Genomic DNA, 112542 nt, shown 5'->3' with positions numbered 1-112542 from the left:
TAGCCAAAGATCACAGAAAGGCCTTTTGATAAAAGTAAGTTTTGTGAAGTGATTTAAAAGTTGATACTGACTGTGCCAGCCTGAGCTACTCAGGCAAGTCGTTCCAAAACGTAGGAGTCCTGACGGCAAAAACCAGGTCACCTTTAGTCTCGAGCCGGGACACAGAAACTGTCAACAAGGCCCTGCCTGAGGATCTCAGGCCATTCACAGGCTCATAAGAAATCCTATCTCTTAGTTTTGGTTAAAAGCTGTGCTGCAGCATTCTGAACACACTGGAGCCATTCTATCTCTTTTTGGCAACGGCAGGTAAACAGGGCAATGCAGTAGTCAAGGTGAGATAAAATGAAAGTGTGTAAAATCCTCTCCGCATCGCTGGAATTCACGACAGATCTCATTTTTGCAATGCCCTGATTAAGCTCTGATACAGAGAAGCAATCACTGATCAGCCAAAGCAGCACTCTTTACATGAACGACACCGCAAAACCAGTTGTACAAGTATAAAAAAGGTCATGCCGTGAAGGAGGAAGCACCTCCTGAGCAAGAACTGGCAAACAAAAGTGTGAGACATTAAGTGATGGGTATAACAAAGAAACACTAGCATCAAAAGCAACGGGGAGTGGGAGGGAGGTGTGGAGATAATGAGAAGCGATAGAGTAGAGAGAGAGAGGCAGAAAGTTTGAAACCCATAATTTGCCATTTGCCACAACAGTAGGAGAAAAGACTGATAGAAAATGTGAGGGGAGACAGAAAAGTGAGACAGAAACAAACAGAATTTGTCTTATCTCAGCAGACTGATCAAACACATAATATGGTGTTCAGTGGATGCTTTTATCCAAAGCATCTTACAGTCAAGGCTGCTACAGAACAAAGTCAAACCCAGGCAACAAAGAGGTGTAAGGGAGAAAGACTGAAACCCATGACATCCATTTGTCACAACAGCAAAACAAAAGAGACAGAAAGAGGTGGTGACACAGAGAGAGAGAGATAAAGACACAGAATCTGTCTCAGTGGAGTCACAGAAACATAATACATGCCATTTTGTCGATGCTAACAGCCGCAGCTTTTTTTTAGCCATCAGAGATATAAGATTAGCCATTTTGTGAATGCCAAAGTGTCTATGTAACTGTGCGCACGCTGCTAGCAACACGATCTACAAGTCGCCAGAAATCCATTCATTTCCTACAGAGCTAAATGACCAGGGAAATGAAAGTTGGCCAGAGCTGATATTTTCACAGTCATCATCGGCCATCAACAGCCAATCAGATTTCTGTGCTTCCCTGCTGATGTGATTTTGTTTCATGAACAATAGTTCCACCTGGCAAGTGTAAAACGGACAAGAAACTATTCAAAGCTTCCCAGTCCTCTAAAATGTTTATTTGAAAGGCTACAGGAATATATGTCTCAAAAACAATGCTTGGAGAATGGTTGCATCCATCGTTAGGCTCGATGGTAAGTTCTGGTAAACTACATTAGCTAATTAAGTTTTTTCCGGCTTATTTTCAATTAATGCTGACTAATTAACACTTGCTCGCTGGTTATGTTAACTCATCACAAAACAATGTAATTTTATTATTATCAAAAGACATAAAAAAAAATCCATGATATGCCCGTTCAAAACTTTGTAGCTCCATAAGGCCACTACTTAGATGCAATCAGAGCCTCTCGCACCGCAGACAGTGACCCATCAACCAAGTTGCCACCTAAACGCTTTCAAGCTCGTTCTTCCGCTAATTCTGATATGACTTGAACGCAGCAGAAGACCAGCAGCAAGCAAAGTAACCATGGAAGTGTGAGAGCGAAAAAGTATCAAATTGACTATTTATAACTGGAATGTTTTGATAATTGTTAGGTCATAGCTATTTAAAGACATGTAACTGCAGTGTGAGTGTTATTGTGGTTAAAGGTGTGTTTAACCGCTTCTTGGGTTCAGCTGTTGGAAGTTACATTGGCCCTGTGTGTGTGTATATTGGAGAGCAGCTCTCCCGGCAAACTGGAGGAACAAAAAGCTCTACAGTGAAGTAAGTGACAATCCGCTATGATGCCGAAAACCAGGAAAATATGCAGCATTGTCCTTTAAAGGTCACAGGTTTGATCATTTTAACTCCTGATGTGTCCATTAACAGCCATGTGTGAGCTGTTGATGTGTCCTTGAGCAAAACACTGAATCTACAGTATATCCTACAGTATATCTACAGTATATAGGTATAAAATATCTAAGCATAAGTTAAGTCTTTTTACTCTATAGCTGAAGATTATTTTTTACAACACAAATTTCAACACTGTGAGAGAAATTACACTGGGTTTAAGATTTCACGAAGTTGTGTGCATCGGGACCAAATAATATTTTCCTCATATTTATGCAGACTTCTTTGTGTACTTATAACAAATTTCAAGACAAGGGAATCAGCAACTTAATTTTCCAAGGTTTCTCACACCCATATAGGAACCCAGGGCAAGGAACCCAGTGGGGGATCCGAATGGGTCCACTTTTCCCTAATAAGGGTATTCTTGGGAGTTTTTCCTTGTCTTCACTGAAGGTCTAAGGTTGGTGGTGCCTGGTAGGCTAGACTAGCCAGGTTAGGTCGGCCTGTTATGTCTTCCAATATGCTATCTTGTGCCTTAAGCTTTGTTTTGTTCCCTTGTGTTTTATTTTGTTTGTACACTGTCTTTTGAGACATATTTTTGTGACGAAGAGCTATGTAAGCACACCTGACTTGACTTCATCATGAGTGGATGCATTTTCAGCCCCAGTGGAAGTTGAGCCCCTAACCCTGGCAGTGTGAGTGCCATGATCTGCATACTGCACTAACACAGGACCACTCACCCTCCAACAGGACTGTCTGCGGTGCTTGCCGTTGTTGTAAGTGCGGCTGTGCTGGTCACTGAGTGTCAGAGAGATGAAGTCCTTTCTGGAAGGGGGGTACATCTCTGGGACAGGGGGGACAGTCAAGCGTCATAGAAGCTGCCCTGTGAAAAGCGAAAATCCAATTAACTTAGCCTTGCCATGATTATTTCCTTCAATTAGGGTGATGCAGGATTTCCTACTACAACTGGGTCCATCCCGGTAGCATGTCACCTGGGGGAGCCCGAGAGGAAATAACACACACACACCCACACCCACACCCACACCCACACACACACACACACACAACCAAAGTAGGCGACGAAGACAGGTGGATAAGCTTAGTGGGTAGATCACCACAGTGTAATAATCCTGGTTAACGTTACTTGATCCAGTCCAGGAGTCCATGCATAAACAAACAAAATCAAAGTGCAGTGGCACCACTGTGCTATGTAAACATTAAACCTAGCATTGATTATCGACTACTATCAAGGTCAAGACAACTGGATAGACTCGCTGTGATGATGGCAAGCTGCAAAGATGCGTGGATCGTTTGCATTAGTTACTTTCCCCCTCACCTTTTGTGCCTGGTTGGCTAGCTCACGGTAACGTAATTAGCCAGAGAGCTAACCAGCTGTTAGCTAAGTTAGCTATAAGAGGCTAGCTCTCTCTTCGACTTCTTTCCAAGTGGACGGTGGCGGTTGGCGTAGCAAGGACCGACATGTAACGTACAGGTTGGTCCGACTGTCACGGGAGACGATCCTCTGCTGCATGTAAAAATCAACGGAAATACACCGCAGAGCTCAATGCTAAAGCTAGCTAGTGGCCAGCCAGAAGAAGAGAGTCTCGAGCCAGCTGCGGAAAGTGACAGCTCATGAGTGAAGGTTCCGTGCGTCACATGACGTGACCACGTGTTGTGAGCGATTGATTGAGCGTTAACCCACACTGCCATAAAACAGTACGCCCATTTACTCAAGGCCCCAGGGTTTTGGTGGCCCTAAACAAGACATTTGTGGCCCTATAACACTAAATATTACACATGCGCAGCTGACCGGATAAACAAATTTCCTTGCTTACAGCAGTCATCACATAACAACACGTATACTGACTTCATGCTTGGAATAAAACTGTACAGCCCGTTTCATACCAAAGCAATGAGCTTGGTAAAAGGTAGAACTGGTGGTGTGAAAGGGTCTAACCAGATGATCTCAGTAATGCAACCCTGGAATAGACTTTTTATTTGGTATTCAAAAAGTTGTTATAGTCTGAAAACTATTCCATTACTCAGAGGATACAATTGTTGACAATTGTCTTGTGCAGTACAGCGTAATCTATCAAGAGAAAATCTGTGTGTGTATAGAGCTCAAACCTGGGTAACCTAAATGTAATTCAGTTTCATAAGTATCATTCAGCAACAATATTATAGCCTACTTTCTATGCCTGTTCATTATTACATTCCATATTGAATTTATTGATAACTGGAGACCTTGCTTTCCTGTTTGATTTCACTGGAACAGTAGATCTACACATTCAAATCCTTGAATTATGATGGAGCACAGACGTGTGTGGCCCCTAAACGAGCGCATAAACTGTTTATGCCTGGGGCCGGCTCTGCATTTACTATAGGAGCAAATTGGCTAAGCACTTTATATTCTGAGACCACAAAATAAATGGAGTCAACATTTGGATATGGTCATTTATTTTTTTATTCAGCTGACACATTTCTTTGAATGAGCTGATGGGTGGATCACACACAAGACAGATGTCCAGCATATCATTTCATATTTTCAAAATGATAACTTGTACAAAACAAGTAAAGGATCAATAAAAATAAACAAAACAAAAAAAAGTACCGATGATCAGTCTCAGCCAGCTAAGGCAATCATATTGAATGAGGATATGAGAAATCTTAATACAAAAAGAAAACACCCCAAATTAATCATTAGGCCAGAATTTCAGCACCGGGGTTGAGTTCAGACACCTAAACTTTGATCTAAACGCTATCCTTTGGCATGAAATTATAGTAGCTACATTTCTGCCCTGTTTCATGGCAGTCATACAATGCTAGACATGTCCCAGCCTCATGAATAATCAACAGGCCCTCAGGTTCTCCAGAGCTGGGAGTTTGGTATGGGCGAGGAGGCTGAAGTTTTTGGTATTTTCAGGCTGAATAAGAGCTAATGTGCAGGCTGTATTGACAGACGACGACGCTCTCATCACAAATGCTGCGGGTCCTGAACTCCCTGAGACCTTTCCCAATCCTATATGCTTAGACTGTACGCTACATTGTTGGTGATCGCTCACACTGCTGACCTGCTTTGCAAAACAAACACCAAATCTTGATTCTGCTGAGAAGCTTCAAGGCTTGTTTCTTTTCTCTGGGCCTAAGCACTTCTTAGATTGAATGAAGTAGAAACCGGGGTAGACAGCGATTACTCAGTGCTAAGTGTTTGAGCAGGGGCGGCAATAGGCACTTTTTCAATGGAGGGCTCTCCAGGGTCAATAAAGTTTATAACATCGGGGGCCACTGTTTGGCAGAACTCTTGCGTTATAGCCAAATGCGCACATTATCTCTATTGGTAACAAGATGCAAAAAATATGACAGTATTGTTGTTTTGGGAGGAAAAAAGTAGAATAGTAAGCCCTGGGTCTTTAGTGTACATGAGATAATACCACAGAACAAGAAAGTATGCAGCTCTCCTGAACACACTTGAATCTGTAACATTTCTAAAGTTTTGTTTTAAAATGATGTTTAACTTTGGTAGTATGGGTCATGTAGCTTCCTGGTCATGATATAACCGTAATATCGGTGATTCTCTGTTATCTGTTGCTCCAATAGAGGAGATTGGAGAATTGTGTTTTTCTCTCTCTCTATTCACTGCCATTGTATGGAGGAACAGGTCTGAAAATCACACTTCTAGCACATAAACAAACGCGAACAAAGCAGATTCTGACAATATATCCAAAAAGCATGCTGTTGAATTGTTGTTTAAGTGAATTGCTTTCTTTATCTTTATTAAACCTTTCCATTTGAACAAGTGTAACACCGCAATCCAGTTGGAGGAAACTAATGCCGATAGAACAAAGATAATTATATGTTTACCAATAATTGTAAATAGGCAAAAAAAAGGTGTGAGACAGAACTTTGACAAAGCAGATTCTGCCAATATCTAAAAAAAAGAATCTCTCACTTGTTTTTCACCTATTTACAATTATTGGCAATTTTATATGCAATTCTCTAATCCCCTCTTAGAGCAACTGATAACAGAGAATCGCAGATTTTTGAGGTTATATCATGACCAGGAAGCTACACAACCCAAGGTACTACCAAAGTTCAACATCACTTTAATGCTCTACTACAAAACCAACCATGCAAACCAATCAACAGCAGCTTCAGTGCCTGTGTGTATATCATATGAAGATATCATACCTGAGACATGAAAAATAATACAAAAAAATATATTTGAAATTGTAAAACAAACAATGTTTTGTATTTTAACAAAATGAGATTTAGTGTTGCTGTAGCCTACAGACAGCATCAAGTATTGAGATGAAGAGATTAAATGACTGTCCCCCTTTTATTGCTTTATGATGAGACACATTTTGGGTTTTTCAAATGAAACCTGATCAGCACCTTGAAAAAAAGTGACACAACTACTCAGTTCACTTACAGTACTAAAGCAGTGGCGTTACAGTGAGCACCTTAGAGCACGTTTACTGGCTTGGTGGCATGTGGCCAGTGGGACAACAGTAGCTGTGTCCCTGAACAGAACACATTGTTGAGAGGCGAAACCCCACTGCATTTGATACAGAACAGTCAATTAGGACAGTCTGACTTTTATATACACAATGGGCTGGCTATAACAGAAGCCCAAAGAACATAATACAAAATCAAATGGAAAAGAAACCAGTATATATAAAAGGTAAAAAAAAACATACATTTTTAAATTATTCAATACAAGATAAACGTCTCTGTAAACAAAATTGACTTCTCCATAAAAAACATGAGCACAGGGAGACTGATGCCCTCTCAGATTAATTTATGTGGAGTCACTCAACTTGAGAGAGGGTGGGGGGGGGGGGGGGGATTAATAGTGATGCCAGAAAGTGGAGGAAAGATTCCAGTTGTCCTCTTGGTCTCCAGGGTTTTTTTTTGGGGGGGGGAGCGGAGGGGGCTTCTGGATAGAGGTTCATATCCTGGATCTGTGAGTGAGTCCTATACGGGATGGCACAGTTGTCTCGCCCTCTAGCTGAAACAGACCGGTCCGACGGTGAAGCCAAACTGGTGTGTAAAGTTTTCACCCTCCATCACCGCCACGTCTCTCAGAGGAAGCAGCTGGAGGTCCTCGAACTCGAACACAGACTCCCGGGCTCCAGACACGGCCTCCTCTCCAGGCTGACACACAGGAAACACAATACAGATTTTTATATTTAATCGACTGGAATCAGTATCAAATTTGACAATATCCTTAAACATCTATTATCTTTGCCTGGTGTCCAGCCCCCATGAATCGCAGTCTTTAGCACTTTTTGAATTTTGGATGCAAGCCTATCCATCGGCAGTTATTTTGGACAGATAATGTCTGACATACCGGATTGGATGGTCGATGTAGGCGGGACAAACCTACTTATGCCGCCTTTCCACAGCGAGACAACAACTACCAAAATGTCTACTACCAAAATGTCAAACGTTTTTATGACTGATGAAATCGCTAAGACTAGCTTGCTATTATCCAATTCCAATAGGTTTGTCCCGCCCACATCGACCATCCAATCAAGTATCTCGGATAGTATCTGTCCGAAATAATTGCCGGTGGATAGGCTTGCGTCTAGACCGCTATGAATCACCATGTAAATTCAAAAAGTGCTAAAAGACTGCGATTCAAGGGGGCTGGACACCAGACAACTATTATCTGTGATATGTCTCAAAAGTGATATTTCACATTTTCTCTTTTCAGTGCACACACACATCTCCATGAATGTTCAGGAGCAGTCAACCTCCAACAAAAGCTGCCCTGGGGCTCCGCTGTCACCACCAAGTGTCGCATTATATTGGTAACTACACACAGGAAAACCTACTTCCCTGTCCTGGTGGCTCACTGCACTAAGGCGGATAAATGTACTGGTGGCATCTTGACTTCAAATCTCACACATGACCTCTGTTGCATGTAAGGACCTGCACGCCATTCCATTACATGCCCTCTGCAGACCTCTCCAAGAGAAGTCAGCAGCATTTTCCACCTCCCTCACAGAGATCAAAGCCAATTTCCAAATCCGACTAAGAAGAAATGCCCAGATTACCCCTCCCCTCCCCTTCCAGAAAGGTCAGGATTCCCCTCCTCCTTTTCTTCAGATATGCCAGATTTCTTGTCCTCCTCTCATTCAGAGTTTCCACACTCCTCCACCCATTTTCCCAGATATATCATCCCTCCTTCTCTATTTCCAGGGTTTCCAGGTGCCTCCAAACCAGGTCCAGAGTTGCCAGGTTCCTCCACCCAACTTTATATTCAAATTTGTTTATTGAATTTTTCAATTACAAAAAACATAATACACAGATACATAGGACATAAGGAAAACCAAGGCATGAAGCACAAAATAATAATTAATAAATAAATAAGGAGACACAACAACTAAGAGCCTCAAAATAACATCCACAAACATTATAGTAATTACAATACAGTCGCAGGGAATGTGTTTCCACCCAACTTTATAAGCCATCATGGTTCTCCTCCCCATCCTATTAAGAGCTTCCAAAAATACCAGTTCTCTTGTAATATTCCTATTCAGTGACAGGAGAGCTCCCGCTACCTATGTTACCCCATTTCCATTTCCACCCTCTACCACTGCATGTCACCTTGCCTGATAATTCAACAATTCAATCAATAATATTTAATCATCCCAAAGTGTCGTCCTGGTGCGTGACTAGACCATGAAGTCGGTACCCTGTAATTTTGGATCAATCAATGCAATTTCAAAAAATGTTATTAATTCCAATGTCACCTCTGAATTGTTGCAGAACTTATCTTAAGATTTAACTGTGAAAGTGATTTTTAGTCTTCCTTTTGTATTGATTTCTGTATTGATTTCCTCTAATAGTGTTCCTTGTGTTGGAAGAGATGTGGTCGAATTTAGATGAATAATACTCCCTAAATTAATATGTATTACTTTCAGAAACCTCAAACTCATTGCCTGTGGTTGTGCCACTGCCATTCATGAGACTAACAAAGGTTAATCTAATTTCTCTTTCATTGAATACATGAACAGAAATTATTTCTTATATAAATTCCAATCTGTTTTCCTTTCAAATCATCATGAAGACTGGTTTACTTGGAGATACAAATGCATTTAGCAGCACATGCTTGCGGATGTTCTGCTCTACTTGTCCTTGACCTCAGTGGTAATTACAAACTGATTTTAAGGTTCACTTCACAACTTCAACTGCTTCCCTATGGAGTGTTTGTATGTATATACTGTATACTGAACTATATGGGCAACGACCAAACAATGTTTCGGACACTACATTAAACATCATTGCTTCCAAAAAATGCACCGGATATTCGTTTGACGCACCCGGACACGGGATGATCGCATTGCATTTTGGTATACAGGAGAAATTGTAGGATATATCGTCTGTATGTTTGTGTTGCTAGAAAAATATTAGCATTACAATAATCTTCTGGTATATCTGTGCCGCTGAGCGGGCCTTAAAAGGGGCAGGCCGTTGTTATAGTTGATTGTTATAATGCTTGTTTTCTTCCTTGGTTTTTATATCACTTTGTAGCATTAAGAAAAGCATATATTACTACTAACACCACAACCACCACAACAACTATTACAACTACTACCACTAATAATAATTTATAATGATAATAGGCCTAATAATATCTTTTCTGTCCCTTTGCTCCACATATTTTTCTAATAAAGCAGAAATGCCTAAAAATATATCTTAAATATATCTCTTTAAAAGGATGATCTGGAACACAAGATAAAATAATATTAGCTAAAACTAATTTTCCTTTTTTGTAAATGTGTTGAAAGTAAAACTATTAGACTAGATTTTAAAAATAAATGTAAAAAAAAAGTGATGCTGACTACGGGTTCCCAGCGCAGCCAGGTTTTGTGGTTGACAATTTATAAACTCTGAGAGATTTATGCACTTAAACATTTTCAAACAAAGTAAAGTATGAGTCCCAAACCCCACAAAAAGAAGGTTGTGCGTCCACCAGGAACCTCCTTTTTTCAGTGCTGGGCTTCTTTCTCTCATTACTGTCACTAGAAAAGATGCAACGTTTTGCATCCCCGATACTGCTGAGAAATTTAGGATTCAGCACTGAGCACTAGAAGTGAAAAATAACCTAAACACAAGAGATCTGTGCTTCAAACATAAAACTTTAAATAGTCCCATAAAAACAACAGTGGGCTTCCCCAAGCCTCTCTTTAGCCCTGCTAGCTAAAAAAGATGTGCCTGGTGGATACAAGCTTAAACATCTTTTACGTACCACACAGTCTTTAATCGCTCCTAGGTAACTTTGCTTCCTTGTGTCAGCCAGGAATTTGATGTCTCTCTCTGTCTGGCCGAGTTTGTGCCCTGGATGGCAGGAGTAAGTCACCTTCTGGATGGCAGTATTACTGTGCAACTTCAGGAATCGCATCTGGACCACATTGGCACCTGGATAGTAAAACTGACGGCAGAAGATTAAGAATTCGGTTTATTACTCCTCTCAGCTGGTAGATAATTAAAGAACAAGAATAACAATATTGCAAATACAACAAACACATAAAACAGGCTTAAAGCAGATGGGAAACAGATGATCTTAATGCTTGCTAAACACTTTTGGGAACCACAGTGGAAACAAATACGCAATGCCTGCAATCTGAAAACATTTTGGAGACACCCCATCATCATTGGAAACATTTGTCGAATCACTAAAATCTAAATGACGAGGTTTTCCTGCAGACGTAAGGCAGAAAACATAAATTCTGTTGTGTTTGTGTTTGAGACGAGTAGATTTTTTTTCAGCAAATGGCGTGCTGGATATCTCCTGCTGTGACAAGTATCTCCAGTTTTTGTATGTGACACATTTGCACTTTGCAAAGTGAAGAATAATAATTGAAAATACATTAAATACATATAGGAATTGGCTGTGTGACACCATTAATTTGATATGGCTTGTTGTCGGCGTTTGTAATTTTATTGAGGTCTAGGTTCATGATAAATTCAGTGATCTGCCCACATCAATGTTAGAATTGCTAGAGGTAGGGTTATGTAAGATAATAGATTCAAATTAGGGTAAATTTGTTATGGTTATGTGACTTCCATGCTTTAGCATCCACCCACCTGAAAGCCCTGCTCCAGCCTGCTAAGCCACAGGAAAGATCCCTCTGTGGAAGACTCTTCCATCCAGGCTTTCATGGGCACCTGCAGGCAGAGAAGAGAAGAAGACCATATATGCAAATTGGAGAGCAAGTCATGCTATCATGTAATAGACTCATGAAGGGCAATGATATTCAGACAGCAGCTGATGAACTCCAGATTAGCATGCAGCTCAAGCATGAACCAAAAGTAAATTGGATTCCTTACTTAAAAATGCATTCACTCTGAGGTAGCCGAGACCAATTGATATTATTCTTTGGTTGAGTGACTCAATGTTTTATTTAATACTGAATGTTCACCCATTGTTTGCATGAGAGTAGCGAGGTTGAGAGGTGAGATGGTGTCTATGTTTTTTTTTTTACTTGGAAGTATAGCTGCACACTATTAACTCCAAGACAGAAAAAGATTTTATTATCGCCAACATCTTGATCAGCAGGCTGCCTTCATCAGGGTGTCAGATGTCACATGCCCTTATGATGAATCTGGTACTTTTTTAAGGCTTGCATTTACCGCCTCCACAGGGAGGTCAGAGGTCAGGATCAGCTACAGAGCAGCAGCCCTGCAGCTGGTAGGGATTCATTGTCTTGCTCGGACACTTCAGCAGGGCAGATGCTTTTTTTCAGATGACACGGAGGCCTGAACCCAGGTCGTCTGCCTACTCACTACACCATCCTGCCCGTTGAAATGTTGGTAATAATAAAGCCTTATCCTGCATCACAGTTATGAGTGTGTGGTGTTTTATGTGCTACATGACAGTGTTGTAGTCGAGTCACCAAACCTCAAGGCCAAGTCAAGTCCCAGGTCCCAAGTCAGAGTCACCAAGGTCTTGTCCGAGTCCGGTCTCAAGTATTCAGTAGTTGAGTCTGCGTCCAGGTAACCAGTTTGAGTTCAAGTAATCCATGCTAGAACAGTCTTTTCCTTGGCACTACATTTGGCACTACTTTTCATGCCAGTTAATGTAAAATCAATGTAAGCGAAGCTCGCAACATGTAGTGGAACCATCTTCATCACTTGATTAGCAACGCTCTCGCTCCGAGGCAGCTCGCTCACTGATATGTTACATCATCCATCAGTGGTTGTGTTGTAAGATAAACTTTCATAGCCTCTGTCTACATGTCGACAACCAGATGATCAAGTTCAAATTTAGGGTAATGCTGAAAAAATGTGTAGCCTGTGTCTAAGGTGATGAAGTGTCAACCTCAAGTTTAAGTCCTCGGTGGAGGACAAATCAAATCAAAATTGGAACTTGAGTCAGTCTTGAGTGCTGCAACACTGCGACATGAAGTTAGCAGGCACCTCCTTCATCTAGAGGTGCAATTCCTCTCGCCGTTCTCTAATAATGCCTTTGTACCTGCGTGTCTCGAGGATGGAGGCAGGTCTGTTTTGATGTAGCGGAGAAGCTGCAGTAGGCCAGCAGAGCATCTGCTGGGCTGCCCTGGTTGGGGTCAATGTAATACATTCCTGCAGAGAGAGGTTAACATAAGTTCAATGAAGCCTTCAAGGATGAAAGCCTTCTACTGCACACTGAAAGGCTTCAGACCTGATGGGGAAGAGCAAAACCTGATGAAGCCTAGAAACGAATCAGTCACTGTACTGAAGAAACATTAAAGACATGAAAGTATTGGAACGGGTCTGATGCAGCCAGCGTATGGTAGAATACTTTCATAGAATATTTTCAGTACTTTCCTGTATTATTATTATTCTTGCTCTAACCAGCAGCTGAGAAGTGCACCACATTTAAATCCTTCACCCATGATGTTCAATGAGACCTCATTAATCAGAGGCATTAATCGTTAGATTATTCATTAGATATGGGTGAACAGTTCCCAGAAGGAATGGCTAACTATTGAGTCCTTCTAAAAGAAAAATAACATGTTTTCACCTCCTTACATTCTTCAGCTTTCATTCCTCTTCGCAGGTAAATTGAGGCAAATTCCTTGATTTAGTGTGTTTTCATATCACATAAGTCGTTTTTACTGTGTTGCATAATATACTGTACAGAATCAAAACATCCAATTTTAGTCATCTGTGCTGTGGTTCAAATACAGTATAGGTTTGACAGATGACACCAGCTCACAGGGGCTGTTAGCAAAGCTGAAGTAAAACCTCCATAGTGCCCTAAAGAAAAGGCTTTCTCTTTGCTTTTTATTTACAGAACGAAAGGTAACAATAAATATGGAAATTCCATGAAGGCTCTTATTCTCATTGCTATAGAGGTGGGAGATATAAATACATCAGTTAGGGGTGTCACTAGGAATTAGAGCATCTGAACATCTAAGTCATGCCACATATGTATATAATCTATTTAAATTGTTATTTAAATAGATAGTATCTTTTAAATATTCTGATGGCACACTCAGATGACAACAGCAATAAGGTGTTGATGCAGCTGCAGTTTGGTCTTCTATTGATCTTCTCTAAAAAAAAAAATCTAGCATAAAAAAAACATACTATAGGCTACTGTATACTTATGCTATGTAATTGTACCCACATGTCTTTTGAGTAGGTATACAAATATTTTTTCTAACTCAAAAAGTATTTCAACAAATAAGCCCACACCAAAATATCCTAGGTTGTGGCCTACTGTATTCTGAAATACATTTGTCAAGAAAATGAGGATTCATACACATTTTTTTTATTTTATATGTACATTTATCTACATTTTTAAGGTGTCATTATGGACATGTTTTAGTTGGACAGTTAGTTTAGTTTGTTTATTTTTTTCTTCAACATTCCAGCGGGTAAAAATGCAATGAAACTGGCTGAATGTGTCTGATTATCAGTGAAAATTCAACCATAGGAACATTGTCAATTAGGCAGGCATGAATTGAGATTTTTGTCGATGTCGAATGAACCACACCAGATGGATTTACTCTGTCAGACAATTTGAGAAAAGTTTGGAATTGGTGTGTCATGGAGTGTGAAATGAGCCCACATGATATAATAGAGAGGATAATCTTTGGAAAACCACTCCGTGTACAAGTACACAACTCAGGCTAAACGGTTTCTAAATCATTTCCACAGCCGGATCCTAAGTGGCTCCAGCGGAAGTGGGGATTTTACAGTTTTACTGCAAAGATGGTTCTCCAAACGTTGTCAATATGCCCGAGGCCTGAGTGTCTTAGTGACTGACCGCTGGTGTAGTTGGGGTGACAGAGCCAGAGCTCCAGGCAGGTGGTGGCAGGATGCTCCTTGCTGCCGTCTGGAGGGTCGACCAGCAGCCGAAGCTCCTGCTGCAGAGACTCCAGCAGCGTCTGGAGCAGAGGATAGTTGGGCTTGTCTGACACGTACATCAGGTCCTAGACACGGAAAGACATTAAGAGCAGACCCGCTGAGTTGCTTCTTATTATTGTGATATTTGAAATATGAGAGAAAAAGTATCAGGCTTTATTGTTGTAGCATAGAATAGTGAATGAAAACGCACAAAACCAGTTTTCTTAATATGCAATTTTAGAGATTCAGGCGATGATGGATATTGGGAACAAGAAAAAAGTTGTGATGTTTTTGACAAGATGTTTTTGGCTGATGCGGACACCATGTAGGCTACTTGTGATCTTGTGAGTGCGAGTTTGGCTTTTAACTTTTTATTTTTCAAGCATGTTATCATGTTGTTTCTCTCTATCACATTAAGTAGAAGTTCCTTAAAAGTAGTAACAAAAATAAAATAAAAAGGTTTGATTTATAGAGACATACCCTAGGCGCTCTCATGGTAAATGGGTCGTACTGATGTGTTCGACCAATTTATAGAATACATTTATTTGACAATGAAGATATGAATCACTTGCCTTGAGTTGAGTTAAGGTCATGTTCAGTGATGGTCCTGGGGGTCCAGGCATGCCAGGTGGACCCTAAAACAAAAGGCAGACGCAACGCTGATTAACCCTCTGGGAGTATGCTGTAAAAATGTCTATCTTAAGCAGTCATTTAATAGTTGTATTCTGTCTTAAAAATGTTATATTTATAAAACAAGTGAAAAATCTGGCAGTTGGGTGAGAAAGGTCCTTTCCAAACAGCTTCACGTTTCAAGAATTTTCTTGAGTTAATTGACTTTATCATGAGTAAGTCAGATTTCTCCATCCGTCTCAATACTGTCACTACTAATTGAGTTACACTGGAAACAAATTAAATCTCACAACATTCACAGATATCTTGCCTTGGTTTAAGAACAACATTGTCTGAAGATTTTAAGACAAATAGCGAGTGGCAATGGACATTCTTTGTAGTATAAAGACTGTAGTAAAGTTGATTTGAAGTTTGAAGTTCAAGAAGCAGACTTTCTCAGCCAATTAACTAAAGATTTAGGCCTCCTTCCCCCCCATATCCAAAAATAGTGGTGGCCAAAAGGCAGTGAACTAAATAAATGTCAGCAGAAAGACATATAAAAGAAGAATTGTGCAGCTCATATTTGCTGACTTCATTTGCATCAGACATCTTTGTATGAAATTATACATTTGTCGATTGGAAGATGCTCTAAATTTCTAAAGTGCATTATAGTAACACGGCTGCACAATCTTTTTTTTTTTTGGTGGCCCCAGTGGGAATCAAACTCCTAATTCTGGCAGTGTTTGTGTCACACTCTGCCCATTCATCTATATAGGGCCACACGCCTAAACTCTGATGTCTAACTTACCGGGAAGCCCCTCCTCCCAGCTTGGCCAGGTAAACCTTGAAAGCCTTTTAAACCCTGTTGGGGAAGAGAATATGTAATGAGCACCAATGTTCAATTCTGCACCGTTCCGCATGGTATTCTGTGATACCATAGAATAAACTATGAAATGCACTGATAAGGAAATACAGACTGTAGCAAAATCCCATTACACTCTAACAGTATCTCCAACATGTGACAGGTTTATGATTATGTGAGCCATCAACATAAACCAGGGGCGATACCAATGCAAGAATTCTCCATGGCATTTGCTTTTCAGATAAAGATGAGTATGAGCTACAGTGGGTTTGATTTGTAGGGGCAAGACTGCTTGAAGTGACGGTATCATACCTTTAATCCAAACAAACCCTGCAACAGAAGAGAGAGTAAAAGAGCATGAGTATGATTGCCTGCTTTGAAGTGCGCAGGCGGAGTGTAAAGAGCGACTGCAAACCCCCTCTGCTTCTATCCGCTGCATTAAGAAACCATCCGCCGTGGCTTTGCAGTTTTTACAAGACAAGTCAATGGCTTTTTTCCAAAGACACAATAGAATGAACACAGTCATAATGTACTTGCTGGATTGTGAATGATTCAGCAGTCTGGCAATTGAAGAAATGATTAGTTACCTGACAGTTAGATGACAGTCTGCACTTTAAATGAATTACTGGAATTATTCTAACACAATAATAGCTCTGTGACAAATTCACATGGTTTTCTCCACTTCTCTACTTTCTCCACAGTGATAAAAGGGACTTATTGATGAACTGCCCAAACTTTGCAAAATCTTATTTGCGTAGCTGTGGCTACACTTTGTATAGCCAGAGGGAATTCAAAACAAAATGCTTTCTACACAGCTAGTAAGAGCCAGTGAGATAAACAAATGGAAGCTCCAGATATGAATTAAAAACAGGGCTAAATGAGAATAAAACAGGCAATGACAACACATAAAATAGGTAAAATACAATTATATAAATGCATGTACTGAATAAGTCTGTAAAAATGTGTTTTGCAAAGTGAATCAATAAATGGCACTTTCAATTTTTAGGCAATTAAAGAGTAAATATTGGGAAATAATGAGAGAAAGCAAACTTACAGGCAGTCCTGGCATTCCTGGTGTGCCCCTTGGTCCAGACGGACCAATATTCCCCTAATTAAGAGAGAAAAAAGTTTAATGACAAGAGACAAAGCTGGCTATCAAAAGGAGCCTATATTCAAATATGGTAAACATTCAAGTTTGAAAACACAAAAGTGGAACAAACAGCTAAAACTAAGGTCTTAATGTTGCGTAGGATACCTGTTCCCCCTTCAGGCCGACCGGCCCCGGCATCCCAACAGCACCCCGAATACCCTGAAAAAGTCACAGAGCATTTGTGACAAAATGTTTCCATAAGACGTCGGATGGAAGACAATGCAAGAAATATCCAAAGGAGAAATATGCTTTGTAAATAGGCATTTAATTAGTAATCAGCTTAAAATCTTATTTTTCTGAATACACATTAAAAATGCTAATGGAGTGAGATAATGTCCCTCTTGGGAAAAGTGGAGGGATCTGCCTTTTATTTCAAGATGCTGTCACTTGTTTTCGAAAGAAACTGAATTGTATTGGGGAAGAACATAAATCATCTCATCCTATCGGCATTTTTTGTACTTATTACACTTATTTTACTTATTACATATATGCAATATCATCTAGTGATGTGTTTAATATCTTTGTGTAGTGGTTATTAGTGTTTTGATAGGAGACAGACAATATTATACACATATATGGCCTTTTGTGTTCTGTCAAAGAAGCTTTGACTAATTACAAAGATGCTGATAATTCATGCTTTATTAAAATGTAATTGTTTGCTATGCTAAACTAACCACAGAGTTAGTTAGCAATCTTTCTAGCTTCTTTTGTTTTTTTATTATTCTGCATGTGCACCAGCTTGAGGAACACTCTTCAGACAGTAGAGATGCATTGATAAACATTGTAGAAAAGCCACAATATCTTAGAGGATATTCTTTACTATAATTATGGGCACTTTGATGATGCAGACATTGCTAGCTGTATTACCATCATACCTATAATCACAGTTAACATCCTCACATTATTATCACTCCTTTAGTAGGCATTATGCATATCTCTTAAGTGACATGATAAACCTTGACAGCTCATACCTTCATTCCATCAACTCCAGCTGATCCAGGGAGTCCCATGTCCCCTTTCTCACCCTGTAGATACAAACAGTGCAGTCAAGTCTCCACCTTCTCTCTTACAGTGAAATCAGTGCTAAAGCTTGAGTCTGTCCTGAAAATTCAAGCACAACTCAACCTCAAATTTCTGCCCGAACCCAAACTAAGCCCAGCAGGTAATCATAGCGTTTTGCGAGCCCAGACCGCAACAAAATTTCACCGGTAATGGTATTTTTCAATTGTGTTTTTTGAATCCAAACCCAAACTCAACTGGTGCAACTTCAGGAAAAAAGTCAAGCCAGCCTTATATATAAACATGTTGATTCCAGTTTGGTCTGGCTGAATATCAACCTGTCATTGCACCTATATATTGTTCATTAATTACGTGTTTACCTCTTTCCCGTTTTCACCTTGATCCCCAAACTCCCCACGCAATCCGGGGATTCCCTTGATGATAAAAAAGACATTCATCAAATGGATATCAATTCGCTGACTGATCACATGCATTATAATAGTGCAATACATTACTTTATAGATCCCTTTCCCTCCAGTCTTTTAATAAGAAGGGAGGGAAAGGAAGAGGTTATTTAAGAGGCAGTTTGCTGATACAGTTTTTAAACTATGGCATAAGTGATGATAGAGCGGATGAATGAATGTTTAGAGAAGAAAGAAATCAACTTACAATGAGCCCTGCCCACCCAGCGAGGCCTATCAGTCCTGTGGTTCCCTTGTCTCCCTGTGAGGCAGGACAAAAGATAGTGTTGGTTCATGCAACGTAATTAAATTAGGTGTACAGAACAGTGTGTGTGTGTGTGTGTGTGTGTGTGTGAGAAGCCTTATCTCAAGATATCCCACCTTTGGTCCTCTCTCCCCCCTGGTCCCTCTGACTCCTGCCTTGCCCCTCTTCCCCTGCGGATATGTTCACCATGTTTTTCAATGAGGCAGCACAAAGCGAGTCGAAACACACGCCACATTACCTAATCTTTTATGTATGAATTCATTACTGCGGTCGCTGTCAAAACTTTTTCAGCCATTTCCCCTGTCGCCACACGCACACACGCACACACACACACACACACACACACACATATATACAGGCATGACGCATGTAGCACAATATCTGTACCATAATTCCTGTATTTCAACACTAAACAATGGCTGTTTTATAAATCTAAATAGAAACAATGACTAAATTAGCAGCTAAATTCGCGTTTCTGCCAGTATGTTTTAAAACAAAATCCACTGGCCTTAAAATTAAGAGTTGAAGAGGAAATTAATCTACACAGACTTTTTGCCAGTAATATGGAAGGCTTTAAATCTTCACATTTCTTAGAATCACCTCTTTCAGCACATCATTAAAGCATTAATAGTTAAGATGCCAGACTCAAAAAAGAAAGAACAGCCAGTATAATGTTGATAAGAAGTGGCGGCTTTCTCCCTTTCACCCCCAATCTCTCTCCGTATACCTCGGTTGCCTCTACCCAGGGGGCCGTGCCCCACACTTTGAGAAACACTGTAGAATTGTCTTTGTGGAAAGCGCCGTCTATTATTCAACTGCAAAATTAGAAGAGATTGAATCGGAGCGCTCTTACCCTCCTTCCAATGTGACCCGTCTTCCCTGGTGATCCATCTATGCCATCGTCTCCCTGTAGGGGTGAAATCACACACATCAGCGAGCAAGTGAATGCAGCGCAGCCTCTCTGCATGCACAAGTTGCCCCTGGAAAAGAGGCAGTTTCAGTGCTGTGACTGTGTAACAAATCACACACTGCAAACTGAAGAGGGGTTTACTACTGAAACACATGTGCTTGGCTCCCCCCATGCCATTATATGATTTTTAAAATGTTTAGGGCTTCTAATATTTTTTTGGGAGGTCAGATCCTATAGTTGTGTAAACTGACGATAAAGTTGTATTGTATCATATTGTATCGTATCGTAGTTCTAAATCACAAAGAGAACAAATAATCCGTAATGAATAGAAAAAAAAAAAAAAAAGCAACATTTTTTTTTACATTTTACTCAAACTAGTGAAAAAAAGTGTCATTCAGGTGAGATTATTTCACTTGTTTCTGATGCAACTAAACTTCTTTCAAGGATTTCTTGAATCCAGTGACATTATCTTTAATCTGCCAATGGAACCAGATGATTTTTTACATTTCTCCAGTGAAATTCAAATTGTTCCTCTCTTGAAAAGGCCTGCATGTAATGTGAATGCATTGGAAGTAAAACAATTACCGATCCTATTGGCACACACTTTTGGAAAAGTAGGATTTTGGACACCAGATTAAATGACTCAGTAAGATGTGCAGTATGTATTAGTGAACAATGTTTGAAGATCTTACCTTCTCCCCTCTCATGCCCTGTTTCCCCTCCGGTCCTGGCCTTCCCCGCACTCCCTGCATTGCAATGATACATATATATATTTTTTACTGTTTTAAAAGGTCTAAATATACTTAATTATTTGCTATAAATGGTATTACTAGCTATATCCAACTTGCTATCAGACAGACATACAGATAGATATTATAGATGTTCTCTATGATCTTTATGGATGTTTCCTAATTTCCTCACTGATATGGCACAACCAAACTGCAAAATGCGGTTTCATCATCCGCAGCAATCCTGTGCTGCAAACATGGAAACTTACTTGAACCCCTGGGGGACCCGGGGGCCCCTGGGCTCCCACCTCACCAGGAGCACCCTAAGGAAGGGAAAGAAAACATAAGGCATAATGAAGTTAGAGAGGCTAAGGAAGTGCACAATCCTCAGCACTGGTAATTAACAGCAGACAGATGCAGCTCAGGAAGGGAGAGTTTTTACCTCTAACCCAGGGAGAGCCGAGGGACCCATGACTCCTGGCAGACCATCCTCACCCTAGACAGATAGGAAGTATTGTGGATATTTACATACACTAAATACAAGTTATTTGCACTGTATTTATTGAAGTATGTATAGTACCAGTGGCTTTATAACTAACAAAGGTATATAGCATGAAAAGCACACACACCTGTTCCCCTGGTGGGCCTGGAGCCCCTGCGTCTCCTTTCAGTCCCTCTGGCCCTGGTTCCCCTTTAGCACCCGTGTCTCCCTGAGGCCCAACCTTTCCTACGGGGCCCTGTCATGCAGACATCACATAAAGAGTAAACGCAATGCAAGCTATTCATCTTCATCTTCAGTCATTTATAAAGTCATTTACATTTTGTATTTGCCCTTAAAATCTACTTTTCCTTAAAGTAAATGAAAATATTGCCAATTGGATGAGATAATCTGACTTGGAGCTGATGGGACTCAATTTATTTCTGTTTTTGTCCAAATCAAGTGACATTATCTCAGTACTAGTAGTACTGAGATAATGTCACTTGATAAGTTCTTAAGTTCTTACTTCAAACTGCTGTTACCTGGCCCAAGGAAAAAATTGCATTGGCAACAAGTGTAATTACTTTACTCTGTTGGCAGATGTTTAAAATTGTTCCAAGGGAAATAAGATTGAATACAGGACGGAATGACATTTCCACACATGGGAGATACAATCGTGCGTTGGTTGAATCCCAGGTATCTAGCCCTGAAAGGCTAGAAAACAAAAATCTGGATTCTCTTGTGTCTATTTTTTTTTCTCCTGCTGCTATCTCAATTCATCAACTAACCATCAGGCAGACAAAAAAAATGCCACAATCCTTAGTTCTGCCAAAATATTTTTTTCACCTGTTGCTATCTCAATATATTGGCTCAGTGAGCGAGCTAGCAGGCTAACAGGCAGCATATTAAACTGTAGCAATACTGTAAGGGCCTTCTAACAGGAGTAAAGCAGAAGTTTCCTCTCACTGTGCGATCATTTGGCTTCAGAAGAGTTTGTTTTTACTGCACAAGCTGTATGGAGTAATTTAATGGTCATTTTTTTTACTCTTTTTGGAACTCTAAAGAACAGATCGCCATTGACTTTAGTATTTTTGGAGAAGGCTGCTACAGAGTTGTGCTGGCAGCCTCCCTGTGTGATATATGGACTAACAAATTTCACCTCGGTTTCAACTGGCATGAGGGTGAGTAGATAATGACAGATTTTTCATGTTTTGGGTGAACTATTCCTTTAAGGATAGCTTTAGTGGAATAGAAACCAAATAGAGCAAAGTGAGTAGTTTCATAATAGCAGGAGACACTTACAGGTGGTCCTAGCCTCCCTGCGTCACCTCTGACACCAGGTGCCCCGGAAATTCCCTGTGAACATGATGAAGGGAAAACAGTTGGAGCCAAAGAGCTTTGCCCCATACACACTGTGTGGTACAAAATGATTAATGAGAAGGAAGTTTACCTGAGGTCCTCCAAACCCAGAGGGTCCAGTCATTCCTGTGGACCCAGACTCCCCCTGGAGACATGGATGAAGATGGGTTTTTTTTTTCATTCAGAGAAATATTCAAAGAGAGACAGAGCATGGGAGTTAATGTATGAAAGTAGACAGAATCAGAGAGGGAGTACATTATAAAAAAAAGAAGTGTGTGATGAGGCGTCTGGAGGGGTAGGGATTATATTCAGGATACTCAAATATTCTGTTTATGAGTTGGTGTGTGTAAATGCTATATCCTGTTTACCATAAGCTGGATAAGCCATTTTCCCTAATATGAAAAACCCAAATAGCTAGCTGGGATATGTCAACATTAACCGGTATATTCCGGCATGTAAACACTCAAGCGCTTTTTCCATGGAGTAACTTGGCACTGATGAACACAGCAGGAAAACTGTAGAACGTTAGACTATCTCCATGTATACAGGTATATGAAATAACTGGTTACTGATTGTTCCATGTAAACGCCATATCCCGACTAAGACCTTAACAATATAATGTGCTTGTAAACGCACATTACTGATTACTGTGAGCTACTACTGATAAGTTCCTCCTCTCTGGTTGAAGGTGTGTTAATCAGTGAAATCAGCTGCTTGAAAAGCATTGATACAGAGTAGGTTGACATGATGACTTGATATCTTGGAAGTTTTCTTTAGATGAAACATTTACATTGATTTGCATACAATTTTTGTCTAAGGTGAGCAATTAGAGAAGGACCTTATTGTTTATTTATTGTATTTTAATAAAAGAATGAACATACTCATAGGAACAAGGCAATCAGTTTGCAGCAAATTGGTTTTACAAAGCAAGCCTGACAATCTTTTGTTTTTGTACTTCAATAACAGACTTATTAGCAACAAGGTTATGAGTGTATGGCGACGGCTTGCTCGTTACCTTCTGTCCCTGGGGCCCATCTGGCCCTGGTGGTCCCCTGGGGCCTGTAATTCCCTAAAACAAGCACATCACACCACATTCAGCCTGTGCAGAAACACTACAGACACTAACAATGGTTTGGAAATGTATAAAGATGCCTGGTGTGACACTGACAACAGGAAAACAAAAAACAACATGAGTCAGCAGGATCAATGACTGTCAATCATAGCTGAGAAGTGTTCATCTCAGTGAAGAACTGTCATCCGAAGTGACTCACCTGTAACCCCGTCAAACCTGCAGGTCCCACCTCACCCATCAGCCCAGGCTCACCCTGTTCAAGCAGATGAACGTGACATGAGGAGCAGCACAGGCACAACTATGGTTTACTGTTACAAAAGCTGGTTTCAGCAGCTGATAATTCCCATAAACCTCAGGCAGCTGTGCTTTATTACAAATGGATCTGGTTGGTGCGCTAAATCTGACCTGAGTTAGAGATCTGTCATCTTTTCTCCTTTTTTCTTAGTCATATTTATGTTCACTACTTCCATTGGTAACTGTTATATGAAAGCCATAATACTCTAACAGGACAATATTTATTATGTTTACGGGTTCAATTGAGATTCAGCTAAGAATGTGGGGTAGCCAAGTGTCACATAATGCCCTCCCAGATATTATGGCTGTAATGATCAATGCCTGAAATAATATGAATGACTCACTTGAGCAGATACATTTCAAACAAAAATTCAACAAATCGATCAAAATGTACTGAAACAAATGAAATGATGGCATTTGAGGGTCTTGTTAGGATTGTGGTTTGATGATGAGTAAAGTTGTGCTCACCAATAGTCCAATGTGGCCCTTCTCCCCTTTAGGGCCCCTTTCTCCGTTCTCGCCCAGTGCACCCCAAGGACCCTCTCTACCAGACAGCCCATAAGGTCCCACATCACCCTGCAGACAACAGTCGGGTCAAACACTGCAACCAACACTCAGAGCCTGTCAAACTTTACTAACCACACACTACATGACCACTCTAGGCGAACAGAATATTAGATTATCCATTCTGACATTTATTTGATTTATTAGACAATTAAAGCTTATTTCCACCGTGGTCCTTGATGGAAAGGGGTAAATGGAGTAAATGTTATTATAGGATGCATCATACAATACCTGGCAAAAAGACAAAAATGGCAGCCCAATACATTTAAGAAACTGTATGATACATACACCCCAACACATTCACATTATGAACAAATAGATAAATAAATATGCATATGAAAACTATAATAATAACTATATTACACAGAACTTTTCTTCAAATTACAAAGTGCTGCAAAATAAAAGGAGCAAAACAAACATTAACAAGCAATCAGCTATAATAAAGGAAAGGCATGCACTGCTGGCTCCGTTAATATAGCAATCAAGTTTACCTTGTCCCCCTCGGGTCCAGGGTCACCAGCATCACCAGGATGCCCAACATCACCCTAGGGTGCAGTGAACACAAACCTGGAGTTAGGTGACTGCCTTAGTGTGTATCAGAATTAGGACAGAAAAAAAAAAGAAACCCTCAATTGATCGATTTCAATGTATTTCTTTTCTATTTTATTTTTCTCATATTTTCCTTACTGTTCTTTTTGCTTCACTGCACTATTAGTCAAAAAAAAAAAAAGAACTATGTGTTCTGAAGCAAAACCGGGGACATTTTTGTTCTTTAAAACCAAGGTCAATCCTTCGAGCCAACACAAATCCTATTCATCCATAAAACTGTCCATAGAAAACTCATTCCTTACAAACACTGTTCACCACTTTTGTGACCTATGGTATATTGTTTTTCAAGATGGCTTTTTACATTCAAACAGAAACTGCAAAAACACTAATAGAAAAAGTGGCAATAAATAATTTATAAAGGAATTACACACTCTATTGGCTCACATAATTGTTTTGTCGGCAACACAATAGACGATTAATTATTTGTATAACATGCTGATGAGCTTGCAGCGCAGCTTTATGTTTTGAGTTGCTTCCAAATGCTTTGAAAGTGGAAGTTCTGTTTCTGTTTCAATGGTGAAATAAAGTTTGTGTTGCCAATTCTGTACATCACACATTTCATCAGCTGCAGGTTGAATGAGGGAGAGATCCTTCCCCTTGATGGTGTCATTGAAATGCAGACAAGCAATGCTCAAGCATCGCTATCGCTATCATAACATCAGGACATTTTAATTTCATGGTTTATGTAACAGTGATGGTGGTTTGATGGTTTTCAAATAATTTTTAATACATATTTGAAGGAGCACACACAAAATTTTGGCTAGAAATGTTAGAGTGATAAAAATGTACTAAAACAATTTATTAGATATTAGTTTAGGGTTACAGATGTGAATGTGTATGAATGTGAACCAGGACATTGCTTACAAACAGAATGCACTCCTCAACGTGCATGCTATTCAACTCCAAACCTTCTCTGTGAAAATGAAGGTTAAAAAACAGATTTTCAGTATAGCTCAAGCATCTGGACCGGGGGTCACAAAAGCGTCTTTGCCCAACCTTGGACAAATGTCAGATGAGTGCACCTACCTCTTTACCCAGCGGTCCAGCAGGTCCCTGCAGGCCTTTGAGACCCTGAAGTCCTCTGTCTCCTGGAATCCCTGGAGGACCAAGTTTCCCACAAGCCCCTGGGTCGCCCTGTCACACATGCCAGGAGAAGGCAGGAGCTGAGATACAACTGTTGACTGCAGGTTTTAAAGACATGGGTTGAAGTGTAATTCCCTACTGAGGATTCCTTTCAGTGTTAAATTGATCAATCTAGACTGTTAAACACACATAACTCTAACTCTAACAAGCACCCACACCGCCATACTACAGTTTAAGCTGTAGTGTCTACAGGGCTGCAGCATTACAGTGTGTTTTCACAGGTTCCCTCATTTCCACAATTACCATTCAGTTTTCTATGTAAGCCGCCGCGCAATGCATTCTGGTAGCGTGTTTCAAGAGACGGTGCGTCACGTTCTAGTTTAATACATCCATGGTCACGTTGGCTGCTCCACATTTGCATAAAGTTGAGGTCTAGTCTACTTGCAAAATCTCTATGCAAATCAGGGGCGTCCAGCGTGACTCCCTGCCTCCCGAAACTTGTGTACAAACTTTTAAACTAGGCGTTGTCGATCCAAAATGGATATAGATTAATTTCTTGCCTCAAATGTTTTCAGAAACACATTTCGGTGAACTATTTTCGTAATATAAGAGAAAGTTTCCAAACAAGCTGCCATGTTTTTCCAGTTTGAAAAAGTCCTGGCAGATACCAAGGACAGCTCAACAAGCGAAAGTGTTCGTCCAATCAGGTGCAGCCAGGAAGTGTTTATTGGTTTGTCTGTAGTCATGGAGGAGAAACATATGGCACACCAATCAAGCGTCCAATATTGGGAAGCAGCACGATCCTTCGTGTGAAATTACGACTCTGTGAAAACGCACCTTTTGGGCGGCATAGAGCAATGGTTCTCAATGTGGGGTCCGGGGACCTTGAGGTGGTTTCAGGGGGTCCCCAGCAAATTGATGAATTCTTAAACTTCAGCATTATTTCATTTACAAGAAGTTAACACAATTAGAGAATGTAGAAGAATGAATGATCATAATTTCACTCTTATCTCTCTACATACAATACAGGTATTCTTGGAATTCTGGACAAAATCACATCTAACAATAAAAATATTCTCAGATTTGGGTCAGAAAGGATAAACTTAATCAAATGGGGGTCCGTGGCCCTAATGTGGACTAAATTAGGGTCCTTGATATGAAAAAAGATTGAGAATCACTGGCATAGAGCAATGCTAGTACATGGCTGGTTGCTGAAGGGTTTTATCTGCCAAAATTGAGCTGCAACCATCTATTCTGTACCAACAAACAAGGTAACAAAGTCACCTTGGCCACCATAAACTGCTGCTTCTTTGGTTGTACAAACAAAGTGACTATTTTCCAAGTTGCTAGCGGAGTGAAGGAACAGTGAGGCAAAGACTCAGGAGTCGTGCGGCTGCTATCACTGACCTGGTCCCCTTTCCTTCCAGGCGGGCCCTCCACTCCTGTTTGGCCAGGCAGACCCTGGATAAGAAAAAGTCAGAACAATCATAAACTGACTGATAAAATGTCTACTGTGCTCCTGTGAATGTAGACAGATAATATAGTTTTTATTTATTTATTAACAAAACAATCTTCAAAGACAAACAAATGCATACAGTGCATAAAAAAAACACATCCCAGCATAATACAACTTTTCTCATCACAACAGTCCATATATCTAATTATCCAGTAGCAGCTACGCAAGTTGGAGAGAATACCAGTGTCTCCTTGATAAATGCTAATTGATTTTTTGATTTAATTTTTTTTTTTAACGTTTGGTTTGTCTTCTCATTGTATGGCATACCCCCAATGACAATGACAACTAGCAGACCTCCGTCAAGGCCAATTATAGTCCAGTCTTCTATGATATGCAAATGTGCAAGCGCAACCAATATACGGATCTGCTCCAAATTTTAATGGGTTCTTCCTTGGCCCATGCTACACCCTTCCATGAAGTTTCATGAAAATCGGGCCGCGCTTTGTTTTATTTGGCCCTCCCAAATCCATTAAGCAGCTGCAGTCTCACCTTGGTCGTCTCTCACCTTATGTTAAGCCTGCTGCTAGAAACCTGGGAGTGATATTTAATCCAGACCTCTATTTTCATGATCAAATAAAGAAAGTTGTTTCCTCCAGCTGAAATCCATCTCCAAAGTAAGATTTTTTTTTTTTTTTTTTGTCCTTTTCTGACCTCGAAAAGGTGATCCACGCCTCTATATCATTTTGTTTGGACAACTGCAATCTTTACTCCTGTCTCAGTCTGGATTCTCTCTCATCTAAATTTCGGACAGAATTCAGCAGCAAGGCTTCTAACTAAATGTAAGAGATGTGATGTGATGTAAGACCTAATTTGGCTTCTCTACACTGGTCGGCAGTAAATTTTAGAATTGATTTCAGGATTTTACTGATCACATACAAGGCTGGTGCTGCACTAGCTACATCTCTGACATTTTTATCTTCTCCAAGCCAAACTTCAGCCTGAGATGCTTGAGCAGGATCCAAAATCCAGGCTGAAAATCTGGAAAATCTCAGTAAGGACCCTATATGGTGGAACAAGCTGCTGCAGTGTCTTCTTTTAAATCACTTCTAAAGCAGACTTTTATAAACTTGCTTTTACTTAGCTTTTCGGTTTAGATTGGGTTTAGAAGTGCTATCATTTTCTTGTTTATTGTTATTTTATTATCTATTTATTTTATTCCTGCTGTTTTTTAAGATGGGCTGTTTTTATAGTTTTCCATCTCTGCTGTTCAGTGAAGCACTCTGTAACTTTAATTTGAAAAGAGCTCTATAAATAAAGCGTAGCCGAGCACTGATGGAAATTGTAGGGTAGCCATAGAAATAACTCTTTTTTAAAACTCTGGTACATAAAAGAATGCTTGAACTTTCTCTTCTATAAAACTTTACCAACCTGTTGTCCGTCTTGTCCTGTTGGACCTTCATCACCAGCTGGTCCAGGCAAACCCTGCAGGTTACCATGACAGGTCAGTAAGTGAGCCCAACAAAACCTTACACAGGTAAGGCAAGGCAAGTTTATTGATATAGCACATTTCGTACATAAAGGCAATTCAAAGCGCTTTACACAAGGTATATAAGGCAGTAGATAAGAAATACAGCATAAGATAAATAAAGAGACAATAACGTGTAAAGAAGAGAGAATAAATACAGAGTTACAAAGCATAAAAAGAGAATACTTTACATTTTATTGCTCAAACAGAGCGTTATAAAGAAGACATTCACATTACAGGATCAACATATGAGCTTACCTTGTCTCCTCTTTCCCCTGCTGCTCCTAATAATCCATCAGCGCCTTGTTCACCCTGGGGGGAAAACAACACGCATGCTGTAAAACAGCCGAGTAAGGAGATTCACAAGATCCGTGTCAAGCTGACTGATTACACCCACTTTATTATGACTCTACTATGCTTTCATATATTAGTATTCTGGGCCCTGGAGTAGTTGATCTTGATATAATGCATAAGCATGTGAGGTCATATGATATTTTTTACGTGATATCCATGGTAAATGGGACCACAGTGGAGCAATCCATGGCTCTAATGTTGTCATGTTACTACTGGCACAACATATCACTCTGTGAAGTAGTGTTCATTTTCATCTTTTCTTGAATCCGCTTACGCAAACCAGACTTCAAGTTAATTCGAATTTACAAGTTTCAGTCTGATATATTTCTTTTGGGTTTCACGCTTAAAGCAAAATATTTAATTTCCTGGAAAAATACAGCATACTGCAAATTACAAGTATCTTCTAGTTACTGGTGTTTATTGGTTAACTGGTTAAAACGAGCAAATATTAAACTAATAATTGTCCTGATGGGTAGTGTTCTGTCAATTCTGATGCACTGTTGTATAAAAAATTGGCAACTGATAATTTTGTTGGTTCTTATTTGTGATACACAAATCATGTGTAATATCAGACACCTGTTTCTATAGGGTATGATAGAAGGATTTGCATCTTCTTTAATTTATTCGTTTTTTATTATTTTATTAGTCTTTTATTATCTACTATCTTATTATCTTTTATTACCTATTATCTTATCTTTTTTGAGGTATGTAAAACTCAAGTAACATTTGGTAGAACAGCAGTCGATGGTAAGTACCCACTCACTGTGATTCCCGGGGGCCCGTCTGGCCCCTGTGGCCCTGGGGGCCCTTTGCCTCCCCTGGGTCCTGGTTTTCCGATCGCCCCATCAGCACCTGGGAGACCGGCAAGACCCTGGAAATAAACAGAAAAAAAAGACACAGGCAAAGAGATGAAGGCTGTCAGAATGGATTTCAGTGGTCGAATTCCAGTCGCATGTCAAAAAATCATCATGAATTTGAGTTACAACCTGGATTGTTGTTAGCACACACATGCACACACACAAAGACTACAACTCTTCCTAATTCAAGAAGTGATGTTTGGAAGACATTTAGATTCCTTTCAGTAAAATGAAAGGCACACCCATCTACTCTTATCTTCTCTTGCAAATTTAAAGCAAATCACCAGCTCACATCTTTCAAGAAACTGAACGGCAAATCTACATTTTGAGAACTGACTCTGAATAGAATCTCTCTCTGTTTAGAATACATTTTCGATTCACTGTGCCCGATGTTATGTAAATTGTTTCATTAATAATTGAATTTCAGTCGAATTTGACTCATTTCAGTCAATTCATGGTCAAATTGAATTTCAAGGGGCAATTTACAGCCCTAATAAAAATGCATGCATACAAACAGACACACAGATACACAGGCAGACACACACACACACACACACACACACACACATTGGTAAGTGGGTGTAAATGAATTCACCCTGAGCACTGTAACTTACTGGTAGGCCCTGTATCCCATTGGGTCCGACATCTCCAAGTCGACCCTGTGAGAAAGAAGAAGAGTTGCATCACTTATTCTCACAAATTGTTGGTGGCACAAAATTGAAACAAATACTGTATGATGTGGTGCATTTTGAAGAATAGTTGGTAAGTTTAGTTAAGTCCTTGGTTTTCAAATTGCTAATATTCCCTCAGACTGGATCTATGACATTTTACAGATATTGAATGAAGAACATGAAGTAATGTTGTTTTTTTTTCTGAAAAGTGGACACACTGTAACATTTGAGACTAAACCCTTCACACATTACATCTGACACACTGTATCAGTCAGTAGAGGAGGACATGAAATGGGCGTTGTAATGCAGGCACAGAAATGGACCGGGCTGGGCTGTTAACTGTTATCGTGGTAAATTTGTATTAATGCTGTTCACTATTGTTCATACTGTGTATTACGTAAGGCTGCATTCTCTCCTTTTCAGCAATAAACAGCTCGGAATATTTAAAGCTGTGGAAGTTGTTTAACTTGTTGCTGTTGGCTTTTCTCATTACTAGACTGACCAGAATGATAATTCACCTGTGAATGTTGTTAACTTGTGAAAGTGTGGTTTGCTGCCCACCATTGTGTGTGATATTGTATATGATGCACATTATGTTTACTGTTTTGGCCTTGCAAGCTGAATTTCCTTCGGGACAATGAAGCTATTGTATAATATTATATTGTAATGAATGGACTGCAAACCGCTGGCATACCACTCTATGTCCAACTAATTTAGAATAGGTCACATATGTGGGAAATAAAGTACTCAGTTCACTTCTCACTGTCCACAGGTACAAACTGCCCCAGTAAAGGTTATTCTCACCTGCGGTCCCTTGGGTCCCTTCTCTCCCTGAGAGCCTGGCAGACCCTGACAAAAACAAAGTCAAGACAAGTCAAAACATGCTAATCGTACCCACTACTCACTCCCTTATGCAAGCTGTGACTAAAACTGTTCATGGAAACAGGCCATAAAAAGGCCAAATCTTTCGGCTTTTTGGAAAAGCACCGAAATTGATATAATTGGTCCACTTTGTCTCCTTGAACATTTTCAGAATTGGAGCCTTTGCAAAAATGGCACTGATTGGCTGTGGTGGACTTTAACCAGCAAATGGTTTTTCCTTCATATCTGGTGAACTGAACATGATAAACTGAAGAAAATGGTCATTATCATGTAATGGTGTATTCAATGATATAATACAAAAAAATACAAAGAAATGACAGTTTTAAGAGAACCACAAACATCAGTATTATATATTAATATTAATATATGACAAACAGAAAACCAAAAAATACAGTTCCCTTTGACAGTGCATGGACATTTATTATTAAACTGGCAACAAATTATTCAAAATGAATCTCTAGCTTTCTTAGAAAAATGTTGAATACTTGAGATGTGTCTAATTTGTTGCTGTCATTCCTCTCAGTCTTCAAAGCCTTGGCAGAAAGCTGCACTTCAGTGAATCATTTAACATCATTACAGCCTAATTTCAAGGGCTGATGACTGTCAAGTGATGACTGACTTGCTAACATTATTAACAGAGTGCATCTGTCTGTAAATGTCTGCATTTTCCACTAGTTCAGAATAGTTTTAGATTTCAAGAGAAGCATCTACAAGCTGAACAAAACTTCCTTTATGTTGGTGTAAACCACCAAGCCCCATGCTCCTTTTTTGTTACCTAGCAACAAATGCAGCGGCTGGTTTTGTATATGAAAGGGTGCATCACTTACATTATCAAAATGTCTACGATGCCCTTGTTCAAAAATCTATTTGGGGAAAACATGCCGCCAACTTAAAACTCATATTGGGGAAGACAAATCAGCGATTTGCAGCCAAGATGTCACCTCACCAGTTGCTAAACATTTCCTTGAATTCGGTCACAAAGTTAATCTATTACAATACACTGCTATTATGACACGCTCATGTAAAAGTGGAGATCTAGCTAATAAACGACTGAAAACACCCAGGTACAGCTAGAGATGTTTATAATAAACTACTGCAATGAGAAGAAGTAGAAGAGACGAAACGGAATGTCTCCTGTAAATCTAAATGGAGAATTTGATTTGACTAATTTTCCTTTACAATACTACTTCACAATACAGTACATTTCCCTACAATGTCAATAGCTTGACTGTATATACTTGTTTTATGATGATTTGCGCCTGATGTTGCAACTATATTCTGTCACCTAAAAAAACAGTTGTATTAATATTCTGTTACAAGTGAAAACTTGACCATGCCTCAGACCTATTGCTGTTCTGGATAAGTTCATTGCTTCGGGATGCATATTATGTCTTTAACTATTTTCTTTATGTTTTCGTTAGAGGTGTTGTTAAAGTGAATTTAACAACCAGATGGCATCAGATAGGCCTAGATCTTTGAATGATATTGCTTATACTATATTTATACTGATAACACAGTGCATATGGATGTAGATGTCTGAATAATTTACACATTTTGTATAACTCCTAATTGTGTCTGTTTCTTAGTACAGTCTGCATAGAACATCAGTGTATTCAGTGTAAGGAATAATGGCATATTCAGGAAATCAGCTATTAGCTACATCTTTTAACAATGTTAATGTCCAGTGCATAATGATGTAGATATCTGAATAATTGTACATTGTATATCTTTTTTACCTGCTCTCTATATGATCAATATAGAATGCCAATGTATAGAACAGTGTATCAGGAAACCAGAACAAAGTGTATTAATTCACATGACTGTAAGAGAATATACATTGTATATTTTAATATTGGCTTCATCTACTGTGATATAACTTATGTTTCTGTGCATGTAGCCTAATGTTGCCTCACCATCAAGTTGCCTAATGCTTCAATTACCACCTGCTTTAAACAGGCTGAGCCACACAAGACAACTTCATGACACACGGAGGAAGGCCTCGGGCTGAAATGTCTTTACTCTTTCCTCCCCTGCGCCGCCTTCAATACAAGACGTTACAAGTAATTTAGTCTACAGAGTGTTTTTGTGTGTGAACCACTGCTACAAGTCTCAACTGTTATCAGGTAACAAGAGCAGTCCCTGGTTGTGTGTATGATAGGGTACATGCTTGCAATTTGGTGGTTTCCCAACGGCAGTGTGAAAAGGTCTGGGACCAGCAGTGCTGAATGCCCTATTTCTAAACAAGACTTTTTTGGCAGCTTTTCCATGTTAAAGGGCTTATTTTGACAGTGTCCAGCAGAGGGCATTGTTTATTTCAGTTTAACCTTTTCAGTGCCACCTAATCTCTCAATGATCTGAACAGGTATGCAAACACTATACACACAATTGTTTTTTTAGCATTTCCCAACACTGAAAATGTGTGTGAAAGACGTTGGTTTCGTAATTGTATTGCAATAAATAAAGAGATCATATAATACATTTGATAGATTATTGTGTTTGAGAAGAAGATATATCATGCTTCAGCCACTCCACAAAGGTTGATCGGTGCTCTCAGTGTAGGACAATTCATTAAAATAAGGCCTCTGGGTCTCTGGGCCACTGGAGCATACAGAGACCTGTCTGAATAGATTACTGTGTATAGATATGACACAAATCAAAATAGCGTGTTTCCATGACTCACAACTGCAGAAAAAAATAGACCAGAAGCAGAAAAAGAATGGACGGGCACAAACCTGGATCAAAAATGTGTCCGGTGGATATTGGCCTTAACAGTAAATCATTGTCAGACAAGCTAATAACAGATGCTATTAAATGCTACAGTAGCAAGACCATTTCCTATTCCTGTCTTGTACACATAGAATTTTAGATTTAATTTACTAACATTCACTTTACTAACATTCGCTATTTCGCCCATAGTATACATTTCAGAAATATTGGACACACATACTGGACAAAAAAAGTAAATACAATACAATCAGTAGCCTACAAATAATGGCATCTACAAATAATGGCATATAACCATACAGTATCTAAAATTTAAAAAAAACAAAACACTAAAGACAACAGAGTAGAGGTTATCCTGGCCTCTTCATGAGGCAAATACTTTTCAAGTAGATGTCAGAAAATGTGTTACAGACTTGCAAGATGAGCGACTAACAGCAAAACTGAGTGCAGGTGACATGGCTGCAATTAAGTACCACTCACACTGCTTAACAGGTTATTATCACAAAGCTACCAAATTTCAAAAGAAAGACAACCAGGATAACGATATCAAAGTATGTGAAAACAGCCTGGGCAGAACTTGACAGAGCTCCGCTGAGATGAACACACTGGCTTTGAAGCTTCCTGATTTAAACAAGTTGAACTCCTCTTGTTTGGATCAACTTGGAGTGGAGCAGACATGTAGAGTCAACAACAGACATCCCAAAAACAAAATAATGAGTTTCCTGACAGGGCAGCACAAAAGGGTGGAAGAGATGTGAATCTTGATGATGAGGCCAGCACTCTAGCCAAGTTTGTGGACAAAATATGAATCAAATGGAGACAAAGCTCACAGGCTTGTTTCAACCATACTCTCATGATGTCTGTACTCAAGTCACTGCATTGATGTCCCTGATATAAAATCTGAATCTGAGGATGTGTCTAAAGCTCAGCAAGCTCTCAACTTCTTTCATTCAACAGCTGTATTCAGAGACATGAACACAAAAACGTAAAGCACAAACCCAGAGCAACATACTCCTTTATCACTGTATGTGGGGTTTAGTGTGCCTGCCAACAAATGAAGAAGAGACCTTCTCAATACCGTATGACTGTACCATATGACAGATTGATGGATATCACCGCAGCAATGGGCAACCATGTGAGTGAGCTGTATCATAGAGAGCAAGTAGTGTGTCCAACGACATTACACGGAGGACTGTCTACAACCACAGCAATGGACGTTACACACCACAATACCAGTCCCATTACTTTAACTGCCTCTTTGCATGGAACAGGGACTTTCCTATTCCAGCATCTAACCAGCCAAAATAGGAGGACTGATTTAGTTTGACATGTTTCAAGATGAAAGTTTAACTTTCCATTTTCATTCATAACCATACCAGCAATCGAGCTGAAACTTGAAAAACAGAGGAAAAGCCATCGGTCCAGACAAAGGAAAGGGATCTGCTGCCATCATGGCAACGGGAGGGGAAGAGAGGTACATATCTTCATACTACAACATAATCTTCTCAGATAGACAGACAGACAGACAGACAGACAGATAGATAGATAGATAGATAGATAGATAGATAGATAGATAGATAGATAGATAGATAGATAGATAGATAGATAGATAGATAGATAGATAGATAGAAAGATAGATATGGACACTTACTGGAGGTCCAGGCTTCCCAAAAGGCCCAGGTAAACCTCTTAGCCCTGGCTCACCCTAGTGAAGAAGATCAAAAACAAAACCATTGTTATGTTGTCTTTTTTTTCTGTTGTTGTTAGTATTATAAGAGTAAGGTTGAAAATGTCTCGATTCACTGGCATTGGCAACAGCCACTGTGTTCATGCCTGAATAATAATTTCTCTATACCGATTCATAGTAAATCCTGACATTTTCTTCACAAACAGGCTTTTCATTCTTTGGATCACTGCAAATGAATTCTATAAGCTTCCTCCATAATGTATTTTAAAGTTCCCATGTAAAAACTGCATGCTTTAAGTTGATGGTACTTAGGCCATTAGCTCATTCACACCCGGTATTAAAATGCGACCTGCATCTTATCTGCATAATGAACAAACCCAATCATGCCCTTGCATTTACAACTGATATTCAATCTGCATTCTGTCTGTATTCTGATCAGGTCTCATTTTTGTTACACACACTATGCAAAGCAGGCAAGTGGGTGGGGAGGGGGCAAGTCTCTCTATTGTCAACGAAAACTAAAAGTCAGGGCAGGTGTAGAGTCATCAGAGGTAAAGTTACTGTACAGCCTGTACTTCTTTTGCCTTGGAAGGGGTCGTCTTCCCTGCTCTGAGATACAGTATCTTCATATATTGGTCTGTTTCTACACCCCATCCCACACCGCTATCAGACTTTACATTTTTGGCTCAAGGGACAAGAACAGTCCATTTTTGGTAGGTTAACCTAGCTGGCCCCTGTACAGAGCAGTGATGACATTTCAACCCACGGTGATGATGTTTCCACCCCAGATACTTCCTCACTAATGCAAACACATTGTATCAGGGATTGCATTTCCACCTGGCTGCCTCTGGCTGAGATCCGATCATAATGCGAGCAAGGCCAATTAATTCCAATCGCAATGCATGCTGAATTAACAGCTTGCATTAAGATGTATTTGTCCATATCCAGATAAGATATTCAGATAAAGATCGCACTTTAACACCAGGTGTAAATGGGGTCTGACAGATGACAAGGCCTTACCCGCTCTCCTGTGTGACCTGTAGCTCCTCGCATACCCAAATTTCCCGGGAAACCCTGAGGGCAGAAGGAACAACAAATGAAACACAGGAAATGACGTCACAGGTAGCTGCTGTTTCTAATAATATAACTCCTTTAACACGTCACAAATCAAAGCAACACAACTTGATTTTCTGTTTTTTTTTTGCAAATAGAGGTCACACCTCAATCATTTTGTCCAATGACCCACAACTAGTGGCCTACAAGTAGAATGGATCATATTGGTACCCATTATTGGATGATACTCAAACAGTAGCTAAACCCCAAACCCAAATCAGTGGTGAAGCCTGACACCCAATGGTGTAAAGTAGGGTACTGAACTGGCCATCTGCTATTGGCTGATCTTTGGCGCTACTTTTCACCATTAGATGTCAGCCTTCACCACAGATTTGTGTTTGGGGTTCAGTTACTCTTTATAGTTTTAACTTGCAATCGGTGTCTGTTGTGAAAAAGTGTTATAGCTGCATTCGTCGTGTCTGCTCTGCTCTGTACGCCCTGCTGAAGCATCACTTACATACATGCCTACTGGGCCCTGGGGTCCCTCCATGCCTGCCTTCCCCGTGAAACCCTGGAGAACACACACACACACACACACACACACACACACACACACACACACACAAAAACATAAATACATACATATACACTGAGAGAGTGCGCACATATAACACACATCTATGTGTGTGTGCAAGTGAAGGGGGTAATTTGTGTTTTATTTTATTCATTTATTATATAATTTTAATGTAAACTTGTTTTATCTTGACATTTTGTCTGATGAACTTGGTGTGACATTGGTTTTATGTTTTATTTTCACTTTGCTTTTATCACCTTTTGTTTTGATTTGTTTGTGTCAAGCACTTTGTAACATTTGTTTCGAAAAGTGGTAGGTAAATAAAGTATTATTATAATTATTATTTTTATGCCTTTTGACTCACCCTCTCTCCTGGGGGCCCTGGTGTTCCCGGAGGTCCTGCCTTCCCAGGAGACCCCTATCAAAATAAACAGTCAATAAAATTCCAGATCATCAATCAATACCACAGTTTATAGCTCATCTGTTCATGTCAGCCGAATCCCCATGAACTTTATGGTACCAATAACAACAAAATGAGAACATGGATGCTGCTAATAGACCAAGTGCATGACGAGTTTAAGAATCATGCATGCCATCTGCGTCGTCGGAAATAAATTTGTGTTGTGTTGTCCTCTTCCCACTTATTCATCTCCAAGGAACTTCCCGCCTCGCTGCCTAGACACTGACAAAATTTCCAGGCTTACGCTTTCCAGGTTCTCTGTATTCCAAGCGATATACAGCCATTGAATAACAATGAAGCTTACCGGAGGACCTGGTGAGCCATCTGGACCTCTCTCTCCAGCAATCCCTTGAAAACCCTAGAAAAGTAGCAGAACATGTAATAAAATATAGTTTGTAGTAGTGAGAGTAGTGTAGAGTAGTGTGAACTAGAAATAAGACAGTGTCACAGAGAGTTAAGAGATCGGGGTAAGGAGAAAGGGGTGGAGAGAGAAAAAGCGGGGCGAAAGAGAAAAAACTACTGGATTATGCATGTGCAAAGCCAACAAAAAATCAAAAAATGCAAATCTGAAACAAACTGTAAACTGTAATTTATTTCTCGCAATTAAGCAAAAACGTGTGCACTAAACTGTTAACTATTCAAGTATTCATTTAGATTAGTTGATTCAATTTTTGACTAACAGTTGCTTAATCTACCATTTAATTGTTTCCTTACCATTTAATTGGATGGAATTTTATGAGGCTACGCAGTAAATGCTTTTCTGTATAATGTCGGGATAATTTAGAGTTTAACTAAAGCCTCTTTAACAGGCTGCATTTGTCTTTGTTAGCTTTGCCCTTTAATGATGCAGTGACTCAATAAAGAACACAATACTGCAAGGGCTACTAAGCAGGCCCAGGTCAGGGTGATTTGGCCTTTAGATTCAGTCTTTGGAAAATACTGCCACATTATCTTAACAGTATTTTTTTATGTGGTAAATCCATTTGCCCTTTATGTTTCTTCTGCAGGCTTTGGAAGACAGGAGGTTGTAACACAAGTCACTGGACTGGTAACAAAGTGGTGAAGGTGACTGGGACAGATTCCCAGATTCACAACTTCCAGAAAACACTGAGTACATTGAATATGTTATATATAGTATCATTACCTCCACCAAAGAGGTTATGTTTTCGGTGCCATTTGTTTGTTTGTCTGTTTGTCTGTTAGCAGGATTACGGAAAAACTACTGGCCCGATTTTCATGAAACTTCGTGGAAGGGTGTAGCATGGGCCAATGAAGAACCCATTAAATTTTGGAGCGGATCCGGATCCGACTCACGAACAAGCAATAATAGCACGAACCTTGGCAGAGGTCTGCGCTCTCCGAGTGCCCTTCTAGTTGTTATTATTATTACTAGTATAAAATTAACAAACCTGTATATTTCATTTTACATACAAATTTGTTTATATATTTGTTTATTTGTGTAACAGTACATGATCAAAATAAATGAATCAAATCAAATACATACTGTCTGTTTGTGTGTGTGTCTGTATACATACACGCATGTACACTCATGCATGCAGCATGCAGAAAATGATACTCACCCTGACTAACTGCATACACTCCTAAATCTTTTAATAGTGCTGTTTATGAGTTAGTCAACACACCTGATATCTTTAACTGGCTGGTAGCAGGTTCTGTTCTGTCCTGTTAATTTTTTTTTTTTGGCTCAGGCAGAATTTGTTGTGTTTGCATGGTCATGAACCTATAAAAACCCATCATATAATCTTGGGCTGTCTTGTAAAAATGTAATAAGGTGTTTTTATTCAGTTTAAAGAGCCAAGTTGAGGGGATGATATCATCTATTACATGCTGAGGTCATTCTGAGACTGAGTCTCATACTCGTACCATTGGTCCTTTACTGCCAGCGTTGCCAACTGCACCAGTGGGACCCTGAAAGAGAGGGAAGACTATCAGCGCAGTTTATCCCAACAGCAGGGGGGTCACAGCAGCTGTCATTCACAGAGCAAATAGTAAATATAATCACTTGAAAGGATGTCACTGCTGTCAGGTGAAAATCTTGGTACTCTATTTTAGATGATTTTCTCTCTATTTTGGATTACATGATTTTCTTCATATTGAAAAAAATGTTCTTGGGATTATGAAACCTTGTCAAAACTCTTTGTATCATTCATTTCAAAAAATGCCTGGTCACTTACCTAAAAATAATATTGTTTTTCTTAATTACTGAAAAGTTGACTTTTGGGGATATAAGGTTTTCACCTAACAGCAGAAATATGCAACAAATGAAACATGAATGAAACATGAATGAAACAAAAATATTCCATCATGTCTCTCATGTCTAGAGGCTTCTATTGGACAGTTTTATTATCATCTGCAGGGTATCTGAAGGTTTCAGAAAGCCATTTTTGTTTTTTAGGACCCTTTTTAAGCTACCTGGAATAGAATTTACAGTGAGACCAATCTCAAAACCAAAAATAAAGACACAAAGATGGCAAAACCTGCCTAGTTCCAGCTGAACATAGCTAATGAAAGTTCTGAAACTGTAAATAGGCTGCAGGAAACTAATTGTTAAGGGTCATGACTTCTAAAAGTGTTTAATAAAGCAGATGTGATGAAAAAACAAACCCGTTTTACATATTGTACTGTACTACTTACTAATCATCTGTATAGTACAGTGTGAACAAGCAAAGAAACCTGTTATTGCATGCTGAAAAAATAAGAACTCTAATAACTGTATTTAAGACATTGTAATACTTTCTAAGTCTTTAAATTTAGCTAATTTAAGACTTGAACGAGTGCCCGGGGCTCTCAGCATGGCCCTATACTATTAACCATTTATGTTAATAAACCATGTCAAAGTGTGTCAAATGCTAATCTTAATTTATATGCTGATGACACAATCATTTACAAAACAGTGTTACTTGGCTTTCCAAGATAATAAAAATGAAAGCAAAAAAACAAACAAACAAAAAAACAAACGTGAACAAATGAACAGAGAAAAGAGAATAAAAAAAACATTTACCAATGTGGTGAATGTTGGGTGGGGTAGGGACACAGACCCTGGTGTGGGCTTGGAGTTGTCCCCAGTTAGGATAGGGACCCTGGTGCATTTATGTTTATTACCAACATTTAAAGTTCTCACTCATCACCTCTCCTCTTGTAGACTTATTCATTTTGTATATTTTTATCTATGGGTCTGGTTCCTGCTGTAGCTATTTATACCTCTAAAAAAATTGGTGACAACTACTGTCCACGGACTCTGGATTTGTGTCTCTTGCAGCACTTTTGCAGCACTTCTTTTGCAACATTTTACTTCATTCTCTATTTCATTATTTTTTTATTGTATTTTGATTTCATACATTGTATTGCCTTGCTCTTTCTTTTGTGAGATGTTGACTGTATTCTGACTTTGGAAGACTAGGCTCATTACAGCGCTCAGGCAGGCAGGTTGCTGCAGGTGCATAGAGCAGCACAGCTGCACTGCACACTACAGTCGATCAGGAATTCAGAGGTCTAGCAAAGTATTTTCTTTAGTGCTGAAGAACACTGAAGACATCTGCTTGCGCTGTCCAGACCTGGTTTTAAATCTCACTTGCACTTTGCACATTTTTTGTTCTGCACTACTTTGCTAGACCTCCTGATCGATTGCACTTCCCCTGTATTCTGACTTTCTACATTGTTGTACGCTGTTATTCTGAAATTTTTATGTCTGTCTCGAAGCCGATTTCTTGCCAAGTCTCCCTTGAAAGAGATTCTTAATCGTAATGGGACTAACCTGGTTAAAAAAAGGTTTAAACTGAGCTAGTAGTTAGCCCCCATGAAATGCTAGCATTTGCTTTCCTCGTTAAATTTCACGTCCATCCAACAAACTCTGATAAATAACCAACTTTGAACACATTCAAAGGCAGCTGATGATGGCATTTATTCTACACACTATTGAGTTTACTGTCCAATAGAACAACCTCTATGTATAAAACACAATGCAAGAATGTCCATCTTATCAAGTAATTTAATCTTGGACTCTTTGTCTTTAAATCTTATTCATTTTCACTTTCACGTTCCAACACTCTAAAAATCAAGTGACAGCATTAAACAAGTGACATTGCAATTTTGGAAGCAATTTTAAATTGATTCACCATATTTGAGATTTCTTCAGTTATTTAAACAAAAATAAGATTTCAAGACTGAATACAAGAATGCATGACTCAGTAAGATGGACATTTTTAGCAATGTATCATTCTTACTTTAGACTTAAGACTGGTAGACAGTGTGGTCAAACATCACTGTCCAGTAATAAAGTGCTCTCTTTCAATATTGGATGAAATAAGCTGATAAATAAAGGTGAAACAGAAAAATACAGCATGCATTCTGCACCACATACTGTACCACTGAATATGCACTGCAGCTGAACACGAGACCACTGCATGAAGACTGCCATCTGCTGTCTAAACCAACAATAATGTACACCAGTCTCTACACTGAATGCAACCCTGCAAAAACTACAATTCAATTTTGACATTTTTAGGGCATTTCCACAGCAGCAGTCTTCCAAAATGTCATGTTATGCACACCAGGGTGCACTCCAGAAATCTAGCATCTAACAGCCTTTTAATCTTGTATTCAGAGTTACATTTTTCATTATAAAAGTAAAAAAATGTGATGCTGTACAGTGCAGTGTCTCTCCTATACTCATTACCAGTTTTAGCTCTACAACCTGCACTAGAAACAAAACTGGGACCAAAACTGAGATGGGTGTGGAACCCTAAACGAAATTACTATCAGACAAAATCGCTTCGGAATAATACTGTATATAGGGGAAGCACAGGTACAGTATGTGTCAGGAAAGAGAAGACACACTGACATACAGGCATTTACAGGCATGTGGTCATGGTATTGAAATATGATATAGAATGGGAACCTGTGTACCAGGCTTTCCTTCTGCTCCCTCTGTTCCTGGTGAACCTGGCAAACCCTGTTAAGAAACAGCACAGAAACACACACACACACACACACACACACACACACACACACACACACAATTCATCCCATACTTTCTTTACATTTGTCATTTTCAAAATTGTCGTACAATCGATGATTTTCTACTCTAACTGCTTTGCAGAAAAGAAGAAGGTGTATTTTCACCGCTTAATGTTCAGCTTCCTATTCTCCATCTCCTTTGTCAGAGCCAGAGCAGTTTGAATGGGATTGATTACAGAGGGTCTTTCACACTGCTTTTTTTCCAGCTCCATTAGATCAATTAATGCAACCTAGTATAATACAAATGACCACCCAGCACAATAGCCTGATTCTGCTAAAGCACCATGGCAGTATTATGGCTCGTCAAACAGATGCAAGGCTTACTACTGTCTCAAATGCAGTGCAACTAGGCAAAATGAGTCAATAGATGACACTATGCATACAACAAAAAACGGACAGGACTATGGACAGTTTAGTTTCTTTTGAGTGAATTTTTCAAGACATATAGGTTTACCGATGGGCCAGGCTGGCCAGCATGCCCCCTCTGTCCAGTGCGGCCCTGCAGAAAAGAGAGAGGAAGCAGGCGAAGGAGGAAAATAAAAAAAACACATCAATACCAAATAACTAACACTGAAATACAAAGAAACTCGCACAACAGGGGGTTTAGCCAAGCAAACTGACAGACAAAGCAAATGCTCCATCTGTGCTGATAATTAGCCACGTGCTTTTTGAAAAATGGAATTTGTTGCTATGCTAGCTCTAATACAGTAGTTGAAAACTTTTCGTGCTTTTTTCTATTTTGTTTCCTCTTGTATATTTAAAAGAAAACTTTTCAGACAGTACACATGTATTTGCAACAATTGTATAAAAGCTACATAGGTGGAAAGTAACAAAGTTCATTTACTCAAATACTGTACTTAAGTACAATTTTGAGGTACTTTACTTTATTTCCATTTTGTGAGACTTCATACTTTCACTCCATTACATTTCAGAGGGCAATATTGTACTTTTTACTCCACTACATTTATCTGACTGATCTGCAGTTACTGGTTACTTTGCAGAATAAGGTTTTACTTGCAAAACATACAATAAGCTCATAAAGAATGCTGCATTGTTAGAGTTTAAACTACACAACAGTATATGGAGCAGTTAGACCTAGAACATTAAAATACTTCTTCCAGATTAATGCATCAATAATTTAACTCTGCTTTTCAGAATGAGTAGTTTTCCTTTTGATACTTTTACTGCTAATATTTATATAGACCTACTTTTACTTAAGTAAACTTTTGAATTCAGAACTTTTACTTTTAATGAAGTATTTTTCCATTATGATATTGCTACTTTTACTTTTTCCACCACTGATCATGGGTACCTCCGTGATTTCAGTCAGATGTCAGTATATTAAACAATAAATTACATATTTATTGCTTTAGAAAATATATGTGATTCTGATTACGAGTCTCTGCATTCATATAAAAAAGTAAACCACACAGTTCATGAGTATTATACCTTGTTCCCTCTGGGTCCTGGTTTGCCATTACGTCCATCTGGTCCCCTGTTCCCCTTCAAGGAAGTTCACATGTTAGTGAGTTGATATCAAATGAATGTCAATACGTCTCCCACATATTTGTAAACAGATTTTTGGACACACCTGTCATCCCTGGAGTCATTAGTGAAACTGGATACAGTGAAGAGATATGAAGGCTTGTCTAACTGTTTAATCATCAAAATAACTCATTTACATATTACCTTATTTTGAGAGATGGAGGCAACAGAGAAAACATAATTTCTGCTGTTGTGATGGATATGTGGTGAGTATCTAATTGTTTTAGCAAGTGATTACAAATTTGTGGAAGAATGAGGTTGACTCCAGCTGTGACGAGTGACTCCAACTAATACTTGAATTTCACAGATTGCAGAAGGACTTTATTACTTTTAGATTGTTTTGAATTATGTTACTGAACATTGATATGGAAAGATCCAATGTATAATTGCATCAGAACGCATTGCTTGCTGTTTATGAGCATGCTAAACATTTATGAGCATGCTGAATTCAATGGCTCACCATCTTAGAGGACAATTCTAGCATTACTGGAGTTTGGGCTAATTTCCTGCATTCCCTTACTGTTTTACATCACTGTGGATCGTTTTCCAATGCTTATGTTATTTTTTCCTCATCTTGGTTGTTTTTCAAAATAAACATTATTAAATAAACGCTGTCTAAATATTACGAGGCACTCCCAGTAAAGAAGAGGGCGCCAATTTTAAGACATAATTGTGTCTTAAAATAGCTAAGGTCAGTAAAAATAAACTGAAAATAAACTTGATTTTACACAACTATGGCTTAAAATTGCCGTCCTCTTCTTTACTGGGAGTAACTCGTAATATTTAGTGATTATTTCAAAATATTTGAAAAATAGGAAATGTCTCATAACATGATAAAAGCATGGGAAACAATCTATAGCGATGTAAAACAGTAAAGGAATGCAGGAAATTAGCAAAAACTCCAATCACAATGGAATTGTCCTTTAATGTCATTCAGTCATTTCAGTCTGAGTTGTTCATGTAACTTCACCAAATTGAATTGGTTAAATTTACATACAGTACATGAGGGTATTGAGACCTGTAATGTCACATCAATATTACATTATATAATATAATAATAAAATTATAATATAATAATAATTATAATAATAATAATTATAATTGACATTTGAATCAACAAATGAAGTCATCTGACATTTCTTGGTGTTCAGTCACACAAATCATCACTGACCTTTAACCCCTGGCTGCCCTGTTTTCCCTGAGGGCCAGTTTCTCCATTTTCCCCCTGAATGAAGAAATATAAAGTCACTCAAGCTCACGTCCCTTTTCTCCTCCTAAGTCATGTCCCTTCTTCTGGTTACAAGAACATGTAACGCCACACAGCAATAAATGTCCATCTAGTGTGTTTTCATCTTGCAATGGGTTGAAAATCTGCCAATGGGGTTTATTTTGCTTGTTGGCAATGTAAATCTATACTTGAATTTAATCAAGTGGCATATTATCTTGAAACAAGTGGGGTGATCCACCTTGAAGATATCGTCACTTGTTTCAAAACAATTCTTAACAAAGAGAGACATTTTTTTTTTTTTTAAGATTCAATACAAGATCATGTCAGTTGTTAAGATGGACTTTTTCACAGTTTATTGCTCAAACAAAGCATTGCTGTCAGATCAAAGCCATAAATAAATTAAAATAAATAAATAACACAAAACAAAATAGGTTTAACAGGCCCTTTTGTAATGGAAATTGTTGAGCCAATAAATTAAACAAGTAAAACCAGGAGAGATGTGATGTGGAGATGTGATGTAAAATAAAAAAATAAAAAAACACATTCCAGTTCTGTGGTAGCAGCATGTAGCATTCAATCTACAGCTGACATGAGAACACACTAACTCATGTAGTTTGTGATTATGGCGACAGAGAATGATATGAGGCAGTTTAGTTGACTGTACCTCGATGCCTTTGGTGCCAGGCTGGCCCTTGGCCCCCTGGAAACCTGGGAAGCCGAAGGGGCCCCTCTCCCCCTGAGGACCCCGGATACCTGTTGCCCCCTGAACACCCTGAGAGAGAGAGAGAGAGAGAGAGAGAGAGAGAGAGAGAGAGAGAGAGAGAGAGAGAGAGAGAGAGAGATGAGGAAAGTAGTAACCATAAAAACCATGAAAGCAGAGATTTTCTTTATCTGACCAACAAAAGGCAAGCAGACATTTCTGAGTCACTTTTCCTGGGTGCACACATAAAATGTACAGCAGTTGCATCGCACTCTGTATTATTCTCTTTGTTCGGCAGTATTAAAGTGCTTCTGCTTTTGTTCGCATTCATTTATGTGCTAGAAGTGTAATTTTCAGACCTGTTCCTCCATACAATAGCAGTGAATGGAGAGAGAAAAAAAGAACAGTTCTCCAATCTTCTCTACCGGAGCAACAGATAACAGAGAATCACCGATTGTGGGGTTATATCATGAACAGGAAGCTACACAACCCAAGGTACAGCCAAAGTTCAGCATCACTTTAAACAGAAAGTTGCAGGTTCCTACTCTGTCTCCTTTAGGTCCGTGGTCGCCCTTGTCCCCATCTGGTCCTCTGTTACCCTGTGGGAAGGACGAAGCTCAGCGGTCAGAGAGGAGTCAAAGCTGCAGTGAGATTTAGCAACAAATGCTGGCTGTGCAGAAGTTTCTACCATCTATCAGCATCACCCACCGTTATGCCCGGAAAACCCACTGGACCTTGTTTCCCTGGCGCACCCTGAAACAGAGGCCAAAAAGGACACTGTGTCTATTAAAAATGGCAATGATATGGTTTAAGTAATCGTTCAAGCCACTTAAGGACAGTTTCATCTAAACCAGTGGTTCTCAACGTGGGGTCCGGGGACCACCAGGGGTCCCTGAGTGGGTTCCAGGGGGTCCCCAGCAAATTGATGAATTGTTAAACTTTACCATTATTTCATTTACAAGAAGTTAACACAATTAGAGAATGTAGAAGAATGACTGTTTTGATCATAGTTTCTCTGTTATCTCTCTACCTACAATACAGACAGTCATGGGATTCTGGACAAAATCATATCTAATGATAAAAAATATTCTCAGATTTGGGTCCAGGAGACAAAATCTCATCAAATGGGGGTCTGTGGCTCTAATGTGGACTAAATTAGGGGTCCTTGATATGAAAAAGGTTGAGAATCACTGATCTAAACCCAAGTGACAGCTATACAACTATTGACAAAAACATTATTCGACTTCAAGGTGATCTCGGACAGTATACTTTCCTCCTTAACTCTTTGCTGTATTTCAAATATATACGTGTCACTTAATTTTGAAAGCTTATTTTTCTTTAAACAAGTGGAATAGTCTGCCAATGGTGGGAGATACTGTAATTTCATTTTTTTCTAATAAGTCTTAATTTGATTCAAGAATTTTCTCAAAATGAGGCAGATCTCTCTACCCTTTCAAGATAATGTTAATTCAAGAAAGTTTTTCATTGGAAACAAGGGAAATGATCTCCCCCCTTATAGCATTGCTTTCACATCGAGAAATTATTTAAAGGTTAAATAGAAGATTAAATGGCTAGTTAAGATGGAAGGTTGAAGCCCAGAGTAAAAGCTACAGCAAAGAACAATATATCATATGACAGAGGTGTCTTTGATCGATCTGTTAGGGTTGAGTTACGCTACAACTAAACCCAGCAGAGACAGAGGAGTAAATAAGGATGGAACAGTAACCGATATTACTATATATCACGATAAAAAAACAATAACAGTTATGACACCTCCCCTAATTTCTATAACTGCCGACTTGTTGGGAGGCTGAATAACAAATGCAAAAAGTCAATATTTAACATACTGTATGTTCTACAGTCTAACATTAAAACGTGTTAAATAAAAATAGAGAAATGTCTTGTGATTGATATGATAAATTCATTTTTAAGTGAATTGAAGCATATTACAGTACTGTTTTTAAGGTTTTCGTCTTATTAATAATTATTGGGATAATATTGTATTACCAAGATAGATAAAATAGAGACACACAGCAGCTGGAGTGGTTCACAGAATCAAAGTCATACTCCACTGAGACGCCACAACCAATAGATGGCACTGTGAGTCTGCAACATGCTTGTCTACAAACTAAGATGGATTTTAAAGTCTGTCAGTGTGAATTGAGATACAGCTGTTGTAACACAAGTCACTGGACCGGTCACAAAGCCCTGAAGTTGACTGGGACAGAATCCAAAATTCACAACTCCTCCTAACTCTCATACAGACATCCAATATGTTCTTATGTTATGTGTGCCTGAGTGTGTATGTGTATGTGTGTGTTTGTCATGTAATAATGTAATAAAGACAATGTTACAGTAGAACTCACCATCGGCCCCTCAAAGCCTGGCTCCCCCCGGACACCCATGGGCCCCAGAGGCCCCTGATACGAGACAAAGGGAGAGCAGAAACAAGACAGTGTTAAAAAAACATAGACAAGATAACTTCTATTCTTAGATTGTCAAACTCACACTATAAGCTGCCTTTAGATGTTGACACACGGTTACAGCTACTGTAGACTCTTATCGTGCACATTAACTTTGTCCTTAGAACTAATGACAGGTACAATTTGGCCCCATCAGGTACAAAAAGTTCCACTATTTTCAAGTCAAGCACTTTATGTAAACTCATTTCTCTTTCTACCCTGCACTGCCCAACAAAGAGACATGAGAACATTTTGTAGCATCTGTACCAGGTCAGAATGGCCTGATCTCATATTGCCAATTGACATGTTTTGATACGACCTCCTTAATTAACATCAGAAAGAAATGGGAAACTCTGACCTTTTTAGGGATGGATGTTGGGATGAAGGCTATAAGACTCAATTAGCAGCTCGTCATTGTGTTTCAGACTAGGATTAATTCAGTTAAAAAAAAATTTCACTGCCTCCATCTAAGCAAATTTAAACTAGCCAAGATCTACGCACAGATCGAAGACAAATGTGACTGATGTGCTCCGTCTCCAGCAAACCTCACATTTATGTTTTGTTTGTGTCCTAAACTGCCAAACCTTTAAAAACTCTATCTGAGGTCTTCTTCACTCATCCTGAAACCTTCCTTCACTTGGCTCTTTGGAGTCCTAGGAGACTTCACACTCCTAAATTCCAAACAACCAGATAATGTTGCTCTGCTGGACGTCTCCACCATCGGTAAATATCTGGAAGCCCTTCATTACACTTGTCATCTGTCTGTTTCAATTAAAAACTATATTAAAAAGAACTAATAAAAGGGTCAGAGTAAAACGTTAAGGGGGAAAAGAAGCAGTTTTTATTTTAGCTCATGTCATTATGCATGGAATTTAGTATTTTTAAATCATCCCAGTATGTGTCACAGTAGGAAGGGTATGCTTGCATGAACAATACTATATGTGGTTCCTTTAAAACTCAACCGTTTAATCCCCCATACTCTTTTACAGGTCTGGTTTCATGAAAACAAATTAACTTGATAAAAACAGACTTACAGGAACTCCTTTCGGCCCGGGAGCACCACTCATTCCTGGACGTCCCTGTTAAGATATCACCACAGCACAGATGGCCTTTAACCCCCTGCCATTTACAGGTTACAAAGCAAATGGGGTTACAGTAGAAGCAGAACCCCAAAGACTCAAAAGCTAAGTCACCATTATCACCATCAACCACCATCCGACCGTTACTACCAACAGTGCAAAATAAGGACACTTAGCTTGGTCCAAGCAAGGTATTGTTCATATCAGCTAGATAAACATAATGGATGCATATTGACATTATTGTTCATATCTAGCTATCCACACACATCCATATCCATTACCCATTATCAGTTATCCATACCCATATCCATATGCACATGCCCAGAGGACTTACTTGGGGTCCACTGATTCCTGGAACCCCCATCTGTCCCTCTAAACCTGGAGGCCCCTAGTTGAACGAAAAGGAAGGTAATCACTTTGTAGCCAAATATAATCTATAAATATTTCCAATCTGATGAAAAACTGCAGCATGCATATAACTAAAGCAACTTAATACCTGCGGGCCTTTGGGGCCAATAACACCAGCAGGACCCATATCCCCCTGGAAGAGAAAAGTAAAACATGTATATGCAACAAAAGTTAGTGAGCTGACTGTTGTCATCTGATGCATACACAGCACATAGCCCTTACCTTCCTCTAGAAAATATATTCATAAACATATTAGTGTATGATGTCATCTGGCGACTTCTAGTGACTTTTTGATCAGCCAAAATCTACTTTTCTTGGACAAGAGTTGTAAACGCTGATTACACCCATGGAAATTGCAGCCAATCTGCCAACATAACTGGTTGCTTAATGACTCACCCTTAGCTTACTTGCAGTCCAATTTGATCTATTTATTACATATTAGGCATTTATTTAAGGGGGTTGGGCTGGGTGCAAGAGGGACTGGAACAGCACTATAAAGAAATTCATGGGTGTGTCGCCTCCTAAAGCACTGCACCCATCCATAACGGTTAGCAGAACACACAGACCTTAGTTTTCCTTCACTAATGGAAAAACAAAGAACTTGCATCAGTCTTTCCTTTACTTATTTCTCTGTGTGGTTATACAGGATACAGAACTTCATGTATGTCTGTAATACATTATTGTTGTTTATTTATCTTAATTGCCGCTGCTGAATCTCTTGTGCTGCTGCTATGAGAACATAGGCTACTCAGAGGCAAAGAGCTCATTACTTCACAGGAGTTTGTTTGAAAAATATATTACTATCAACCCACATTAATTTGTAGACCCTATTAAAACAATTCCTCTTCTTCTTCTTCTTCAGCTGAAATAAAGTTACAAAGTAGCTCACCAGAAACAGCCTGCTAGAGGAAGAGATGATATACAAATGAGAGAGGGAACTATGCTCTCTCATTGTCTGCCTAGGTTACTGTCACTGATCTAAGGGACTAATTTATTCATTATAATCTATTTCATTGGTTTTCCTGATCTGTTTATTTGTTTGTTTGTTTGTTTATTTATTTATTTATGTAATTATTTATTTATTTAGGGTGTAAATACAAGAATAAACACCAAAATACATTTTTGTAGTCAGCTCTTTAACTTTAGGATCTTAGTCATGGTACATGCACAAAATCTAGTCACTGGTAAACCTGAGAACCCCTTCGAAACACATGCATATTGTTGGTACAAAAAATCATAGGGGAAACACTGCCAATTGGTCTGCGTGCGCACATCAGTTTTGCAGAGAAAGCCATCTGTTATTTTTGAGATTAAGTGAATTAAGATGAATATTTTTTGCAATGTAATCTCACCTGTGAGCCATTAGCTCCTTGAGCGCCAACTGGTCCTGTGACACCTGGTGCACCCTGTGTCACACACACACACACACACACACACACAAACGCAAACATACTCACACATAAATTCACAATATGTGCTGATAGATTAAAAATATTTTGCCGTCCCCATGTGTCCTTCTACTTACCATTAGCCCTGTCAGACCTGGAGGGCCGTCCAGCCCGCTGTCCCCCTGGTACAAAAACCAAGTGCAGGTGAATGATATGCTGTCCTGTACTCAGACATTAACATCTTATACAGAACTTCCCTTTATCATACATGTTCGATTTTAGACATTTAGCTGATACTCTCATTCAGATTCTCTTACAATGAGTGAAACAGTATAATTATCTTAAAGGAATAATTCGCCCTAAAATATAAATTAAATCATTAATTTCTCACCCCCATATCACTCGAAACTCCACTGAAGTTTGTACAAAAATGAAATATAGCCTCTGTAGTTCCATCTCAGACTTCTTCCAAACTATTGAAGTTACAGTAACAGACCCATCTTTTTACAGACCCAAAAAGTCTTATTTCTCCAAACCACTCATGTAGCATTCTGTAGCCAAATAATTGCACTGTGTCCAAAACTCTAATATTTACCTCATTATCTCCTATATTTTCAATTCTTTGTTCTAGGATGTGGTGTCATGTATGCACCCCATCACCCTTCACGCCCTTAACAACCAAATTTTAATTTTGGGCTGAACTATTCCTTTAAATTTCTAGAGCACCAACATTGCAGTCACAACAGTACAGAGTAGTAGTAAAGTGGTAAAGAGTGCCCAAGCCTCAGTAACCATGGGGAAGATTTAACAAATATTCTGTGTCCTTAGAAAGATCATTTATGATAGAGAAATGTTAAGTAAAGAAAAAGGCAAATAAAAGCTGTTTTTCTTTTGAACAAGACAAGAACAACTACAGGTGCAGCTATAGTCAGAAGGTGGGTCACTCACATCAGGCCCAGGGGCCCCCGCTGGCCCGTAGACCCCACGAACACCCTGAGGCCCCTGCACAGAAGATCCAAAATGTCACTGAAGTCAACCTTATAAAACATGTATACACATTGGTGGGGCTTATTACACTGGATATGTTGGTCAGTGGTTAGAGTGCCTGCCCTAATACTTTGAGGAATGGTGTCTAATTCCAGGCCAAGTGAAATCAAAGTAAAGCTGAGTAAAGACAAAAAATGGGACCCAGTGCCTCTACTCTCAGTGTTCAAAGAGGGATTGGATTAGGGATTAAAATGGATTCAGTAATGCATGTCTTTCTTTCACTAAAGCTGATTGTTAATATATTTGTTTTGTTCGTTTTATGTTACAGCTCTTGCATGGGTAAAAAAAATGTGTTAGACAAATAAAGATGTTTCTTATCCTTCTTTTTATTTGGGTTAAGATACTGTGATGGTCTGGCATTATATTATTAGTTGAAGCAAATTGCATGAACAAATACAACCAGCTGGACATAATGCCAGCTGGATCTATTTGTTCATGTAATTTGCTTCATGTAGAAATTGCTTCATGCAGCAGATATAAGAGAGATGCTTCTGGCCTATGAGCCACCTCCTCTTTTTACAAGGGTTACTAACTTAAAGGTCGATGAAATTCCCACATAAATTCTTGTTTGTGGCCAATAAACATTGACGAAGGCAATAAATAGCTGATAGAATGGTTCAATAAATTGCACTCACTGGCAGACCAACAGGACCAGGTGGGCCTGGCAAACCAACTGAGCCCTGAAAGCAGAGAGAACACAATCCAAGGTAATTACAACACATTGTATGAAAAAGGCATTCACAAAGAGATTTGTCATAAGAACTCGTGTAGTCTGTCAGTGGTAAAGCAATCCAAATACTGTATTAGTATTGCATGAAGTCTAGCCACTAAGGGGCAGTATCAACCCTGATAATCTTGCAGAGATAAAGCATTAAAAGTGCTGTTCTCTTCCCTTATATCAAAGGCCTTTCCTACTTAATTGAATTCAGTGTGCATGCTGTGAATCCTGTCATGACTGCTATAATGTCTCTATCATTTAGGTGAGGGCATTTAATAAATACGATCAGGTTTCTATCCAACCTGCACACTCATAGATAAAACCTAATGCTAATTCAGATATTCAGGATTAATCATGATGAAATTGTTCCAGATAGTACCATCTCGCCAGGTTCTCCAGTGTCTCCTCTTGGACCCTTGGCGCCAATGAGACCCTGGATAAATAGAGGACAAATCATCATCTACAGTGTAAAGATAGCTTCCTTCTTGTATCCTGCATACTACACCTCCGTGAATGACATTCAGTCAAGTTCATGTCAGCGAGACGCCTTTCAAAATGAATTGATGCGCAGAAATGTTCCAATCTTGAAAACAGTGCTTATGCTACAATGCCCTTAGCAACCTCCTGGATTCAAACTGTGGGTCTTCCTATTCAGTCAAACCTCTCTTCCAGCTCACCAGCCTTCGCCTGTATAGCTCAATGGGTTCAGGACCAAGAGCATGGCACTAACACTTGATTCCCACAGAGGGCAGCCCTGCTAAAAATATCTCTACACGCATGATGATGGGTGTCAGATGCTTTGGATAAATGAGTCAACAAAAGGACATAGACAGTGTTTCCTCGGTATTCATTTAGCAGTGGTGCGCCACCACAGCAAGGAAATTACCACCACTGTTAGAGAAAATTAGAAATTAAAATTAGCATTCTAATTTAGTCTTACTATCATCTAAAACTAACTGATTAAAAAACAATTTTAGCACTATAACCGCAACTTGAAACATAACAAATAGCAACAAAGCTAGAATTATCCCCCCAAGCACCCTTGCTTCATAAAATTACAGAGGAAACACTGAAATATGTGGGTGCTAAATGTCCTCATTAGCTAGAATATAAATGGATTACCAGGCTACTACTCATAATCTATATACCCACGCTTCTTTTACTCAATTTCTATCTCTTCATGGTATAATATCACAAAAAATAATGCAGTTCTTTAAGTGGGGTGGACCCGCTCAAGCAGCTGTGTCGTTTTATTTCTCACCTCATCACCTTTTTCCCCTTTGGACCCTGGTTCTCCCCTGTATCCCAGAGGGCCCTGATGTAAATTACAGGCAAAATGGGAAAAAAATGCTTAATAGAATTTCTACAATCAGAGAACAAAAACAGATCAGTCACCTAATATAACACACTAATACTTTACATGCAGTGTATGGCATTTAAAAATGTACATATGCAGAACACTGTCGGCCTGAATCCATTGTCAGTGACTGGTGCCCTTTGACCCCTCACCTTTGGTCCAGGAGCACCAGGTGACCCAGGCTGACCATCCTGTCCGTTCTCCCCATCTCTCCCTGGGACCCCTGGTCGGCCCGGCATGCCCTTGGGACCCCGCTCACCCTGCAGCACAACACATCAAACGTAGTGCGTTGGTCATATGGATTGCTCATTTGTTTATCAGACTGTTAGCCAAGATTTACGATTAAGCAACCAAAACCGCTTGTGAATTTTGAAGCCAGTAAGGAAGTAGAAACAGAAATACTGCAGGTCAAATTACAATATTCTGCAATTGCCGTGAGCTTGATACTGCCAAAGCTAAAAGATCAGTGATAAAGTTGTATTGTAAAGACACTGGCCCCATCCATCACTCAGTGGAGCAATTCATCAAGCAGACGAGGCATCAGTTGGATAGGAAACACACTGTCCAGAAGCTTGTTGTCTACCATCGCTCTGCCAGAGGACAGGTGGAGAACTTGTACAGATTCACAGTGAATGGCTAAACCAGCTGTGTTGGCAGCGTTATATTTTCAGCTGTGCAGTATGATGGATACAGTATTACACATGCAGAAGTTGGCGTGATGAATGAGTTCAATGCAATTGAGCACGGTGTAGACCACACAGGCATGCAGGGAATCACACACTCATCGCATTAACACATGCACACACACTCACACACACACACACACTCACACACACACACACACACACACACACATATACAACATGAGGTCACCCAAAGCATCACCTCTTCTATGGTCATTCTGCAAAGGCTGGCCACAGTATATGAACACATCCATTCAGTCCATTCAAGCACAAGCAAAAGTTATTTTTCCTTGATACACACAGAGGCACACCCACACACCCACACACACACACACACGCACACACACACAATGGATCCATTCTCTGTGAAACGTGGGTGTTAAACAAAGCAGACACCATAGGCTATTGTATGGGCGATGGAGAGGAAGTGTTTACAACTATCCCAAACCGCGCCAGTCTTTGATGTGGATCCGTCTCAGCTAGGTCCTCAGCACCACAACAACTCATTACACAGTTCAGATGAGACCCACAGGCTTACACAACACAGGGCACAGGAGTGCAGTTTCCATAATGCCACGGCGGGCAAGTGAGGGTACAGGACTTATGTTTATGTATTTTTGTGGCTTGAGATGAATTATACAGTCTAAAATGCCAATACCTATATAGCTTTACAAGCTGTTAACCCACACAAATTAACTCAAAGGTTTCTTTAATTAGCTGCAATTGCATACTAAAAGACAAAAAGGAATGTGTCACTGAGAGAATGTGAAACGTATTAAATAATACAATAAAATGGTAAAATTGAATCAACTATGCCCCAGTATAATCAAATTCTCTAAAAATATGGAACCTCTTAATTCGGCAATAAAAATACTTTCATTGCTTTTCTAAATATGAGAATAGTTACGTCATGGGGAGTTGCATGCAGAGAGGATTTGTAAATACCCACTCCCTTTAACCGCACTCACTCTACTCCAGCAGCTATATTAGTTACAGAGTCTGTTCAGTAAGTGGAAGGTCAAAGGTTCAATCCCCACAACAGGTATTATGTCCAAACCTGCTGAAGTGTCTTTGATCAAGACGCTCTCCATGCATGTATGTGTGAGAGGGATATGCTAGGAGACAAATTTACGTTAAATTGATCTAAAATGAGTTACTTATAGGGCTGGAAATGATGCTCTGTGTGATTACCATCTCTGCTGTCATGCCTGGTCGTCCTCGCTCCCCAGGTTCACCGGGTGGTCCCTAAGAGCAGGAGAAAAATTTCACAAGTTCAGAATCAACTGATAATGATAAAGAGATTCTCCTAAAAAAGTTGCAGGTAGGTTATTTGTGTTTGCTGTTTGGTGCCCAAATGAATGAAGTCCATGTCTCACCTGTAGGCCTAGCTTGCCCATCTCTCCAGGTGGTCCAGCAGGGCCTTCTTCACTCTGCAAGCTCACAGAGAAGATACCAGCCTCAGATCAATAGGAATTACACTGCAAAAAATCTCCATCTTAACAACAGTAATTTAGTCAATTACTGTATTGAATCCTAAAATCGTACTTTTCTAAAAAAATATGTGAAAAAATGCTAATTTTCTCTTGGTTCCAATGCAAATCAACTTGTTTCAAGAACTTTGTAGAATCAAGTGTAATTTTCTTGATAGTACTGCAGTGATCTGCCTTATTCTGACTCATTTCTAGAAAATTCCTGCAAAAATAAAAAATAATATCTGAAGGCTAGATATGAGACCAAGTGACTTAATTTAAGATGGACATTTTTTGCAGTGTAATAAACATCCCAATCCCCAATAAACACAGACTCGTCTTCATTGTGTGAAAGATAGTCACAGCATACTTACAGGCCAACCAGCACGAAGTAACTGGTAGAAATTGGTTTGCTATGGGAAGAATAGAAACACACACAGGATGACCATCAAATCAAGTCATAATAGTAAATGAACAGATTGGTATAAGATGGATAAGATGGATGTGACACTCATCCACATTTATAAACTCATCATCTGTAACGAGATCCTTCATCTTCTCTCAATTTTCATAGTGTCTCGAGTCAAAAATACATCTTTGCTTTATCACTGACCCGCAACCAAAATGGATGGAAGCATGTGAATGCTCTCCAGCCACATGGAGTTCAAAGCACACACTGAGTAACAAATCGCCCATCACGAACCAATAAGACCAACTGACTTTTATTTCTGTAGCAGCTTTATTCAATAATGGAGATGCAGTTTTCCCTCATGCTGATATAGTGGTGGGTGTGTTATACAACATACAGCTGTGGCAGAGAGATTAAACAGATGAGGACGGAGCAAAGGGATCGCACGCACCGTAACTGCAGGGTCAAATGCTCTACAGATAGTCTAGGGGAGCCTGTGGTTCTGGGGAAGATGGGGTACCCTAATGTACTGTATGTGGGTAACATCTGTCTGTTGGGTGAGGGGCGATGAGTTACACAAGGGCTGAGGGAGAGATGAGGAAGGAAAAGTCAAACATGCCTTACAGTGCTATGATAGCATACATGCTGAGTATGAGTGGCCCCAGTGGGAGTCAAACCCCTTAGATGGTCTATCTATTGAGTTATGCAGGACAGCTAAATTCAGAAGTGGATCATAGCTTGGAGGGGGTTGGGCCAGATTAACTATCTGAAAGACCAGCCTTGAATCTAAAAGCATCTGCCTGGCTATGAAAGACAAAACAACTAGGCACTCAACTTGAACGTTTAAACCCAAAGACAATATGTTCTTACCAAGGACACTCTGATGACTGAAAAATTGGATAGGATGTCTGCAGAGAATCAGTTTAGGGAGAAGGCAAACAAGGCTAATACTGAGGTGAAAAAAGAGAGAGTACTGGGGGTTCCCATCTTACCTGGAAGGCAGCCCATTCCTCAGCAGTGTTTTTCCACAGGTAGAGCGTTGGTAAACCTGGTGGTCCAGGCGGTCCTTGCTCCCCCCTTTGTCCTGGACTCCCTTCATGGCCGATCTTACCCTTGTGAAAAGGAAGAGGTGAAAAGGAAATGTTACATTTATGCAAAACCATTCTGTTTAAATATGGGATGCTTAGTATCATATTATGGCTTTGTTTTTAACTTTATAACACAGAAGTGATTTAATGCAGCATGGGGATACAGCATAAATAACAGACACATGGACTTAATGGAGGAAGGGACGGACAGAGATTACATTAGTAAATATATGAAGTTCTAAGTGAAACTGAGCTCCAAAACGAGGTATATCCTCTGATCCTACTTCACCACCGTAATTCACAAGGACACAGTAAAGGTGCATTCAAATCCAAAAGGGTCAAGCGGACTAACCTGACATATAATCATAGGCTATTATGTCATAAACAAGAGTTAGCTTGTTAGCTTCTCTCACCTTATCACCTTTAAACCCGGGCAGGCCAGGTTCACCAGGACAGCCCTACAGACACAGTAAAATACAGGTATCCACGTCAAAAAACAGTGGGACGAAAAGGGCTTCCAAAAAAGCACAGGATATAATCAAAATAAAGGGATTGGAAGCAACGTCAAAAATGTATTAAAGCTTCAAAAGCGCATAAATGAACAACAGCGCACAATGAGCAGGTGAACATATACAGTATAGGCTATAAATATGCAGAATATGCAATGTGTTTTGAGCTCAGTGCTCTTCCTCCTGCCTGAGGAAGAGCACTCGAAATGCATTGATCATTTATGCACTTTTGAAACTTTAATAAATTGCTGACGTTGCACAAGTAAGTAAAGTAAAAAACAGCAGCCTCCAAGCAACAAAATGCTCATTATAAACTACCTGGTGATAAACAAAACAAAAAAAGCAATTTCACAAAACTGTGAAACTACTGTGCCTTAATTAAAAAGATAGAAGAATCCAGACTTTCAATATGATAAGATCAAGATCACTTAGGCCAATAATTGATTGTATATATCAATCCATGGCTTAAAATGAAAGAGAACTGATCTCTACAACTTCCTAGAGGTGAAATCCAGCAGCCTGAGATCGACAAGCAGGGCAGCTGATCCTTGTAAACCCTTGTAAACTTTGGATGTCTGTAAAATAATGCAAGCTTTCGAGACCTAAAGACTACTAGGATATAGCTGTGAACTTAACCTGCTACGTGAAACCTGAAATGCTTCCTTTTGGTAGTGAAACCTTCTCCTGTAGGACTTTGTAGACTGCGTAAATCTCCCCACATATTCTCTATAAATGGCATCTGATGAAGTCTGCTCATAAACTATATTATTGTCCAAACCGCATAACTACAATTTTGGTGGTTCACTTTTTCTTGCCTTAATTGCAAGTTGAAAAAAAGGACAGAATAACTGTACACTGCTTCTGTGTTCCCAAATAATCTTCTATTCTTACATGTAAGAATACATGAAGAACGTATTCTCTTCTTTTTTGTGCTCATCTTTACTGCCCAGCACCTGCGAAATAATATGGATGCTTTGAGCTTTGAGACCGTTAACTGAATTGAACGTTTAGCCTACATGGTCATTCTTGTGTTGAGTGAGTTTCGTGACCCTGTTGAGAGCCCATTACATATTTTCAAAAATACATAAGGAATCTTTGAAATAATTATCATTTCTTTCTACCTCCCTAAAAAACAGTTTGCTGATATCCAGTATTTGCCCCAAACTGTGATATAAAGACCACTTACTGTTATCAACCAATAGCAAATAAAAGTATTGAGCAGCATGATTTTGTCAGTGGTCACATCTGTCTGAGTGTCACTCACTCTCTGTAAATCATTGAGTTTCTTCAGAGGATAGTGCTGCAGCCTAACATGTACTAAAATAAGCTAATCTTAAACGAGCCTACTCTACTGGACTGCCAGCAGCAGAGAACCTCAACTGTAGCCTTGAGCTGCTGTACATGAGGAGGAAGGGCAGGAGGGATAACGATTGCAGGTCTCCATGCCGCATGCCTTTATTCCTAGCCAGCAGGACATCTTCCTTCATGTTCGCTACAGCCGGGTTCAATCACACTAATCGTGCTGAGTGATCCCGTGGAGTTTATAGCAGTGAGACTCCAGGGAATGGCCCAGACAGGGCCAGATGTGCAATCTGGGTCTGGTTCTGTCTGCCCTGCAGTCCCTGGGATGACCCACCTCCTGAACCAGGTGAGCCTTCTGATTGGATAGCGGGAACTGACTTTACTCCTCCGCACCACTCAGATGGGTTTGAAGCAAGAAGTCCTGTTTGTCATAATGAGTAATGCTATGACAAACTGTGTTGAGACTTGTGGTTCAGTCTTAAGCTGTGGTTCTCTGAGTGTTCAGAGAGCAGCATCAAAGACATGTGGATCAACATATGCTGGAGCAGTGTAACCTCCCTTGATCAGATTCAGATTGTAATTGATGGAGAACAGCTTTTGTAAACTGTAGGGCATAAACACGCGTCACACTTTCTTCATTCACAAGGCTTCTCCTGCCTTTTTTTCTCATCCAACAAAATAGATAACTGTGATGTGATATATTGGATTTACTATGTTTAATCACCGGGAAACAAACCTTATCTTGACAAGCAATGTCCAAAAAGGTGCTATAAGCAATGTTAACATTTAATGTAGAACAGATTATAATTTGTCACTGAGCAGTTTACCTCAGGCAGAATGACCTAAAGAGGACTTCTTGCTGAAAGAAGTGGCTGCATGTGCGATGTAAAATGCAAATACGGCATTGATTATAGTTACTGCCTTTGCCTCCTTGTTTTGAATACATAGGACAGAGGTATATCAGAGAAACATTAAGGGAATAAAACCACTCACTTCCTTCCCTGGGGGGCCCATTCGGCCTGGAGGGCCGCTCTGGAGCCGGTACTTCCTGCCGTCTGAGCCCAGGACCAGGTCTCCATCTCTGGATACAATGGTCACAATGCTTGGGCGCTCCTTGCCTGGTTGGCTACCATTGTGCTTGGTTCCCTGATGAGGCTGGGTGGTGCTTTGGGTGGTGATGGGTCTCTGCTCCTCAACCACTGCCTTCACAGGGGGACCAGAGGAGGGGCCATGGGGGGTAGGTGAGCCGGACCTGGGCCTTTCATCGTCTTCCTCCTCCCTCAGTTTATTTGAGTCTGGGGAGAAAGGGTCTGAAGGGATCTTAGCAGCGGGAAATTCCACCGAGGGCTTCTTGGGGGTGTTCCCAGTGTCCAGGTCAAGGATGATGTCATCAGACGGTTTCCCCGGGAAGAGCGACGAACCCCTGCCTCCTGAATCAGTCTTGTCTGTGGTAATGTTGTCCTCCAGATGTTTAGAGGAGAGCTCCGGCTTGCCGTCCTGGCCTCCCTTGGCTCCCTGTCTGGTAGGTTTCCACTCAGGGTTGAGCTGCCCCCCGCTTTGGAAGGTTGGATCCAACAGGTCAGTGTCCTCATCCACCACAAACACGTCCCCACGGCCCACTGAACCTTTCCGATTGGGCCTTGAAGGCACCGTCCCGTCCCCTCGAGAGCTCTCCTGCCGCAGAAACACATTCTGTTGAAAAACACAAGAGTTAAAAGAAGTGAGGTCAGTCTCTCAGACATAACTACAGCGGTATTTCAGTTTGCTTTGGTGTTTTTATGATGCTATTTTGGATAGGATGTGGATGTCTTATTGGGTGGCTATGCGTTGTTGTGGTAGACTTGTGAAGAGAGAGTCTTTCTAAAGGACAATAAACATAAACAGCATCATAAATGTTAAATTATTGTTGTTTGCACAGTTTAACAACCACCAGTGAGCCAAACCAATAGTAAAACAACAGTTTTGGGTTGAGAGTATAGGCCATGTACCTGCTGCACAGTGCAGCACAACTAATCAAAAAAAGATGTCAGAATCACAATAGGGCCTATTGCAATTTCTAAATCATGAGTGACAGTAATTACTTCTTAGAGAGAAATCTGTTTCACTGTATTGTATGTATGTGCAGAATCTGTGACTTAAAAATCAAGTTAAGTGCATTTTATTCAAACCAAGTAAACATTAAGCATTATCATCCCATCCTCCACCGAAAATAATTTAAAATTTTAAGTGCTGGAAAAGAAATTATGTAAAGAGCAAAGCTGTGACCTCATTTATCACGAGTTGAAATTGTAATCACAGTATGATTTTTGTTAATATCATGAAGCCCTGCTGGAGAAAAGAATCATATCATCTCTCTCTCCTCTCGTCCCAGTTAAATTCCAAAAACGTGTCTCCTCCACTCAGCCCATCTCCTGCTCTCTTGAACCCTTCCCCCTCGACCGCACCGCTGCTGCTGATCTGCTTCCATTCCTGACAACCATCACCAACTGACATCTGGCTTCGTACAGTCTGCCTTCAACCCAGCCAGAGTTACTTATCCTATCAGGAAAACTAACCCTGACCCATCTGCCATCAAAAACTACAGGCCTTTCTTTCCAAAACACTTGAAAGCGTTGCCTCTAATTAACATCTCAATATCTCTCACAGAGTAGCCTGTTGGAGCCAAACCAGTCTGGCTTCAAGACAGCCCATTCTGCTGAGACTGTGCTCATTGTTTGCACTGAGACACTCCACACTGCTAGAGCTGCTTTTTCATCCTCCGCCCTGATCCTCCTGGCTCAGTTGTCACATCCGACAACCTCTACTATTGTAGTGCAACTATCACCTTTTTTCCTTTCTCTGATACTCAGGTTGAAGCGTGCATCTCTGCTTGCCAAGCTGACATATCTAGTTGGATGTTCTCCCACCAGATCGAAATCAACCTTGACAAGACTGAGCTGCACTTTTTTTTTTTTAATAAATTCTGTCCTCTGGAAGACCCCTTCATCGAGCATTATAGTGTCTCCTGCCGATACGGCCAAGAGAGTCTTGGTGTGACTGTAGACAACCAACTGTCCAATAGCACCTCCACCCATCCAGGCCATCGTCCAGCCCTACAAACTGCTACTATTGGCAGCCTAGCTGTCCCTCTCCTCCAGCCACCTGGTCAAGGCTTCACCTGGCTTTGACTCTCTTCCCTCCTGTCTCCCCAGTTTTGGAATGAACATCCCTCTACAGTCAGGACAGCAGAGTTATTCCCTATTTTCCATTGTGGGAATTAAAACTCACTTCTTCAGTTAACGCTTTACCTTCCCTTGTCCCCCTGTATCACATCCCCTCTCCCTTATCTACCTCCTCTACTTAATCGAATTGTCAAAAGTAAAACAAATCTTTTCTACCTCTCTCTTTTGCCCTTATTTCTTTTCCTGTCACTTTTCCATCTTATAAAATTACCAACATCCATTGTCAAAGCACAATGACCCTTTAACTGTAAATCACTCTGGTTAACAGTATCAGCTCTTAAAAAGCAATTGTAAAATTGAATGCCCTATTGACTGACATATCTGTGTACACTCTGCATTCTCAGCCACATAAAAAAAACAATGTCTTTCAAGTTATAAAATAAACCCACGATTTCAAAACAAACACACAATTTAAAGCTCTGTGGTCTCCAGAGGTGACAGTAAAAACACTCTGGAATTAAAAACACACACATACCACCACAACCTGGGCATTCCCCCTTGCTAGACATTATTACATTATTGCATCACATGCACACGCACACACACAAAACCCCAAAAATACACACTCCTATTGCTCACAAAGTGTTGGGCCTGGGGAACAGTGGCACATCGAGAGAGGCCTGGTAGGGGAAGGGACCAAGGGGCTGTAAATTTTGTTTGATGACCCTAATGGGCCGAAATGGAGAGCAGTAAAGTGGAGCTGGGAGGCATGTGGAGAGGAGCCTGCTGCTAGTGAGAGGACAGGGGGAGGAGGAGAGGAGGGGAGGAGGGGAGGAGGGGAGGAGGGGAGAGGGAGGTGGGAGTGTGGAGAGAAGGAGGATAGGGAAAACAGAAGAGGAGAGGGTAAGAAAAGGATAGTGTGTGCTAAAGGTACGGAGACAAGGGAGTGTTTTGGAGTTTGGAGACTTGTGTGCGAGGTGAAAAACATGCATGTCATCTAGTATGTATAAAGGTACTAATCAACCCACAGTAAGGAAAATAGGGATGGGACGATATGCTTATCTCACGATATGATTCGATAGGCGATATGGGATTCACGCTTCGATATGACCACGATACGATGTGATAAATAAAAGTTCAATAGCAATAAAGTATGACTGTGCAGAATTATTTACTTCTGAGCCACAAATCTTTCCAGCAATGACATTGACTTTCTAGAATGTAAACACCAATTTAACCCACGATATGTATTGTCACATGTTTGTAATGGGATATATTGATTTTGGATATACTGTAAATCGTCCCATCCCTACCTGAAAACCGGTATTTTTAGCGCTTCCCTTGTTCCCTACAACAAAAGAGGCCGGATGAGCTACCTGACCGAGTAGAGCTCCCACTGCTGCAACAAATTTAATTAACATTGATTTCAAATGAAGGTGATATAGTTTTAATGCTATTTCAGCGGCCCTTCCTCCCTGTGAGAAAAACAAAAAAGAAATGGGTGAAATATCACTTAGTTTTTTAAAAAGTGATACTATTATTACTATTACTATTATTCAAGCTTATATTACTGACAGAGTGCTATCTCTGAGCGGAGGTGAAAGTACGGTGGGTATCAAACTTATGGATTGAAACCATTAGTGCCATGCAGATTTTATGCATCAATATAAACTTTATGGAATAAAAAAGGTAGAATATTGATGGGATCTCAGGTTTCCTATAAAGTTATGGGCATTGTTTTACTGTAAAAATCAATTGAGCATGGTCTGAGCATTATCAAAAACAAATGGTATACCCAACTGTTACACAGAAACAATCTGGATTTCATTCATCAAATTTGAAATATTAGAACCACTGTGAGTCTTCAGAAATCTGCAGTAATACCCAGCCGTACGTTGAGGACTGGCTGGCTAGCGAGGGCCGTTGAAGGAGTGAGATGGACAAGGGACCAGCGAGGTGCTCCAACTCTGAAAACAAAGCCCCTTTCTCTCTGCCTGAGCCCAGGCCACAGCCGGCCAGTCGGACCCTTGTTGATAAGCCGACACTGGATCTCCTGTGGCTGACACCGTCCCTTCAGCTTATCTCCCATGGAGTCTGTGAGATATCCCTAAGAGCGCCAGCCCAGCAGGCCGTGCTTGCTTGGAATACCATTACTCTCTTACACATTGGCCAGTCAGTCAGGAGCCGATAGCTGTAAAACACTGCTGTTTTACCACAGAGAGACACACACCTAGGTCATTTCTATTCATCACGTGACATTATTTTTTAAGGCATATCTGCTTCATTAGACAGTATGCAGTTGAAATTACAGGAAAGATGGGTGAAACAGGGATGTAGGAACTGATAACATAAAAACTGCCAGATAATCTACTAATTGGTCAAAACGTCATAAAATCCCTCTAAATGGGTTGAAAAAGTCATAAAAACTGTTGATGTAAACACTCTACTATATTGCTACACTCTAGTAAGTTAGCTGTCATTCAGCATGACATAATAGCTGTTTTCCTGCCAAAATGTTTAGCTTTGGTCAAACGTAATAAATTCCACTGCAGTTACAAACACACACATTGCCAGAATGTAACAGCAAGTGAGCATCACTCAATCTCAATAGGAGGTGAGAGAGCGCCATTTCATTAGCATTAGGCAACATCTGTTATGCAGAAAAACAGCTTTGCTTGCTCAATCTAGTTGTAACTAAAATATTCGCCAGCAAAGTTTAGCGAGACTGTAACACTGGGCGAGCGAGCATCACTCAATATAAGGAGAGAGAGCGCTGACTGACTGACTGACTGACTGACTTGAATTTGGCTCCTGATGAACACGTCTTACACCGTGGGAAAAATAACTCGCCTCCTTACACAAGTTTATTCCAGTTCCATTATTCAGCTTTGCATATGACAGTTTCATATCTCACCTTCTGTATATATATATTTGTCTTCTCTCTGCAGAGGAGGGAGAACAAGTAGCGAGTCTCTTTGTGACAGTGATGTATAACTCTACCACTAAGGGACTAAGGGGGTTGCCAAAGTCATCAGGTTTCAAATTCCACTGATAGCAGCTTTAAAGAGAATCTATACAGCAGACTACACATACCATGCATCTGAATAGATAGCCTGTCAGACAAAATCCTAATGATCGCAGTAAGTAATTCTTTAAGCCTTTATATCGTGTGCCAAGACACTGTTTATACTCCCTGTCTTTTTTAGGGGCTCTGTAGTAGCAGGCTCAAGCAAGCAAGCAAGCACACTGTGTGTACTCAGTGTTTGTGTATGTGTGTGAGTGTGTGTGTGCCTTTGTATCCGAACAACAGTTGCACTGTCTGGGGCAATGTGCAGGGGAGGCACAATGTGAAAGTGTCAAGTCAGCACAATATGATGTGGGCCCATCCCAGTCTATAGGTGAATGGCAGTCTGGGTCTCATATGCTACACTCACACACACACACACACTGTCAGTATGAATGGCTGGAGGGTGATGAACAGACAGCACAATTTCACAGGCTTCCATAATGCTTCCTTAATGCTGCTGTCACATGAAAGTCTAATAACTCTAATAACTAATAACTGTAATGTATGTGTTCATGAGTTTCACATCCCTTGGGCCCCTGAAACCGGTCAAAACCCAATGTATAACTTAATTATAAAGTGTCAATTAGAAAATAACAATTCTTCTATTTTTTTGTGAAAAGTCGTTTTTAGAGATATGTTTTTTGTCCAACAACAGCTATACGGACACTATAGGAGGTTGTTACAGTGAGTACATTAACATGCACACAACACTTCAGTTACTGTGAACCATAAATTTAGGTGATAGTTCGAGTCAAGTTTGTACATAATTTGAAGTAACGTGATTTCCCAACAGTAACCCGGGTTTAGGTGGATTAATGACTGAGACGGATGTCACCTGATGGCATCTGCGGCCATCTTTATATCAGATGAAAAATGTCTGGACTTGTCAGATGTTTTTTCTATTCTTTGTTGTTCGTGTTGATGCACTTACAGATTGCCTTGATGCAAGAGGCATTATTCTCTGTGCCATGTTGTCAGGTGTTCAACAAATGCACCGATGCAGGTCATATCATATGTGACCTATATTACATGTGAATGAAACAATGAAATCAGGCTAAGTTGTTAAAGTGACTGTTGCCATAATTGTAGTATTGCCTCAATCACGTTAGGATGAGACTATGGGTATGTTTACATTATTATGCATGTAAACATACCCACTACTACCACAAATGACACTTCCTGCTCACTATAAGCTCTTTAAATACTGACTGATGGGTTGGAAGTAGAGTAACTCATTATTTTATACTACTGTGCTCAGCTACTTTGTTTGGTGACACTTGCACTTTACCAGAGAATTTACACTAAAGGAAACTTTAGCATTCTACTCCACTACTCCGCTATTTTACAGCAAATGTCCTACTTTGATACTCCACTTCTTTTACTAATGAACCTGAAAAAGGTTGACTGTGCAAAAATGTTCAGAATTCATAAACCAGATAAACTCTCCTATTTCAAACTTGGAAAAAAATAACAATTATAAACGAATCACTGGCCACTGTAGCCTAACTTAAGACACTTCACACTGGACGACACTTCAAAGATGGGATGTTTCATAGCAGTACATAAATAGGATGCTATTTATCATCTGCAATTGATAATAAAGTAAATAAAGTAAACTCCTCTATCAGGGTATTTCAACTTTTATTTATGTAAGCAAAGTATCCGTGACCATCTTCCACCAAATGCTGATGGAAAACAAAGATCATTGCTCAGACATTTTTTGTCTGCAACTCTCAACAAATATTTGTGGGAAAATACAGTAACAAAAAATTAGGGCAAATGTCAGCTGAGCACACCTGGACCCGATTAATGGTTATTACAAATCACTGTGTTCCTCCATCAGCACAAATCTGTCCTCCAAGTCTGTCTGCATGTATAGTTGACAGCTCCTCTGTTACAGGCTGTACACATTGAGAAACCCACAGAGGCCTAACAGCCTGACACAACTGCTGCAGGCTAGAGTGCTACCCACACACATGTGCACACACACAAATACACACACACACACACACACATACACACACAATGCACACTTGCTCCCACAAAGGGCTAATCAAATGGCAAGGTCCGTAAATCTAGGCAAGACACAGGTATGCAGCCTCTCTCAGACTGGCTGGGTCTTGCAAGCAGCAGTAGGTAAATTGGCCTGGAAAAATACATGATCACAGTTGTCTGATCTTTCAGGAATAGGGACAAATACACTATGTATTGCAGAGGTTGGTGCAAGTATAATAATCATTGGAAGATTGTGAAGAACAGTTATTCATGTTCTATCATTAATAAAATATAACAAATGAAAAGAACTAGGGATGGGACGATATGCTTGTCTCATGATACGATTCGATACACGATATGCGGTTCATGATTCAATACAACCACGATACGATGTGATAAATAGAAAACAATGTTTATTTCTGAGACACAAACTGAAAAAAATAAAATTTGGTTGGAGAGCTTGTGAAATTGCGTCTCATTTGTGATTACTACAGCAGAATAAAATGTAGCTAATATCGCGATTCATTTTTCTGCTTCAGAGAAATCTTCATCTCCATTGTGCGAACATCAAAGGCTTGAAGTAATGTGCGCAGTCCTAAAAGCTGATTTATGGTTCTGTGTCAAAGTGTTCCCGTTGCTATGCTGTGTCTACAGCGGTGCGAATATTTATAGTTCTGCAGTGGTGATTCTGCGTAGACCACTGAAACACTAGACGGCAGTCTTGCTTTGTTAACATGGAAATAATAACAACAGAAGTTTACATTCTCTGAAACTCGTTTTTCTGGGATATTTCTCACCACAAATTCAGTGTCATCTGGTAGTCTTTATAATTTGGGGATGAGATGTCCTACAAATTAACAATCAAACAAACAAATGAACACATCTGTTAACCTCCTCAGCTAGTCTCTCTTCAATCTGCTCGATGTTGTCTTCACTATCAGCGGACATTACCCAGATGCAGATAGCAGGAAATACGAAGCAGGCCAATCACAGTTCTTGCAGTCTTGCGTTACATTTTTTGAGAGGTGCACGTAAGATACGGCAGCAGCCTCTGTGGGCCACACCAGCGCCTTAATTATAGGTGGTTTTGACACTCCCTGACAGCGTAAGCTAACAAAGATTTGCACATAGAACCCGTTGAGACGGGGTCAGGTCTGTCCTCTACCAAGTCCACAAACAAACACTACTTCCATATCATGCATACTAGCCATAAGGGTTTCATTACAAAAAGCTACACATGTCGACATTGCAGAAGCAACACTTTATACGACATACATGCTGAATGAACGCTGCACTTTTGCTCTATTCCTGTATGAAAACTCAAGTTTAGCTCTCTATTCAGCCAGTGGAAGTTGCGACAAATGGCATGATGACTAGTTGGTTGAGAAACACTTTTGTTTTACAATATACCAATTTGATTCTACTGTATGGCATTCAAAATAGAATCTTCTGCAGTACTAATGCAGGATAGACAATATATACGTGAAGGTGGGCTTCCACAATAGCTACCACTGTATATATCCATTTTAGAAAAGAAATGTGACCTGATATTAATTCTTCAGTATTTCAAAAACAAAGAAGAATATTTCCTCAAAAATGTCATGGCAGTTAAATGTCAAGACTCTGACAACAGAGCCCAAGGAGTTGACTCAACAATGTTGCTTTAATCACATGGGAATATGTTGTTGCCAGGAAGCACTTGAGTAACTTTTGACCCAGTCGAAAAATGTCACATCATTGTGTATTTCTGGGAGCATTATGCAGTTGCCCTAAATTTGCCAAGTGTATCACCACCCTAAGCCAACAAGAGGCCTTGTTAAGGTTGTTTAAAAACTGAAAAACATAGTAAACCTTTCTGAGCTTAAAACGTCAGAACCACAGCCGGTATTCAACATAAATGAATGTGTTCATCACAAAAACATTAAACATGAAAAAGCTGAAAAAAAAACATTCTCAGCCCAGTGCATCATAAATAAAATGACACTGAATTCAATGAAAGCATCATCACACTGTGTCATGGTACTGCTATTATTTACAGTTTGATGACAAGTGATGACAGTTTAAATATCAGCATATGACTATCAATATGACTCAGACTTCCCAATATGTGAACTGCAACCAGTAAACAAGTAACCTTGTTCATGTAAACTGTATATGTATACGGCAGATCCAACATCAACCGATGCAAGTCAAAGTAGCATTGGCATAAGACTACTTCACTTTAAAGCATGTACAACAAAATATAATGGAAATTTTATATCAATCAATGCAATGGTCTGCAGAGCATTAAGTAGCCTACTTTACCTTAACGTATGAAAATCATAACAGAATGGAAATTCTACACCCATAAAAGCAGTCTGTGGACTGGGTCGCACCAGGCAGTACCTTTCCTTTCAGCAGCCTTTGGCTCTGCACATGCAATCCGTCTAAATCCAGCAGCAGGCATCCCAGCACTAAGTACCATCCAACATGGCAGTGCATGACTGCAGGAGGCACAGGTCTGTCTGTGTTTCCAGTATGTTCACATTGTACCAACAGGCAGGCAGACGCTCAGAGGGGAGGCTGATCCAACTCTCAGCAGACACACCCACACACCTACCAGGTACACACCCTTTCACTATAGCACCCACCTTACATCTTGTATAAACAATACATACATTCTGGCATATGTCGGAGATCCGCATACATGTAGTGCCCAACCCATTAGCCCCGGGGCGGCCCCTGTAAACAGTTGTCTCCGAGTGGATTAGAGTGTATGCGAGAGAGTGAGAAGGAGCAAGAAAATGACAGGGAGAAATGTAGTGCAGTCAAAGAATTATATTTTATATTTCACAAACGCAAAACAAATCTTCAAAAAATGTTCAACAGAATATATCACTCTCACCCACAAAAAGTCATAGCATGCAACGCACGCTCCAAACACACAATTCATCAGTGAATGAACATCCAAATCGTTCCTCAGCCCTCATCTAACCAAACTAGATTGAGGGTGAGAGTGAACATCTGATCACCGCTGGCTATTGGCACAACACAGTAACCGCAACATCATGGGAAACTAAAACTCTGCTAGAGTGAATATTGCTCCTTCCAACTGCTGAGTGAAGAGCCTGGAAGCAGAATGAAGAAAAAGGGGAACGAGGATGTGAGGGAATCCCCGCCGTTTCCAGACACGAATGGCCTTTTGGTTAGAGAGAGCCTGCACACAACCCAAGACCTCAAAAAATGTGTGGATGGGAATTAGAGGAGGGGAAAGCCGCATTGGCCACACGGATTACATGCTATGGAGGCAGGAATAAGTCTCCCAACGCAAGGCTCAATAAAATAACCGCAGCTGAGAGAACACTGGGGGGAAATATTCACAGATTCCCTGAGGTCAGCTTGATTTACGCGATGAGGGCGAGATGCAGAGGAGACCTCCTCTGGCGTTCACTCCAAGTCAAAGAGCAGAACAGTGGGGCAGCTCCCCGACACAGGAAGGATTACTTCATGTCTATTAGGAACAAAGGAGAGGTGGTCTAGCATAAACAGCAATATAACTGAACGAGAGCAAAGGGAGGTTGATTTGGGGTGAACAGACCCTCTGTGGGTGCTTGAAGACTGCAGGGCAGATGTGTGGGGGATATCAATGATCTCTTTCTATTTCTAAACAACTTCCCGGCACATCTTAGTCCTCCCCACCGCATAATGGCTTCCAGAGATCCCCCGCTGTCTGCACTGAGAAAGTAAACCTAATTGAATTTTAAGAGCTGGACCTGTAGTGTGTGGATTTCTGTCCTCTTGGAGTGATTAACGCAGGGTGAGAGGTGAAGAGGGAGCACTGGAGGGAGAGCGAGGGTAAGCTGCTGATGTAGCGTTCTTATGACAACTCTCCATCACCTCGCATTTACCACGGCTGATTTATCTTCGCAGCATAGATACCCTGTACTAAATTACAGTGTGAGAGGGGAAAATTATAAGCTCGAGCGTGTTGGGGCCGCAGGCTCCGACGACAGGGTGCTGGGCTGCTTGGTGACGACAAAGAAAGAAACAACTAGGGCAAGACCTCATCCCTTTCTTCCTCTCCATCCTCTCCTCTCCACATCCTCCATCCTCCTCCGCTCCTTCAACCTCCCACTTCCCCTCATCCTCCATGATTTCAAGGCCTCCCAGCTCTTCTGTAATTACCTCATTTTATATTGGAACCAGCTATGAATCATCAACCACTAATGTTTGTCAAGCTGCTAAATAATTACTGCTCAGCCAATAGCTGGGGGTATGAAACAAAAGGTTGACAATGTGCAGAACCTTCCTGTTTTTTAATAAACATGTCGTTCAGATGGGAAGGAGAGCATATGCCTCTTTTACAGCCAAAATAAAGCAGAATTCCCCTCTCTTTGTGTTTTTATTTACCAGAGTCATTTGCTCACAGTGGAATGTGCCCTTTACTTAGTCTTTGATGCTCAAAGGAAACCCCAGAAATATGTGGTTTTCTATTAGCTCCAGGATCCATCCCACCATGATCGGATTGTTTTATATTGGACTTTTCTGTTACACAGTCTTGGGAAATGAGAGCTCTGTCTCCCACCCCCTTCCATCTGTTACAGCTCTGATGCTCAGTGGTTTGCTCTGACATGTTTGTGCTGTTGTGTCTCGTCTTCCTGCAATGCCAACTGTTCTGCTGAGGGGCGCCCAGCGTGCCGGGAGTGCAGACCTGAAAGTGTTTCTTGAGATGCCGTGTTGATCTTTTAAAAATAGCTTGCTCAACCCCATACGGGACTAAAACATAAATATTGAACACATATTATGAAGGCTACAACATCCAAGTGACATTCATTCGACTGTAGCACACACCAGTGCGCATCATTTAAAAGAGGACTGAATAAGTATAAAGTGTGAGAAGAGTTTGTGAGACTGCATTTCGCCCCTGCAGTATCTGGCTATATTTCAGTGCTATTGTAAAGGGTGGAGCTGTACAGATAATAAGTATTATATCACAGTGTCCTTGACGCCGCCTCAAATTAACTGCTCTCTGCCTCTGATGTGATCGCAGAGCACTCACACCCACTTAATCACCTCATCACAGAGGAAGCAAGAACAGCCAACAGAAACAGTAGGAATGGCCTGACATCTGCACTGCAACTATGTTTTTCAGCAGATCCAGACCTATCATCTTGGAGCCAAGCCCTACAGGATATATGTTTTGCATATTGGCAGAAAACCATATAACATCAGGAATAAAAACCGAGGCCCTGACACGGGTCACTCATCTACTGGAGGGCCTTGCTACAGCTTGCTGGCTGGCTGCGGCAGATTATTAGAGATGCCGCATGTCTGAGAGTTGAGGAGGTCTGTCAGCAGGTCTACCTGCTCCGCTCCGTCTTTGTTGCTAGGAAACCTGGCAAACCTGGCTGTTTGGCAACCTCACGCTCGCTCTGTGTGTGGCACCGAGGCAGCAATATTTGGCGGGGAACAACAGAGAATTAAACAGAAAAAAATGGGAACAGAATAAAGGGTCAAGGAGGGAATGTGAGGTTTGTTGGCATGACAAGATGTTGCTCTTGGCTGAATGGGAACATGAGAGGAATGCATCATATGGATGCATAACTAACATCCAGTGACAACCTATTGATTCTAGCCCCAACAGTAAAGGATGATATCAGCTTTTTATCCACACACCAGTGAGCAATTCATACTGATTCTGCTATCCTGACAAGCAGATGGTACAATATACAGAGTTCAGTGATGACAGCCATAATGATAGCTTCATAGGAGCAGCTCATCTCCCACGGTTGTTTGGACAAAAGGAAAATGCAGGCTGACCTGTCTGTCTGTCTGTCTCTCTGTCTGTCTAGCCCAGCTGGATGACTTTGACCTGGCCCTGACCTCTGACCAGGTAAAAGAGAGAGAGAATCAAACACAGGGAGAAAATAGAGTCAAAAAGCAGAGAGAGTGTGGAGGAAATGACACTATTATACTAGCCGTCTCTGGTCAGAACCTTTGTTTATCTCAAACTGGTGGAGAAGACAGAGACAGCATTCAACTGAGAAATGGTATCATGCTTGATACATGATGGATAGAATGGCCAGGTTCCAGAGATAAAAGATTTCCAGTGCAAACAAGGACCAATTCAACTAGCCACTGTCTTATCCGTCTCAGGTCAGGTCAAAGGCATGAGAGATGTGCTGAACAGCAGTTTCTAAATTTCCACACAGAGATGAGCTCTCATAATAATACAAAGTGAGTACAGTACAGATATTAAAGACATAAAAGACATAGAATTGTATAATAGTGCCATTTCCTCCACAGAGAGAGAGAGAGAGAGAGAGGGAGAAAATAGAGAGTCAAAGAGCAGAGAGAAAGACAGAGAGACAGAGAGCGAGAGGGGGTGACGGTGACAGAGGCAGACAGAGAGATTGAACTCTTGTAAATTTCTAGTCACAGAAATATGTTTAAAGAACACAGTTTCAAGCATCTCTCCACATATGCGGTTGGCAGATAAGAAAACAAAAGCACAGCAGACCTGGGATCGACCTAGAACCATATCAGATCTGGGGAAAATGATAGCTTTATATATTTTGACAAGGTATTCTCAAAAAAACGGATGCTATGTTTTTATATTTACAAGAAGGGCTGGCATCTATGTGTGCTGATGTCACTGAGAGACAGAAGGACGGAACTACAGATGTCTGAAATGGCTGTGCAAGTAACTTTTATAGTGAAGCTACACAGCCCTGTAGGGAGAAAAAAAATGCATTTTAAGGTAATTGATGCATCAAAATCATACACTATATCTTCATCATTAGTGTTAGAAAGAAGAAAAAATACAAACTCCAAGCAAAAGAAAAAGAAAATATCACAAAATTCTAAATAAAATTGTCTATGTAATGCTAAACTGTCACAAACTACTCAAACTTGTTACAACCTCAACAAATCTTCTCACCTAAAATGCACAGTTATTAAAATGCTTTATTTATAATAAAGATCGATCTATGCGACTAAAAGCACACTTCAACACATTTTATCAAATATCTAAATGTGTCTTATTTAAAATAATCATTACGCTTCAATTACATTATAACAAATGACCTTATCATTCAATGTCGAACCTACTGCATCAATCTGCTCATTCAGTAGTCAATGATATTTTCCAAGATGGTAAACAGATGACTTGTAACATCTTTCTACTCCAAACCCTTTGTCTTCTCAATAAGTGTTGCTAAAAGATTAGAGGTGTTGTCTGGATCCAGGACTGTCATAGAAAAACACTTACAGCTGTTAAACTACTTCCCAAGATGCTCACAGCTGTCAAGCTTGTACTATAGCTTGTTATTTACAGTATCAATGTCATCTTGCAAGTTCTCTCCTGATGGTGTTTCACTGTCTGGAATGATAGATTTCTACACAGATGTACTGTTGATTGATGCTGCTGAATTGAATATGATCTGTCTAATGCTCTAAACTGTTGACAACTACTAACCTTAAATAAACAACACCGTTTCTACCTTAAGCCTTAGTCTTGTTAATGTTTTTTTCTTCTTGTTTAATCCCAAGGGTTTGTTAAATGGCCAATAGCTTCTCAATTGCACAATAAATCTGGATTATCTGTGAGAAAAGGAAAACACAACAGTCTGTCATAACTGAACATGATACTTATTTGACTTACATGTAAGCAAAATAAAATATTTTACCAGGCCATTTAGTGTCAAAAAAAGTCCTATAATGTCAACGCCAGGCAGAATATCTTCTGTTTGGTTACAAAAACTCTTTCAGTTGTCAATCCAAAATCCTATTCTCAGACGTATGACACTGGACTTCATCTTTAACAGGCACTTCATAAATTACCAGCTTTTAAAGAAGTTACACAATACCCAGCATTAGCTAACATGAGGCTCCGCTAGGACATGAAAATGCCAGCAAGGGCAAAGTCATTTAATAAGAAAGCGTTGCCAGGTTTATCTTTACAGAAAATACGATATGAACCATGGTGGATTAACAGAGTTCATGGAAAAGTGTCAAAGTGATGGATAATTTTTTTCCGTCAGTTATTTTTTTTTCAAGTCTCAGCTTGCCAGTTGAAAGCCATTGTTTGACAAGTTTTATAAAAGAGGCCTCTCTAGAGATTGGAGTGGAAACACACTTGGTTGTGGAAGGATATGGAACAGGGAACATTACAACCACAGGCGTGTGTCTGCGTCTCTCTCTCTGACAGATGCAGCTTCAGGGAGCGAGTGTTAGTGGTGTGCAAACTATTTATAAAACTAAACACCCTGCAGCCAACTGGACTCAAATTGGTCTGCCTCGGAGAGGTGAAGCTCAACTTTAAAACAACGTTCAAACGCATGCATGCTCATGTCATGCTCGCTCTGTCTCTTTCTCTCTCTCTCCCACACACACACACACACACACACACACACACACGCATACACAAACACTCTCAAGCACACAGAGAATCACACATTATCGCACACTTAGGCATTTCCACAAACCAATTTACAGACTCAAAATTCTTGCTTAGCAAAAGTGAGCAATTTGAGTCAAATCACCGTCAAGGACAAAAGTATTACATTTGTTTCACAGAAAAAATCTGTGAACAACAATTCAAACAAAGTTCTAACATAAAAGGAAGTTACTAACTAATATACTAATAGACTAATATAAAGACATGTAGGTTACAAGGGTTCAAAACCATCAACTTATTTTGAAGTTCACTGCTCTGGCTTTGTAATTATGCATTTAGCTAAGGTCTCTGACCTCCAGGAGTGTTTAATATCTTAGTGCACATTGGGGAGAGCTGAAGATTAACTGTTGCAGTGCCACATCCCTACAGAGAGCACCTGTCAAGGGGCCAGTGGCCCCAGACAGGACATGCATCAAAGTCAGGAAACCACAACAACGTGGCCCCACAATCAGAAATGTTATGCTTCAAAGAACAGGGCAGCAGACCTTAGCAAAAGAGAAACAGAGCTTGTTAATGTGGTAGTGTTATTTTTAAAACGTGCAGAGTCCGAAGAGACCCAGAGACGGGACTGCTGTACCTCTACAGGTCTGGTCTGTAGGGTTCTAATGAGAAACAGGCTTCAGGGAAAGGGAAAGCACAGAGAGAGGGAGAGAGAGAGAGAGAGAGAGAGAGAGAGAGAGAGAGAGAGAGAGAGAGAGAGAGAGAGAGAGAGAGAGAGAGAGAGAGAGGGAGAGAGAGGGACTGACCAGACAGGTAGACAGACCAAGAAACAGAGACAAATATACAAAGAGAGAGGTACAGGCAGAGAGAAAAAGACAGAGATACAGCGAGCAGGAGATAGTAAGACAATAAAAACAAGCAACAGAAAAACAGATTAACAGAGAAAGTCAAAAAATGAGAAAGAGACGGCCAGCTAAAATAGATTTCTCTAACTCGAAAGCACATTATGTTCCTGCATACAGTCTCTGCAACACAAAACTGCGGGAGAGGTGTAAGTGTTCCACATCATGTCGGCATCCAAGTGCCATCCAGCTGAATCAACTTGGTGCCAGGTGGGGCTGGCAGGAGATGGAGCGTGGCATGGCATGGCATAATGTGTTTTAATCTGAAGATTGCAATCGCTCTTTTGGCTATGCACTATAGTGTAAAGAGAACCAGATCCAGATGATTTCAGGCATTTTGAAAATGTAAAGGTAAATAAAACCAGCTTTGCTTTCCCTTCATTTCCATGCATACGATCTCTGCCAGTGTTTCCATTTCAAACATGTGCGGATGCCAAAACTATGGTTTATGGTATAAGTGCCAGTGTAAACAACCCTCTGCATTTCAAGAAGAATATTAGGTTTGTCTGAAATACTAAACTATGTGTAGCCACAACAAATGCTTGAGCGATTATGGTGAACTGTGAAAAATTGCAAACCAACATCACATCACTGCCTGTGTCTGCAATTTCTGAAAATCCAAGCTGGCATAATTGAGGCACATTGCGGATTCAAGATGAATTGATCAGATAATGGCTCTCAAATATTCATCAACATCAACAATGAGGTGTAATTAATCAAAGCATGCCTCCAACGCCATTTTACCACAACAGAACACAGACTCGTGGAGCAGGAGGCAGACAGGTCAGGCACACAGACATCTGACGTCACACACACACACACACACACACACACACACAAACAAAAACACACACACGCACAAATGCAATGTAGATCAGTCAGCCAAGGACAAGGAGTCGGATGGCTGGTTGGGGCCTCTGACGCCTGAGGCTCCTTCCCACAGCGCTAATTAATGACAGACGGGCCTGCATCAAAAACAAAACACTGGACTGGCGGTTTTGTAGACAGAGACGGATGAGAAACGAAGCCAGTGAAACCAGGCCAGCGGTCGGGGTACAAGACTCTAGCTGCCTGCCTGCCCACAGCTGGATCCAACCACCATGACGACTGGTCAGCTGCCCACACTCCAACTCCCCACACTCCAGCTATGCGGACCATCACCAGGCCGCAGCTGGGGAACCAGGCAACTGCATGTTTGCTTTGTTTGTTTTGATCACAATCTCAATTAAAAAATGGAATTTCTGGCCATGTGTTTAAAGAGTACTTGAGTGTATCTCCGCAGGTTCGGCACCATGCTGTCCTACTCACAGTCCGGCTGAAGTCCAAGAAAGAGTCGTCCTTGGATTTCCCCAGCAAGTCCTCCAGGTCATTTGAGGACAGAAGTAGCTCCTGGGTGGAAACAAAGGGGGGAAATTTCTAAATAAAAAAAAATAAAAAAGTATAAAGTATAAAACACAATTCAAGCCTAAACCAATGAACAACTAAACACTCCGAGTCATTAAATTCACCAGACTGGATCAAAACCACAGGAGTCAGTGCCATTTTGTTGATCCTCCGCCTCCGATGTCTTTTATCACGCTGCGTACAATATAACAGGCTCTGCTGTCAAAGTATTAACTCCAGGAGTCTGGGTGTCTGCGCTGTGGGTTTCAAAAAGGCATCTGGGAGATTCACCTCAAACACTTTTACCACACCTCAGCTACGTGCCAGTGCTTTTCAATGTGCCGCTGTGTACACAAGTGATAGCTCAATTGCATTTCAATACAAAGAGCACTATAAAGAGCCAAATGACCTGAATTTTTCCTAAACTCTGCTGTGACTCCTTTTTTTCCCCCATCATTTGTCTGTTTGTTTTTTTTAATTAATTCCTTCCTTCTCTCCTTCCTTTCTTCCCACCCTCTTTCCTTCCTTCCTTCCTTCCTTCCTTCCTTCCTTGTCTCCCTCCTTCCTCACCTCCAGGGCGTTGTTGGTGCGTGGGGAGCGCGGCGGCTTGGAGGCGGTCTCGCCACACCGCGGTGGGTGGTGGCTGCAGTGTTGCCGGGCGGCGCCTGGGTCTCCCATCAGGAAGGTCAGCTGTCGGAGTTGACCCTGCAGAGACGGAGCGGTCGATTTAATGTCAAAACACAGTAAACGGCCGTGAAATTATCTTAGTGTACAGTTATTTAACTTGGAGATTGTGTTACCCCCATCTGTGAGTCTGGGCAGTTAATGATGCACATTTGCATTTATACACCCTGCACATTTGGTTTTGCACTGTATAGTATAACAGTGGGAATCGGTTAACTTCAAATATACATGTATCTGTAAAATCCTTGGTAGCAATCTTCCACTTATTTATTATGTTGATATCTATATCCTACTCTAGTCTTTGATTTGTTTATTTTTTATCCCCGATTCTGCTGCTCCACTGATACAATTTCCCCACAAGGTTCTCATCTCATCACAATAAACTGATTCTGATTCTGTGTGTTGATTGTTAAAATGTAAACACACAGAATCAAAATGACCCTTTATACATGTATGGATATAGTCTTACATATGTGCATATGTAATATATGCAGAACCCCAACCACCCCCCACCCCCCTCCACACACACACACACACACACACAGGGAGGTTACTACAGGTCATAGATTTAACTGAGGTTCCCATGGGATCCTTTACTCGTGGCCCTCTGACACTGGGCCAAATATGACAGGCAAGACATCAACAGCCTAGATCTAAAAAAGAGCTTTGTCCCTAGGCTATGTTTATAAGAATGTCTGTGAGTGTGTGAGAGCGTCAGACTGTGTGTGGTTCAGCATGAATGGCTTTGTTTAAAGGAAAGATTAGTATCACTTCAAGCAATACACAAATGAAGTGAGACCACATGTGGACATCAAATTTAACGTACGTGTAGCGTTAAAATGCAAATTCCTCACATTGTTTTGCTGAATTCAGGCATGCCGGTGCACATCACATGGATAATGGTGGCAAAATATGAATAATAGTAAACACAGCAAGTAAAACGTAAGATCGTTCTTTTGAGGGCTATAACCTAACAAAGTTGGAAGACAGAGAGAATACCTATCTGCTATATACACTACAAAAAACAAACAAAAAAACATACAGATGTTTTAATAAGTTGAAAAAGAAAAACAATCTGCCAGTTGGGAGAGATACTGTGGCATCATCTTGAAAAGACCACTGCAGGAAAGTGACATGTGAAACCACATTGGAAACGTGTGACTTTATCACCCTGCTGGCAGTTTTTTTTTAAAAATATGTTAAGATAAGATAAGATTGCACTTTACTGATCCCCAAGGGGAAATTCTGGAATATATAATAATATGATATTAAAGAGGATAGGATACCTCCCATATCCCACACGGATATGTTTGTATCCTAAGGAACTCCATCTGAGAAGTGTTGTTAGTTTTGACTTGGCACTGTATACAATTGCATTACTGTCATACTGTTTATACTGTAGGTAGGGAGATAACAACAGTGGGGAAAGTGAAACCTATGAATAAAATACTTGCATACCTGATGCATTCTCTCATTGTGCTGATTGTCTAATGACAACAAAATGAACAGTCAAATTAAATGATTCCTCATTTTCCTGGGGACCCCCTCGAACCCCCCCAGTGCTCCCTGGACACCACTTTGGGAACTGCCTTTATACAACTGTCTCTCTCTCTGAGATCTTGAACAGATTTCCCTCTATGGATCTCTGTCAGGGATTGTGAATTACAAACTGGGGTACTGGGGCTCCTGCTGTGGCCAATCAGATAATTTGATACTAAAATAAAGCTAGTTTGAATCAGCTTGAATTGGTTTGGATATTGTTGGAACATAAAGATCTGTTGATATCAATCCCTGCGGTGAGATCGACCCTTTGCGGTGTCTATCTAGACTGAGTAATGACAAGCAGCCACATCGGCTTGCTACTGTAAAAAGGCCGGTTTGAGCTAGCTGACTACTAGGTGTAGCACCAATGCACCAAAACACCAAAACACTAGACTGGCTGCAGGTAGGTGATGCCCAAAAGTTTTGCTGCAGGCAACATTACAAACTGACAGAAGACAAAACAAGACAACAGTCAAAATCATCTGATATTTCTGAGGTCATGTAAAATAAATCGTGTTCTGTTGACCGATTTCAGAAGGTGCTTGCAGTGTGAACACATGGCCAGCGTGTTTCACTGATGCTTCCTGCTCTCTGCAGCAGAACAGCCCAGGGAAATAATCCCATAACACTTCAGGAATAGAGAGGGGTCAAACTACAGATGTCGACGTGTGTCTGTCAAATCACAGACATCCACTGTGTACAGTATCTTCATGTGGGACAGGAATTTGGAGTCATTTCTTTAACGATTGATCTTGAGTTACGTAACTCACTCGTGTAAAAAACAATTTATGCCTAAAACAGACATGTGAACAACTCAGGCAATGAATGTTTTCCCCCTCAAGTATAAATAATATAAAATATGTGAATTCTACATATTATTTACTTTAAAATGCTGCATTATTCTGGCAACTTTGTGTTTAAAGAACATGTAATCAACATGTAATCACTTCACAAACTATACACCAGGATGGCCGAGTGGTTAAGGCGTTGGACTTAAGATCCAATAGACATATGTCTGCGTGGGTTCAAACCCCACTCCTGGTAAATGAATTTTCCAGAATCTCCCCTAAGGGATCAATACAGTGCAATCTTAATCTTAATCAGAAGTACAAACTGATATAAGAAGGTTTCCTGGTACATTGTTTCCCGAATTTCCCCTAGGGATCAATAAAATGCAATCTAAACTATCCATCTATATTTTTCCATATTGTAAACCAACTAGCTGTTTATTCATTCACATTCCTAATTGTCATAGAAAGAAAGGGCATTATCTGTATTATAATTAATATTTTTAAAGGGATTTCTTCTCTATCGTGCATTCATAATGCCTTTATGTACCTGCACATTATGTACACAGTTCTACAAAAGAATCATGTGGCTCATACTGACCTGTAGAGATGAACTGATAAGCTGTAATTGTTGACCAAGTTATTGAAGAAAATCCCAATTCTGTACTATGCTATTCTCCCAGTGATGACCAGCAATAAAATTCACAAAATTTGTAAAATCAGTTCTGCAGATTAGGCTCCTGCAGATTAGACACTGGTACACCACATCTGAATCTGATTCATTGATGAAATATTTCACAAAAACATCACAGCAATCTGGCAAAAAAATGGGGTTAAACAGCATTCTCTTTAGTTAAGGCGTGCATTATAAATACATCAGTACTATAGAATTCATTCAACACTTGCAGCTTAAACGCATTTAATCTGCAATGCAATGACTTGCTGGCAACAGATTCTTTCGTGTCAAATGAATGAATTTCCATTGGAGGGCAATGCATTGAACATATTGTGATGGCTGCTTTAAACTGGAGCTGGATTCAAACCTACAGCACTGAAAGCGCATGGCATTTTTCTCGGCCCTTCTGTGGGAAATGTGCAGTGCATTTCAAACTTGTTGCATTTTAACCTTACATAAACTCTCTATGTCTTGCTTAATTATGTTTTGGCTTTGACCCGCCAGCATTACAAATGGCCTGCTTGGAAATAAACACTCTGAAACAGAACGCAAAATGTGTCCCCTCCAGCCGTGTTGCAATGGAGTGGATGACAGTGAGAGTTATAGATAGAGGTGTAGTGCGGTTATATATGGTTTAGTGTTGCCCGGCACAACACATCCGACCAGAGTGAAGACTGTCACCACCTCTGAGTAAGGAAGTGCTCTGTCCTTGGAGCGCCGTTAAACATCGTCACCGGGGGGAAACAAAAGCGATGGAGAATCCATTTTAACTGGCGCTAAGCACAAAGACAGATGCTGTTTCTATAATCCTTCTCCTGACCCCCACGGTGATTCAGTCATACTGCCCGATCTGATTCTCATTCTTCATAAATACTGGCTGCAGCTGGGGACTGTGGCCTGGGATAGCATGGAGATGTCTTTATATTATGTAGACTGGAGAAGACGGGGTGGCTGAGGACAGTGAGCAGGCTTCCACTGTCCAACCACACACCGGTGTTTCCTCTGTAATGTTATGTAGCAGTGGTCCTTGGGAGGTGATTTAAGTTACGGTTCTAGAGCAGGTTGATTTTCTAGGGATACTTTATAAAAACAAACACATGAATTGTGTAAATCTGTATGTGTGTGTGTGTGTGTGTGTGTTATGTGTTGCGTGCATGAACAAGCATGTAGGCATTTTGTGATTAAACGCAAAACAGCTGCACTGTTTGTGAATGGTTTATTGCCTTGTAACTGTAGCTTTTTAAAAAAAAACTTTGGCTGTTGCATAATGTGTATTATTTCACTGATTTTTGGCAATAAGCCACTTGTCCATTCACAAACCATCACAAAATGCATGCATGCCTGCTCCTGCGTGCAGCATTCACACACACACACACACACACGTGCACACACATGCACATGCACACCCACACCCATACACACACATTATAGAACAACAACCTGGGCCAGTATTCTAAAAGTACGTTGCTATAGATGATCTCATCTAAAACCAGTCCAAGATCATTCAGTCATCCTGAAGTTTATTGTTAAGTCAACTGAGGATCTGACCGGTGCTAGTAGAATAAAAATTCTATTCTACAGTTTTTATGAATTCAGCTTGTGGACATCTTGTAAATGTTTAGAACAAAGGGGACAGAGTTACAGGATAGGTGGGGTGGGGTTGGATGATGGTTGTTTGGGGTGCAAGGGGATCGTGTCAAGGGTGGGGTTGTGTTTGTTTGTGTGTGTTAATATGTTTCTAGTTATGCTCTGTGTAAACAAGTGTTAAATATATTAAAAAAAAAAAAAGAATGTGTCAGAGCAGGTGAAGATCTAGAAAAAAACAGATAAAGCTGGATGGAAACCACTTACTTCAAATGGAGTCTCAAAGCCCTCGATGATGCCTCCAACCATGAGCAGCCCGTCGGTGGTGATGCCCATGCCGTGGTACACCCAGTCCACGCTCTCCACCAGGGAACAGTCCACATACAGTGCGAACCGCTTGGTGGAAACACTGACAGCCACATGGTGCCACTCGCCATCAGACAGACCGCCGACCGGGAACCTGAGAGAGACGTCATAACAAAGAGCCACATGGGTAATTATGTAATCACATCTCTTTCATTTTGTTGTTTTCCCTTTAGTTGAACGTTTGCATGGTGATGAGTGAATTTCACAGCCCTTCGACCCTTGAAAACAGTTTGAACTAGAACTGAACAATTAATTGGACAAGCAACATCTTGACTGCTAGGCAGCCTCTCTAACCAATCTGCTAATCTGCTGCCTGCATGGGCTTGATCAAATTGTTTCACTTAAAAGGTGGAGATTGTGTGAAGAATGACTTACAAAAATGCTTAAAAAGTATCTACTATAAGCCAAATGTACAGTAAAAGTGCCAGTAAGGTATAGTAGCCAAGTGTGTCTGTCTTTTGGCCAAGTTCTGTCTGCTGTCTGGCAGTGATGTATTGCTTCAAGTGCTGTGGTTCATGCAGAGAGGAGGAACTTGCCAGTTTTCGGATAAAACAGCACTTAGATCACTCCACCAAAGAGAAAGCCAAACACAAATGCAAACAGACAGAAAGACACACACACACACACACACACAGTAGCTAAGGGGTAGGGGTGGACATCGGTCGTTGAATCCTCAACTACCTGTAGTAGCCAGTGCTCATCAATCATATTGATGGTTCCACAGAGTTCAATACTGAGTCATCTCTTATTCATAATATACATACGCAATTTGGGGTCATTACTTTGTCACACCACTGTTCACTATTATGCTGATGACACGGTCATCTATTCACCATCGCCCTCTGACCAAGCTTCTGCAAATTTGTAAACTACTAATTTATGAAATTACTAAATTTACTCAATCAAGCCAATTTCCACACAGCATGTTTGAACTGCCTACACTATTATCTATATTACATTATTCCTATTTCACAGAATTTTGATAATTGTAACTGACTGTGATGCAGAAACAAAGTTGATGACTATGATGTGCAAACCGGAAGGGATGCATGATTCCTTCATGTTAGAGCAATCAAACTGGTGGACAGGTTTCAAGTCTCCCCCACTACACCAATCAGCATGATGGTAGCTCTATAACAAGCAACTTTACATCAAACATTTTTGAATTTCGTACAAAACTTTGTTTTCGCTGTGTTGAGTCCTGTGCTCAAGTTGCTCAAGTGGCATCGGATTTGCAAAGATGCAATGTTTAGGTGGAGGAAAGCATGGAAGTCTTGTCAACAATTGCTATTAGTGTTAAAACGATGTATTATTATGTTTTGTTTGGCATTCTATACAAATAATTAGAATTGTCACACATTTTGTGCATAATTATAGGTTGGTTAGTTGTGAATAAACAACAGCTGCAAATAGTACCCAGCCAAGAGTTTAATAACCATGCTACAAAAGCTAAAACAGATTGTTTATATACAACTGTTGGCTGATAAATTCATTACGACAATGATTACATGCCTCATGCACACTTACTCCTCGTCACTCTATCGCTGCAGCACAAAGTAGCTTGGTGCCGTTTGATTCATAAAATAAAGAAACAGCATCTAAACAAATAACTTTTTTAGCACTTGAATGGACACCAAGTCATATTTATGAGTTCTGAAGGTGGAAGTACGAGCTTAAGAGAAGCACTTGAAGGCAGCATCAGTTCTGAGACATCTGTGTGACTACGTATAAAAATAATAAAGCTCGACTATTCGGTTGGACTCTAAAATTTATATCCCTATTTGACTTGTGAAACAATTGAAAACGCCCATCCCTACTGAGCAGGTGGACTCACTCATAATGTCGTTGCTGCGTGCCTATGAAGATGACAGCGTGGGCGCTGATACGCAGCTGCAGCATGACGTGGCTGTCGGGGCTGAGCATGGTGACCACACTGTACTCCTCTCTCCGGGGGCTCTGGAGCTGCACCAACAGACTGAACTCATCTGCAAACCTGCACACAAACACACATGGGCACACACGCACGCATAGGTTAGGTAGGGATGTTATGACTTCCAATACGCTGCTTTGTTTTGTTTGTTTGTGTTTTATTTTGTTTGTACACTGTATTGCGTCATTTTGTTTTGCGACTGATTGTTGATAAGTTAGATCTAGGTAGGCCTGTTCTCTGTAAAGTAAATAAACCTGACTTGACTTGACTTGACACACACACACACACACACACACACCAATTACTCATATTGCTGCTATGAAAAAAACATACAGGATTACCAGTAATTTAAGGATTCAAATATGTTATATGTGGCCAAGAACAGTACAATCAACACTGGTGGACATGAACATTTTGCTACTGAAGCTCTAAACTGAGGAAAGCCTCTAATTTATGGATGTTATAAAATCTGCAGATTGGCACATCTCCAATGAAAATATATTTGCAGACTGACTATAGAGACTCATGGAATGTTTCTTTTTTTTTTTTTAGAGCATTTCAATCACCACACTACTCTTAGGGCTGAGAATTTGTTTCTTCACACATTGTCCTTCACACCGTCTGAGAAACACATACGTACATGGTACATGTGTGCATTTCAACACAGGGGGTTAAGAACGTAGTGTTACCTGCGCCTCAACAGCAGGTAATGGTTCAATGTCTTACTCAAGTACACTTTGAGAGGAAATTCTGGTACCAGGACAATATCCCTAATCCTCACCACTTGGGCTTTTATGCACAAGTGACCAATGCAAATACTGTACAAACATAAAGAAAAAATGTATCTTTATTCCCCCAAAAATCATCCAGGATACTATAAAGAGTCACACTTTTACAATTGATTCTTTGTGGAGCTGTAAATTGGTGCGGCATCATACTGTAGATTACAGTGTGTGACAATATTTGAAATCTCATTTCTGGCTATAGGCGATAGTTGTGAATGTTTACTTATGTATGGTAAACCTAATGTTCCTTGACCATGGGAAGAACACATTTCAGAGCTGAAATCAAGAGCCATTCTCTTTAAACTTGTGGTATAGATTCCATTCCCCTTATCATATTTGTTGGATTATTCGTGGGATTATTATTATCATTTACCTATGAGGAGTTTCATGCCAAAATGAGAATAACACTGTTTGAAAAATATGACAACTACCTTGACAAAATGATTGATGACATGAGAGTAAAACTCAATATTGAATAATATTGAAGTTATGAGTCTTCTCCTTGAAAATAGATGAGATCATCTGTGGGGGTTTTTTTTTATATTGACCATCAAGCCAAATTTTTTCCAAAATGGATACAGTAATTTGAATCAAGACCCTTACTATTTGCATACGTAGGTGCTATAAAGACAGAGTTAACACAGGCAGATGTTGGAGATGAAACTGTACCCGTCAGTGAAGAGCCGTCGCAGAGGGAGAGCCAAGGTGGAGTACTGGCCAACCTGCAGCACCGGACACCTGTTGCCCTCCAGAGTCATGGAGGCGTTGCTGCTGTTTGACACCTGAAGGGACAGCTCCTCTATAACGTTCACTTCATCTGTAGTGACAGAATACAGGGGGCAGTTAATGCAGTGCAGAAGCCATTGTGCAGAACATACTGAAGACAACCAAGCAATCATTTCACAGATAGTGAGCAGGAGTTCGCCAAGTTCAACATCAAACCAAACAAGCATGAACATTTTCACAATTTGATGTTATTTATTAAGTAAAATATGTTATTAATATATGTTATTAAGTAAAATCATATTTTATACAGCTTTGGAAAATGTATTGAACTGATATCAGAAAGATATTTAGGTCCTGATTTCACAAAGCAATGCAGTGAGCAGTTAGACATCAGACATTGTCTAAACTTTCATTTCGGCACTCTATTTACAAAGGTTTTCAGCAGTGGTGCAGACTGTTGTATCAACATTTACTCAACGTCAAAATGTTTTCTGGGTAAGGCCGAATGCCGACCGGATTCTTTGACATTACTGTCAATGGACAGAATAAACTACTGCATGTTTTTGACAGCAGTTTTTTTAGTGCGTAAAGCAAAGAGGACGATGTGGTTCAAAGGGATGTGGTTCAAAGGGATTTTCATTAGCTACACAGCAATGGAGAGAGTTACAAAGTAGCACTTCTTACAAGTTGCAGTAGAGAAATGAATGAGTGACACAGATTACGCTGGTTTAAAAAATAAAAATATATCAATAGAACTTTGAGAGAAACATGAAGCTGTGGTTTCAGGTGCAAACTGGCAATACACACAATTCAGAGGCCAAACATTAAGACCTGTATATCCCCAATTGATTTGCCTATAGTGCAAACAAGTCACATAAATTCAGTAGTAAAATGTAATTCTTCTTAAAACAAGTGAAAATATCTGCTGATCGATGAGCTATTTCTCTAATTTTCAATGCAACTCATTTTGTTCTGATGTATCTTAGCTTGCTTAAAGAAATTTCTTTCCTCAAGCGACAGTATGAAGAGTTGAGAGTGGGGAGATCTGCTATGTTTCAAGATAAAGGGAGGGGGAGGTTCTGGGGTTTGCTGGGGGGGGGGGAAATGACAACCATCTGCAGCGAGCAAGCAAAGAGTGGTCCCGAATCATTCCTATGGTGGCACTTAGGAAAAACCCTGAACATGCTGTGAAAAGACCACTCGCTGATGGCATTACAAAGTAGCGGAAAACCACTTAAGGGGGCCATTGCCTCTCAAAGCTCTAGAGGGCGGGTACAAATTCCATTCTATTTCAAAAATGTGGCGGTGCCCCATACTGCCTGCCATTGTTTTCCCTCTCTCTCTCTCATGAGCTTATTTCCTGTCACTGGATGTCGGTACAGGAGAGTCTTTTAATTTACGCTACGCGAGGCAGTAAAGTGCCATTCGTCATGCCCTGCCCGGAGGTGGGTGTTGTTGATAAATACCGCACTTGAAGAACTCCTTCTAGGGGTCATGAATACAGCTCTTGATCAGTTTTGGAGAAAGTGAGTCAGTGCTGAAAGACTGGTATTGTTGCCTATTGATTATACTCTTAACTTGGGGAACGGACTGAGCTCACTCCAAACATAAATGGGAATTTCACTGTATAAGAGGTGGGGCTGAGGCCAATTAGGCTAACACAGATGGCGCACTTGAGTAGCAGGCAGGCAAATCAGCTTGGGCTCTTCAGCTTTAGCCTTAGCAGAGACAGAGACTATTCATACTGCAATGATCTACAGGGGCCCAAAGCAGCGGGGTACCTAAATATCGCAAAGGCAGCACTTAAACACAAACCTGCAGGGATTTAAGCACAATGAGCATATTTCAGAATTGGCAGAACAGATATGGGATTGCTCAAGCAGATTAAACCCCACTCCTACCAAGCACCTTTATAAATGCGTCCGTGTCTATCAGCCCTTTAGAGGCTCAACCCTTAATACTCTCTTTAAAGGATAAGGCTGGTGTTTTTTAATGCATTGCTTACCATCAACAAATCCTATGAAAATAACAAAATCAGCAATGATTTTCTTTTGCCAACAAGTTTCGTCCATGTAGCCGGTGCCCAATGAAGCCATGTCCCAGCAGCCATAGAACTCTATTGTATTAAAAAAACAGTTAAAACCTGTCAAAGAGCCATGCGGTTGCTCTGAGCATCATATTTCATCATCGCGATGCACCGGGCCGGCCTACTTCTTCCTCAAACAACTTAATAAGCCGGCTGTAAACATGTTTGCAATCTCAGGAAAGTAGTTCCGTAGCACCGAAAATAATCCCCGGCGTAATGAAGAATTTGTTCCCATTTGAATTTGATTTGGTAATAACTACAACAGTCTGACTTTTCGTGGTAACAGTTAGCTGTATTTCAAGGCTTTTAGCTTACAATTGAAGCCAATGACTTCCGGGTTGACAGCTAAAAGCGGCATGTGGGAAGTCAGAAAGTAACAGGAGTAGAGCAAACGCATTGTTGATTTTGTTATTTTCATAGGATTTGTTGACGGTAAGCAATGTATTAAAAAACACCAGCCTTATCCTTTAACAGCAGTGTCAGACACATCATCAGCAAGCAGAGCACTATGGTCACACTCTGCTGCCCTGAGGAATGGCGCTGAGGGAACGTAACATATCTGGTGTCGCACTAAAAATTCCAACATACCAGCATTCCCGCGATCCAGGGATGCACAAAGACATATGGACATGGAAGAAAGCACTGGGAGAAAAAAAGCATTTGATTTTCATCCTCACATCCTGCCTATAGTTGGAAGGACGTGAGGGGGCAGCAGGTCAAACAGGTCGGAAATTAGGTAAACAAGATGTCTGTTTGATGGGGCTTTGTAACACAATAGCTTGATCTCCCTCATAGATGAAGTCCACATGCGGCGATACAGTCATCTTCGATTTCAGTCGGGCCACAAAGATCCCGTCTGATGAAGAAAACGTGCGCTCGAGTTCAATTTCAGATGGTAATCTAACAACCTGAGACATAAAGCCTTAGGTTTGGATTTGTGGTTAATCAGACACTTGAGTTCTGCTTAATGGTGTGATTAGATTTCAAAGAGGAATACGCAGTTGCTTATCTCAGCAAGTCATCTCACATTATAATGGTTGCGAACAATTGGATTGAATGCATTTTACAGAACAGTGCAAAGCCACCCACAAATGACCTTTGCTTTAATCTGTGGTGACCTAACCTGTAAAAAGAGGTGCTGAATGGGAAAACTGCCCCGGGACGGTCGAGGTTAATAACTGTTATGCCTCTGTAACACAAACACTCTATCCCAAACTTTTATCTTTTACGGATCATCTATTGAATATGGTGTGTCTCAGATTACACAGAAACACTGTCAAATCCATGGTTACAGATGCTAGTGACAAACTGATGGTATCTTGACCAATATATTTACTCCACACTCTCAAGTATCAATTGTTCTCACCATATCTGTGTGATGTTGCAGTGTGGTAAAAATATAGCCGAGTGATTTAAGACAGAAATGACTAATGTCTATTTTGTGCGTTTTTCCCACTTCTCCATGAGCGAGAAAATATGAGAAACCAAATCTTTCTTTATCAAAAATGCAGCTCCAGCTAACAAAAAGCTAACTTACAAGTCACTCACTATCATTATCATATGTCTAATAACTACATTTACAATTCACAGAAGCCCATATGGGATCGCCAAGTGTGTACTTCTCAATTAAAAGTCAGTTTTTAGAAAGGGCAGAGATAGTTGCTGGTGCAGAGACAGATTTCCCACGGCTGTATAAAGCTGCAATCTCTGAAGTCATCTAACATATGTCAAGACAGCCTGATCAAAAACTGCAATTCAGTGCTTTTTTCCCCTTATTTTATTGCCCATTAACATTGGTTTACTATCTGTGGAACTAATGTTACAAGGAAGAAATAGCTTCTCCAAGATGAAAACATTCCTGTCAGACACGTCATGTCTGCCCTCTGTCCCTGCAGCTCTTGTGCATCACCTCACTGTGGGAAACCAAGCTAGAAATAAATGACACTCCTGGAGAGCTACAAAGGAGTACAATTTGGTCCAAGGTAACATAATAATAGCATGAATGAGGTAGATAGTCATCCCATGAGCTTTTCCAATGAGCTGATTTCCATCTGAAGCATCAGGTAAGGTGATCCCAGCTATGCTTTGGCACACAAAAAAAATCAACACTTATATTAACTACAATTAAGAATTGTAGCAAATGATCATTCTACATAGCTATGAAGGAGAAAAAATAAAAGTCTTTTGATTTTTTTCCACTTCATTCAACAGGCTTTAAACCCACTCTTACACAAGCTTTTAACAGCTTACAAATGGCAATGAACCACAGTAATCACATTAACATCAATAACATCCTATATCTAAGAATGCTATAGAAAACATCCACTGTATTATCCAGTGATGGCAGTGGAATCCGATGCTACAATATCTAAACGCACACTAAACCAGTAATTTATAACCCCAGGGACTGGAAAATGTTCTCACACACTTACTGATCCTCTGATGGTCTTAATTAAGCCCCACTTGTGCTATAGCATTCATGAAAGAACATTTCATGTGCCAACGCTATGCCCTCGAGCAAAAACTAAGAACATTTTCATGTGCTTTCTCCCCACACCATAATCAAAGGATCAAGCCATTAGGATGGATGGTGGAGGGGGGGGGGCTGCCAGTCATGCCTGTTCTGTTCCCTGCAGAAAGTAAAACAGATGTGACACAAGGCGGGCCTGCATCAGCAGAAATGTGTGGATAGAGAGGACGCAAGTGGGGGTGTGTCCAAGGCTCGAGTAATGATAATAATACTGCAGAGAAAGAGAGAAAGAGAGACATAGCACTAGCCAGAGATGAAAAAAGAGACCAAGAGATAAGGATAAGGATGAATAGAATAGAATAGAACAGAAGATATGGCAGAGGGGGAAAGAAGTGCTGAAAACCAGAGACACAGACAACAGCTGTGTAAGATCATCTTTAAGTGCCCCCAGTCATTGTAAAGCATCTCTACATTTTTTGTTAGCACGCCATCTTCTGATCCTCTCCCATAAATCTCTTGGGATGTTCCTCTGATGAGGGAAAGGAATTAGAACATCATCCGCTATCATGACACAAAATAACACATCGCTAACAAGAGCCTCTTGAGATCCAAGACCCATTATACTGCTATTATGCTAGTGTTGTTTTTCTTCAACATGTTGATTGTTGTATTAATTAAATACAAACAGACGAATAAAAGGCCCCACTTATCATGTGTTTACATCAGTAGCTACTCAAGCAGTTATTTGCCAGAAGTACTTTGTTTTATTTTGAGACAGTTTGTCCAGTGCTGACAATGGTTGCCTATTTGCCAGTGAATAAAAGTCAGTTGCAGCTTAACTTCTGGCCAACATTTTCTGTCTGTTATCACTTGTGTACTACAGTAGCATTGCTATATGTCCTGCCTAGCACTGCAACACCATTAACTCGACAGCTAGCAATGGGTTAGCATCTATCTGCTGGCTGACAATAGCACAGCAATGTACATGCATTTAGTTTTAACACAATGCACTGTTAAATATTCCAGTATTGCGGGAAAAATGTTTTGTCTGGCAGGCAGGGCCATGCGTGCTTCATCCATGATCTGCTTCACAATGGTATTATGTTTATGAGCCACACATATGGTTCTCATGCATCTTGCATTGCACTAAAGAGTGATATAAATTCCACCCTTTACCATACTTTCTCCCCATGCCAGACAAGAGTGACAAGTGTTGATGGTTCTGAGTCTTATGCTTAAATCAATGCGGCACAGTGCGTTTAGGCTCATAGCAGGTCTGGCTGTTTGGAAGGTATCGGAAGGTATCGACCTGTTTCCGGGAGGGATTTCACAGGATTACCTTGGAAACAGCAGAACTTAATGTAACGGAGCTGTCCATTGATTTAATTGGCTGTTCTTTCTCAGCTGCATCAAATGGCAGCAGCCCCAGTCTCCTCCATCTCCTCCGTTTTAGCCCCGCGACAGCAGGGGCTCTATGGATTGTTTTGTGGGGCGGGCGGTAGCTCTGTTCGCCACTTTTGGTCACATGGCTGAAAGTGTGCCGCAGGGAGTTAGACTGCAGACTCTCAGTTGTGAGACCCGAGTTTGATTCCCAGCAGGGACGCTTCTACAAAATGCAATGTCATGGGGCTTTTAGACTTAGTCTTGTTGAAGTTGAAGTTTTTGGGCAATGACTAAGATGCTCTTATCCACACAGGATTGATGGGCTGTGAGCTGTTCAGGTGCGAGGAAGCGCGCGCACACACACACACACACACACACACACACACACACACACACACACACACACACACACACACACACACACACACACACACACACACACACACAACTACTCACTACCACACTGCCAGTTTCCCTTTGGTTTCATTTTGTGCAAAAACATTCTCTTCTTTTGTGTTTTATCCTTTGATATATCCAAATAAGGTGAAGTAAAAGAAGAAGCACATAAGGTCAGATCCTTCTTTTTTTAATTAATGGAGGAAGGGGCTATCAGTTATGTGTTGTGTGTCAAGGCACATCGGGGGTAATGTGCTTTGCTATTTGTCATTGAGTGCTGTGAAAATGAATCAGACCTACATCCACTGCCTGAAAAATGCACTCGCTGTGTAATTTGGCAGTGTTACGGCATATTTGTTATTGTTTTGGATGAAGCTCATTGTGAAAGCACATACTCTATAGCTGTAGGCTAAACTCTGCCTCTGTGAAACACATACTGAAGTGTCTATCCAATTTTTCAATCACCATAATATATAAATCAAATACATAAAGTCTACCCACCACCTAATTAGCCTCAAGAAGCGAACACTATCTTACAATGCCGTCATACATTCTGCTGTCAAAGCGATAAAAATCCCTTTGACAGGATCTGAAACAGCAGTAAAAAATGTTTGTGAAAAACTTTCAACAAATGGAGCAATTTGAAACCGAAAAAGCTTTGAGGAAGAAAGAAAAGCTTGGAGCGTGTTCTGCATCTCCTCGACGGAAAAACCTCAAACATTCAAACAATGTAATTCCAGAAGCATGATGCTTCACAGTGTGAACATGAACACCAGCCCTTGGAAAAGGGTTTTCTTTGGAAGTGTGGTTTTGGAGTGGAGGGCAGTAGAGGGGAGCGAGGCCAAGCGGGGAAGCCATACAAACCACTACAGTCCAGATTCATCTATCCCAAACCATCAGGTCTTGGCCACGCCCCTCTCCACTGCGCTACCTTCAGTTTAGCTCAGACATCAGTGGAGCATGTAAGGAGCTTACAGGCCTAATGCCAGACTGTTACAGTAGGTACCAAAGCTCTATCATGAGCCCGCTATAGAGAATGGCATAAGGCCAACAACAAAGGCAATCTACTCTTTTATTTTTTCTAAATTTCTGGAGTTACAGCAATTATCGGACTTGGCTGATGTCCCGGTCCCAGCCAGCCCACTGCAGTAATGCTGAAAGGAGGGAAATCTAGCCAATAGGACCAGGGGGGAGGGTGCCAATTTCTCATATGGACAAAGGGTCAAAACTAAGGATGCACCAATCAATCATCCACCAATAATAATCAACGATAGACAGTGTAAATAGGTAATCAGTCATCAGCTGATCACCGTTTCAATTGCCCAATCACATTAAATGTGATTACATTCATTATTTATGCTTGTGTTATTTGACAGTAACTGAATAAGGACTTTTTTTTATTAGAGAACGTGCCCACTCATTCTTTTAACTGTCCTTGTGCTTTTTAATTTCAAAATTGCCAGGAGCGCAATGCAGAGAGAGACTTGGTCATTTATTTTTGAAAGTGACTGATGATTGTATTTGCTTGCTGTTTTTAACTGTTATTAAAGATTCACAGGCCATATATATTCATTTCTGACATGGTGTAAATTTAATAACTTCTATGATTAGAAACAAATTGGACAAAAGGCATAACCTATGCTGCCACAATTAAACTTTTTTCATGTACTACCTGCAGCAGGTGAGTAAGCACCTCAGTCATCATGCAAACATTAGCATGTATTGACCATGTTTGGATAAAAACCAAGATTTAGCCAGCCATAAGTACAATCTGTTAAACACAGTGCTATATTGAAATTGTACTTGTTATGCTTGCTGATGATGTGCCATTGCTAGTAGAAAGTCTGTGTTAAATGCATTATTCTAATCAGCGACCAGATTAGTAATTGACCGATTACACTGTTAAAAAATCAGTAATCAGAATCGGCCCCAAAAAACCTGATCCATAAATCCCTAGTCAAAACTCATAGGAGCAGTGGCATATCAGCATATTCATCAGCCTCAAATTGGGCGATCTGTTAAAAAAAGTTCACTTTAACATTCGCAAATTGTAAAACAACAAATTAATCTAGATTACATGATGTAGGTCTTTTGAGCTCCCTGTTTGAACATTGGTACTCTGATACAATGACAGACTTATTTCATCTCCTCTTTGACATGCACAGTGTATATGCAGAGTGTCAATCAAGCCTTGTAGCGTAAGACAAAACATTCTATTAACATTTTCCACATACCAAATCCTCCAGTGGGATCAGTAATACCTAGTTATGGCAGCGAGGCAGCTGTGTCAGTCAACGAGGGGCAAACCTGGCAGGCAGGGGGCATTGTGGGTCACTGGCACAGGACACAAAGGCTGAATGTTCTCCCCTCTCTCGCCTCTGACCTGAGCTTCAAACTCCGTCTGCCGCACACTGGCTTTATGAGCTGATCAGTGAGGCCCGTTCGCTTCTTAAAGACAGGCAGGCACTTTTCTGCTGTTTATATTTCGCTCCATATGGTGTCTGAGCTGAACCCTGAGGGACACCGAGGCAGCACAGCTCCAAGTAAATTATTCCTATTAATACACACACAGTATACAATATTCAATAGAGCGGCCCGGGAGATGTGGTTCCTGCTAACTGTGTGGCTGAATGCTGATGACTGTATCATATTCACAGTAATGGGAGAGTGATTTTGAACCATGGAGAGGTCAGAAGAGCACAGGTGGAGAGAGCTGGAGAGAGCGGTGCACCCTGGGAAGGTATTCACTGAGCCGTTCATGTGACTGGTACTGTAATTGGACTCCATGTCCCTGTTATAGGTAATGATAGGCAGTTATATAGACAGCCTGTGTTACCCTGTAATATAAATCATCCCTACCTTAGATGCAGGCATTATAATGATCCTAGAGCCACTTGAGTTTCCCATCCTGTCAATTCTGAAAATCTAACTTTCATTAAGCCTGCTGCTATTTTCAGACCTTGCCTCCAGTCAAGCCCAAAAGGAAGTAGTTCATATAATACGGAAATTCCCACTCTTCCTATCTCTAATAAACCAATACACTCGACACTCAGACCCTGATACATACTAGACAAATAACCTTGTCTAGTATGTATCAACTCAAACTGCAAAGACGAAAGCCACCAGGTTGTTTTGTGAGAAGCTAATGGTGTTAGAAACTCCACATGATTTTAAACAGAGGAAAGGTCTTGGTCTGCTCCATATGAATGTGAGGAGCATTGCTCTTAAGCTGGATCATGTAAATATCTTGGCATGTTATAATGTTCCTGTTTTATATATTTTTTTTATATTTGGTTTCATTGACAAAAAACTGTCAGTGCACTGAGAGTGGACTTGGGGCATAATTCCCCTTTTACCTTGGTTAGGGTCTGTCAGTCTCCCTCGACCTCAAATTCAGAAAGCTTCTCTCCCTTTGTATAGACTCAGAATTAATAATCATGACTGACCTTAACTTTGACTGGCTAACAACCGCCTCAGATAATGTTAAAGGAATCTGGGGTGAAATGAGAAAAATCCAATAAAATCCATCTTAATTGACCTAATTGTATCAAATAGATCTGAGGAAATTACTGCAAATGGTGTCTTTGATCCTGGAATTACCGATCACCGTTCAGGATCCCTCACTGGCTTACCTTTAGACAGTTTAGGAATGAATGTACGTAATCTTTGAGAAAAACAAAATCCCAATATTATATAAAGTCAATCTCACATTCTTTGACTAGCCCTGCATTATTCTGGAAGTTATTAAACTCCTCCAAGACCAAAAGTCCCAATTTCTCTGCCCACCCATATCAATTACAGAGATCTTTTAATCACTGGGCAGCAGGAGCTGGGCATTGCTTTTAATAAACATTTTGCTGAAGCCGTTCACTTGTTTGACATTAAATACAGGGGAGCTGCTATGTCTACAGATAATCTGTAGTCTTCCCCTCCTGTGAGAGATCATGACTCATCGCCTTCTCAGAACAACTCTCCGCTTTCTAATTTTAGTTTCCATGCTTCCACATCTCAGTAAGTCTCTAATGCACTTTCTGCTATAGATACCAAGAAAGCTACTGGTGAGGACAGCTTAGATCCCGTCTTCCTTAAACTATTTGCTCCTTTGATCCAAAGTTGCATAACTCATATTTTTTTAATCTAACAATAGTTTCTGGGTCAATTCATAAAGAGTGGAAAGCGGCACATGTTATTCCTCTCCATAAGTGGGTATAAACGTGATTCTAATAACAATCGCCCAATATCAGAACACTCGTTAAAAATCTGGAATCCTTAGTAAATTAACAATTTAAGGCTTTTTTAACAATGACATATTGGTTTTAACACTTTAAATGAGCCTCAATGTGACTTCAACGTGGAAAAAAACACCAAAAAAAACAAAAATAACAGTCTGCAGTGAACGTATATAGTCAATTTGACACTGACCCCTTCCCTCATATAGCATGGAAATAATTTACTTGGTTATGGATAGGGAATAAAATCAAAGTGTAGATCATATTGTAGATTGCAGAATCAGAAGCATAAAGGATAAAGCAAGTGGCAAGCACAACAAATATACTGGAAGTTGTCTTGTTGACAATAGTACAGATATACTGACAGGTAATGTAGTTTTACAATACATACTGGGAGAGTGCATTGAATACTATAGGCAGTAGACTACACATATCACTGTATGTATACATTCATCATTCTACATCTCACTTGCACTGGATGATCGTCTTTGTAACTGGACTGATTATGTGGCATCTTAAATAACAGACATGTTCCCGTGAATTTGATTTTCTTTCCAAAATGCTGTATCCACTGGTTCATCACTCAATATCTCTGAAATATTGAGGATCCAATCTGTAAAATTATTATTTTGTCAGCCAAGGACATACATTACCAACTGTCCTTCAAAACCTACACCATAAATTGTTGTAAATCTTTTCTATGAATCATTTTGAAGCAGTAGTATTCACTTTTTCAAATGGTGTGTACCTCATTTTGGAATAAAACGCGTATTTTTTCTTAATCCTCTGTCCCTGGAGAGCCGGTGGTTAAGGGTGGCTGATTACCGCAGCGGTAACCACAGGGGACACGATAAGCCATCATTCCGCCAATCCCAAGGGAACTCCCTCCTCTCCCCCCACAGCTACCTCCTGCTCTGGCCCACCTCCAGCAGCCCTAATCAGGGGAAGTGGAGCCGGCTGCCATGCCGTCCTGCACTGGGATCACATTACTGTAATGGGCTGGGATGGACCAACAGATACCACAATTACTGTACTGGTACAATTACTGGGCTCTGCTCGGGTAGAGGAGGCAGCCCTAATAGGCAGAAGATTAAAGACTTCCACCTGCCCCAGTGGAAAAGCAAGGGGGAATCACCGGGACAGATAAATAGGAAGCGAGAGATGGAAAGTGAGAGGGAAGAGGATACAGAGAAGCTCTCTGTTCCTAAACATCTCAATCACCCAGTCATCAAGAAAGCTCTGAGTGATGAGCACACCTACTGCTATACTTAGTTTTCAACTGGACTACAGATTGTGAAATGCTCACAGATGTACAGTGCAACACCCTAATGAAAAAACCTTATGTCAGTAGATATTTGAGAGCCTGAGACTGCTGACTTTATGAGGATTGGCTATCAGAGACCACGAGATCCAATGGTGAGATGTTATTTCAAGAGGCATCATCACAGAGGATATGGTGAGCCTATCTAACATCTGTGTTTGCGTGAAGACAGACTTGTTAACTGGGCCTATGGTCCATGCAGGACACAGAGAGGGATTTAAGAGGACTGAATGGATATCGCAGCAGTGCTGTAAGCCTTTTTTGCGCACCCAGCAGGCTCATAAGGAACAAGGCCCAGCGGCCGGCTCGTGGCCTGGCAGAGCATGATAGATCCGGCTCCTTGTCCTGCAAACCTCCGACATTTCCTCGTCTGGAAAAGCAGGAAATGTGTGCGCTCTGGAGGGGTGAACAAACGGTGCCACTGGGGGCATGTTCAGGAGGAATGATGGTTAGCAGGGCACAGTTAGAGGGAGGGGAGGTCTCACAGTTTGAGACCAGAGTTATAGCAATAGTGATTAAAAGGCATATTCAATATGAACACATGAATACATTCTTTATTTTCGGAACCTCTGGAAACAATAAATGTCAAATTGGTCTGCCACACAGCAGTCCCTACTCCCATTGATAACATGGACATGAATACCTGGACGACCATTGTTTTTTTATTTGTTTGGCTAAATAAATCCTAAACACAAGCAGCAGGCCTTCCACTTGTTCCCCATTTAATGGACGGTTAAACCCGCAGTACTGGTTCTTTTTCCCCCGTGTATTCAGAGAGAGTCTGTGCGTATCCAGAGAGGCCAATCACACAGCCTCGGAGGGTTAAGAGGGACATAAAAACTTCCTGTGCTGTTTTCCTCTCACTTAACCGCCGGTGTAATCCCATCAAAGACGGCCTTAAGAACACTGGAGCCAGTCATTGGCAAAGTAAATTAAACATTATGGTGGCATAGGTTACATCCCTGTGTGATGCTTACAGCTCACTGCAGCACAGCATGCCCTCCATGTGCAGGTTTCTGTATTACAGGTGAAGGCTACAATAATATGCCATAGAAAATAGTATGTTTTAGATGCAGAATGTTGTGATATAGATTTAGCCACTGTAGTCACATTTACATTAACCTATCCTGCTGCACTACAGAATTCAATTTATTTCATTGTGTTACTATCGTTAGAGGACATCTGTAATGGTTAACTTTGTAACTTTATGGAATGATATGAAGAAATATTGGACTTTGTCACATCCAGCAGCAATCCTTGAATTTATAATGGCTGATCTGATCCCTTCCTCTATGGACTTCCCATAAAATATGTTTTGTTAGCTAATATGACAGCACTTACTGTATATGTCAATTGCGACATCTGTTAAAATCATCCACAACTGAGAAACTGTATCTCTGTCAATGGAACGAGCCAAATTGTGAGTCATATTCTGTCAATGGAACGAGCCAAATTGTGAGTCATATTATTAAACCGATTTACATTTATTAGCTGCAGAAGTATGGGAATGTGGAAAAAAAGAGGATTGGTTTTACATTACCAAAGAAAAGAAGGGGAAAGTCTACAAGCCTCAGATCGAGGTATGTGTTTCCACTCAAGAAAGGAAGCAGAGGGAATTTATCTTGTAGATGAAGGTGATTTCAGGTAGTAGTGAAGATACATGGTACTTTGTTGCAAGGTTTGACTTGTAGCAGGACATCTCATCAACAATCTGGGGCATTTAACAACGGCAAAAACTCTGGGAAGCAGGATACACAAGGGACACTAAGACCATGCGAATCCCAACAGACATGACTGCTGAGGGAATTTAAGTACCAACTCCCTACTTGAGAAGATGATTTTCAGCCCTGACCTAGGATTTTGTTAAAAGTTCACTTTATTGATTTCCCCTTTTAGCAAGTGAAAGAAATCTGAGTAGCTGTTTTTAAAAATAACAAATAATATTTTCTACAAGCACTGTGACTGAGCAAGTTCTAAATTATATAATTTGTTCAGTCTATCCTCAATCCTCCTTTAGTATGATGACAAATCTTAGTTTAGATTGAGTTTACTTATTTCATCTATAACAATGATAAAATACAGAAAGAAATGAACATTTTAAGATTTTGCAGGTGAAACGAAAAGGGCTTATTTAAAGATAACACTTTCAAAAGAAACAATTAACTATCACAAAAAAAAAAAATAAACCATCAAAACTGTATTGGGTACCAGAAGCAAACTGAAAATAAAACACAAAATATTCTACAACTTTCTTAACACAAGCCTAAACTGAACCCTCCTTTACGATTTTTCTCATTTCCCCTCTCAGGCAGAATAATATGACCCAGGGGTGCAGGTAATCCAAACCCCCTGCCTTTTTTTTTTTAACATTTGAATGCCATTTTTGCTGCACAGTGGCTCCATTGGTGAAAAATGACTATGTTTATGGACTTGCTAAAGCTTTCAACACACACCAGCTTCCCCAAGACAATGCAGGAGTTTCCTTGAGACAGCTTTCCTTTTGTGAGAGGAAGTTTAGAAGAGCGCCAGTCAACACTTGCCCAGGTCTGCTTCTAAACTCGACTGTTTGGATATTCATCAGTGGACACCGAAGGAAGTGGATGGAGTGACGAACATGCCCACAGGTCAAATTCCCTGCTGTTTTCTGCAGGAGTGAATAGCACTAATTATATGGTTATGGGCAACTGTAGCTTGGAGGCAGAACATCAAAACAATGCAGATGTGGGTGTCACTGATGTCAAATATTCATCTCTATTCAGCAGTTTGAGTTTACACCAGAGATTAAGTATATAGACACAATTCCTGCGGATCACATGCTATAATGACTGCGCTTAGACAGCCATTCAATGCCAAGGGTTATGTCAGATTAACAAACCCATTTCTGACAGCTGCTTGAATGGCTTCCATACCTTGGTCTCAATGTGAGGCAGGATAATGGCAAAAACACATCACGAACTCATGGAAGAATTCCCACAGTCAAATTCAATGAATCACTTTGGGAAAAGCGAGATTCCACAATCCATATTTCGCAGGTTACCAAATCCTAGTGGAATACATAATGAGTGAGAGGCAAGGGTCATTCAAATTGTGAATCTTTTCTTTGGAAGGGATTTACCGCACCGTTCCAGCAAAAACAGAAAAAGGGAACTTATAGGAATCCATATAAGTCAAGTTTAACGAACCTTTTGCTCAATCTAGCCTTTCAAAGTTGTTTTTTTCTTTTACTGCAGGAGCATAGACAGGTATTGAACTTGAGACGTTAAAGAGCCAAGTGAGATAGCTTGGAGCAGCGTAACATTAGCTTCTCCTGTTTAGTGGATGACACGAGGGCAGGAGAAGGCAAGATAAGGATGGTAAGTCAGTCTCGGGAATTCCAAGCAATCCATCACAGTTTTGTTCCATCTTGCGACATTTTCCCCCCGGGACGGTGACCCCGAGGTCTCCAAGGTTAAGGTCAATGTTGGTGTGACTAAACGGATGGCTAAAACAAATTTTTGATTTAAAAACCTTAAGCAGCTTGATAGGTATACTTTCTATTAGCATAGGATGCATTCTACAGGCATCGCTGAAATGCTGAATGTATATATGGAGTGATATTTATAATCTAGCATCCGTAGTATTTCTTGCACATTCCCTTTACAATATAAGTCACAGAAGGGGAATGGGATGTTGAAAACCTCATATCTCCAAAATGTCAACTTTTCAAGAACTAAGAATAACAGCCTTGTTTTTAGCTTGAAGGCCATGGGTTTTGAAAGGTTTCAAAAGATGGATAGTAGGATTTTCTCAACCCACAGAGGATCATGTAATCCTTCAATTGAAGTTAAAACATGAAAATCACCAAGATTGCGATGATATGTGGGGTCTTGTTGTCACTGTACTATGTATTTCAGTATGTACTGTGAAAACTCTTCAGCACCAACATCACCAAGATAAACTGCAGTACATTTATTACACATGGCATCTAAAATTATTCTGTTTCTGATTGAACTATTAGACCTGCAGTGTATTCATGGTATATGCCAAAGTGCACACTCTGTGTGGATTAGGAGCTCGTTGTGGATTTGGAGATTTCAGCAAAAACAAGCAAGTGGGTTGTTTTCACAGATGTGAGCATGACAGTCTGCTGTGCATGAGAGGTGTTTCAATTCTCACTGAGCGGACACACAGGCACAATGCACACTCAGCTCATGGGACGGCATCCATCCCTGGACCCTATGTAGCCTGGAGAACAGATGAGAGGGGTGAGAGGCCATAACAGACATGCTCCAGTACATCTGGAGAAGTGGACTTCACAGACAGCTAGTCCCTAAAGCTGGGGCTCTGACCAGGCACATAAACAGCACCTGTGGTAATCCACTGGCCTTTATCCTACAGGGCAGCAGGAAACAACATGAGAACTGCTTTCAACAAGTCCAGCTAGACACTGATTTCTGGTATTTAGCAGTAAGATTTATTTAGAGGCTTGAGCATGAGCTTCAAAACCACTGAAACATAGGAATGTGCAGCATAAGCATTTATAATGTATAATGTTACATGTTAATTAGCATTATCTAATTGATTGTTTTTCCCTTGCCATGTTCTGACCACCTTTTTGCCATTCCAAGCCAAGTAACACAGGGCCAGATGAAGAATGTGACGGCTGAACATCCAAACAGATGGTGAAAAAGCTTTCTGCTGCATGTGTCTTGCATACAAGTTGGAAAAAAACAAAGCTGGAGAGGGTGGGGAGGGCAGAACTGCCTGTAAATTGGTATTTTACTTCAGATGAGGAAAGCAGAGATGGTGCTTTTGGACGGCCAAGGGAGTTGGTGAGTCAGGTAATGAGCCTGCTGGAACACTGAAGGAGAAACAAATCTCAACTGGAGTGGAAAGGCGGGGAGTAAAATGGGGTGTGTGTTGGACTTTGGACAGACCACCAAATCCCAGCATCCGCCCAGAGATGAACACGGGATGGGAACTCACTTCCAAGAAAAAGAGGCCACTCTATTGCCATAGAAAACAATGAAAGGGAAGATTAATATGAGCAGCTAACACTCTTTCAACAAATTGAAATGAATTTTCAGTTACAGCCCCCTAAAGTTTATTGATTTATATTCATGGGCATTATTGTTACCTGTGAAATGTATAGCCTGAACCTATGAAAACAGATTAGAGATCCCAAATGCCTGATTACATAACTCATACTACGGCTATGTTTCATGTTACATTTCTAAGTAAGCAATCTGATATAGGGTTTTCATTTCACGTTGGAACATGAATGTGTTTTTAAACTGACAAATTAAGAGAGATCCATGCCTGTTATATGGAAATGGTACCATAACACTGACGCAGTGCCATTGGCTCACAAAGAGTGCTGCTCCTGTCATCGCTGAAAAAACACTACAACCTTTCTACTGTTCTGGATCTGTCTTCAAGTGGCAAACACTCCTCAGTTACATTAAACATTGTGTGAAATAGAAATGGTCTTATATGCAATAACACTTTGAATGATGTCAAAAGTGCAAGCAGTAGTTTGACATTCTGTACAAAGATAGCCAGCATATTGTCCTGTTCTATACTGTAACATTTTAAGTTTCAGTTTATTTATATAGTGCTTTAAAAACAAAGCAATGTTTGCACCAAAGTGCTTTACAAAACAACACATTGAATAAATAGTAGAATGCAAGGTATTTTACAGAGATACAGAAATATACACACATACACATACACAATTATAACACAGAGGATCATATAAAAAGAGCAAACACACACACACACACACACAATCAAATGGTCACACCTCTATACTGCTGGTCTGCTATAGGCCTTTTGCCTTTTGAACACTCATATCGAATTTTGAATTTTCTCTTAACTCTATGTGATTTCAACTGTTTTTTATTGCTTATTCTTAAGATTTCTAATCTCGACAGGACTGGCTGGTTGAATAAAAGCTAAATAAAAATAAAAAATATAGCGTAATGTATTCCCTTAGACTGGCCAGACGTCTGCCTACTCAGATCCAATGACCTGAGAAGTCTTCTCTGCCCTCATAACCGCTGCCCTGTCTTGTTAAGGTCATCATTATCATGCAGGCCACAGTAGACAGGGTAAGAAAACACCATAGTTACATTGACAAAGTAATTTAAGTGCTTGTAAAGGACTCTAGTAAAAAACTTTACAAGACTTGCCTGGCTTTGGCTATTGGCCTAGAGCTGTCACAATCCTGACCCCTAGAACCAGGTTCAGTTGTGTGGGTTACTCTTCAGGACTCCAGTTAAACCAAGACTACTGACAGAAAGGTCACACCAGTACAGCAGAGGCCCATGATAGTGTAACAGTGACAGCATAACTCCACAAAGCTGATCCCATTCCCCTTCTGTGTTACACCTTCTGTTCCTCTCATGTAAGTTAAGTAGTAACAGGATTTGACTCAGCAGGAAAACTCCCAAAAAAAAGTCCATCTTGTCTCATCTCATATTCAGCCTTCAGATCTTATTTTTCTTAAACCAAGAGCAAAATTCTGCCAATGTGGGGAAATAACTCCACTTGTTTCCAATGCAGTTTCACTTGTTTCAGGAATTTTCTAGAAAAGGAAAAGGAAAGTCAGAAAAAGGCAGATCACTGCACTACTATCAAGAAAATGAAACTTGATTCTACAAAATTTGCATTGGAAGCAAGTGAAATTACCTAACCCCAATGGCAGATTTTCTCACTTATTTTAAGAAAATTACAATTTTAGTACTAGTAATAATCGACTAAATGACTTGTTCAGAAGATTTTTTGCAGTGTATTGTAGCCCATGTGTTGTTGTTGTCCATCTGTGGAGAATCTGGTGAATGCTGTGAAAGAGAGATCTCACCTGCGCTCTCAAACTGACCTGTTTTGCAGAGAGACGGATGGAAACTCAATCTACAGTGAGTCTCAGCCCGGGTCGGCCGATCCTCGACAACGGGGTAATGACAACCACACTGAGATAGCCTGAGCAGCATGCCTCTGTAAGGGCGCCAGCAGTAGAGATACTAGTGGTTTTCTCTTCATGTCTGTCAGCAGCACAGAGCACAGCCTATTACATCACTCTCACCTAATCAGCAGAGATGAGGAGAGCACAGATGGACCGAGGCTATCCTTGCTTAACTTTAGAGGGAGGGAGGCAGAGGGAGGAAGAGAGCGAAAAAGACAGAGAGAAGCAGAGAAACAGCTAAGAAACCAGAACGATGGCGGCTTTAATATGTATGTATGTATGTAAATTAAAGAGGTGATAAAACGTGAGTCAGGAGCGGTAGAATGCAGTTGATTGTAACTTTATCTCTCACATGGCAATCTGCAGACATATAATCTTGTGTCTCTCGAGAACGGTCTGCAGACTGAGAAGAAGCTGACTGATAAAGATACAATCAGCTGCATTGTTTGCCTTCAGCTGTCTTGTTTCATTGTTCATTGTTTACGGGCCTTTTTTTTTGCAAGGTTATGCAGGCTGCTTGTGAAGCGCTTTGATTTCTACTGTATATATACAATTAAAGACGCTGCCGTTACATGAGGTCATGAGAGAGAGAGAGAGAGAGAAAAGACACACTGTCCCATTTCTAATTACAGACAGATGATAATAGCCCAAATGTACTGGCAATGGAGGTGACGATGATGACATAACTGGCCGTCAGATGGTATCTTTTATCTGGCGTGCAACCTACATAGTGATCTTACCATAAGGTGGCTCCATGTTAATGAAAGGGTCTGATGAGGCTGTTTGGTACATCAGTTCTGCTCATCACTTTAACAAAGATCCAAAACCAGCCTCGGCTGTCTGACTGATTATCACCTTCATCCTCACAGAACAGCCTGATGTAGCGAGCAGACAGATAAACACATGTCCATCTGGCATGCAAACAAACATGCACACTGACAGACACACACAAACAGAAACTCTTTTACACACAATGCACAAAAAAGCTTGTCAATAGCCCTGTTTTCTATTAGAATGGCACAGAGTTGTGTGTTGCATGAAAAGAGATCAGCCAAAGACCGAGCCTATGCCCCCCCCCCCCCCCCCCCCCCCCCCCCAACCAAATCCCCCAACAGCCTATAACAATCCTTGAACTTGCTGGCTGGCTGGCTGGCTGGCTGGCTGGACTAAACTTTGCCCAAGGAAGGCGACACAGTGGACTGAGCTGGGACTGGGACTTCAAAACAAATCAATCACATTAAAGTAAACAAAAGCTTAAGTGGTTTAACAGGTCCTGACAGAGACTCACTGGTAGGAGTTTGAAAGCGGGGCCATGGTTCACGTGAGGAAACCAAAAAAGTGAAGAAAAAAGACACAAAAAAAAAAATCATGAGTTGTGCTTAAGCATTTCCCTCTGGCTGTCCCATATAGGATCTGCATGAGTTCAGTTTGTCATAACAGAGTTGCCACCTCAGGTCATTCATCAATCAAGTTCAGCCAAACCAATAAAGATAGGGATCTGCACGTGTTCGTCATAATGGAGGACATTTACGAACATGTCGAGAACAATTCATTTCAACGTATCGAGCTATTGATTTCATTTGACAAGGTTGCAAGTTCATTATTTATTTTGGCAACCAGGTTTCAAAAATGAGAAATGGTCTCCAATTATAAATCAAGAAAATGAACAGCTCAAATGCCACTGGGTCGAGACCAAAGAATGGTTATAATGAGGGAGCCATTTACCAGCGGAGTGGGAGAATCCCCAACTTCAGCATTTTGTTTCCCTGTCCCTGATCATTAAATTGATCCTCGGAGAGGCACAATTTAAGCACATTCCTCGACATTTTGGCAGTTTATACCCATAACCCATTCTACCAGCTTTCCAGCAGCCAGCAACCAAATACAGTGGATTAGCACATCATTTTGTAACAGAGGGTGTAAAAAATAGAGGAATTCCCAGCTCCACTTTTACGCACAGCCTGCAATGCGTCAAAGACATTTTCCAATTATGCTACTGTGCTGCTGGGTGAGCACATTATTTGCGCACATTTAAGCTAAAACAGGTAATCTATGTCACAAATTGATAAAGGAAAGATGAAGCAGATAAAGTGCAAAAAAGAAAATGAAATCTTTACCTTGACAATACCCAAATTGTTATATTTTGAGATAAGAAACAAAGTAGCCTAGATTAGTCTCTGTCTGCTTCTATCTGTTACATACTTTCTAATATGTTACAGGACTGCTACTTGAAGAAACACACACAAGAAATTCCATTTATATTTACCTTTTCAACTAAAAAACATGGCTCAAAAATAGAAGCTGACCAGCTGTCAGCTGATCCCACCTGCAGAGTCGTCAACATGACACTTAGGAGCTGAACTAAAGAGGAACATGAATGGCATGTTTAAGACTAATAGGACAGCTAGAGTGCTCTGTTTATTTTCCCATCTAGTGCACACTGATGATGTCATACAGGGGGTCAATGAAAACGCAGTTGGTCAATGGAACAGTGTGGCAGTGAGTGGTTGTGTGTGTGTGTGTGTGTGTGTGTGTGTTTGTGCTTGTGTGCGTAGACAGGAGTGTCCAAACATTGGAAAAGCTTGCGCCCTGAATATTTGTAAATTCAAATAAAGTATTTAAAATGTGTGTGTATGAATGTATTTGTGCATCTGTGCCTGGGTTTATGTGCCAGGAAAAAGGTTCCTGCATTATGGGGCAAAACGAGTGTGTGTGATAAGGAAATAGATTCTAAGTGTGTGTGTGTGTGTGTGTGTGTGTGTGTGTGTGTGTGTGTGAGTGCATATGTGTGTCTAACTGGTATGAAACAACATTGCATCACCTGGCATCTATTTTGCAGGACATAAGCGTTTTAGGGCAGTTACACATGTCACAGCTGCAGCAGTTAAAATTGGCCGCCTGGCTCCCACCTTGACTCTTTTTAATGATGTATTACAATATTATGATAGTTTTAATGTGTCCCACGGGGCAAATGGGTGCCAAATAAAGTCAGGCCCTGCTATTAGACACCGATCGGCACCAGATTTAGTTCTGTGAGCCTGCCAGGACTGAAGCCCCTCAACCAAAGTCATGCCAAGTGCTGCTCTTAGACCCGTTTGCTCATAACCATTGCTTGGAAGTGGAAAGATAGTGTGGTTTTGCCTGAGAGAGATTGGCAGCCAACATACAATGGCCAAAAACGTGAGAGAAAAAGACAAAGAGGAAAACTTTGTCTAAACATGAGTAAATGATTAAAATCCTATAGGTAGACACTATGGAAAAACACAGTGTCAAATAAGATAGTCTACAAGTGAGAGTGTCAAATGAAAAGGAAACCATACTGTTGGCCACTTCAGAGGGTGTATTACCTGAGACACCTGGTGCACTCCATCATCATTAGCCCTTTTACAGCACCATGTCACTAAGTAATGGACTTGCTGAACATTTACATGCTATCCCTTTGTTCGGATCGGCAAAAAGCACTAAGAGCGAGGCAGGTGTTTAACATTTGCGAGCTACAAAGAAACTCACAAATATAATACAGAGAATGGACACAATTATATGTGTCAACGCTTCTATCATAGCAGAACCACAAGCAGCAGAGTTCAAGACAAAATACCAAATCGTGACACCACCCTTTCCACATAACTCATGTATTTTTCTCCTACAAGCTGTCATGTGTTTGTAGGCTCTATGCTGCAAGTGAGGGATGTAAAACACATTGAAAAAGGACATTGCAAACAGTATGACGCTGAGGTAACGCCATAGCATTAAGGTCTTTCTTTTATTTGTGCCTAACACCAACCATCTGAGGGCCTCTCTGTCTGTACACTATCAACTCGCACTATCTGGCATCTGGTTCCAGTTGGGTTGTGATGAGATTATGGACCAGGAAGGAGGTTCTGGTCCAACATGTGGCTTGTACCTAGCACTCTCCACCCGGTTTTGTTCACACAGAGCTTACCACAGGCTGTGACCCACTCCACACCCAGAACCAGACCAACATCCCAGTCTGTGTATACAATGCTGAGAATGTTACACTCTGCACGCCACAGCATGCGGGCCTCTGCCTGGTTAAGATGGCTAATGGGCTCCAGATCAGCGCTCAGTTGCTCACCAAGCACTAAGGCCGAAGATCACGTTTCATTGGATGCAGATGCTTGGTTATGGATCTGGCATTATATTGGCGATGACATCATGAGCTCAACCTGCTGGCAAGGAATGAGTGGCTCGTTGACATGGCTGGCGCTGCGCTTTTGATCTGGCCTGACACAGCGCTTGATGATGTGACATAAGTGTTGCTAAATGTACCCGAATGAACGGGAATGCTGACCATTGTTGCGCAGCCAGTTTCTCAATATAGAGGAAGTTGCAAAGACATATGAACAGAAAAGAAAAACTACAATTGTGTGACTGCCAGTATTTTTTTGCTACACTCTTAACATGGTGTTATATCCTGCTCTGATTATCACATTCATGGATATAGCAACACCTTGTTCAACCACTGTTCAACGTTCAGAAAGAGGTGCAGTTCATGAGTGCATTAAGTGTGCAAAAAATACAAAATTCCCTAGGCTTGCACTTGAGACACATAAAAAAAAGACCAGCTGGATGTCTCTTACTGTCAGAGCTTCATTAACACTCTAAGGTCAAGGGGTTGGTCAATGATTTCTACTTCTAAAGCCAATGTGGAAGGGCTGGGTCAGGGTTGGGTGGGTGGAGGGGTATGGAGATGCGGTGCACAGTTGCAAATGCACCAACACACACACACACACACACACACACACACACACACACACACACACACACACACACACACACACACACACACGCCTCTTTTCAAACAGGTAGTCACAGAACTCTTCCTAACAGCTGTTCTGCATACTGTGCTCTAGCAATACCCATATCATAGGGTCAGAGGTTACAGCGAGGTATTCCAGACATCGTTAAGAGTCAGATATCACAGCTGCAGATGGGTCACTGGATGGATGGATGGATGGATGGATGGATAGATGGATGGATAGATGGAGTGATGGTAGGGATGGGACGATATGCTTATCTCACAATCCGATTCGATTTGCGATATAGGGTTCACGATTCAATGCAACCACCATATGATGTGATAAATAAAAGTTCAATGACAATAAAGTCTGTCTGTGCAGAATTATGTTTATTTCTAAGCCACAAATCTCTCTAGCAATGGCATTGGCTTGCTAGAATGTAAA

The 112542-nt window shown here is 40.5% G+C and overlaps 1 protein-coding gene and 1 non-coding gene across 2 annotated transcripts; one reads left to right on the top strand and one right to left on the bottom strand.

The window, feature by feature from the left end:
- Window positions 1-7003: 7003 nt before the first annotated feature.
- LOC139660863 (collagen alpha-1(II) chain) lies at window positions 7004-90954 on the bottom strand. The gene is made up of 68 exons (XM_071539120.1): window positions 90912-90954; window positions 88454-88601; window positions 86904-87062; window positions 84971-85163; window positions 80000-80134; window positions 79355-79432; window positions 61538-62236; window positions 59147-59191; window positions 58638-58757; window positions 57611-57649; window positions 57144-57197; window positions 56959-57012; window positions 55237-55344; window positions 54989-55042; window positions 54107-54160; window positions 53645-53689; window positions 52911-52964; window positions 52100-52144; window positions 51927-51980; window positions 50663-50707; window positions 50501-50554; window positions 50122-50166; window positions 48992-49045; window positions 47334-47378; window positions 47171-47224; window positions 46590-46697; window positions 45869-45922; window positions 44602-44655; window positions 43607-43651; window positions 43034-43087; window positions 40000-40044; window positions 38420-38473; window positions 38020-38073; window positions 37599-37652; window positions 37049-37102; window positions 35993-36046; window positions 31540-31584; window positions 30679-30723; window positions 29971-30078; window positions 29112-29165; window positions 28757-28810; window positions 27280-27333; window positions 25816-25923; window positions 24672-24725; window positions 24085-24192; window positions 23522-23575; window positions 23266-23319; window positions 22342-22395; window positions 22194-22247; window positions 21043-21150; window positions 20856-20909; window positions 20683-20736; window positions 20378-20431; window positions 19629-19682; window positions 18892-18945; window positions 18719-18772; window positions 18430-18483; window positions 18022-18075; window positions 17156-17209; window positions 16955-17008; window positions 16213-16230; window positions 15847-15900; window positions 15002-15064; window positions 14350-14515; window positions 12568-12677; window positions 11181-11261; window positions 10342-10524; window positions 7004-7238 (listed from the first exon to the last, which is right to left on the bottom strand). Exons 1-68 carry the CDS (start codon window positions 90952-90954, stop codon window positions 7089-7091), a joined length of 5427 nt encoding a protein of 1808 aa, XP_071395221.1. The 3' UTR covers window positions 7004-7088.
- On the top strand, window positions 82617-82699 carry trnal-uaa (transfer RNA leucine (anticodon UAA)). The gene has a single exon. It is a non-coding gene; the product is annotated as a tRNA-Leu (tRNA).
- Window positions 90955-112542: the final 21588 nt, after the last annotated feature.

This window comes from Centroberyx affinis, unplaced genomic scaffold (genome assembly GCF_046629955.1).
Source record: "Centroberyx affinis isolate AG114_WGS23_722 - 3 ecotype Tasmania unplaced genomic scaffold, CSIRO-AGI_Caff_v1 ptg003406l_1, whole genome shotgun sequence".
Classification (NCBI taxonomy): domain Eukaryota; kingdom Metazoa; phylum Chordata; class Actinopteri; order Beryciformes; family Berycidae; genus Centroberyx; species Centroberyx affinis.
The sequence above is the reverse complement of the archived record's forward strand: the minus strand, read 5'-3'. Positions and strand labels throughout refer to the sequence as shown.

What these genes read in the sequence shown, in the direction of transcription:
- LOC139660863 (XM_071539120.1), bottom strand. Translation starts at nt 90,954, where the DNA reads ATGCCGCTTTTAGCTGTCAACCCGGAAGTCATTGGCTTCAATT. An exon ending in CTGGCCAGCCTGGCCCATCG is followed by an intron (nt 43,088 to 43,606) that starts GTAAACCTATAT and finishes GTTTCTTAACAG; the next exon opens with GGTTTGCCAGGTTCACCAGG. An exon ending in AGGGCATGAGAGGGGAGAAG is followed by an intron (nt 19,683 to 20,377) that starts GTAAGATCTTCA and finishes TCACCCCTACAG; the next exon opens with GGAGACGATGGCATAGATGG.